The sequence below is a fragment of the Protopterus annectens genome, chromosome 3.part0, assembly GCF_019279795.1.
Source record: "Protopterus annectens isolate FY-2018-M chromosome 3.part0, PAN1.0, whole genome shotgun sequence".
Lineage (NCBI taxonomy): Eukaryota > Metazoa > Chordata > Ceratodontiformes > Protopteridae > Protopterus > Protopterus annectens.
The window spans coordinates 1576790168-1576934346 of NC_056731.1; positions in this window are offsets into that span (position 1 = coordinate 1576790168).

Below are 144179 nucleotides of genomic sequence, written 5' to 3' on the forward strand. Positions count from 1 at the left end.
CTAAATGAAGTACCTATAGAGATCGAAATTAACTTAGCCAAATCTATAGATTTAAACAGAAAATTCCAGTAGTGTTTCACCAACTCAGTCAAAACACTACTAAATACACCATAAGTACAGACAAAATAAACTAATCTTTTCTCCTTATCAATGGTGTTTTTCTTATTTTCACCCACTATACTACAGGTACCAACTCTACATTGTTCATTAACAACCTTATCAATTGCTGTTTGAATCATATAACTATTATAACCCCTTGATCTAAACATGCTACTTACGGCATTAATTTCTTTATAAAAATCTATATCATTATTACATAATCGTCTTAGCCTCAATCACTCACCATAAGGTAAAGAAGCTATAGTGTGAACTGGATGACAGCTAGTACCCATCAAATACTGATTGCCATTGGGAAATTTTCTATATACAGAAGCCCATAAGGTATTATTGTCCTCCAAAATTAGATGTAAATCCAAAAAAGTAATATGTCTACCCACCTGTATGCCATCAAAAGACAGTCCAAATCAATTATTTTGCATTGCTTCAATAAATTGACCAACATTAGCTATCGCACCTTTACAAATAAAAATAAAATCATCAATAAAACGAAAATGCTTAACAACATACTTACTAAAAAAATCTATATGATATAGATATTCCAACTCATACAATCTCATCATCAAATTGGCATACATGGGGGCAAATGATGCCCCCATGGCAGTGCCTTTAATCTGTTTATATATTTGTTCATTAAACATAACAAAATTATTATTTAAACAGAATTCCAGTATTTCAACAATATAACATGATACCTGACTGTCACCCAAAAAATATTTCACTGCTTCTAGCCCAAATTGACATTGAATACTAGTACAAAGACTAACAATGTCAACACTTATAATTTATTTATTTTATTTATTTATTTATTTATTTATTGCAGTTGGTTTACCAGGATAGTCCATTGGGCCAAATGAACCCGTTTTCAATGGAGTCCTGGGGAGAAAAGCTCCAAAATACATTCAAAGTTACACAATAGGTACAACAGGTAGTAAAAAAGAAGACAATATCAAATAGTACAGCAAGTATACAGATAAATACATTGTGCAGAAAAACATATTAACTATTTAGCACAGCAAAAATATCCATTTATACAGAATAGTTAGGAAAACATAGTTACTAAAAAGGAATAGGAGGTACAATGACATAATATAGTGGGGGAGGAAGAAACATAAGGACTTGTTTAATAAATTCTATTGAATTTTCAGGGTATATTAAAGATGTAAGCAGAGTAGGGAGGGATGTGAGAAGGAGTAGAGTAGGTTATGTAGGGTGGGAGCAGGAGCATTCCCACTGTGATGCTAGATGTGTATAAAGAGATTTTTTGAAAGCAGAGTGATTAGAGGTGGTGCGGATGAGTGGAGGAAGGGAGTTCCAGAAGCGAGCTAGGTTGAAGGATAGAAGGTTTTTGCCTGGGGGATGTGTAGGTTTATGGACTTTGAGTAGGTTTTGATTGTTTGATCTTAATACTCTATTGGGTAGGTGCATTTTAAAGGCAGTAGAGAGGGAAGGACAGAGGGAGGGGTTGAGAATAAGCTTATGGGCTAGAGTTAGTTGAGTGTAAGTTAATTGATTGGGAAGTTCTAGCCATTTTAGTTTCTGGAGGGAAAAACAGTGGTGGGTGGAAGACTTGTGGCTGGTGGCGAATTTTGCAATTTTGTTGTAGCAAGAGGAAAGTTGTTTTTTGAGAGAGGACTGAAGATTAGTTAGGAGTGGGGTGCCATAGAGAAGGGAGGGGATAAGGAAGGAAGTAGCGAGAGTTATTTTAGTAGCAGAGGTAAGGTAGGCATTTTGTCTATAAAGCATGCCAAGTTTTTGATGGGTTTTTTTGATATTTTTTTGTAGGTGAGAGGTAAATTTAAGTTGGTTGTCAATTAGTACCCCAAGTAGCTTGGTCTCTGAAACCATTTCTAGGGGTGAGTTATTTTGGCTACTGATTGAAAATGTATTCATATTGAGAGAAGTAGTTTTAGAAGGAGTAAATATCATAAGCTTGGTCTTGGAGGCGTTGAGAGCTAGGTGATTTTTTAACATCCATTGCTCTGTTGTAGAGAAAGCATCTTGAGTTAGTTTTTGAAGTGTGGTGATAGAGGTGGATGAGCAAATGATAGTTGAATCGTCTGCATATTGGATGATGTTTGAGAATGGGATTGATTTGTGGAAGTCATTTATAAATATGTTGAAGAGAACGGGACCTAGAATGGAGCCTTGTGGAACACCTGTGGGGGTACTAAGGAATGAGGAGGTAGCTTTTTTCCATTTTACTGCTTGATTTCGGTTGGATAGGTAACTAGTGAACCAGTGCAAGGAGGAGGAAGAAAGGTTAAGTTTTGAGAGTTTAGTTAAGAGCAGGCTGTGTGAGATGGTATCAAAGGCTTTGGAGAGGTCGAGTAGTAAGGTAGAAACAATTAGGCCAGAGTCACGAGCTCTATTTACCATTTCAAGGAAGGAGAGGAGGGCTGTCATAGTGCTGTGATTAGGTCTGAAGCCGTGCTGTGTGGGAGTTATAAGATGATTTTCTAGGAGATGAGGGAGAAGTTAAAGATGGACACATTTTTCTAGGATTTTAGAAATGGGGGACAGGATGGCTATGGGACGGAAGTTAGTGACGTTGTTATTGTTGCCCCCTTTGTGGAGGGGAATAATATATGCCTGTTTCCAGATTTGGGGAACTGTGCATTCTTTTAGGGAGCGGTTAATTAAGATGCTAATGGGATATGCAAGTGTTTCAGCAGCTATACTAAGAAAGTAGGAAGGGATATTATCAGGGGCGTTGGTACATGGTTTCAATTTCAGAAGGAGTTTCTTTATAGTAGATGTAGGCATGGGATTTAATGAGAGGATAGTGGAGTTGGGAGAGGGAGAGTTGGAGGGTGGAGGTGCTTGGGGTAAAGGTTGGGTAGTAGAAGAGGAAGAGGAGTTAGAGGATGGGAAGCAGGAAGAAGAAGTGGAGAAAGATAGAGTGTGAGGGGGGGTGAGGTGGTGTTAGAGAGTATGGTGGAGTTGGAGAATGAAGAGGTCAATTTGGAAATAGAGTCAATAAAAAATGAGTTAAATTGGGTGGCCAGATCTAGTTCAGAGGCATTTGAGTCAGGGGTGGGAGTATCTGGTGTACTAGGATGAAGGAGACTAGAGATCCCTTTCCAGAATTTCTGAGGGTTGTTTTTATTATGGTTTTGGAGTGTAGAGAAATAGTTTTGTCGATCAGAAGTGATGAGTTTCTTTACTTTATTTCGAAGCATTTTATATTCGTTAAGGAGCAGACCTGTCTTAAGTTTCTGGTAGCGTGCCCAGACTTTATCTCTATGTCTCATCATAGCAAGAGTATGTTTAGAGAGCCAGGGGGCTGATTTTGTTTTTATTCTCTTTGTCCTTAAGGGAGCTTGTGAGTCGAGTAATTTCAAGAATGTTGTATTGAAGTGTGACACTGCCATGTCTAGTGGTAGTATTTTTAGACAGTTCCAATTAATTGCTTGTAAAGAATTTATGAAGGTAGTTGGGTTGAACTTTTTCTGGTCACGGATAGTAATATAGTTGTGGGTTTGTTGAAGGACAGTGGGAAGTCGGTTGGTGAATATGGGTGAATGATCACTAAGGGAGTCTGGAAGGGTGCCACTGTTGGAGAAATAGTGAGGATGGGAGACAAGGATCCAATCCAGTATACTTCCACTGGAGAGGTTTTTTGCAGGGCGAGTTACTGAGTTGATTAGTTGAGAGAAATTGTAGAGATTAATATTTAAGGAGTTTGATGGAGATTGAATACAGGCCCAGTTGATGTTTACATCTCCTAGGATTATGGTTTAGTTGCTAATGTTACTAGAAATCCAAGAAAGGATAAGTTCGAGAGTGGAGATATTATCCCCTGGGGGTATATAAAGGGAAGCTAGACATATGTGTTTGTGATTGTTGATTTGTAGTAGAGTAAGGAGAAGTTCAGCATTGTTAAAGTGTGGAGTAGGTTTATTGTAGGGAGTGATTGCTAGGGAGGATGAATATATGAGGGCTACCCCTACACCCTTTTTGAGAGGCCTGTCTTTCCTAATGATGGAGTAGTTTGGGGGAATAATCTCAGAGTCATTTATATGTGGTTTTAACCAGGTTTCAGAAATAGACAGGATGTCAGGTTTATTGTGTATGAGCCAAGCATGGAGGTTTGGGACTTTATTTACTATACTTTGGGAGTTTAAGGAAGTAAATAATAAGGATTTATTTGTGGCTGTTATAGGGGAGGGGCCTGGGTTTGGGTGGATATCACCAGAAATGAGAGTGCTAATAAGATGTAGTATGGAACAGTTTATGTGGGCAGATAGCAAGGTAAAGAGATTGGGTTCTGTTGTCAATTGGAGGGATTTGCTAGTAGTTATAAAAATGGGGAGTGTATGGTAGGAGAAAAGTTTGTATTGGAACAGAAGGAGATTGTTAGAGGGATACAAATAGGAGGAAATAATAGAGTATGAATGTGAGAGAGGTGAGTTCTGATAATTAGTTATGTGAAAGTGTTGGGAGTGTAGGGGAAAAGTGGGTTGGGAGAGATGGTGGCAATAGAATGAGGAGAGGAGAAATAAAAGAAAAAGGGGGATGAGACAGAGTTTTGAAAGCATGTTGGGAAAGAAATGACAGAATAATAGTAGTGAGTAGAGTTATATGGTGTATAGAGGATACTAAGTATAGAGCAGCAGGTAGATTTCCTACGTATTATAAGTATGTGGAGAGTTGTACTATATATGGGGGGGGTGGTGTGGGTGTGGGAAAGGAGTGGTATTAGGTCAGGAAAGATGATGATAGGGGTTTGTATGAGGGCTGGTTTCGGCGGGAAAAAAGGAAGGTGTGCCTAGATGTATGTTAATGATTGGAGTAGACTAGCAGTGGGTGTGGTTTATGGAGGGATAAAGGTAGATGTGCTGGGGGCGGGTGAGAATTGGGGGCAGGGTAGGGGAGCGGAGTGAGCCCGAAGGGCGAACGGAGCGGGTAGAGCCCAGTAGAGCAGAAGAGGAGCGAAAAACTATGAAGAGGAGCGAAAAACTATCAGTAGAGCAGTGTTCAAGAAGGGTAAGTAGTAGAGGGGTAAGTGGAGAGGGCCTAGATATGGTAGGGAAAGTGGACTAAAAGTATCAGGGGAAAGAGTGAGGGACTGAGATGTGAGAACTATGAGTCTGAAGGAGAGAATGTCAAGATCAGTATAAGTCTAATATCAAGGGATATCCTCTAGTGGATAGAAGCTATTTACTCACCAGGGGATAAAAAAATAGGGCTAAGAAGATAAGGGGAGAAGGGAGCAACAGTACAGGGAAAAAGAGTGAGGTATGGAGGACAAGGAATAGAGTTGGGGGGGGTTAGGCTGCTGGCACTCCAGACAGGGAGAATATGACTTCAGCTAGTAGGAGTACAGGAGTTTCAGGCTTAGCAAAAACACATACTTTCTTGAGATCTTTTAGAGAGCCTCTCGGGAGCGTTATCCTCAAGGAAGTTGAAGCAGCACAGGGTATTTATTGCTATAGCAATAGGGAGTACAGCTTTGGTTGGGTCCAGTATTTACCCAGGCAAAAACACAGGGGGAGATTCAGGGCAAGAGAGCTGGAGGACAGGAAAGAAGGTAGAAGTCTGTTAGTGGCAGATAAAAATACACTTATCAACTACTACTGTTTAAATAAGGAGGTATGACTAAAGCAGACAAGTTATTCACAGGAAACAACCTGAACATCTAATCACGCACATTACAAAGTAACATTGTTCATTATGCAGCATATATAACAATAGAATAAAAAACAAAACATATGCAGAAGGAGTCAGGTAGTATTGGAGTTATAAGCAGACAAGGTTAAAAACTATGTACCTCTCTAAAAAACATATCTTCACTCCATTGTATTATAGACAGTTTATCTAAAAGATCAAAACCATCTCTAATGTAACTAGATAGTTTTGTCACATATGGAAACAAGTATTCATGCAAAAATGTTCCAATAGCTGATAAAAAATACTTTTGGGCAGATACAATAGGCCTACCAGGTGGGTTGACATCATTCTTGTGAATTTTTGGAACACAATAAAATAAAGCCAACTCATTATCATCTGCACTAAATATTTTATCATAATCATTCTGTGAAAAATATTTTATCCTGAGTCCCATATATATGAGGACATCAAATTCTTTTATAGCCTTATTATATTAATTTATATTACCTTTCATATAAGTTTCATTGTCATTCAAATGCAGCATACACATTTTATAATACTGTTCAACACTCATAACTACTATCTTACCACCTTTATCAGATGGTTTAATGACAAGTTGTTCATTCTTGGCTAATAACTGTAGCTGGTTCCACTCATTTTTACTTAAATTATACACTACTTCATTTTTATGTTGCATAAAATTATGAAAAGCAACTTCCACAGCATAATTTAACATTTGAGAAAAACATTTGATATGTTCATGCTGATATGGGGGAATAAAGTAACTTCTACATTTAATCTTATTAGTATTAAGCAAACTGTAAGCATTAGTAATACCTTCATGTTCAAAACATTCCTCAGGGTCAGATAAACAGGAATAAAAACTGTCTTCTAAACTATCTTGTTCATCCAAACACTCATTACATTGCTTACTGGCAAAAAAATATATTAAATGAATCTTGCGACATAATCTAAAAATGTCGCATTTAAGTTCATGTAACCGAGGCATCACTGTAGGTATATACTTGAAACCATAATTAAGAACTTTCAACTGTTCACTAGATAATGACACACCGGATATATTGTGTACAATAGAAATATCATTCAATTCAGGAACATTTGTTTCATTCATTGTTACAGAAACTCTAAATTGATCATTTAACAATGAACTAAATATATTCTGTGTAACAAAAATGTTAGTCAAATTAGTACCATTTACTTTTTTATTGCTGTTGTTGTTAAAGTTTTGTCCCTCATGATTGTTGAAGTTACCAGACTGAAATTGCCCTCTTTTCCGGTCATTTGGTTATTCATGCAATTGCTGGTTCCCTCTCCGAAAATCTGTAACTAATTTAGATGGATTCTGAGCCGCTGGTAGCACTGGAAACTATTCACCCTCTCCATCACCATTAGAGGAGACGCCAGAAATGTCTGGCGCAAATGATACACTCCTAGAAGAAGCTGGCGATTTCTTAAAGGGACCAGAACCCTTATTATGATAGGGATGTGTTGGCTTGTGCCATAAATAAGCATGATTATTTTAATAATCTTTTAAGTCTCTTTTAAGTTTAGTGCACTTACAGTTAATCATTTCCCTCTCATGCTTCCCCAAACTAATATTGATATCCGATAAATACTTATCAAATTGCATAGAAGAAAGCTGCTTAGATAAATCATTATAGGCCGTTCTAATTTCTTCCTTCAGTCTATTTTGCTTCACTCGATCTCGTTCCAACAAGATAGAAATCCATTCCAAAGTGCAGCAGTGAGCTGCCAATAACCATTTTTTAGAAAACTGCACTTCCATTTCATCAGACATGTTGAAAGGAGTAGCGGGGCTTTTAAAAGCTCTCAGTCCCCTGGGTGTAATATCCAAATCCACATATCTTTGTAAGCTTAATATATTGAAGTGAACGGCAGTTTCTTTATGTAATAAATGTTCCAACTTAATCATCAAGGCACTCAATTCATCTGAAGGACTGGAAGAAGAGCCAGACTGGCCAACTGATGCAAACGGATCATTTACTCTAGATTTTCATGCTTGTTCAAGCCTTTCAAAAAAATGAGAGGAAGAAGTCACAACCATTGAGACAGAAGTATTAGCACCTGCTGTTCCAGCCATGCCTGCAACATTCTGATGTGTAACAAAACTATCCAAAGTTTTTTGACTGCCATCCAATGTGTCATCTCTCAAAATCCTAGGAATATTGAACGAAGATTCATTTGCCATAAAAAGTGAAGAACTAAACAAAACACCAACCAAAAAAAGAAAAAAAAAATCACAGATAAACAACAGACGAAGAATACACTCAATTTATTGTACCTCTAGCGCTTCAGCAAATGCCTTCAAGGAGTACAAAGAGGTACAATAAATTGAGTGTATTCTTCGTCTGTTGTTTATCGGTGTTGTCTGTCTTCTCTGGGGTACATGGGAACCACAAATACTCCCTCACTTAATGAAGAATGTCATTGAGAAATTGATGGAGTACTTTCAAGGCAGATAATTGAGATGTATCCACTGTGTCCTCAGTGGGTCGCTAAAAGGTCCCTGTAGCTAATATATGTAAAGAAACACATATCTTAGTATCCACTGGGATTGGTACTTCATGACTCCCATAGGGCTGCAGATGAAGCCAACTCATGCACACAGTTTCTTGAATGGTGTCCCTATCAACATAGTACTGGTCAACAATGTCAACATCATGGAATCCATGAAAAGTTAAGTGTGGTGGGGTAACCTTGTACCTTCTAGGTTGATTGAGCACAACTGTGTTTAACAGCATCAATGTGAGCTTCTTGCTGATATGCATTTGCTAATGCTGCAACAACCCTAACAGCCATAGTTACAGATGACCGCTGCATTGGTAGTTGGGTGCCATAAGTGCAAGAATTTAATGTTGTGTTGAGTTTGACCACAATGTTTACTATTGTATTGTGCAAACTGGTGGTCTACTTTTTGGAATTTTCCCCTTTTCTTTACTGTGGTGTGACCATGTAGTTGTTATGTATAACTTTGTGAGATGTGGGGAGCTTGACCACCCACAAAAAGTATTTTGTGTTTTTTTAGGTGTTTTGACTCATTGTTTTCTGTATTTCATTTTCAATAAATGGTGAATCAAGATTGTTGACAACTTGCAGGTAAACCAATCTTAACATTACTTCATGATTTACTCAGTTTGAACATGACCATTCAGCAAAGTTAAGACAGAGAGTGGGAACAGCTCATTTGCATGGTAGTTATACATTTCTGTATCATTCAGCTATTTTGTTTTGTCAAATTATCATACACAGCACCTCATTATATGGTCATTAGCACACATCATGATCAATCAAGCTACTTGGGTTGTCCACATTGTATAGCTATTTTTTCTGAATTGCACATGCCTTGCACATGGGAGGTGATTGTGCAACTTTACTTAGCACCATGCAACAAAGTTTTCTGGATCTAGCCCCAAGTCGTCTTATATGTAAGTTAAAATCACAGACTGTAGTAACCCAATTTGCCACTTTTGCTAGTACAAAAGAAAATAAGATGAACTCTGATTTGTTCAAAGCTCAGCTACTAAGATTAAGAATAAATGTTATTGTACTTTTGTTTATCATTATCTATCTCATCCATATTATCACCACAAACAAAACTTTTCAAGTCATTAATTATTGTAGCTGTAGTACATTCTGTTAAATTAAACTTCATAATTAATGCTTTGCATGACACAGTTAGAGCTTTTTATTACACAACAAGAACCATATTAACCACTAATTTAGACATTCAATGTATTAATGTTCTCAGAAAAACATTGTAATTACTTTATTAATAGATCAGTCATATGTCACAAAATGGAAAGATTATTGGGAGCTAATTAGTATACACTTCATGAAAATCTCCTTAACACATAAAAATATGATTGTAAATAACTCCATGTTATGGTTACTAAAGGAATTTTGTACTTCACCTATTACACCTAAACATATGGTTTGTTACCCATTAAATATTATTATTAGTTATTGTAACTTTATATTCATGCACCCTAAGTATAGGGAATGGAATTTTATTGTATTTTCTATAATGTATACTCAGGGTATGCTTTTGTCATCTACTTCTGAAGGAACTCATTTAGCTATAGATAATGATCTAAAGTACTGGTATCAGTTGATATCTGATAATAAAGTTAAAAATCTAGATTTCTTAAAACAAGAATTTGATCTAAGAGAAACTTGCTGGTTAGAGGTTCAGACCTTTAGACAACATCTCATTAATAAAATAGATTTAATGTCTATAACTGTTAAAGAATCTATTCCAACACTGATTGATTACTTGATATTAAATTTACAACATAAAGTTTCTGATAAAGGTAAACTTTCATACATACATAAAGTTATCAGACAAGAAACTTTTTACAGTGGAGATTCATACTGGAATTATTTCACTTCTATTAATGGGGACCCACCAAATCAACAAGATAAACAATATATATTGGAATCTGCTTATAGAACTATGTCTTCCATTGTCTGGAGACTTTATACATGGAAATTTTTACATAGATCTTTTTATACACCTTTGATGATGAATAAAATAAATAATAAAGATAATCTATGTAAGAGATGTAATGTAGAAATTAATGCTGACTGGGTTCATATGTTTTATGACTGTATAAAATTGAAAGAATACTGGAAGTCAATTAATGAATTTTTGCAGGCTCTTTTTACAGATAATTTCATTATTTCTTAATCTCTTATATTATTCAACACACCTGTACCTCAAAGTGTTAAAAAGGTTAAGCTTCCCTTGTTATGGTCTATTCTAGCAGTGGCTAGGAAAATAATAACTAGAAATTGGATTTCAGATACACCTCCTTCGTTCAATGAATTTAAAAATGTTATGAATATAGTGTGCCATATGGAAATAAACACAATTAGGACTAGAACAAATAGAAAAACATCTTATTTTATTGTATGGGATAATTTACAAAATTTGTTAAAAAATTTTAATTTCAATAGCATGGTATTTTAGTTTAATTAATTGATCTGATTGTAGTGGATGTCTTTGTAAATACTTTAGTTGTTTTGTTGAATATTATAATAATACCTATTTTTAATTACTTGTATAAAATTGTTATGATATTTCTCTTATATGTTAAAACAATAAACCTGTTTTGAAAAAAAAAAGAAAAACATTGTAATGGTCGCATTGATTCAACTGTCTTAACTTCATTTAAAGTGAATATGAAGGCAGTACAAAGCAAATATTCCTTCCATCTGATAACTCATGCGAAAAGCACATTTTACCTCCAATGAATTCTAGCAATATTTTAGGACTTTGAATAGAAGTAGGGTTACCACCTGTCCCTCTTTGTAAGGGATAGTACCTCTTTGGGTGTTTGTGTTCTGTGAAAAAAACTAAAACATGGCAATTGTCCTGAGATTTTAGGACACAAATATTTCCTAAGTTCGCTTTAAAGGACAACAATGGGATTCTGTTATTAAATGCTCAACTTCTTTGTCCTTTTTCTCCCTATTTACTGTCCCTGCTCTAAATATACAACAATGCAGCATGTAAAATATTTTAAATCATCTGTTTTTCTCCACTAGAACAGTACCTTACTGTACTGTGGTGGTTTCACTTTCAAAAAAAAACTTTTGTCCCACCCTAATAAAGCTTACTGCAGTCTCCAATTCATTCATGTCATCAACACTTATGAATACAGGTAGCTTTCTGCCCAGTTCCTTCCCCAAACTGACATTTCCACAACCTTCCTAAAATCCCACCCATGCTGTGATGTCACAGCTGTCTGATCCTTTCCCTACCCATACAGAAAGTAAAGGCTAGAACAAGGAAACATTAAATGAGTAAAGTCTCTTGCTGTGGGCTGTCAATCACAGGTGGTAACAGCTCAAATTACCCTTACCACTTTGACAGCTAGGGAAGTTAGGTGTGAAGGGGGATGGGAGATGAGTCAAAGTAGTACACTTCAAGCTTCACAAAAATGCTGCAGTTTGGCCATTCTAAAAATAAGCAGCAGTAAAAAGCACTTTGAAAGTCTGTTCTGTGGCATTTGCATTGTTTGTGTTTTAAGTAGTCACTGAATGGCATTAAATGTTACTTAAAACTAACTGACTGAAAGACAACAGTGTATGCATGTAAAATCAATGCAGTGACAGGAGCTTCAGGAAGAAGTATGCATACATGACATATTTTTTTGCAGCCAAGCACTGCATTATGGGACAGACTAAACAATCAGAATTATTTCAAAATGCCAGACCCCCTGGGGTCAGACTCAGAAATTACGTATAAAAATATTTAAAAACATGTAAATAGTCCTAGAGTAGTGTTAAAATGTAGGAAACGCCAAACCATGATGAAATAAACATGTTTTTTTGAGTCTGTGGGTGCAATTTTCCTTTAATAGCTACAAAAAACAGTTTTGTACCTGAAACATCTAAATGTTATATGAAATAGCATAAGCAACTCAAATGCTACAAGGATAAGCTTTTATTTTGGCAAAAAAAGTGAAGTTCTCTCCTTTGCATTGGCCATGGGTATGTTTTGTCCTGAAAAATCTTGTTTCTACAAAAAAAGTCCCATTATAGGCATTTGAAAAGGTGGCAACCTTAAATAGAAGCTATGCTATGACATGCACTTTCTACTGCTATCAGTTTTGTTTTATTACCTTCACAGTCAATGTCTCAACTAATATCTGAAATAATGTCCATTGACACCATATCAGTAATTCCCATTTTTCTACATTTACCAGGTGATTCTAAGTCAGAAACATAGTTTATTTCTGCTGAAACTCTATTATACTTAGTATAACTAAATTCATTTATTGTACCAATACTCACGTTCTTTTATATTTGTTACTGTGGAAAATTTCTCAGTGAGAGGAAACTGGCTAGGCTTAAAATGGCCCACAAGGTAGCTAGTGTAGTTCTTGCCTATGAACCTATGAACAATGCTAGTATTGTTGAAAAAAATCCTTATGAGCACAAGAGCACAAAACAAGAAACAGTATTGATTTTAGTTTTTCTGATCTAAACAGATATAATACAGACATCAATGAACTAAAAATATTGTGATAACACACTGGTGCTTTATACAAGTAAATCCTGATTTATATAAAAGCCTAGGTAATCGTCCTTTATTTGCTAATAAGAGAAGCAAAACTGTAAAGGATATTTTGGAAAAGCAAAATAATTAAATGTTTAATGCAACCTATAAAAATGTACATACACATGTGTAGTTTCCATAATGCATAAAGCCATATAAATGTGGAAAGCAGTACTTATGTTGATCCAGTGGACAGCAATTATCTCTTCAGGCAAGTTTTCTTGTAATGCTGGAAAATTTGTATATATTATGATGACTTGTAGAATTTAAACACTATTTTAGGTTCATAGGTGGTTACTAGGCTAACGGCCCTAGAGACCTTACAAGTCAAGTCTAGCCATATTTATCCTGAGTTGCACCAGCTGTCATTGGTTAGGTGAAAGAAGTTCACAGACACGAGAGTCTATGGTTCTTAATACCGACTGCCTCTGTCCACGAGGGACATAGGCTCCACCCCTGGAGTGACCTTGATTTCATCCATCCATTGATCCAGGTTGTGTTTGAAGAGGGTCAGGGAAGAGCTCTGTTTCATGTGAATTGGGAGCTTGTTCCAGAGAAGTGTCAGTCTCTGGGAGATGTGACTATCTCTCCAGCATGATTTATTCTTGTCAGTGTCTATATTTTCCAGTTATTGGCACTTATAGAGCCCTGAAGTACATTCTTTGGCAGGATGTATGCTGTCTTCTGGTCTGCATTTTCATTAACAATATGAACAGTTACCAATGGGGTAGCCATAATAAAAATCTCACAAAAATGAACAGCAGTAATGCATAATTTAGGGTAAAAGCAGTAAGAGCTAGCACAATATTCTAGCTGATGGGGTACTATTACTTTTAACAATCAGTATCTATTTTTATACATTTTCAGACTGCATGTGCAGTTTTCAAATCAGTTATTGATAGTTCTTTGCAGACTGTTTCTAAATAATGTATTTTAGACAGCAGCTTCTGATTCATAGCTGTTTTTAAATAGCTCATGCCAGACTTGGTCCTCAGTACTGTTGCAACAATCAAAAATAATATTTCAATAAATTCTTTTAGCAATGATTATACATGTAGTCCTAAAAGATACTGCTAAACTATTAATAAACAGGATGAGGAGAAATGATTTTAACTAAATGTATATAAATATATATATATATAGAATTATTTTCCTGTGCCCCTGTCGAGCAGAGCCACAGAGGTGATCCCCGGGGTGAATTTCCTATTTCCCATCCAATCATCAAGAGTTTTTTTGAAGAGCGCTAATGAGCTTTGTTTGATATAGATAGGTAGTTTGTTCCAGAGTATGGAAAGTCTCTGGGACAGGAATCTATCCCTCCAGCATGTTCTGTTTGTTGTGGTGACAAGGTTTAGGTCCCTAGAGCGTGTAACTTGGAGGGATTGGGATTTCTTTAAGTGAAGCATGTCCAACAGCTCTGGGTTTGACATAGCTTTGTATGTTAGGCAGAGATCGTCTCTGAGTAGGCGATATGCGATGGAGTAAAGCTGGAGTTGTTTGAGATGGTCTGCGTAGGGCATCTGTTTGAGGCCAGTAATCCTCTTTGTGAGGTATTTCTGCGGTCTTCCCAGTTGTTGTAGATGTCTTGTGTGGTACATACCAAAAGGGGCATTGTACTCTATAATGGACCTAATGATTGACAAGTAGAAGGGAACAATGACCTCTTTTTTCATGGATGAGAAACCTTTTGTGATGAGGTGTGCCACGTAGAAGGATTTCCTGACTAGAGTGGCGATGTGATTATCAAAGGAGAGACTACTGTCCAACTGTGTCCCATGGTCTCTTATCACACTTTCAGTGTTAAGTAGACTACCACCTATGTGGTAGCTCATGGGTACAGAGTTTTTAAAAAAGGGGATGAGAATGCACTTTTTGGCATTGAGCTTGAGGCCATGGCTTTGACATCAGGCATTTGTCTCAGTGAAGCCCTTTTGTAGGATGTCCACATCGTTAGGAGTTTCAATTATGGTTCCTAGTTTGCAGTCATCTGCAAACTTCATTAGCCAAAGACCTTCTGTGTTAGCCTATACTTCAGAAAAGTAGGTACCAAACAGGAGAGGACCCAGGACTGAACCCTGTGGTACTCCACTTATCACTGGTCTGAAGTTGGATTTGGAGTCTGCTACTTTCACAGTGTGGGTTTTGTCAGTGAGCCAGTTGGCAACTCATCTTGTGACATAGGGATTTATACCTAGTTTAGTGAGTTTATCTATATTTCCAGAGTGGGGCATGGCATCAAAAGCCTTGGCGAGATCTGGATAGGTTGTGACCCACCTTACCCTCGTCTATGGCTTTGGTGACTGCTTCAAAGAAGTCAAATCAGGTTTAAAGCTAAACTTAAAAAACAGCTAGCATACACCTAGTACCTAGTTGGTGTTGTACAAAACAGAATTCATTACAATATTGACAGTTCTTCATATGTTTATCATTGTATAGAAAATATTAATGGAGTTCTTGGGAACAAATAAAATTACTATACAGTTAAGGAAGGAGAAACATTCTTACTAGGAAAGTCCTAATCAGTAAGCATAGCGATGTTAAGGTGGAAACAGTCCAGAAATTTTTCTTTTTTTTAAAAGATTCTAGGTTGGAAATAACCTTCAAACATTAGCATTCATGTTCATTTGATGAACAGCAGGGAAAGTCATTTTTAGCAGAAAGTTCTAGTCTCTTGAGAGGAACCTAACAAAATAAAAGTTCCCAATGACTAGGCTCTTTTACATAAACTGTAGTCCTGCTCTGTGGTGGGCAGCTTGTGGTTGACATATCTGGAACAACCTTATTTCTTTCCCTGCCAATGGATCCCTCTTTTTCTTAATTTGAAGAAAAAATGTCCACGAGCTGTCCCTTATCTGTTGGACACACAGAGAGAGAAAGTCAAGCAGGCTCTCTTACATCTGTTGCAGCCTGCATTTTTCCCTGTGTTGCGGTATTTCCTTGCCATTTTCTCTTAGCTATATGTTCTTTTAAAAAGAGAAAAACATAAACCTTTTTCTTTTACTACTCAGCTGGTCTCAGCTGCAGTCACAAGAGTGACATGCATCTGTCACTGATCGTTTATTACTGCAAGAGTCTAAAGTATTTTTAGATCAAATATCCCGTCTTTCCTAGCTGGTTCCATCTGTGACAAAAGGAGGTACTGCTAGCACAGCTAGCTGAAATTTTTGTAAATAATCATATGACATTCATGAATATCAACAATTCATATCCTTGTGTTACAGATGTACTAGAACTGTATGTTGTCTGTATATCAAACTGCTGGTACAGATGTGTGTTGAAAGGCTTGTAAAGTACTGAGCTTAAAGATGTATCCACAGTATACCTTACTGGAAAAGAACAGCAATGTATATACACTATTGTAACTGTGTAAATGTGTGTATTTTAACAGTGGAAACTGGAACATAGAAAGTTAACTACAAAACTTCAGAAAAATAGTTGAAATTAAATTATTTTATAACTGTGCCATAAAATGGTTTCAGTGGAGCAAGGAGACAGGATGGCTAAAGCTAGGGAGCCTTCTGCATTGTCTTGTAAGTGTTTTATTGTTCTATGTCTTCCAGCAGCTGCAAAGATCTGAGGGCTAAATATTTATTACAGGTAGATGCTAAAGGCTGGCGGTTTCTAGCAATGGGAGTTTAGCTTAGGAACTAAAGTCACATGTCAAGAAGTGATGTCATCCTACAAGCTAACCCAGCAGTAATATTTGAGATCATAGGAAGTTACTAGGCTATTGGCCCTAATGCCCTTATAAGACTAGCCAAGAGTTTAACCCATGCATAGACAAATCAGCACCCACTGCCCCTGTCCTGCAGGGACACAGGTGGAATCCCAGGGATGTATTTTCTATTTCCCATCCAGTGATCCAGGTTGCATTTAAAAAGGGGTAAAGAGGTAATTTGCTTGATGTGGAAAGGGAGTCTATTCTATAGATGGGGGAGTCTCTGGGACACAAATCAGTCCCACCAACAAGTTCTATTAATGTCACAGTCACGTGTGTGGGTTACTCGAGTGGCGCTTGACTTGCAGATATGCAGCAGTCTCATCAAGGCGGGATCCAAGATTGCCTTGTATGTCAGACAGAGGTCACCTCTGAGGAGTCTGTATGAAACAGAGTAGAGGGATAGGGCTTTTAGCCTGTGTGTGGTAGATTTTTGAGGCCCTGGATTCTCCTGGTGAAGAACCTCTGCGGTCTCTCCAGCTGCTGCATGTGCTTTGCAGGGTACTAGGGGAATTGATGATAGCTTCCAGCTTGCAGTCATCTGCAAACTTGGTCAGCCATAGCCCACTGGTTTTGGTCTGCACCTCAGAAAAGATTATCCCAAATAACAGAGGCCCCGAGACTGAACCCTGAGGTATGCCACTCGATATGGGTCTACTTTTTGAGATGGCTTCCCCTATTTTGACTGGGTGGATTCTGACTAGGTGGATTCTATCAGTGAGCCAGTTAGCTACCCATCTGGTAATATATGGATTGTTGCCTAGTTGAGAGAGTTTATCTATTATGCCCAAGTGTGAAATAGTGCCAAAGGCTTTGGCCAGGTCAAGGGTAGGTAGTGTGCATTGTCTTCCCCTCATCCATGGCTTTGGTGACTGTCTCAAAAAATTGACTAAATTTAACAGACATGACCTCCCTTTGACAAAGCCAAACTGTGTGGGATCAAGTGTTTGGTGGGTGCCAATGCCCTTGTTAATGAGGTCCATGATAATCCGTTCCATGGCCTTGCAGATCAGGCTAGTTAGGCTGATGGGTCTATAATTTCCCAGATTGATGGATGCTCCACCTTTGTGTAAAGGGATGACTTTGGCTGTCCTCCACTCAGCTGGGACAAAGCCGGTACTCAGGCTTTGGTTGAATAGGGCATATAATGGTGCTGCAAGTTCATACCTGAGTTCATGTAGGATGCAGCCTGGGGTGTTACCATGTCCCATGGAGGCTGTATTTTTTGCCTTTGAGAGAGCAGTGATGACCTGATCCCTCAATATAAGGGGGAAGGGAGCAGGTTCTGGGAATATCCTGATTTACTGATCAGGGGGACAGAGGGGTGAAATTTTCACTGAACCTGTCAGCCAGCACGTTTGCTATATCTACAGCATTTGTATATTTGGTGTCCTTGACCACTAGTTCTGAACAGATCTGGGTGCTACCTTTGAGATTACAGACGTATGTGAAGAAGGCCTTATGATTGTCTCTAGTAAATGTGGCCAACTTGGACTTGAGGTTTGCTTTGGAGGATTTCACAAGCTCTTATTTGCTTGTTTAGGCTAAGGAGAGATTGCTTCCAATTAGGCATCTGTTCCTTCTTGGTCCTGGACAGCAATTTCTTTCTTTTGTTATAGAGTTTATTTATTGCAGATGTCCACCAGACAGGTTTACTCTTCCTTGTGGAGGATGATTTAGTCCTGTCAGGTATTCCTGATTCCATGCATCTATAAAAATGTTTGTATAGTACTTTGGTATAGTTTTGGATACTGTGCCAGTTCCAAGAAAGGGGGAGGGGGCTGTGAAGCTGTTTATACCATTCCTCAGGAAGCTGTAATCAGCTTTGGAAAAGTTTTTTTGTTTGACCCTAGCTAGAGGGGGGTTGGGGGAGATGGTGACTTTGAACGTGACCAGTTTATGGTCTGATCTTACAAGGGAGGATGATAGTGCAGGGATGCTGCAGTGGTTACTCATGTTGTTTAATACCAAGTCCAAGATATTATCACCTCTTGTGGGGGTATTGACTAACTGTTCCAAAGCATTTGCATTGACAAAATTGAGGAATCTCTGGGCATTTGTGTTTTGGCATGAGTAGTTCTTCCAGTCTATGTTTGGGTAGTTAAAGTCACCCAGGATCAGGGTAAAAGGTTGAATCTTGATAGATTCGAAGAGGTCTGGATAGGTAGCTTGGGCATCTTGGGTCAAATTTGGGGGCCGGTAGCTAGCTATGATTAGTATAAGGGTCTTGTCAATGATTAACTGCACCTGGAGTGTCTCCTGTGTGTTATACTGTTTGACCAGCCTGGAGGTGTGTATGTCTTTAATATATATTGAAACTCCACCTCCTTTGGCTTTACTACCCACAGTTTGGGGTCTGAATGTATGATAGGATGAGTAACCAGGTTTGGCTGGGGTGCTCTCTGCAGCTTTGAACCTGGTTTCTGTGACTGTGCAGATGTCAGCATTTTCCAGGGTTAAGAATGCTTGCAATGAGTGCAGTTTCATGTTTAGACTCTTAGCATTTAGCAGCATGACCTTATTAGATATTAATTTAAGAACTCTCTGAGAGAGACAGAGTATACTCTGTATTTGTCTTTGACCTGACAGCAACATCAGTAAGAAGACCCATTCACAACACACTTGCCTTGCTATGTAAGTAAGTTAACTAGGGTACAGTAATTTATTTTAGATATAGCGAGGAATATAGCTGAGTGTAATTTAGATGTTTTTCTTTATTTATCTGAGACTGTCCTGCAATGTTGTTTTAAATATTTCCTGTGATTTTGAACTCTGATGTAACTGTGATGATTTATGGAATATTTTCTTGTTCTTTTATTATTTATAATTATATTTAAACCTTTCATTGTGCCTGATATTTGTGAGACATATTTAAGTTCTGAGAGTACTTGAAATTTGCTTGGTGACACTGTGGGTCACTCCTAATAGCCTTGCTCTTCGTTAAGCTACCATTTGTATTAATAGTAACATTACACAGTAAGATTGGACACCCTTTGTTAAGGGCCTTAAAGTAGCTGATAAGGAGTGACTGGTGGCAGGGGATACTACCTTATAGTCTGGGCAGAAGGAAGCATAATTAGTAAACCTGTGCCAGCCTTTCTGAGGTGTGTGTGTGCATGTGTGTGTGTGTGTGTGTGTGTGTGTGTGTGTGTGTGTGTGTGTGTATAAACCAAATCTGAAAGAGTGTGTGTGTGTCAGCTACTTGGGCATGGACACAAAGCACTGGTTGGACAGCAAGGTTGCTGGAGGCCTTGGCTTGGTCACTCAGCTGATATCTCAACTCTATAGTTGTGCCAGTGGGAGTCTCATTGGGGATCTGGTGAAGGAGGGAGAAACCAGCCCCAAAGTGACTGTGGTCTCTCTGTGCTCTTAAGGGAAATTGCCCTTGATGCAGACAGCTGCATCTGGAAACACTGTGTGTGTGCCTGTCATCCTCCCAGTGTGTACACCCCCCACTGTTGCCAGTGGTGAGGATTGAGGCTCCTTGATTACTGGGCCAGTGATGGGCCGTCACATATTAATTGGGTGGCAGTGATGGGCTATCCACATATTAGGATTCAGTGGTGTGGATATTGAACTCCTGTAGTCTGTAAATAGTGATCATTGAAGAAGGAGTTTGTACTCTCAATCAGCCATACAGTGAGCATTCAGAGTTTCATATCACAATAATTGTATTTATTTTTTGTTAGCTTAGTTAATCAGGAAGAGCAGGCAAGGATGTCAGCAGAGGAGTATGCCAAGCTGACAAGGAGCCAGTTGGCTGAGATGTGCCAGGCCAAAGGACTGGTGCATGCCAACCTGACTAAAGCAGGGATGATTGAAGCCTTGGGCACAGCTGCATCACAGACCAGCAACCAGGAGGAAAACCAGGCTGGCCTTGGAGATGTACAACTCTCAGAAAATGGACAGTTCAACCTTACCACAGAGGACTTAGAAATTCATCTGGAGTTTAAGAGACTTGAACTGCAGGCCAAACTATTAGAACTAGAATCAGCAGAGAGACTGTGGTGTTTTGAGGCTGAAGAAAAGGAGAAACAGATGGCAATAGAATCAGCAGAGAGACTGAGACATCGGGAAACTGAAGAGAATCAGAGGCAGAGGCAACATGAGAAGGAGATTCTGACTCTTCACCAGGGTCATGGAGGTAATGGGGAAGGGAATAACTGAACCCCAGAAGCCACAAAGGGCAGTAAATTTCTTCCACAATTTACAGAGGGTGATAATTTTGATAGTTTCATTCATATATTTGAAAGATTATGTAAACAGTATAATGTTTACCAAGGGTTGGGGTACAGTTCCTGACCCCCTTACTCCATGGTAAAGCTGTAACTGCTATTTCTAAATTGCCTAACACTGATTGCTTAAATTATAATAATGTTACAAAATTGTTTGTTAGAGTGTTTTAGGTTAACACCTGAAGCTTACAGAAAAAAAGTTTTGTGAGCATAGATGCAAGGCAGATGAAAGTGTGTGTGAATATGTTGCTGAATTAAGCATTTATTTTCATAGTGGGGTGAGTGGGTGTCAGGTCACCACTTTTGAAGGGCTGGCAGACTTTTTGTTGAGGGATCAAGCCCTTATCACTTTGCCTGAGGACATGAAAATCTGGTTAGAAGATAGGCAATGCAATACTGCAGATGAGTTGAGGAAGAAGGGAGACCTATACCTAGCAAGCAGGACTTCACTGCACAGGATAGGGATACCCAGTGCTGTTCGTGGGTCTAAGGGAGCCCATGGTGGGCAGCCTAAACCACCCCAACAGAATCCACCAGTAGCAGGGCAAGCCACTAGTTCAGGTACATGGCCAGGACTAAGGTTTAAATGTTTTAAATGCAACCAGTGGGGCCATGTAGCATATAGATGTCCATGGAGGCAAGGTGGGGAACAAAAGGTGGGGTACCCAGTAAGTGGGAAGGACAGGATGCCAGCAGTGAGTTGTCTGGAGACAGCAAGGGTATCAAACTACCACAAGTAGTTATATCCTATCTTAGTAGATGGGAAAGAGGCCACTGCTAAAAGAGACACAGCCTCTGATCTAACTTTTATGAAGCCTGAAATGGTTAAAGAGGAGTACTACTTGCATGGGCAGTGTAATCCTGTCAGAGCTTTAGGAGGGACCCCATTCCAAATACCTTTGGCTAGGATTCACCTTGACTGGGAGGGTGGAAAAGGAAGCAAGCAAGGATGTGTGTTTGAGGATATCCCTGCAGATGCCCTGATAGGGAATGATTTTGATAATGCAGTACCTTGTGTTCATGCAGTGACATGCATTCAGGCTTGGAGACAAGCCTGTGTGTCTGGTAGTCTGGGGGGGGGGGGCAGACAGATTGAAGACATGAAGCCAGGACTGCTGTGGTGGTCACTTGAGAGAAGGAGCTACCCTGTAGCAGTGAGACTGAAGGTGAACCTCAGCTACTTGTGGGTACTGATGTTACCTTGGACAGAGTAACTGCAAGAGCAGAGATGAGTAGTAGTACCCAGGCTGATAGTGAGGCACCACTGCCAGACAATAATATACTTCCTGTGGAAGGGGAGCTGGAAGGGTTCCCAAGAGAGAGTTGTGACAGGCTCAACTCTCAAACCCTACATTACAAGGCCTAAAAGGAGTAGCCAGTGAGGCACCTGATTGTCAAGGAAAAGGTGAATCTGTATACTGGGACAGATGGTTACTGTATAGAGAGTTGACCCACTGAGGGAGGGCTAGAGGGTGAGAGAATACAGCAGTTGGTAGTGCCCAGAGCCTAACATATCTAGCCATAGCCCATGACATTCCCTGTACAGGTCCTATGGGAATAAAGTGTATAAAGAGACTGACATAGAATTTTTATTGGCCTGGGATTTCCAGAGATGTAACAGGGTACAGTGGGACCTGTGAGCAGTGTCAAAAGGTAGGCAAGGCAGGAGAGAAGGTGAAAGCTCCTTTGATGCTTTTGCCTGTGATTGAGGAGCCATTTCAGAGAGTAGCTATGGATATTGTTGGGGCCTCTGAATACCCCATGTTCCACAGGGAAGAAGTATATCCTAGTGGTAGTAGATTATGCTGCCAGATACCCTGAAGCTGTGGCATTGTCCTCCATCGAAGCAGAAAAGGTGGCAAATGCTTTGTTAGAGATTGTCAGCAGGGTAGGTTTCCCAAAAGAAATACTGACTGACAGAGGTGCTAATTTCATGTCAGACCTGGCTTGTCTGTGGAAGCACTGTGGGGGTGAAGCACCTAAAGACCACCCCTACCATCCCCAGACTAATGGTCTGATGGAGAGGTTAAACTATGCACTAAAGACCATATTACAGGCGTTTACAGACCAGTTCAAGAGGGAATGGGACAAACATTTGTCCCAGCTGTTGTTTGCTTACAGAGAGGTACCCCAGGAATCCACAGGTTTTTCACCCTTGGAGTTGCTGTATGGGCATAGGGTGAGGAGCAATCTAGATTTGATTCGAGATGAGTGGGAGGTTGAATGTGAATCCCACAAGGAGTTTGTTGTGGCATATGTCCTAAACTTCAGGATAAGGCTCAGATAACTCATGTGCTTGTCCCAGGAGAACCTGGCAGAAGCCCAGCAGCAGAAAATGGTCTGGTATTGCTGGAATGCTCAAGTTAAAGAGTATGCTGTTGGGCAGCACTAAAGGTTCCCATTCCTGTCAGACACATCAAGCTGAAGGCAGCTTGGGAGGGACCCTTCAAAGTGGTAAGGAAGGTCAGTGATGTTAACTACATGGTAGAACTGCTAGCTAGGAGGCAGGGGCACAAACTGTACCATGTTAACATGATGAAACCTTACCATGACAAGGAGGCCCTTGTGCTAAGTATTGGTAGTAGGAGGAAGGAGGAGTCCGAGGGGGATTTATGGCTACAGGGAGCCAGCCAGGAAAATCCCAAATTACTATGGTGGAGCCTAGGGTTGCAGGGATATGATATGAGAGTGCAGCACCACAGTGGAAGTAGCAATGCTAATGCAGATGGGCTCTCAGACAGGGAATGGGGTAATGTATTCCCAGGTAGTCATCCCTCTCAAGCCATGTTTCTCAAGGGTCACTTGTAAAACTAGCTTGAGTCTTTGAAGGGGGAGAAGTGTGACAAAAGGAGATACTGCCAGCACAGCTAGCTGGAATTTTTGCAAATAGGTTCATAGGTGTGTACTAGGCTAATGACCCTGGAGCCTTTACAAGCCTAGCCCATAGGATTACCCTGGCATCGTGCCACCCGACCTTAGTTCCCAGTGCCTCTATCGAGTAGGGACACTGGAGTGATCCCCAGAGTGAATTTACTATTTCCCATCCACTCATCAAGATTTCTCTTGAAGAGGGCCAGTGAAGTGCTCTGTTTGACATGTATGGGAAGTCTATTCCATAGTATGGGCAGTCTCTGGGTTATGATCCTGTCCCTCCAGCACATTCTGTTAATTGTGGTAATGAGGTTGAGGTCTCTGGAGCATATGGTGTGCAGGGATTGGGATTTCTTTAGATGTAAACTCACCAGACGAAAAAAACAAATATTACAAAAGGCTCCGGTTCCAGAAACAAAATGGGCAAACAGGTGTGTTCCAATAAAAATTTTATTCACACCAAAATACTTTAATAATCAACTATAACACATGTGTTACACTTGATTATTAAAGTATTTTGGTGTGAATAAACTGGAGTCAACTACTTTCACACTGTGGGTTCTAGCTGTGAGCCAGTTTGCGACCCACCTAGTGATACAGGGGTTGATGCCTAGCTTAGTGAGTTTTTCTGATTCCTGAGTGGGGAATGGTATCAAAGGCCATGGCCAGATCAAGGAAGGCTGTATGAACCACCTTGCCTTCATTCACAGCTCTGGCGACTGACTCAAAGAAGTTGACCAAGTTGAGCAGGCGTGATCTACCCTTCACATAATCAAACTGTGTGGGATACAAAGTTTGGAGATTCTCTATATCCTTGTTTAGTAGGTCCATGATGATGCATTCCATAGTTTTGCATATCAGACTCATCAGGCTAATGGGGCAATAGTTTTCAGGGTCTGTAGTCACTCCTCCTTTGTGGAGAGGGATGACTGTAGCAGTGTGCCATTTGGTGGGGACAAAGCTTGAGGTAAGGCTGTGATTGAACAGGGCACACAGGTGAGATGCCAGTTCACTCTGCAGTTCATGTAGAACACAGCCAGGGATATTGTCAGGTCCCATAGAATCTGTATTCTTGGCCTTGGACAGTGCGGTTTTAACCTGTGCAGCAGTAATACTGGGTGCCTAGCAATCTACTGGTATTGTGATTAGTCCTTTGTGGGGAGAGAGGGGTAAAGTTGGAACTGAATCTGTCAGCCAGTATATTGGCAATATCTGTTGGCTTGGTATATTAGGTACCATTGTGCAGTAGCTCAGATCAAATCTGGGTATTGCCATGGAGATTCTTTACATAGTTTTAAAGGATATGATGAGGGATCTCAACTTTTTGTTGAGGCTGATAAGGGAGTTTTTCCAATCTTAGGACTTCACCTCATTCTGCATCAGTTTCCTCCTTCTGTTGTAGAGTTTGTTTATGGCAGGGGACCACCAGATTTGCTTCCTGTTTTTGGAGGAGAGCATCTTGGTTCTAATGGGCATGGCGAGATCCGTGCATTTCTGTACGTGTTCGTACAGTACATTGGTGTATGATTTGGTGGTCATGCAACTATTCTCCATTTGCATGGGTGCCATGAAATTAACCACCTCTGTTTTTAGGAGCCCAAAGTTAGCATTGGAGAAGTTTTTCATGGTGGTTACCTTTGCAGGGGTGGGAGGGATATGGATTTCCAAGGTGATTAGTTTGTGGTCAGATCTAACCAGGGAGGAGTTGAGTATTGGTGTAGAGCAGTGGTCGCCCATGTTAGTAATGACCAGGTCAAGGATGTTGCTATCTCTAGTGGGGGTAAGAATGAGCTGGTCCAGGGCATTGGAATTAATGAATTCCAGGAAACATTGGGCAAGTGTATTGGTACATGAGTAGTTTTCCCAGTTAATGGATGGGTAGTTGAAGTTGCCCAGTATGAGAGTGTTAGGTTGGACCCTAATATTCTCCAGGGTACTTAGGAATCTGGAGTATGAGTCTTAGGACATGATTGGGGACCTATAGCAGGTTATGACCTGAATCACTGTCTTACCCATTGTTAGCTGCACCTGAAGTATCTCTGATGCGTTATGTTGGGCTACCAGTCTGGAGGTGTGTGCATCCTTTATGAATATGGAAACACTACTGCCTTTGGAGCTTCAGTCAAAGTTCTGGGGCTGAAAGGTGTGGAATGAGTTATAGCCTGGTAGTGCAGGGATGCTTTCTGCTACTTTGAACCAGGTCTCTGTTACAGCACAAATGTCGATGTTCTCCATTTTAAGGAGTGCGTCGAGTGAGTGCATTTTGAGATTTAGACTTTTAGCATTGAGCAGCTTGACCCTCAGATTGCATTTGTTTGTAGCTATTACAGTGGTAATTTGGTCTTTAGAACACCACCTAAAAAGGCACTATAGGGGTGGCAAGTGTCTTGGCCAGTATCTGGAAGCCCAGGGGTGACAGATGCAGGCCATTTCTGGCAAAGCATGGAGGTCTGTCAATCATGTCATCCCAGGCAGACAGATACTGGATCCCCCTTAGAAATGACACCAGAAACTTAGCCAGTTGTTGAAATTAATAATTTTCTGTTTGTACTGTGGTATTATTCTGGGTGAGGGTAGGATGCTGCTAAGGGCTAGGGTCATACCCGCCTGGGCAACATAATCCGAGAGCTCCTCCATGTCTCTTTTCATGTAGTCCAGGGAGGTATGTCTCAGGTCATTCACACCCACATGTACAATGACAAAGTCATATTTGTACCTGTTGTTGAGGGATCTGATGCATGCATTATGTGGCAGATCATGGCACCTGAGAGGCAGCTGACTGTTACTTTCTCCTTATTCATCCTAGTGAGTGGGACATCAGTGTGCCTCACTATCGAGTCACCTATGACTAGTGTGTTGGGCTTGCTATTTTGTCTTAGGGGCTTTGGTTGAGTGGCACACTGTTTAGGAGATTTATGTGTCTCATGATTAGTGTTGTGTTGTGGTGGTCGAGTGCATTTCTGCCTTGGAGGTCTCTGCTGTTTGGGTAGACTTTTACTGAGACCCTCCGCAAAGGTGGGTGTGTGGTTTGTACTTTTATGTGAAGGCAGTGCTGGTGTGTGTTCTGGAGGGCTATGTGTTCCATGTGGTGTGGTGCAAGTGTTGATCTTCTCCTCTTGACCAGTTATTCTGGTCCTGGCTGGAGAGTGCGTGGCTTCCAACTTGGATATATAAGTGCATTGCTCGCAAGTCTGAGTGTTGGGAGGTAAGAGGAGAGGGGTGTCGGTGTACATGAGGCAGATGCTACATTGCCTCAGGATGCCTAAATTCACCAGGTTAATAGGAGAAAGCACAGGGAACTGACCTTTAGACATGCCTGGAGGGGTGGGCATTAATAATAAGTACTGGAGCTGTTTCCTTGTAGAATGTTTAGTGCTGGTAGCACTTTTGTGTGCTACAATAATTGCTCCAAGAAATCTGGTAAAGTGCTAGACTAATAAGCTAGTAAAAGTGCAGGAGAGGAGAGAACTAGCAGATCTAAGGGAAAAATTGAAGAGCAGACTTTGGCTCCACTCAAAAAGGTGAAAAACAAGTGCAAATGTGGGCTTTTAAACCAGAAAGTTGAAAGAGATGGAAAAACTGCTCAAACGGTCAATAAACTACAATTTATGGGCCAAAAACCACTCCTCTTGTGGTAGATAGGCTACCTAATGCTTACCATTCCCACTGACAAGCTAGAAGGCTTCCCTCCAACACAGAAAGGCTTGTGGGGCTCAGAAGCTTACAAACAGTCCTGGATACAGCAAATCTGTATCTGGACTAGACTAGTTATAGGAACGGCAGGAAACAAGCTTAGATTTATTTTAAATCTGAACTGAATTCAATTATTGTTTTATTCAACTCTGAACAGTTACAAAGTGCCAGAAATATACTTATAATATACTTATCAGCTGAGAAGCACACTCAGTCAGAACACAAGGAGATTCTAGCAAAGTTTTTTTATATCATTTGTGAATATCAACATGAATCATATGCTTGTGTTACAAATGTATTAGAACTGTAAGCTGTCTGTATATCAAACTGCTGGTACAGAAGTGTGTGTTGAAAGAGCTTAAAGATGTATCCACTGTGTACTCTACTAGAAAAAAACAGAAATGTATATACACTATTGTAACTGTGTAAATGTATATATTTTAATAGTGGAAACTGGAAAATAGAAGGTTAGCTTGCAAAACTTCAGAAAAAATAGTTGAACTTAAATTATTTTATAATTGTGCCATAAAAGATGGTTTCAATGCCGCAATGGGACAGAATGTCTAAAACTAGGGACTAGACTTCTGCATTGTCATGTAAGTGTTTTATTGTTTTATGTCTTCCAGCAGCTGCAAAGATCTGAGGGTTATGTATTTTTCACAGGTATATACTAAAGGCTGGCAGTTTCTAGCAATGGGGGGTTAGCTTGGGAACTAAAGTCAGATGACAAGAAGTGCATCCTGCAAGCTAACCCAGCATTAATATTTGAGATATTCATTTAAGAACTCTCCAAGAGAGAGACAGAATATTCTGTATTTGTCTTTGACCTGACAGCAACATCAGCAAGAAGACTCATTCACAACACACTTACTCTTTAAGTAAGTTAACTAGGGTAGAGTAATTTCTTTTAGATATAGTCAGGAATATAGCTGAGCTTAATTTGGATATTTTTCTTTATTTATTTGAGACTGTCCTGCAATGTTGTTTTAAATATTTCCTGTGATTTTGAACTCTAATGTAACTGTGATGATTTACCGAGTATTTTCTTGTTCTTTTATTATTTATAATTAAACTTATTTAAACCTTTCATTGTGGCTGATATTTGTGAGTCATATTTAAGTTCTGAGAGTACTTGCATGTTTGTTTGGTGACACTGTGGGCCACTCCTAATAGCCTAGCTGTTGGTCAAACTACCATTTGTATTATTAGCAACATTACACATTATGATTGGACACTCTTTGTTAAGGGCTGACAAGGAGTGACTGGTGGCAGGGGAAACTACCTTATAGGCTGTGCAGAAGGGGACATAGCTAGTAAACCTGTGTCAACCTTTCCCAGGTGTCTGCGTGTCTGTATAAATAAAAACTGAAAGAGTGTGTGTCAGCTACTTGGGCAGGGACACAAAGCACTGGTTGGACAGAGAGGGTGCTGGAGGCCTTGGCCTGGTCGCTCAGCTGAGATCTGAGCTCTATAGCTGTTCCAGTGGGGAGGCTTATTGGGGATCTGGAGAAGGAGAGAGAAACCAGCCCCAGACTGGCTGTGGTCTTTGTGTGCTCTTAAGGGAAATTGCACTTGATGCAGAGAGCTGCATCTGGAAATACTATGTATGTACCTGTCATCTTCCCAGTGTATACATCCCCCACTGCTACCAGTGGTGAAGATTGAAGCTCCTTGATTACTGGGCCAGTGGTGGGGAGTCACATCATATTTTTTCATACTTAATACGTTAATGTCTGAGAATAGCTAATGATTACTTAACCTGCCATTCTATGCTAATAATTAAGTTTTACTATGTCAATTTAAAGCAGGACTAGTTCAGATATCCTGTATTTCTTTGAGATGAAGGTGAGGACACACATAAATGGAGGAAAATACCAAAAGTACTTAATTTGGTTCCACAACTCTCTAGAACTCTCACATAATTATTTAGTTTGAATATAGCTGTAATCCACACATTTAATACATTTTATCCTGTTGGAAGTATTGTTACTATTAAAACACTCATTATTCTAAAACACATTAAATTATATTATATTATATCAGTGCAATAGAAAGTTTATTAAGTAACAATGCATGAAATAAAACTGCAGCTGGAACATAGTAGCAGCAGTAATAATATTAATAACAATATTCGAAAAACAAGGGCTTTGCTTTTCTACATACATTGGTAGGCAAGGTGATTGTTGAAACTTCTGTGTTTGGGGTGAAGAAGTGGTTAAGTGACATTTGGCCAGTAGGTTAGAAATGTAATCGGGTTGTTGCAATCTGGAGATGATCCAAATGACAGGGTTAAGGGTAGAAGACTTATTAAGGAAGGAAACAAGAGGGTTTCAAAAGCTGCCAGGAAATCGAGGATGATTTTGGAATGATTCTAGGAGATTGACTGGATTATTAGTGCTCAAAGCTTGGGTGAAAGAAAGGAGGAGATGGGGACAGAAATCTGAGGTTAGGAATTTCAGAGGGATACATTTGGAAAATGTGCTTATTGCACTGGCTTCTACAAGGAGGGTAGTATACTGGATTCTAGAGTTACACAAATGTTCCACTACTCTCCAGAGACTGTCCCCAGTAAAGTACGTTTTTCTGTACCCTTTCTGAAAATAGTTTGGACAATGTCCCATCTTCCCCTCCAGAGCATGTAATGCTCATTCAGGCCATCCAAAAGTCAATCTCCATGGCCTTTCTAAACTCCTCCAAAACACGCACCTTCTCTTCAGTGACTACACCCTTCCCCAGCTACTCAGATCTTGAAGAGAGCCCATTTAGAATTCATGTCCCCAGCCTCACAAGTATATAGCAGAAACTACTCTGAGGAGGGATTTGAACTTGTCCTACTAGGAGCACTGGCTAGGAGTTCTCCAAATATTCTCATTGCACAGTTAGTTTTCCTGAAGCTATCTAGCTCCTGCCCTGGCTGTTTGACCCAGCTTACCAGTGCCAAGTGATCAGCTAACACTTCAGTACCTCTTTTCCCCCAGTGTTCAGAATATAACAGCCTTAGATATAATGCCATGATTACAAAGCCTGTAATTAATCTTTGCCCCAAGGAGCTCTGGTAACAAACACACATGAATATTCTTGTTTGAACATTGTATTACAGACAATCCTTTACTAGCACAGAAGTCCAGAAACAATTCCCTACATAACTTCAGAGTACTGTAACCCATTTCTCTTAATTACAGCCCTCAAGGCATTGCTGTCATTACCCATGTTAGCACTGATATCTCCTAACAGAGCTATAAAACCAGTAGGTGTCACCCTACCAAACAACATAGTCATTGTCTCTAAGAAAGGCTGAGTACTCCAAACAGATCTTATATGCACATACACAAACAAGGGAGAGCATTTTCCTCTTTGCAGCTGGTAGCCACCATTAATGGATACACTCATCTACTGGCACAAGCTTTTGCTATTCAACACATCTACTGGCACAAGCTTTTGCTATTCAACACATATCCAAGTGCCTCTGTGTATCCCCTCATTCTCTTTAACCTTTCCAGAGGATTAGCTTTGTAGTAGAAGACAGAGACCACCTCTGCTCAAAATGTTTGGGTCTAGAACCACTGCTGCATATAGAGATAAAAACATTTTTAAATGTAATTTTCCTACTTTTCTTATAGGTTCCATCTCCTTTTTTAGTGTCAAGGTGACATTTCACTTATCAAGAGCCCGTTTCAATTGCCAGGTCTAGTGCATGTTAATCTAGCATTGTTCTTCCTGCCATTTTACTGGAATAACACCTTGCCCCCATACTTTTGATTGTGGGTTTTGAGCCCTGAGAGTGGCTCTGTACAGCTTTTCTTGGGCTAGGCTCAGACAGGCTGTGTGGGTCACAGGGCTAGCAGGTGCTTGCTGATGAGCAGCACTGCCATACCTAGCTCCAAAGGTGGGTCCTCAGATGGTACCAAGAAATGCAGAGTCAGCTGAGTCAGATCAAATATAGTCAGAGAATGTAACATGCATGAAGTATTAGGAGAAGGAGTATTTAAGAAGAATGAAAACAGAGAGGAGATGCAGATGAAAGGGAGAAGACATGAAGCTAAGGCAGCATATAGTGAGAGTGACAGATTCACTAAGAGCACTGGGAACATGGCAGCATATAGTGAGAGTGACAGATTCACTAAGAGCACTGGGAACATGGAACAGGTAAGAGAAAGGAGAAGGTAAATATAGCAGATATGACAAAAAAGAAAGAAAAAGGGGGAATCTGAGGGATGGTGTTAATGTTTTGCTTCATGAGGTGCTGGACAAAGGCTACTTTTGATCATTCCAAGAGATTAAAATGAAGTAAGTTATCCAGAAAGTAGTTGGGACAATCAGTAAGGTAAGACACTGTTTTTTTTTTTTAATTTTGCATGAAAAAATACATACATACTATAGTACTATGAATAATTAAATGTTGTTTTGTGATTATTTATTTATTTATTATTAGCATTTGATTTACCAGGAAAGTCTGGTTGGGCAGAAAAAAAAAACTTCATTGGGAGCCTGAGGAGAAAAGCACCAGAAATACTGCAAATATAACATGAATCCATAATGAATGACATTTAATGCCCAATGCTTATACATGTACAAAAATTGAATAGAATTAAGACATCAAATATTTACAATTAATAGACATAGCAAAAACAGCCATACAAGAATTTTAGTGATAGACAGAAAAGTAAGGAATTGTTCAGGTGGAGAGTGATTAAAAATGATTGTTGACTTTAATAGCAGCTTGTCTTGCATGTAGTTAGGGAGGTCTGTGAGTGTGTAGTATAGTACAACAGTGGAAGCAGAAGACTTCATACTGATTGCTTTTTGTACTTGTATGAAAAAGTGGTAGTGGAAAAGAATTGTGTTATTTCCTTTTAATGATGGAGATGAACTGAGGAGAAGCTGAGTGCCAAAGAAAATAGGAAATTAAAGACAGAGACATAAGTAGGATAACGTTAAGGAAAATGTTAGGTTAATCAAAAGTGTTAAGCTAGAAATAGTGAATAGTGAGGGATGCGCATTGTTAAATTAGTGAATAAAAGTAGCCTTGTACAGAGATATTGGAGACTGCGTAGGGATATTTACAATATTTACAGGTAGTTTAGTAGAACTGTATGAGCTGAAAACCTTTATGTCAGTTTTGTTAACAGGTATCAGTCAGAAATTATTTTTAAGTTGTGACAGGTTACCCAGGGGTTTACCAAGATCAAAGCCAATAATCCAATCGGTATTTCTAAAGATCAGTTTTGAACGTGAGGAAGTTATTAGGTAATCTCAGTAAGAGTGGGATGGAGTTCCATATTTCTGTAATGTAAGATGAGTTTATGGCATATGTTGCTGTTACTGGACTTGTGAATGTTAAAAAGTTTGTTTTGAGAAGGTATTGTCCTGCCATGCAATCCCACCACAGACTAAAGTACTAGACCATGCAGACATTTTAGCATTGCTAATGTATTATACTACACTTCTATTTCATAGGTAGAATTAGCTGCAAAAGCTATTGTTTTACATTTTGAACCCAGTCTGGGCTTAATCTTGCACTTTCATTCACAGTTGTGGTGAAATGTGAAATACAGCCAGATTTGAGCCTCATTTAGTCATTTATTATAGCGTTTTTTTTTTTCCATAAACAACACTACTGGTAAATCTCTTTATGTTCTGGTGTCTTAGTCTGTGGTGGGATTGCAGCAGTGGCAGTACTGTGAATTCCTATCCAGGATTTAAGATTCTGTACTTTAATAGCTGTTTCTATTCGAGTTTTGCTATTAGAGTCTTATATTCTGCTTATCATTTGCCTGCTTAAAGTTACGTTCCAGTGCCTTTTTGTTTACTTTGCTACTGTTGTTCCACTGTTCTTTGTGTCTGCCTTAGCCACCACTGACACATTAAGCTAAAGATCCTGAAATTCTAATCATAGAACCAGAGCCCCAATATTGGCTTTATTTGATTGTCTGTCTTTCTAGTAAGCCCGACTCTTGCAGCTTGAATTTTCCCCAACCCTCCCTTCTGTAGTTTTATTTTGCCTATTGTGGTTTTAAAAGCGTTAAAGACATTAATGACCTGAGATGTATCTCCCTGGACTATATGAAGAGTGACATTACTGCTGTCTGTGACATGTGTGTCTTGGGCAGTTATGTGCCTTGCATTGAGCAGCATTCTACTTCTACCCCTTATGACAATCTGACTTCCACAGTCCCTCCCACCCCTTCTTCATTGCTATTGTCTGTTGTTTAAGCAATTTAAGTAATCTACTCATTTTGCCATATATCTATAATACTAAGTACCCAACCAGCAAACCAGTTTTGCTCTTAAGTAAAACTGTCTTACTACAGACTGTATCCTGCGCATTTTCCTAGAGCTCCCATTTGATTGTCACTGTTGCCATATTCTCAGAGGGTCCTGAGTTAATCCTGATCCATCCTTGGCAGATAAGAGATTTATTTTTATTGTTTTACACTTCAGTTAACTGTTTTAGAGTGCTATTGCTTTATTTTTGCTTTATTTGTTGATTTTGTCCCTAAATCATTTTAAAGGACTCTAATATTTGAAATTGCCTTGTCCAGGTAGTTTGTTTAAGTTGTTTTATTGTAGCATTACAATTTCAAGCAATCTTTTTTGATGTTTTTTACATTAAGAGGTTAGCAGTGCCCTGTACAGACATAGACACCTATATAGTAAAGTTATCTATAAATCTACCCTTATAACAGAAACCTTTAACTTAGAGTGGCTGAAACAAAGCCCTTGTGTGGCGACAAGCTTAGAGCAGCTAATTTGCACATTAAACAGCACTATTATCAAATCTTAGCATAATCTAACCTACTCTGGTATCAATGTCCAGGGACCACCCAACGGGATTTCTGTATAATCCAGTCCATAACCTACAGTAGTCACCCAAATACAGATTTAGGCAACATGGATATGCAATTTCCAAATGTCTCCATAGCCAGCTTGGTAGATATGAGCATCCTGAAAGAATGCAGTAATTGTCTCATGTTCACAGACAACTACTTAATCCTTAAAGCAACAAATACAGTAAACAGGAGATGAACATACACAATTTCACTGGAGGCAAAAATCTTGCACACAAACAAGGTTGTCAAGAACACATACACATTCACCACACATACTGTCCACAACCACACGTAGACCAACTTATGCTGAGGTACTAAAAAGCAATCTTCCCAAACCTCAAAAACCTCCTAAGCCTGTAAACAGCAATGCTTATCCTCAGCAAATCTCTAAAACACCAACAGCAACACTAAACATCACACATACACCTTCACCCAGTGGAGTCCCAAGAACAAAGCCTATAAGGCAAACAAACATATTACCCAGGACTCTTGTCATAGGGGACTCCATTGTATGATACACAGATGCCCCACTCACCAGGCTGAACAAGGAGAAGATAACATTTAGTTGCTTATGTGGAGCCAGGATCCACCAAGTTACACACACACTCAAGTCACTACACCACAGGTACCAGCATGATTCTATCATAAGCCATGTGAGTGTTAATCAACTGAGATGTATCGCCCTGGACTATTTGAAGAGAGACATTATCGCTCTCTCTGAATATGTGTCTCAGGCAGGTATGTGCCTTGCATTGAGCAGCATTCTACCTTTACCAAACATGATGCCATAATACAAACAAAAGATGATTGATTTTAATAATTGGCTTAGTTTCTGATGTTTTTTTCAGGGGGATTCAATATTTGTCAGTATTGGGGGACATGGATAACAAATAACATTGCTTTGCTAAGAATGGTGTGTGTCTGTCCCCACTAGCCTTCTGAATGTTGGCTAAAACTTTATCCACTCCATTAGAGCCTATTTTAGGCAATTACAAATTGACAAACCTACCAACATAGCAAATACATCCCAAAGAAACCTAAAGGTGTTACTGCGCTGTGCTAGGATCCTAAACAAGAAACTCCATGCCCTACAAGTTCTCCTCACTCTGGAGAATATAGGCATCTATGCCGTTAATAAGGCGTGGTTTAAATCCATAGAAAGTACTCCGGCAGTGCAAGGTTTCAGTGCTTTGATGCATTTAGACCATTAGCTGCACAGACAGACAGACACAAAAAGTGGAGGAGTCTCAAGCTATACTAGCAGCAAGCAACTCTACATTGGTTAAACAGGATGATGCCCTGGAATTTATCCATGTGCAAATCGCCATCGGCAAAATCCCATACCATATCCTAGCAAGCTATAGGTCATACTCTGTGTTTCAAAAATCCCACAGCTCATACCTAAAACTACTGGAAACACTCATCATTAAACCAAATACCCTATTCACGACAGACTTTAACTATTCTTCTATAGAGTGGGAAACATACATTGCTTCATACTCACAGGCACAACTATTTCTGGTCTTTATTAACACAAATACCATTGACCAGATAGTGCACACACCCATCAGGGGTTCAAACATAATGGACCCAGTACTCACCAATAAGGCAGAGTGCTACACACACCCCCAGTGTCATGTCCTCACTGGTAGATGAGACCACAAAGCTGTTTCCTTTGAAATAAAAATCAACTTGCTAACCCCATCAAATCCTATAACAGTTAGGAACTATTCCAAATCAAACTACATCCTATTAAGCAATAGTTTGTCAAAACTTAGTGTCCTTGTAATCCTGCATTTTCAGCAACCTATGTGGAATTATTCAGAGAAAACCTCTACAGACATTTAAATGGCTGCATAGAGGCTACTGTACCTACAAGAAATAAATCCACAACAAACTCTAAAAACAAACCACACTGGTGGAATCCTAACCTTAATATGGTATATAACAAAAGGAAAAAAAGTCATGGCTAAAATCCGGAAGAGCAACTCCCATAATGGTAACAGCTCTCTAATTAAACTAAATAAGCCACGTAAGAGGTCAGAATAACCTCACAGGCTAAAGATAACCATGAGGCCTTCTACACCTATGTCCATAATCACAAAGGCAGCATAGAGAGGTGTGCCGAACTGGTGGTCAGTGTTGTCACCTTTACTGAGCAGAGCAACATAGCAAGTCTTCTGGCTGAAAAATTTAGCTCAGACTTTACCCCCCACTCCCTCCTGCCTCCACCTATGAAATACCCATTAGCAGAACTGCCCCAAGTATTAGCAGGGAGCAGGTCCTGGTGGCACTTGCTAAAACCGAAAACACAGCCTCAGTGGACCCTGACAATATATCAGGATGCCTCCTAAATAGCTTGAAACATGACCTGCCAGGTCCACTTGAGCCACTTTTCAACTATAGTCTCAAAACAGTCTTTGTACCACGAGAATGGAGGACTGCAATGCTTATCCCACTTCACGTGGCTGGACCATCAACTGACCCTGGAAACTACAGACTCATTGGTCTGACTAGTCTAATATGTAAAGCCATGGATCAAATTACCATGGAAATGATCAACAAGGATATAGACAACTTTCAGACACTGGACCTAACCCAATCTGGCTTTGACAGGGGAAGGCCATGCATATTAAACCTAGTGGACTTCTTGGAGAAGGTCACCAAAGTAACAGATGAGGAGAAAATGGTGCATGCTACCCACCTAGATCTGGCTAAGGCATTTGATACAATACATCACTAGGGTATAGTTGAAAAACTCACTGAACTGGGCATAAACCCTTACATAAGTCACTGGATTGCCAGCTGGCTCACAGACAGGACACAAGAAGTGAAGGTTGGTGAGACCATCTCCACTAAGGGATCAGTCACCAGTAGGGTCCCTCAGGGCTCTGTGCTGGGACTGCTTCTATTTGGCATCTACTTCTCAGAGGTAAAGGCTAATATCAAGGACTTTTGGCTGACCAGGTGTGCAGATGACTGCAAACTGGGAGCTATCATAGAGTTCCACCATGACACAAATATCTTACAAGAGGGTCTAACACAGACAAATGACTGGTGCCAAAGTCACAGATTAAAACTCAATGCCCAGAAATGTATTATAGTGCCTTTTGGGAAAACGACCACTCAGGCTATTTGCTTCATTGATAAGACACCCCTACAAACTGACTTGGTAGTCAGGGATTTGGGAACATATGTAGACAGTAATCTGACTTTTGACCAACATGTGACTAAGGTAGTAAGAAAACTCAATGTCACCTAATTACTTATAAGTAAGGGCATGGCATTCAGGTCCAAGGAAGTTATAGTGTCACTTTATTTAGCTCTTATCAGACCCATGATTGAGTATAATGCCCCATTCAGCATGTACCTGACCAAACATATGCAAAAGTTGGAATGCCCACAAAGGTTCCTTACCAGGAGAATCCAGGGTATAAACACATAGTCCTATAAAGATTGCTTTAGACCCCTATCTCTATACTTGGCTTCTTACAGGTTACTGAGAGGAGATATGCATGGCACAGAAGGCATCCTTGATTCCAGCTCTGATGAACCTTTTGCAAATCCACAAAATGAAAAGGATCAGGACCACTAGATCCAAGGCTTTAAATTTTGCTTGCAATGTAAATAGGGTATGTAGGTGGGACAGATATATGTCTTGGATGGTCCCCATGCTCTGGAACAGGGTCCCCATCCACATGAAGCAGAGTCTATCCCTAACCTTATTTAAGCATAACCTTGACCAATGGACAGGAAATCAGAAAGTAATCCTGTGTCTGGCCTCTATGTCTCTGATAGGCAGCGGCAGACTGTAATTAGGTCCAAACTAGCATACCCCCTACATAACCTTTAGAAACTTCCTAACATATCCCCTCCTAATAAATGCCCATGATATATAGGGACACATTTGAGCTGAGTTGCACAAATAGGCTTATAAAGGTGGTTGTTAAGCCTAGTATATACCTATGAACTTATGATTTTGCATAATGCTGAATGATTCTTGTTGGGATTAGGCAGTTTTGTTGATTCTGTGTTATATTGTGGGACATGATTCTCTGAGAGTAGGTGAGGTAATGAGGTAATTCAAGCCAGTTTAGGTGTTTTAGGGTAATACAGTGGTAAGACCTATAAGGCAGACTTGCCACAAACCATGTCTAATTTAGATGTAAGTGGTGTGGCCTGTATCTTTGTCAAAATCAGACAGCCATACTGTAGAGGTGGCATGAAAACAGTAGATGCCAAGTTTGTTTTAGAGATGTCAATGAGGTAGCGTTTGATTTTATGAAGTGTCCCAAGTTTTTGGTGGGTATTTTTCATGGTCTGACATATATGTAAGCTGAATTTTAAGTTGACATCTAACCCTAATAATTTTGTGAGTGAGATCATTTGTATTTTTGAGTTATTTAGGGAAGAAACAGTGAAGATATTTTCTTGTGTTTTGGGAATGAACAGGAGTAGCTTTATTTTCTTTAGCTTTAGTAGGCACTAGGAGTTATTAAGCCAGGTTACAACAGAGGTAAAAGATTGCTAGGTTGTATGTTGAAGATGGGATAGAGTTTTGGCAGAATATGTGATGGTCAACTCAGTGATGCACGGGATTAAGTAGACATGTTTGGATGGAATATGGAGGTTGTTAATGATAATATTGAAAAGCATAGGACCCAGAGTAGACCCTTGGAGGACCCTGATAAAGACTGCTAGGAAAACTGAATGGGCATGTTACTGTTTGATAGACTGTTATTGGGCTGTAAGGTAGCTATTGAACCACTGTAGGGATGGGGGTAAAAGACTGAGGGAAAATAGCTGTTGAAACAGGAATGAGAGACAGTATCAAAGGCTTTTGATAAGTCAAGAAATAAGGCAGAAACCACAATACCATTGTTTCTTCCTTGGTTAATGGCATTGGCAAAGTTGAGAAAGGCAGTGATAGTACTGTGTCCTGGGCAAAACCATGTAGGGGTGAGAAGATGATGGTCAAGGAGGTTTTGGAGAAGTTGTCTATGGATACATTTTTTCTAGGATTTTGAACAAAGGAGAGTATTGCAATTGGCCTAAAGTTTGAAAAATCAGTCAGTGGAGTTTTCACCCTCATGTAGTTGGAGAATGTATGTTTTTTTTTTCCAAAGTATTGGGACATAGGACCCACTGATGGCTATATTTATTAGTATGGATGCAGGGTAGGCTATAGCATCTGTGGTCAGTCTAAGATACTTTGAGGGAAGGTTGTCTGAAGCAAGACTAGTGGGTTTTGGCTTTTGTAGGATTTTAATAGAGTATGTTGACACATCTTACAGTGTGTGGGTGGCAGAGTCTTTTTTTTTTTTTTTTTGCTTATTTGACAGGTATATAACTTAATGAATTAATTGTTTTATTGAAGCAGTTATAAGTATCTATGAAGCATGAGTGTAATTTTGATGCAATCTCTGATGGGGTGCTATTAGGTGATGGACTGTGCAAGCCTTTCTTCCCAGAGGATAACAAATGCTTAATGGAGGATCAGAAAAAATGTTGCTTATTTGATGAATGCTCTGCAGTGTGATACAGTATCATTTTTGTCAGCTGCAATTTTGGTTTTGGTAGGTTATGGAGGTATTTGTAGGCATGGAGGTTTTGCTGTCTTTTGTGTTCAGACCATTTTATCTGAGCTTTGTCCATAGTGTGCAAGAGTTATTTGGTTGATTTGTTTAACCATGTGGCAGAGTTAGCTTTGACTGTTTCGTATCTCTCTCTCTCTCTCTATATATATATATATATATATATATTGATATATAAATATGTATATGTAGATATATAGATGTATCTGTATAAATATATATATATATATATATATATATATATATATATATTGATACACACACACACACACACACACACACACACACACACACACACACACACACACACACACACATACACACAAGTATGATTGTAGTATGAAACATTAAATACACCCAGCGATGACATGCAAAACATTTACCTAAAAATGTTGAAAACATCAAGGTTGACATGCAGCTATGCATTCATTGTGAAACAGCCTTGGCTCCTGAACAATTTAAAGACAAAAAAAAAAAAACACCCATACATCCTGCTAATTATGTACACTAACTCCAAGACCACACAAACATGACATAAGGGAATATTCCCCAACTCCAGGAATTGTGGGTTCTTAGGCACCTGTTGACGAGCTGCTTAGTCGATCATAAATGGCCGACTAATCAGCTGTTGACCAAACACACACTTGACCTTTGAAAGGAAACCCATATACATACATACATACGTATATATATATATATATATATATATATATATATATATATATATATAGAGAGAGAGAGAGAGAGAGAGGTCTACTGATAAACAGCAAATGAGTCAAATGTAGATGTTCACAAGATCAACCACAAAAGGTTGACTTTGCAAACTCTGACAGTCATGTACGGAGGAAACAATTATCAGTGCATGCAAAATGATTTAGAAAAAGACTAAAACATCATTTTTTGACAGAGGGCAAGCCTTCCTGCACCCCCCCATGTCAGGGGTTGTACCCCACCCCCCCTGCTAATTATATATACTAACTCCGAGAATGCATAATCTCAGGAAAATGGTAAATTTTCTTACCCCGAGAACTGTGTAATCTCACATACCTGTTGACCCTCTGTGTAGTTAATTAAATTTTGTTAACTAAACAAACGTTGGCCAAAGAGAAGCTCAATCAAAATCAGTTCCCTTATATGCGATGTGCATCTCTCAACTGTCAAGAATTTTTGCAGAATGTCCAGGCTATTGCCTCATACTTTTGGTCTGTTCCTCATAAAATTTGTGGTTTTCTGGCAGATCACTGAGGACTGAAGTCACTAAATAATGAGGGACCTTTCAGTTTAAACTTCATACCCTCCAGAAAAAGAATCCCAGTGCAAAACCTATTCCAGCAACTTTCTAAGTTTATACAATTTGTCCCTAATTTTTTACCTTTGTCCCTCCATTATTTTTGTCTTTTTCCAGAATTATTGCATTTAGAGGTATGGCAATGTAGTGTTGTGCTTGTGACTGTACACACTTAAATCCATGTATCTGACACTGTATAAGCAGGAAAAAAAAATAAACTGTCACTGAGTGAGCACAAAAATACAAAAGTAATAGCCGAAACTCTCCTTTGCAACAAAAACTGATAAAAAAAATAACACCTGATGTGCAACACAGTATTTCACTTCTATCCTGAATGGGTCCAACTCAGATAATGGATGTCTCTGATCCCGACATTATGAAATCATATTGACAGTGAAGCACAACTTCCTATACAGAGCATATCAGTGTGTCTGACAATATTTTCAGCCATGAATTTTAATGAAAACAATTGTCAGAATACTTATTTCAAGTGGACAGTGTTGAAACACAAGATAAGCATTACCAATTAAACTAAACTTCAGAAAATTTAGGAGTTATTGTTTCACAACTGTGCACATGCTGTTTAATCTTTGTTTTGTATGCACTAATGTTTTACTGTTTGTCCATTTATAAATGCAGCAGTTTTCTTTGTTACATCCATTCACCATCACTACATAATTTTTTTGGCTACTGAATTTATTTAGATTTCTGTTGTGGTTAAATTGATTTTAATTCCATGTGCCTTAACTTTTAAATCTCACCTCAGAATGAATCAGGTTGGGGTACCTTGCAAACTACTTATGTGTTGCTTCTGCAAATCCATTTTTGTTTTTTTCATTTGTAAACCATTAATTTTACTGTTTTGTGGCTTACCATTTATGTTTCTGGGGTATTATTCCACTTTGGTGTTATCACTTCCATCTTGATGAGACTTTTGTTTCTTTATCTGTCCATTTGTCTCTGTTGACCTCAGGATCTATGTAGAGCTACACATGGATGTATTTCTTCCACTTCACTGTACTATTAGTACCCCACATTGCCACCGTAAGAGGGTCATCCCTCCACATAGCAGATTTGTCTTTTGGTGTCCTAGCTTACCAGTGTCCGTGTCTGGGACAGATGTGATTTATTGGACGGTGCCTGATACCACCTTACTGTGGGCAGAGATGGCACTATTGTCTTGCATGTAAGTGCCTTTCATTACCAACACACAGTGTGCCAGTGCAGAGCTTTACATAAATGTCTGCTCTAGTGCATTTGCTTCATTATTCATATGAATGCCACAGTTATTACTTAAGGTTGACAACATTGCACAGGGCTAGCCTCTAGTTTTTGCTAGACAGCAAGCCTGCAGTGGAGTCTATTACCTACCCCAGAAAAAACAGAGCTGCCATCAGCTGCTTTATCCTTCCTTTCTGACTGACTGACTGAGCCTCTGACACAAGGCTGCTAGTTCAACCTTGGTCATGGTTGGCTCCAGTGCCTCTATTAAACAAGCACACCTTCTTTTAAAAATGTGAACACAGTCTCATTGGAGTATTCCCAGTTTAAACAAATAAATATATAATGCAGCCATAGATGGTGACTGAAAGATTAGAAGAACATTACAAGTCATTTCATGTATACAAAAAACACATCTTTACTGCAAAACAACATTTGCTGTTAATGTCTAAATGAAAGTAAACCTTTGGACTGTTGCTGTTCCATGTAATGGCACTGACATTGATAATGATATCACTTCCCAGAGGTTTTGAAGAATCAAAACGTCCTATTTTCTGATTTATAAATGTCCCATCTTGAGCAACCAATAAGGATTTTACATCATAAGCAGCCGGAGGGTCACCATTCACATCAAAGTAAAATTCATCTCCTGCTTGGTTTTTAAGACGAACATTTTGTACATAATAAAGAATCTGAAATTGAAAGGAAACACACTTTTGGTTTAAATTCACACATTATATACAAGCATTTTGTGGGTAGTGCTAAAATAAATTTGAGCTGTAAAATGAGACAACAGTCACATTTTTACGTTTGTGTTTGTAGACTTACTTCTTCCTGCTTTATTTTCTCTTCATTCCTTTTGTTTTAACTCAGCCTTTTTACTTTATACATTTTATTTCTTTTATGTCTGTATCTTTACTATATTACATCTTGTTTGTATCTTAGTTTTAATTTTAGTTTTATTTTAGATTTCGTTTTTTTGCCCCTCAAGGTGTATTCTTTAAACTGACATGAAATATATGTAATAGAATGTAAAAAAATTATACTACAAACCAAAACAGCAGTAGTTACTAAATATTACCAAAATAAATAAAACAATTGTAGTCACTGCCATCCAGATGCTAAGAAATAAGCTAGTAAGGGCTTTCTTTCCAATTAATACTATGGAATTTTTGAGGATGGTTATCTAAATAAAAAAAAAAAAAAAAAATTAAGTGAAAAGATTAAAAAATCCACATTAGAAAAAAAACCTAATCACACTACACTAATCTTCTTTCGGCTTTTCCTGGTTAGGGGTTGCCAGAGTGGATCACCTGTTTGTTCATGATTGGCAGTGGAGTTTTTCGGTGTCAAGTTGCCATCCCCGGCACCCAACCTTCCACAGAAGGCACACACATGCACGCACTCATGCCTAGGGCCAATTTAGAGTGTCCAGTCCACCTGCAGCATGTCTTTGGGATGTGGGAGGAAACCAGAGCACCCAGAGAAAACCCATGCAACCACAGGCAGGACATGCAGACTATGCACAGAAGGCACCCCAGCCGAGGATCAAACCGGAGAGCCTCTTGCTGTGAGGTGGCAATGCTAACCGCTGCACCACCGCGGCTGCCCCTAATCACACTACACTAATAATTTATACTAAAATGAGAAAAAAATATAATATATAATGAGCAAATAGAACAAGAAGAATATAATATAGCCAATAAGCCAGTGGTGTATTTTTTAATTGCATACTGTTTTCCATTATGTACTCGCTGAATCCATGCAGTATCATGGTCTTATCCCTGTCTATTAATGCCCATGGTTTTGTTGTTGTAATACCTGTAACTATACTATTAAAGCATATAGCTGACATTTTTATGAGGTGTCTGGCATTGTGACACATCACTCTCCAGTCATTACTTCTTCCTTTGTTCCCTTCATTACTTTCTGTTCACTTTTCTGACACCCCTGTTTCTTCATTTTATTTCAGCAATAATGTTTCTGTTTCTTCTTCTTCACCCATTTATGTTTAAACTGACTGCTGTATTAATAAACTTGAGAGCAGGTGAAGAGATCGCCAGCCCAGAAATATTGTAGTGGTGAAAATAGCATGCTGGGGGGGGGGGGCAGGAAGTAGGTTTAGGAGGAGAAAGCATAAGGGGACCATATAAAGGCAGATAGGTAGGTAAGGGAGAAGTTTAAAAGCTGCATGTAGCTAAGCAAACCCCCTTTTCAAGAGCAGGACAGAACAGAATACCTACCCTCCACATTTCCTCATAAAAGCAGCAAATGAGTAGCTAGCACAGGGTGAGAGTAGTTATCTTGCTTATCCATATGAGTAGGTAGGGACTTGCTGACCTATAGGGGTGATCACACTAGGGGTTGAGAAGGAATCTCCTGTTTTCCCCTAAAGTGTTTTTCAGGTTTTTGCCTTCCCCAGAAAATGGTGGGCAAGTTAAGTAGGAGTCACAGCCATGAAGGTGGGAGACCAGACTTGGAAGGCAAATTGCAAAGGAGTGGCCTTGGCCTGGACAAAAGGAGGTGCAGACTCAAACAGCTTTGAACTTCTCTGGGTGGCCATCCCATGGTGTTGTGGAAGGTTGGGGGCCTGCAAGTGACAGATCCCTATCCTATATTGTATCTGGCTGGACGTTGACAGGAGACTGTTGGTGGTTAGTTGCAGATCACTTTGACCATTGGTGTTGGTTGACCATTTACAAGGACTGCATTGGTATTTTATGGGTTGATTCATTTGACTTCCTTCCAAATTTTGCCTTTTGCACATACCAGAATGTTCACGATCGACACTGATTTGTTCCAGTTGGCACTTACTTTTGATCTGGCATAATAAATACATGGCTGTGGCCATTTCTTCCAAGCAAATGTGTGGTATGATATTCGTCAGATTATATGTATATTTATTTTCATCTAAAGGTAGTCTTTAATCCTGTAATCTCTAACATCTGCAGACTTTTGTGGAATGGTTGCTCAGTCATAAGGGTTTCTGCCTGACACCCTCATGTCCTTGGATTCAGATCTGATCTCTCTTTAATGCCCATGCTTGGTTTGCATATTTTTCTAGCCTCTACACTGGCTTTTTCATGGTAGTATAGCTTCCTTACACCTTCCAAAAACATGCCTTTTGGTCGGCTACTCTAAACTATCCATATTACTGTTGCCTTTCTGGGTCAGTCATGTCTGAAAAGGATCTACAATAAGCCACTTCTGCTGTATGTTTACAAATAAATAAACTAAATTATTTTTCTTGTGCTCTGTGCAACATTTCATTCACTTGTTTATTTTTCCAATAACTTCTTTTCCATAAACATGTTCACAGCATAAGTTACTTAACTATTCACTGAATGCTGTAAATCTTTCCTCAGTCTGCTTGTACATGGTTGCACCATTGAAAAGGTTTCTGTGTTACTTACCTTCATGCAAAGCTCTCCTGTATCTCTGCTGGACTTTGTAGATTGTATCAGAAGTTGTCGCCTCACAGCAAGAGGTTCTCTGGTTCGATTCTCAGCTGGGGTGCCTTCTGTGTGGAGTCTGTATGTCCTCCCTCCGTTTGTGTGGGTTTCATCCAGGTGCTCTGGTTTCCTCCCATGTTACAAAGACATGTGTCTGGAGTGTTTCTCCCCGGGCCACTGCTGAAAATTGGCTTTGTTCCAAGTCGGACTTTCCTGGTTAACAAATGTTAAATAAATAAAATAAATAAATCATCTTATTCCCAAAATGTATAGTCATATGAATACTCAATTCTCAGTGCACATTCAATTTTCTAACAAAGAACACTTATGAATGTAAAGCCCTTTGTCACCATCTTCTAAAATAAAGAGAACCATGTTTTCTGTATGCATTATAGACAGTGATCAATCACCAATTCTCCTACTGTATTAAACCTTACTGCTACGATCACATGACCCACTCTCATGAGTCACATATAAAAAGGAATTGATCATATGATCCAATCCTCCTCTTTTTATACATAAAAGGAATTGATCACATGACAATGTCCTCCGTGGTCACACAGAAAAAGAAACTGATCACATTTCCCCATCCTCTACTCACAAATAAAAAAGGAAATACATTGTAAATTAAAAAATATGAGCTTTTTTTTAATATCTCAAGGCTTGATATTTCCATTATATTTGAAAAGCCTTCTACCAGTGAATGGCACTTTTAAGTTTTTTTATGACTTATAGTTATTTTACAAGGTTGTTGTAACAATTTTGATAGTTGTAACTGGATCCTCAGAAAGGTGAGACTATAACAGTGAATAAGAGAGAACATACACTAATTTGGAGGTTATTGTAGCTTGGAGTATTCCCCTACTCTGTGGTACACAACGACACAGTGAGAATATGATCCTACTGAGGTTTGTGTATGGCTTTTTTTGCCTTGTATTTAAGATTTATTGGGAAAAATGGTGGCATTGCATACGGAACAAATTATGATATGGAAGCTGTTTATGTTCGTGACAGAAAAATAGGTTACCGTGCTTACTCTGTGATATTAGTATCTGCATCAAGGCAGTTTTCCACATGATGAAAATATCAGATTATTTATATTATGTTTCTGTAGTAAAGAACATCAAGACAGTTATACTGTTTTATTTGACAAAACAATGCACACGGTCATCAGATTTGCAAACATGACAAAGACCATGAACATAGGGATAGACTCTTCTGAGTGTAGACAATTAATGTGGAAGTGCTAGCAGTGCAGAAGTGAGATTCACATGTCCACGGCTATGTTGGCTAACATTTGTGGATGTAGCAGGTACCTGGCCACAAGGAAGGTCCCTAGTTCTTGACAGATAACCCAGGTAAGATATGGCATGGTTCGGTGTGTGATCAAGTCTATTCAATGAATCACAGTACTGCTCATGCACTCTTATATATCATTGTGCACAGACTCAATCACCTCCAATTTGTCTGATAGAACCAGGTTGCTTCTCCATGATGATCCTGTGCATACACTCAGTGGCAACTACTGATACACCAGCCTGAGGGTGGTGGTGGTAATCATCATTCCACTGAGCACCATTACCAGACCCCCTTCCTTTGTGGGCCACCATGCTCACATATGCTAGGGGCAGATATAGACAGTTCCGTTGTGGGGGCAACCACACTTCTCTGATCTAGTGTATCCTCATCAACCTGTCCAATTTCAGATGGTTGTGCTTCCTGAGTAACCACAGGCATAGAGACTGTGTCCATACTGGGAGTAGGGGATTTTGGGGGATCATATTCCCTGTATCCACCACAACCTCTGTTGCCCCTAACTGTGTCAGCTCATCCTCACTATCATTATCAGAGGCAACAGATCCTCCATCATCAGATCAGCTGGGCTGATGCTAGAGAAAGATTAACCTATGAATAAGCTAATGCAGAAAATATATATTGTCTAAGTAGTACACAGCACCACAACTATACATGTAACTTATAGCTTTGTAAATCTGAAAATATGATATATATTAATATCCCTGGCTATAACTCATGTAGATAGACATAGAACTCGTATTCCTGATGTACCTATATGCCATAATTTAGACAGATTTAAAGAACATTACACTGACAATGTATTAAGGAAGATTTTCAGCTATTGATAATATCAGGAAGGACTACATATCTGGGACATCTGTGGTTGATACTTTTGGGGTATGTCCAGTTCAGACCCAACATCCCGCACCACACTGTGAAACTCTGTGGAGGTAGTACTGGCTTTCATAGAGGCCAGGAACTCCTCCATCTCTTGTAAGGAGTGCGGTGGTTGATGGCTCATTACCAGTTTCTCTCCTTTCCTGTGCCATGGGCCCTTTGCTCAGTGGGTGGCAGCAGGGATTGTATCTGTGCACTGGCAACAGACCATGTTATAGTTCTGGTCACGACCACCCACTGCATTTATACTGGTGATCATATTAGCCCACACATAGGCAAAGAAGGGCTGGTTAGCAGAATGGGTATCAAAGAGCCATTGGCTATGGATATGAAGGGCCTGTACTTACACCTCATTTTCTGCATTTATAAATTTAGGCTTGTGGGCGTACGTAGATGGGACTCCAGATCCCAATGTTTGTTTAGGTCCTATTTTTGGGCATTGCTTTGTAAGCATGGATAACATGGAAATCAATAGTCTTGTTCTTGGATGGCTATAACAAATCAGTACAATGCTCCTAATCTACTAGACTATATATTATGGTCAATGTCTGTCAGGCAGCTAAGTATGTCTACTTACAACCTCTAAGGGAAGGTCAGTCTTAGTGTGTACTAACCACATATATTTTACAAAACAGTTACAGAAGTTAAAGTAAATGAGAACCTTGACCAATACAACAGAAATTTGCATTAGCTTGTGTGTCTAATTGAGTCTACCTTGATTCACTGAAAACTCAATTCACTGAATTTCAAAACACTCACACCAAATCGCTGAAAGCTCAAATCACTGAAAACTCATTTCACTGAATCACATGTCACTGAATGTAAGTACTGTTGGGCAAATAAAACATATATTCCCTTTTCCCCACTGTAGTGTGATCCTGGAATTAGTATATATAGTTAGAGGGGGTGTGGGGGGGCAACACCCCCCACATTGGGGGTTGTGGGGGGTGTAGCTCCCCCACTTACTTTTGGTTTTATATTGTTAGCTTTCAGTGAAATGAGATTCATAAATATGCTGTGCCCCCCCACACCCCCTAACCATATATACTAACTTCAGGATCGCACTACAGTGGGGAAAAGGGCATATACATTTTATTTGCCCAACAGTACTTACATTCAGTGAAATGTGATTCAATGAAATGAGTTTTCAGTGATTTGAGCTTTCAGCTAACTATATATACTAGCTTCAGGATCGCACTACAGTGGGGAAAAGGGCATATACATTTTATTTGCCCAACAGTACTTACATTCAGTGAAATGTGATTCAGTGAAATGAGTTTTCAGTGATTTGAGCTTTCAGCTAACTATATATACTAGCTTCAGGATCGCACTACAGTGGGGAAAAGGGCATATACATTTTATTTGCCCAACAGTACTTACATTCAGTGAAATGTGATTCAATGAAATGAGTTTTCAGTGATTTGAGCTTTCAGCTAACTATATATACTAGCTTCAGGATTGCACTACAGTGGGGAAAAGGGCATATACATTTTATTTGCCCAACAGTACTTACATTCAGTGAAATGTGATTCAGTGAAATGAGTTTTCAGTGATTTGAGCTTTCAGCTAACTATATATACTAGCTTCAGGATCGCACTACAGTGGGGAAAAGGGCATATACATTTTATTTGCCCAACAGTACTTACATTCAGTGAAATGTGATTCAGTGAAATGAGTTTTCAGTGATTTGAGCTTTCAGCTAACTATATATACTAGCTTTAGGATCGCACTACTGTGGGGAAAAGGGCATATATATTTTATTTGCCCAACAGTACTTACATTCAGTGAAATGTGATTCAGTGAAATGAGTTTTCAGTGATTTGAGCTTTCAGCTAACTATATATACTAGCTTCAGGATCGCACTACAGTGGGGAAAAGGGCATATACATTTTATTTGCCCAACAGTACTTACATTCAGTGAAATGTGATTCAGTGAAATGAGTTTTCAGTGATTTGAGCTTTCAGCTAACTATATATACTAGCTTCAGGATCGCACTACAGTGGGGAAAAGGGCATATACATTTTATTTGCCCAACAGTACTTACATTCAGTGAAATGAGTTTTCAGTGATTTGAGCTTTCAGCTAACTATATATACTAGCTTCAGGATCGCACTACTGTGGGGAAAAGGGCATATACATTTTATTTGCCCAACAGTACTTACATTCAGTGAAATGTGATTCAGTGAAATGAGTTTTCAGTGATTTGAGCTTTCAGTGATTTTTTGAGGGTGAATTGAAATTCAGTGAAATGAGTTTTCAGTGAATCAAAGTAGACACGTCTAATTACATATCTGCAAGGCATACAACAGTAAAACATTGATGAACATTATTCAGAATATGAGCTCATGGGGTTTTTGCCATCAGCCTTAACAGCCATCTACAACAGACTACTACTTGCAGAACACTTGCAATGTACCTCACAAGACAGCGTTGCTGAACACGTCTTAAAAGTACTGACAAAGTGACATTCCTCAAAGGCATTTGGGTCTACAAACAGAAAAAAGATAACATCATACACTTGAATTAAATGTGCAAGAACTACAACCTTACATATGCAGAATATGTGGCTCACAATGAGCATTCTTTTCAGAAAATCAGCTCTCAGGATTTAAACCTGTCTCAAAGTGGTTTTCTTCTATAGCATAATGAGGATTTGGGCTTCTGGTCTGCTTCTGTCACCTAGATTCATCCCTATAGCCACAATAATTGTGCTAATTAGGTCTTATCTCATTATTAATTCTGAATTGCTCAATTGCTTTACAGTTGTATTCTTGTTAAAACTGAAATAACATCACTGGCCAGAAGCAGAGATATGCTTTCCTGATAAATATCTCCTGCAGTTGTTATGATTTTACATAAGACTGCACGTGGGGATAGCTTTTGCCTTACCCCCCACAAATGTTATATTCAGACAAATAAGTTGATGACATAACTGTACAAGTCCTACTTTTAAAAGGTTATTATGCTTCACTGTATGAATAAGATTCTCTGCCCCCACAGTATTTGTCATTATTTTTTCTCTTTCGTTCATTATTTTTTCTATCCATTTCTGTTATTATTATTATTATATGCTGTAGCAGTGACCTGCACTGACCACACCTGTATGGTCTGTTGTTCCCCCACAGTGGCAGTACTAGCAGCAGCATAACTACTACCATCACAAACAGAGGCATCCAGCACATCTGCATCCTAGCTCACCAAAGTTGCTCCACACTCCTGCCCTACCTGTACTACCTGTGTCAGGTAGACTTGGTCCAGAGGGTGGCATATTGGTGCCCACTAGTAGCAGTATAAGTGGAGGTGACAGTCATGTTACCCATCAGGATATGGCAGAATTTGTGGGGAGATAGACAGGAGGTTGGATGCCTGCATTGGCTGTAGATAGACCATGCTCCATGCATTCCTTGATTTACGTCCCCACCCTGTGCTGTCTCCAGCTTTTGAAGCAGGACCCAGTGGTGATGGCTCATAGGGTGACAAGTAATCTTCCAGTGGGGTTATGCTGGCAAAAACTGTATCTCCAAATAACTAATCCGAGCACCACCCCTGGTGTTCCCCTCCCCTTTTGTGTCTATCCCCACCCATGTAAATTATACATTTCTCCCCTGACCTTCATCTTACCTCTGTTTTTCTGATGTCTCCTATACCATTGTGTTCTCCCTCCTTCATTGTTTTACCCCACATCTTGTAAGTCATGTCTGTGTTTCACTGTGACCTACTCTTCCACTCATACCCATTTCTTTCTTCCCTGACTTCCTTCCCCAACTTTCCCTTCTCATTAAAAAAAAAAATAAAAGGGCACCTGTCCCGCAAAACAATCCCATCCATACCTGTCAACTTTCTAGATATTTTGTCAGTGTTCACTTGATAGGCTACAACTGTTCTGCCTAAATAGTCTAGTTGTCTGACAAACCTTTGATAATTACTGTCAGTACATAATTGCAAAGGAGGTCAATACTCTTTACTGAGCTAATACGTTGAGAGCTATGCTGTATTCCACCTCAATCCTGCTCATTCCTCATTTGCTGACCTTTGTAATCTACCTATGCTTGCTTCTCCATTTCATCTCTGTTCAGTACCCATTTCCTGCCTTTAATCTGGTTAAATAATCGATAAATATACCACACACATGACCGAAAATGGCTTATATATTAAAATTGTCTTTCTGTGGCAATATACTGCAATGGGTCTATTGTTGCCCATCAAATTGGCTAACAATTGAATGGCAGAACGTTGAACAATAAGCATCAAAAGTTCACTCAGTGAACTTTCATTTCATTGACAGGGTAAGTAACTACTTGTCCAACACTTCCCCATATCACACAAGGAAGTGTTCCAAACCCCTTTTCTCCACTGTAGTGCGGTCTTGGAGTTGGCATATATAGTAAACCTTGGTGGCTTTCAGACACTAACTGTTTTGATGGCTCAGTTTACTTATGAAATGATTTCTACTGTGCCATTGTATTGGGTGATGTGTTCAACTCCCATAAGGGTTGTATGGTCATTATCCCGTCTGCAAATGTGCTACATTTCCTTGAAATGTGTCTTTTGAATGACCATTACAATATGACAGCTTCAGTGGCTCCACTAATTACTGCACTGATATGTAGAATATGAGCATGAAAGGCTTGATTTCCATATTTTCCTTGCTATAATCGGAGTTTATTTCTAATTTAATGGCAAAAATGAAGAAAGTCCATGTCATGCACCAATAACCTAATATGCAAATATGCCATAATGAAAACATAATACATTTATTTAGTGGCTTCCATGGCTCAGTGTTTTAATTCCATGATAGGTATATGTTGTTTTACAATGTTCAGTTTTCTGTCATCAACACTGTTTTGACATTCCCTTGAAATGTGTATTTTCTGTCAGCTTCAACATTAGTTCATCTGTGGATTCTTTTGCTAATGCACTGGTCTAGAAAATGTCAGTTAGAATTGTATGGGTTTAAACTCATTGAGGTCTGCATTGAACAACTCGATGGCTTTTTTTGGGGCCGTCTTATTGTAAAGAATGACTGAGGTTTGGGACACTTGAATGTTCTGCAATTTGTCTAAATTTGGAGGGACTATTCAATAATAAGTCCCCAATTTTTTCAGTATTAAATATTATGGTGTAACTATATGTTTAGTTGAATATGGTGATGTTAATTGTCCCTTATTATGTTCTTGATTGGTTGGTATGGTATTTTCTATAAGGGGTACATTAGTAACTATTGACCAATGTTGTTGTACATTGTATTTGATTATTTATTGGATATCAATGGTTTAGTATCTAATATTGTGTAACACAGATATAGTGATATTCTGGTTATATAGTTGACCACAGCACTGCACTGTTCAATTTTTCTAGATTTCTGATTGAAACTTATTACCATATTGTATTTGGTACATTTCTGATATAGACACCATATTATATGGTGATTACATTTTATTATTTAATTACTGATGTGAAGTTGTTCTATCTCACCGCTCATTCTTACTGATGAGTTCGGAGCCAACTGCAAAAGCTCAAGGTCTTCAAACAGCTCGAGGCTAACTCCCTATCCCATGATACACCCTGGTCTTCCTCCAGATCTCGTTTGCCGCTGCAACTTGATCGGACGTTCACCAGCTCGGGCCAGTGAATACTTTTCTTATTTCTAGTTATTTCAACTAGAATTACTGATTTTATAGTTAGTCTGTTAGGTAGTCATTTAGTAGTTAGTTTTAAAATGAGATATTAGTAGTTAGTTGCTTGGGGTGGCCACGGTGGTGCAGCAGTTAGTGTTGTCGCCTTACAGCAAGAGGTTCTCCGGTTCGATCCTCAGCTGGAGTGCCTTCTGTGCGGAGTCTGCATGTCCTCCCTGTGGTCGAGTGGGTTTCTTTCGGGTGCTCTGGTTTCCTCCCTGGACACTCTAAATTGGCCCTAGGTGTGAGTGTGTGTGTGTGTGCCTTCTGTGAAAGGTTGGGTGCTGGGCTGGCAACTCAACACTGTAAAACTCTACTGCCAATCATGAGCAGACAGGTGATCCGCTGTGGTGACCCCTGTCCGGGAAAAGCCGAAAGAAGTAGTTAGTTGCTTCTATTCTTAAAATTAGTAGATATTAGTGGCCTTATCTCTTTATATTCTGTCTTCTTTTTCTTCTTTTTCATTCGGCTGTTCCCATTAGGGGTTGCCACAGTGGATCATCTGTTTCCATTTCTTCCTGTCCTCTGCATCTTGCTCTGTCACACCAACCACCTGCATGTACTCTCTCTCACCACATCCATAAACCTTACCTTAGACCTTCTTCTTTTCCTCTTATCTGGCAGCTTCATCCTTAGCATCCTTTTCCCAATATACCCAGCACCCTCCTCAGCACATGTCCAAACCAGCGCAATCTCGCCTCTCTGGCTTTGTCTCCAAATTGTCCAACCTGAGCTGACCCACTAATATACTTATTCCTAATCCTGTCTACCCTAATAACACCCAGTGAAAATCTTAACATCTTTAACTCTGCCACATCCAGCTCTGACTCCTGCCTTTTTGCCAGTGCCACTGTCTCCAACCCATATAACATAGTTGGTCTCACTACCCTCTTGTAGACCTTCCCTTTCACTCTTACTGGTACTCGTCTGTCACAAATCACTCCTGGCACTCTTCTCCACCCACTCCACCCTGCCTGTACTCTCTTCTTCACCTCTCTTCCACACTCACCATTACTCTGAACTGTTGATCCCAAGCATTTAAACACATCCACCTTTGCCAACTCTACTCCCTGCATCCTCACCATTCCTCTATCCTCCCTCTCATTCACACAAATATATTTGGTCTTAGTCCTGCAGATGTTCATTCCTCTCCACTCTAGAGCATATATCCACCTCTCCAGGGTCTCCTCAACCTGCTCCCTACTCTCACTACATATCACAATGTCATCTGCAAACATCATAGTCCATGGGGACTCCTGTCTGATCTCGTCTGTCAACCTGTCCATCACCACTGCAAATAAGAAAGGGCTCAGAGCTGATCCTTGATGTAATCCCACCTTCACCTTAAATGTATCTGTCACTCCCACTGCAGACATCACCGCTGTCACACTACCCTTGTACATATCCTGTACCACTTACATACTTCTCTGCCACTCCTGGCTTCCTTATGCAATACCACAACTCCTCTCTATGCACCCTGTCATATGCTTTCTCTAAGTCCACAAAGACACAATGTAACTCCTTCTGATCTTCTCTGTACTTCTCCATCAACAGTCTCAGAGCAAACATCGCATCTGTAGTACTCTTTCCTAGCATGAAAACATACTGCTGATCACTAATCATCACCTCCCTTCCTAACCTAGCTTCCACTACTCTTTCCCATAATTTCATGCTGTGACTGATCAATTTTATCCCTCTGTAGTTACTACAGCTCTGCACATCACCCTTATTCTTAAGAATCGGTACCAAAACACTTTTTCTCCACTCCTCGGGCATCCTCTCAGTTTCCAAGATTTCATTAAACAATGTGGTTAAAATTTCCACTGCCATCTCTCCTAAACACTACCAAGCTTCCACGGGTATGTCATCTGGACCAACAGCCTTTCCATTCTTCATCCTCTTCATAGCTATCCTTACTTCCTCCTTGCTAATCTGTTGCACTTCCTGGTTCACTATCCCCACATCAACCAACCTTCTCTCTGTCTCATTCTCTTCATTCATCAGCCCCTCAAAGTACTCTTTCTATCTGTTCAACACACTCTCTTCGCTTGTGAGTACGTTTCCCTCATTATCCTTTATCACCCTTACCTGCTGCACATCTTTACATGCTAGGTCCCTCTGTCTAGCCAATTGGTACAGGTCCTTTTCTCCATCCTAAGTGTCCAACCTTTCATACACCTCATCATACGCCTTATCCTTAGCCTTCGACACCTCTCTCTTTGCCATACACCTCATCTCCTTATACTCCTGTCTACTTTCTTCATCTCTCTGACAATCCCACTTCTTTTTCACCAACCTCTTTCTCTGTATGCTCTCCTGTACTTCCTCATTCCACCACCAGGTCTCCTTGTCCTCCTTCCTCTGTCCAGATTTCACACCAAGCACCTTTCTAGCAATCTCCCTTACTAGCTCTAAAGGGCTTTTAAAATAAAGCTATTAGAACATGTTTGTGATATATTAAATAAAAAGGAACAGAGTTTAGTGGCACAACATTTTTTGGAAGCACATGGTAGTTCTGTTCATGGTTTACAAGCAACAATTATAGAAAAAGTCGAGTGTGTTTTTTTTTTTGGGGGGGGGGGGTGTCAGCAAGAATAAACTTCTTTATAAAGAAGCAGTGTATATATTAAAGTTTGATGCCTTGTTTCCAAAGGGCATGAATGCTGATTTTAATTGGCATGTATTACTTTAAATGCTTTTTAAGTGTTTCATGGTATTAACTGATGACTTTGTTTGTCTATTTAGTATTTAGTAGTCTATATAAAACAAGTGTGTGATGTGAAGTAACTGTGTACTCCAAGAAGGTAGTGTATGCCGAGAAGTCAGAGAGGAATACATTTTATTCATTGAGTTCCTGGTCTTTGTTCTTCATTGTATTTGCTGTCCCTTACTAGCTCTGCTGTAGTTATCCAGCTATTGAGTAACTCTTCACTGCCACCCAGTGCCTGTCTTAACTCTTCCCTAAACTCCACCTCACAATCACCCTTTTAAAGTTTCCACCATTTGATCCTTGGTGCTGCCCTCACAGTCCTCCTCCTCTTCTTGATCACCAACGTCATTCTACAGACCACCATTCTATGCTGCCTAACTACACTTTCCCCTGTCACCACTTTACAGTCTCCAATCTTCTTCAAACTGGCCCTCCTGCATAGGATATAATCCACCTGTGTGCATCTCCCTCCATTCTGTATGTCACCCTGTGCTCCTCCCTCTTGTTAAAATACGTATTCACTACAACCATGTCCATCCTTTTTGCAAAATCCACTACCATCTCCCCTTCTGCATTCCGTTCCTTAACACCATACCTACCCATCACTTCCTCATCCCCTCTGTTCCCTTCACCAATATGCCCATTGAAATCTGCTCTGGTCACCAGTCTCTCACTCTTGGGTACAGTCATCACCACTTCATCTAACGCATTCCAAAATTTTTCTTTCTCATCCATCGCACACCCAACTTACGGAGCATATGCATTAACAACATTCATCATTATGCCATCAGTTTCCATCTTCATAAACATCACTCTATCTGACACTCTTTTCACCTCCAAAACACTCTTGGCATACTGTTCCTTCAGGATAACCCCTACCCCATTTCTCCTCCCATCCACACCATGATAGAACAATTTGAACCCACCTCCAATACACCTGGCCTTACTTCCCTTCCATCTGGTCTCTTGCACACACAATATATCAACCTTCCTTCTGTCCATCATATCGGCTATCTCTCTTCCTATACCAGTTATACTGCCAATATCCAAAGTTCCTACCCTCACTACCACACTCCTAACCTTTCTCCTCTCTTCCTGCATTCTCGCATGCCTTACCACTCTTCTTCTCCTCCTCCTCCTTCGGCCAACAGTACCCAATTTCTGCCAGCACCCTGTTAGCTAACAGTACTGGTGGTGGTCATTGTTAACCTGGGCCTCGACTGATCCGGTATGTAAATCTGTATTGTTTTCCTCATATCTCATTTGGCAAATGTTTCATGCCGGTTGACCTTCCTGGCACAACCCTCCCCATTTATCCGAGCTTGGGATCGGCATGAAGAAACTGGCTTGTGTATCCCCAGTAGCTGGGTTATCTCTTTATATTCTGTGTGTGTGTGAAATTACATCCCTTCTTTTTTACAGGGCAATAGTTGTGTGAAATATTAGCTTAATTATAATCTAGTAGTTAAATTTTACTCTAGTGATGCTATTTAGAGTTAGAGCCCTTTTATTTACAGGGCAATAGTTGTTTGTGATATATTAGTATTTTGTACCTTGAGATATACTTGTCTTTTTTTATTGTACTATGTCTCACTAGGAGAAGGAAAAATCCAAGTCTGGATTCAAAAAATGCCCAAGATGTGGGCAAAAGATGTCCATCACTGAAGGACATATTGAATGTGTTTATTGCTTAGGTGAAGTGCACCTGCAGGAAAGCTGTGCTATATGCCACTCTTTTAGCTCCAGAGTGCTGCTTGAGAGGAAAAGAAAACTCATGGACAGGGGTCTTTTAAAATCCTCCTTCCAAGAGTCGCTGGATAAGTCTGACATGCACTCCAAGACTTCCATGGAACCTATGAAGAGTCTATCGACTACAAAGTCAACATCCAGTAAAGTTTCAACATCGGCTCCACAGCCTACGGAGCCGACTGTCATTGTGGTTAGGAGCCGGTTCCCGACCTTGGACAGTACCTTGAAATTCCCCATATTACAATTGGTGGCTTTGTCGCATTTTACTCAGGCCTCAAGTAGACTGTCTGACTTGGATGTGGACTGTGTGGTGAAGAAGCTTTTACAGATACCGGCGCTAGCAAAAATTTTAATCGGCACCGACCCTGGGGGCTTCGGAGCCAACTCAAGTTCCCCCAACATCTGCTGTTCTTCCTCCGGTTGCCATGGAAGTTTCAGAGCTGGAGAGCTCAGAACTGATTGTGGAACCTTTGGGTCTGACACATACTCTAGGCTTATTGGCTCTGACTGCCCTGATGTCTTTGGCACCAACCATGGAATTTCAGAGCCAACACTCACCGGTCAGGTCCAGGGATGATAGTCAAACCAACTTGTCTGTACCAACTTTACCTCTCAAGGCTTCAGCTTGAATGAGTTCGGCCCCTGACCTCTGGCTTGGAGCCCTCTCTTCCGGCGAAGAGAGTTTCCATCAAATCCTTGGATCCAGGAGATTCCTCTCGTGAGGACCGAATGGCCTTCAAAGCTATGAGGAAGGTGTTGTCCATGATGATGACCACTCCATCAGTCCCTGCAGCTCCCTCCCTGAAAGCACCGGTGTGAGCCGCAGGAAGCCCCAGTGGGTGAGCCATGCACTTCTGAGACCTCTCCAGATGCTCCCACTGAAGAAGTGCCCAGGAAGAGACTTTGCAAGAGGAAGCATATGGACTACCCGCAGGAGTTTGTCATTTCAGATACTGACTTGGATGAGTCAGAAGGGTCCCCACGGTCCCCCTCAGAGGATATCTCCTTTGCAGATATCCTAGAAATCCTTAAACAGAGGGGTGGCTTGAATTCCCTTAACCCTACTGATGATGAGGCAGTTCTCCTGAAGGCTTTTGGTTCTCAACCCTCCACCCCTTTGGTGTCTCCACCCTTTGATGAGTTGATAGAATTACTCACTCGAAGGACATGGGAGTCCCCAGACACCATGGAGCCTGTACCTAGGAGGCCTAATAAATTTATAACTTCCCCCCAAGATAGGCCTTATCTCACTAAAGGATTGTCCGTTGATACTATGGTGGTGGCGGCAGCCACCAAAAAGGAATTATCAGAGACTTCTTCATCTGTTCATCCTCATAATAGAGAGTCCAGGATCATGGACAGATACTGGAAGCATATGTTTAGTTCAGCTGCCTTTGTCCTTCGATCACTGAACTATCTTACACACTTTGCTAGATTACAAAGGGATCTCCTGAAGGAGCTGGGAGACACCCTCCAGGGTTCAGTAGCTGCGGTGGTTTCGGACAAGATAACTTCCCTGCTGCCCACTCTTAATTCCATTGTGAACTCGTCCATGCATCTGGAGTCATATGCAGCTGATGGTATGAGCAGAGCAGTGGGTACAGGAACTGCCCTTAGGAGGCATTCCTGGATGCGCTTATGTTCCTTCGCAGAACCCTTTAAGTCTTCTTTTATTAACACCCCCTTTGACGATTCGTCCCTTTTCAGACCAAAGGTGAAGGAAACACTTACCAGGAATGAAAAAAGATAGAAAGACCTTATTTGCCGTTGGAGTACGTTTTTCTACCCCAAATAGACCCTACCCCAAAGGGAGGGTAGGTGGAAAAATATGGTTCCGTAAATCTCAAGGATCTTTCTAGGAAATTCATGGTGAAACCCCCTCTAGAGGCAGGGGGGTAATAATGGAAGACATCGCCCATGCAGCAGAGGCGGTCCGCAGAACCAGGGTGACAGAGATCAATTCTTTGGCAAGCCCTATCAACGCTTCTGAAAGGAGGCTCGACTGTTTATCTCTGGAGGCAGTCGGGGGATGCCTTTCTTTGTACATGGATGCCTGGCTAAAAATAACAAAAGACAGCTGGATAACTAGTCTGGACCACAGCAGACTAAACAAGTCAGTAAAAAAGACAAAATTCCGGATGGTCATGCTACAGTCAATACTCCCCTTTCTAGGGAAAGACAATTGGATATGCTCTATAGATCTCCAAGATGCGTACTACTATATAAAGATGGACAGGCCATCCAGGGGATCATCTACACTTCTGGTTGGGAGCCAGCCATTATCAATTTTGCCCTCTGCCCTTTGGTCTCACTACAGCCCCCAGAGTGTTCACCAAATGTATGGCAGCAGTCATGGCTCACCTGAGATGTTTGGGATTCCAGGTGTTTCCATATCTAGACGACTGGCTCCTCACTGCCACCACCAAGCATCAACTCATTCATGCGAGGGGCACAACCTTAAATCTCTGCAGTCAATTGAGGATTACCATCAACTCAGAAAAATCTGCCTTATTGCCATTGCAACAGACCATTTTTATAGGAGCAGAACTAAACACAGTTACAATGACATTGTCTGCCCCTAGAAAGAGTTTGTCTCTTACGAAAATCAATATTAGACTTACTTCCAAGAGAAAAAGCCCCAGTCTCAATTGTACTCAAATTACTAGGATCAATGGCGGCAGCGATAATAGCCATTCCCCTTGCTCGAATGCACATGTGAGTTCTACAATGGCTCCTGTTCTCTCAATGGTCCTTTTGGGTAACCGGTGTTTCACACCAGATGTCAGCTCCTCATTAGTCAGATCCGACCACAAGCTAATCACCCTAGACATCCACATCCCGCTCCCACCCCCCATTAGGAAAACAACCGTAAAAAATTTCTCCAAAGCCAACTTCATGCTTCTTAAGACAGAAGTGGCAAACTTCACGACACCCATGCAGATGGACAATAGAGGTACGAGTGCTGAATACTACATAAATGCACTTTATAAGCACTTACACGAGTGCATGGATTGTGCTATCCCTAACAGAACCAAGATGCTATCCTCCAAAAAAAGGAAGCCACTCTGGTGGTCTTCTTCCATAAACAAACTCTATAACAGAAGAAAGAAACTGTTGTAAAAAAGAGTAAAATCCCACGATTGGAGGAACTCCCTGGTCAGCCTCAATAAGAAGCTGAGATCCCTCATAAAATCCTCCAAAGCTAGTTATGAAAACAAAATTGCCACTGATTCTAAAGACAACCACAAAGCATTCTATAGCTATGTCAAGAATCTCAATGGCAACACTCAGATCTGCTCTGAGTTACAGCACAATGACACTAAACATACAGCACCAACTGACATTTCCAACATCCTGGCAGGTTCAGTGCTAACTTTATCCCCTTCTCACCCCCTAAAGGGCCCATCTTTATACCGGAAGAATGCAAAGTTCCTGTAATCACGACTGCACAGGTAAAAACCTCACTCTCCAAAGCCAAGAACATAGCATCCATGGGACCTGACAACATCCCAGGCTGCCTTCTACATGAACTACAGAATGAACTGGCACCCCACCTAAGTACCATGTTCAATCATAGCCTCACCTCAGGCTCTGTGCCCATTGAATGGTGCACTGTGACATTTATCCCACTCCACAAAGGGGGGGGGGGCACAACAGACCTCGGGAACTACTGCCCCATTAGCCTAACGAGCCTGGTCTGCAAGGCCATGGAATGTATCATCATGGAACTCATAAACAAAGATATTGGAGATCTCCAAACTCTGGACTCCACACAGTTTGGGTTTGTAAAAGACAGATCATGTCTCCTAAACCTGATAGACTTCTTTGAGGTAGTCACCAAAGCCATAGATGAGGGTAAGGTGGTTCACACAGCCTATCTTGATCTCGCCAAGGCGTTCGACACCATCCCCTACTCTGGAATTATAGATAAACTCACTAAACTAGGTATAAATCTCTATGTCACAAAGATGGGTTGACAACTGGCTTACTGACAGAACCCACACTGTGAAAGTAGCAGACTCCAAATCAGACTTCAGACCAGTGACAAGTGGAGTACCACAGGGTTCAGTCTTGGGTCCTCTCCTGTTTGGTATCTACTTCTCTGAAGTACAGGCTAACACAGAAGGTATTTGGCTAACTAAATTCGCAGATGACTGCAAACTAGGAGCCATAATCGAAACTCCTAATGATGTGGAGATCCTACAAAAGGGCCTCACTGAGACAGCTGCCTGGTGTCAAAGCCATGGTCTCAAGCTCAATGCCAAAAAGTGCATTGTCATCCCCTTTGGTAAAAACTCTGTACCCATGAACTTCCACATAGGTGGTAGTCTACTTAACACCAAAAGTGTGATAAGAGACCTCGGGACACAGGTGGACAGTAGTCTGTCCTTTGATAATCACATCACCACAGTGGTCAGGAAATCCTTCTACGTGGCACACCTCATCACAAAAGGTTTCTCATCCAGAAAAAAAGAGGTCATTGTTCCCCACTACTCATCACTCATTAGACCCATTATAGAGTACAGTGCCCCTTTTGGTATGTACCTCACAAGACATCTACAACAACTGGAAAGGCCACAAAAATACCTCACAAAGAGGATTACTGGCCTCAAATGGATGCCTTACGGAGACCGTCTCAAAAAACTCCAGCTTTACTCCGTCGCATATCGCCTACTCAGAGGTGATCTCTGCCTGACATACAAAGCTATGTCAAACCCAGAGCTGTTGGACATGCTCCACTTAAAGAAATCCAAATCCCTCCAAGCTACATGCTCTAGGGACCTAAACCTTGTCACCACAATAAACAGAACATGCTGGAGGGATAGATTCCTGTCCCAGAGACTTCTCATACTCTGGAACAGACTACCTATCTATGTCAAACAGAGCTCCTCATTAGCACTCTTCAAGAAAAATCTTGATGATTGGATGGGTAATAGGAAATTCACCCCGGGGATCACTTCTGTGGTTCTGCTTGACAGGGGCACAGGAAAATAATTTTCTTGGGTGGCGAAAGCCAGGGTACCTTTTTGGCTAGGCTTGTATAGGCCCTAGGGACAATAGCCTAGTACCTACCTATGAACCTGTGAACCCAATGTCACACCAAATCATTATAATGGATTCATGCAAGAAGGACCTTCAGTGGTGGCTGACATCCCAACAAGTAACTCTAGGCCGTCCATTTGTTCTACCCATTCCTATCGCCACAGGGACCACGGACACTTTCTTTATAGGGTGGGGGGGGCATTATAAGGGAAGAACAGCCCAAGGCATGTGGAAGAAACATGAGGCTCATCTGCATATAAATGTTCTGGAGATGAGAGCGGAACTTCTAGTGTTACAGTCCTTTCAAGACTCTCTACCTCCAGGAACTATTGCAATTCAGACAGACAACATGTCAGTGGTCTGGTACATAAACAAACATGGAGGAACCAAATCTTATCCCCTGTGTCGAGAGGCCCTGAGAGTATGGAAGTGGGGAACTTCCACCCAGCACTTTCTGGTAGCAATGCACATCCTGGGGAGGTCCACTGTGATAGTAGACAAGCTAAGCAGAGCAATTCTTTTGCCTCATGAGTGGTCCCTAAAGAAACAAGTAGCGGAAAGGATATTCTGCAGGTGGGGTCAGCCTTGCTGTGATCTCTTTGTGAACTGCAGCAACTACTTTGCCCTGATCCCCCCTGTCGGGGGATGCCCCCAAAGGATGTAGTAGTGCACAATTGGCCCCTGGGTCTCCTTTATGTCCTTCCCCCTTTCCCTCTAATACCCAAAGTATCACAGAAAGCAAAGTCTCTGGGAAGGACCATGATCTTAATAGCTCCTTACTGGCCTCTGCAGATTTGGTTTCCTTCCTTCAGCCTCATCTTATGGAAGAACCTTGGATCCTGGATCCAGTTCCAGATCTGCTGACCCATTCATTGAGGGCTCTTCATCCTTCACTCACTCAAATGACAGCTTGGCTGCTCCAATTCCAACAATAGCCAGGATTTACAACCTCTCAGTGGAGGCCCAACATATTATAACATCCTCTCATAAATCACCTACCAGAAAATTATATCTGAGCAAATGGAAGAGATTTTCTGTATGGGCATCTCAGAATGGTGTTGATCTGTATTTAGCTCCAATCCTTTCTATACTGGAATTTCTGACTAAACTTTTCAGTGAAGGAGCTGCTGCAGCTACCGTTAGAGTTCAATTAGCAGCAATCTTAAACTTTCATCTTGGTTTCCAAGGCTCTAATGTCATGTCACATCGACTTTCTAAAGCCTTCCTCAAGGGTACCATTCATTTGAGACCACCAACCAGAACTCCAGCCATGCCATGGAATCTAAATTTTGTTCTCTTCCGAATTATATTACCACCTTTCGAACCAGCCTCATCCTGTCATTTGAAGTTTCTCTCATGGAAGACTATATTTTTAATAGCAATTACTTCTGCTTGGAGGATTTCTGAGTTACAGGCCTTGACCATCAAACCTCCCTATCTGATTTTCCATAATGACAGAGTTTTGCTCAGAACTAATCCAGCCTTCTTACCAAAAGTTTGTTCAGAGACAAATCTTAACCAATCTTTGAATTACCCGTTTTCTTCCCTAAATACACAAATATGATGGAATACATGCTGCACAAACTTGATGTTCATAGACAACTCTGGTTTTATTTAGATAGAACCAAACGTTTCAGAACAACGGATCAGCTCTTTGTTTCCTTTTTGGAGTTAACAAAGGTGCTCCAGTGACAAAAGTCACCTTGTCAAGATGGTTGTCAGATTGCATTTCCTTCATTTATAGTTCAGAGGATGCTCCCCTACAGCTAAAAATACAGGCCCACTCTACTAGAGCTGTTTCAACCTCATTAGCCCTCTCTGCAAGGTTACCATTAGATAGTATTTGTGCAGCAGCTACCTGGTCAAGACCTCATACCTTTATCACTCATTACAAAGTAGACAAGGCGTCCAGGGACAGGACCTCCTTTGATTCCACAGTTCTGAGGAACATTCTCCCGTGAGCCACCCAAGAAATATGGTGCTTGGGATGCTACCCATCAGTAATGAAAAGCGATAGAACAACTTCACATAAAGAAGTTATGTACTCACCATAACATTCCACGTGAGTTGTTCATCTCACCTTTATTCTTACGTCCCACCCTCCAACCCCCATCCAGTCTACTTGAGGTCTGTCACCTTTTGGTATATGTGCTTTGTCTCTTATCCAGTTCTCAGAGTGGCATATTTATAGTACTAGGTAGCCAGTTGGCAGCAAACAAGATCTGAGGGAAGGCCAGGGTGCATCATGAGATAGGGAGTTGGCCTTGAGCTGGTTGAAGACCTCGAGCTTTTGCAGTTGGCCGAGTTGGAGCTGAGGATCGGCTCCAAATGCATCAGTAAGAATGAAGGCGAGATGAACAGCTCACATGGAATGTTATGGCGAGTACATAACTTCTTTTTTTGCTACCATCATTACAGCATTTTCATTATAATAATTTGTGTTGATTGACACTTATTTTTGACCAACTGATTGACTAGTAGTCATTTTGACCATTAGGTTTAGATTTGGTGGGTTTATTAATATATTTTTGTTATGATTGATTTGGTGGCCATACTTCAAGTTTTGTCTGCAGGCAAGGATGATATTCAGGTATTTGGAGCAAGACCTGGCACAGATCCATTAGATCCAATGACTCTAACCTTGATTTTACATGCATTCAGGCTTTTTCTAAGCTTACTAAATCTATGAAGAATCTTAGGTCTAATGTCTGGCATTTGAAATGATTTAAGGCCTACAAATCTAAGGGTATTACACCAAGAAGTTTACGTATTCATATGCAACCTCTTGTGGGACAGGTGGATGAAGTGTTATTGGCCAAATGGTTCACAGTGCAAGAAATGACCTCCATACGATTTGTGGAGATATTACTTGCGTTTTATGAAAGAAGGGTAGCATATTCTATTCTGAAGTTACCAAAACATGTGATAAGGTGAAATTATTTGATAGTCAGCCGAATTTTAAATCTTGCTTTCAAAAGCTGATCAAAGATTTAACTGAGTTTGAGAAACAAATTAAAGTGAGAAAGATACGTAAATTGATAGGGATGACAGAGACTATAATCAAGGTAAACCATTTGGTCAACAGAAAAGTGTCAAGTTTTTTAAGAATGATTTGGGACATACAGGCTATAAAAAGAAAAGAAAGAAATCTATTTTGAAAAAGACTACTAAAAGCAGTGCTAGTGAAACCTCTGGGAAGGATTGCTCCTCAGTTACAGATACTGAAAATGAAAACAGAAAGGAGTCACCAGCCCCCAAGAAATGCTGTTTAGCTAACCCTTTAGAGTTAGAAGAGGTGGTAGAAAACATAAATCAGGCCTCCACTTTAGAAACATTGTTATATCTCCTGGTATCTCAGTAAACACTACATGTAATGTACACAATATTTCTTCTGTGGTATTATCTGATGTGGAAATACAACTACTTAATAAAAGCCTTAATTTTATCCCTGGTTTTGTTGTGCCTGAAGATGATTTTGCTAATGATGTCTCTTTTTGTAGAATGTTAAATCTTAAATTACATTTTGAGACTAATGAACAGTCTTTTGATTGTTATCATGAATTCACATTTTATAAATCCACATTTAATCCTCCTATGAATAAGCATGTGGCTGTTTTCTAACAATGTGTTCTCAAAGATCTACATTTTGAGTTTGGATGTGGCACAGGTTTGGTTACTAATAATTTAACTAAAATGGAAGTTCAAGCTGTAAATAATCTTTGTAATAACACTAATTTGATTATTATTCCTGCTGATAAAGGAGGAGGCTGAAGTGGTTATGGATTGGTCCAAGTACTTGGTGGAGGCCCAGAGACAACTGTTATGCCAAAATGGCTATTGATCCAACCCCTAAATTTAAGAAGGAGATTGATGATTTCTTACAACTTGCCTTAAGTGAGGGAATTATTAGTAAACAAGTAGTGATCCATCTAACGGTACAGGATCCCTTACCACAACAACTTTACCTGCTTCCCAAAATACATAAGGATCCTCATCAACCACCGGGTAGGCCCATTGTCTCAGGAAATGGTTCTTTGACTGAACCATTATCAGCTTTTCTCACACATATCTTAAGCCATTATTACTGGGGGGGGGGTAGAGCTAGAATCCAGGACACTATAGAGTTTCTGAACATCATTTCTGATATGCAGTTAGAACCAGGCTGGATTATGTGTACTTTGGATGTAAACTGTTTCCACACCTAACCCATATCTGTTTTCCTCAAATGAAACTGTGTGATCCCTACCTTCACGCTTAATGAATTTGTTAATTATGCATGATATTGAATGCATTTACGAGTAACTATTCTACATAAGATCTTTAATATTAACTGTCATTTGTATCTAAATTGAATAATGCATCTTGGAGCTTTTCTCCCCGGGCCTCGACTGATAATAAGTCATTTCAGCCCAATGGACTTTCCCAGTAATCAAATTGCAAATAAAATAAAAATAAAATAAAATAAACATCTCTTTATACTAATATACCACATTTGGCTGGCCTGATTTCTCTGGAACATTGGCTTGACCATATTCCATTATATAGTCCTGGTTTTAATACCTTCCTTATTTGTTTAACTGAACATGTTCTTACCAAGAACACAGTTTTCTTCAGTTGAAGTACAGCTATATGACATTTTTTTTTACATATGCTGACCTTTTATGGGCTACTTGGAACAACAAATTATATATGATTGTAATCATAATTTATTTTTGGATGAGACTGACATTTGGTGCAGGTTTTTTGATGATTGCTGGTTGGTATGGAAGTCGGATATGGAATAGCTTATGGAATTTGTACATTATTTTAATGACAATAGGTAGATTATTCAATTTACTCTATATTATGATATTGATCGTATTTCTTGTTTAGATGTGCATGTGTGTCATCAGAAAGATTGCACTTTAGAAAGTAGTGTCTTTCCTAAACATCCACATTTTAATACTCCATTACATGCCTCCAGCTGCCATCCCAGACACATTATACGTAACATTCCTAAATCTCAATTTTGAAGGATTCGTAGGATTTGCTCTTCTGAGGATACTTTTTCATCACAGAGGAATGATTTATTTACTAAATTTTGTAATAAAGGATATCAGAGACCTCATGTTGTTCAAACTAATCAGTTTGTTCCAACCTGTGATAGATCACAATTATTAAAATATCAACTGAAGGAAAACAAAGCCAAAAATGTTATCAGGCTAATCACAAGTTATGAACAAAATACTTTTGGTTTTATGGCTCTGATCCAGAAACATTGCGAAGTTTTATTAGCAGATGAAAATGCCTCTTTTCATTTAGGAGAAGCAGAACATTATTTTTTTTAACCATTATAACAATAAAACTCTGTGTACTCGTATGCATCAAACTACATTAGAGATGGACATGTTAATGGGTTTTGTTCCTTGTAGCCAGTGCACTTTTTGCAAATATGTTGTGTAGACTAAAGAATTTACTAGTAGTAATACTTCTAAGATTTTTTGATACTCAAATTTTTGGAAGTTTTAACACAGGGTTATATATTTAGTTACTTGTACATGCTCAGCCTTTTATGTGGGACAAACATCACATCCATTTAGAATAAGAGTTTCAGAACATTTAAGAGATATTAGGAATAAGTGCTTGTCCAATGCACTTTATATGCACACTATAAAACATTCCACTGCACAGTTTAGGTTTGTCATTATTGACAATATTATAGGGAACAGGAATTTAAAAGCTGGTTGGTATAATGTATTAACTAAAAAGGAGAAAATCTGTATAACTAGACTATAGGGTTTATTTCCCCTGGGACTGAATGAGCACCTTTAATTTCTTAATTAGATAATAGGATGGGTGGGCAAAATCATTGTGATTTAAATATATGTACATCTATTGGGAAGTTGCTTTTTATTCGACTCCCTAATGAAGGCCATAGTGCCAAAACCAGTTTGTTATTTTGTTTAGTGTAATTTTTACATTAAAATGTTTATTTGGCTGCTGCTTTATTAATACTGATTTTTTCACAAAGAGTGCTGGCCGACTTTGCTTTTGATTTAAAAATGAAGAAAGTTCATGTCATGAACCAATAACCTAATATGCAAATATGCCATAATGAAAGCATAATACATTTATTTAGTGGCGTCCATGGCTCAGTGTTTTAATTCTATGATAGGTATATGTTGTTTTACAATGTTTAGTTTTCTGTCAACACTGTTTTGATATTCCCGTGAAATGTGTATTTTCTGTCAGCTTCAACATTAGTTCATCTGTAGATTATTTTGCTAATGCACTGGTCTAGAAAATGTCAGTTAGAATGGCATGGGTTTAAACTCATTGAGGTCTGCATTGTATCATTCTGAAAACAGATTTGTTTCATGAGCAAATTACTCACAATGTAAACATGAAATAAGGTAAACTTCATTTGTATACGTAAGAGTTTTGTGTTGATATGTACATTGTCAGCACACTGGATGGAGAGTTTTGATCCCCTGATTCTTATATTTTTTGTAATAATGTTCATTTTTCAGTCTTTAACAGTGTTCTAACATTCCCTTGGAATGTGTGTTATCTGACAACGTCATTATATGTTCTTGTGTGGCTTCACTTGCTAATGCACAGCATTAGAAAATAATTAGAGAAGCCGGGGTTAAAATCCATTGAAGTCTACCTTTTATCATTCTGCAATAACTTGCCCTTTCTCACATAAAATGAGCTTATAATCAGCAAACATCACTTTATAAATGAAAAAATAAAATAAAACTAATGCACGTACTCTGATTACATGGCTCAGTGTAGTCATACAATAATGAGTACATTATCAATACACCTGGAAGAGTTTTTGAATCCCATAATTCTTGTATGTTGTTTACTACTGTTCATTCTTCAGTCTTCAACTCTGTTCTAACATTCGTCTGAAAATGTGTTTTTCAATAGCCTTTCCTACAAGTGCTTCTGTGGCATTCTATGCTGATGTACTGGTTCAAAGAATATCATTGATGAATGGAGGGTTCAGGTCCATTCAGATGTATTTCTCTTTTCTAGCTGTCATGGTTTCCATTCCCCTGAAATGTGTTTTCCTATGAGTGTTGCTGTGGCATGCTATGCTAATGCACCTGTCTAGAGAATATCAGGGATGAAGGCAGGGGTTCATGTTCATTCCTTGTATTTCTTGTTTATTGTTATAATGATCTCCATTTCCCTGAAATGTGTTTTCCAGAAACCTTTCCAACAAGTGCTTTTTTGGCCTTTCATGCTAATCTACTGGTCTAGAGACTATCAATGACAAAGGCAGTGGTTTAAATTCATTCAGGTATGTTTCTCTTTTCTCACTGTCATGGTTTCCATTCCCCTGAAATGTGTTTTCAAGACACCTTTCTTAGAAGAGCTTATAAGACCCTTATTTAGAAAATATCAGGAAATAATACAAGGGTTCAGATTTGTTCAGATGTATTTTTCTTTTCTTGCTTTCATGGTATACATGTCTCTAAAATGTAATATCCCTATCAGCAGGCTATAAATAGTGTCATGGAGCTAGGTACTTTTTAAACAAATTTATTTATGGATTTGTCTACTGTTATTGAGCTAAGAAGCTGACTCCAAATCCAGCTCCAGACAAGTGACAAGTGGAGTACCTCAGGGTTCAGTCCTGGGACCGCTCTTGTTTGGCATCTACATCTCTGAAGTACAGGCCAACACTAAGGGACTCTGGCTAACAAAGTTCGCAGATGACTGCAAACTGGGAGCCATTATTGAATCCCCAAATGATGTGGATACACTACAAAAGGGCCTTACAGAAACATATGCTTGGTGCCAGAGCCATGGGCTCAAGCTCAATGCCAAGAAATGTATAGTTATCTCCTTTAGGAAAAAATATACATCTGTGAATTACCATATAGATGGCAGTACACTAAACACCGAAAGTGTGATAAGAGACTTAGGGACACAGGTGGACAGTGGTCTCACCTTCGATGACCACATCACCACAACAGTCAGGAAATCCTACTATGTGGCACACCTCATCACTAAGGGCTTTTCATCCAGAAAAAAGGAGGTCATTGTCCCACTGTACTCATCCCTCATTAGACCCATTATAGAATACAACGCCCCGTTTGGTATGTACCTCTCAAGACATCTGCAACAACTGGAAAGGCCACAGAAATACCTCACTAAAAGAATCACAGGCCTAAAGCAGATGCCCTATGCTGACTGCCTTAAAAATCTCCAGCTATACTCTGTCGCATATCGTCTACTCAGAGGCGATCTCTGCTTAACATACAAGGCCATGTCAAACCCAGAGCTGTTGGACATGCTACACTTAAAGAAATCCCAATCCCTCAGAGCCACAGGCTCCAGGGATCTAAACCTTGTCATCACAATAAACAAAACATGCTGGAGGGATAGGTTCCTGACCCAGAGACTCCCCGGACTCTGGAATAGATTGCCCATACATGTCAAGCAGAATGCCTCTTTGGCCCTCTTCAAAATGAACCTTGACGATTGGATGGGAGAAAGGAAATTCACCACAGGGATCATGTCAGTTGCCCTGCTAGACAGGGGTCCAGGGAAGTAAATAGTGTGGGAAGAAATAGCCAGGAAATTGTTATGGCTAGCTTTGTATAGGCCCTAGGGCTGATAGCCTAGTACCAACCTATGAACCTATGAACCTGAGAAATATAGGCTCCTATTTCACATCTATCCTACTCATTTCTTACTTGATTACCATGTGTAGTACCCTATATTGCTTCCCCTTTTCATCTGCCCAGTACTTCCATTTAAAACCTATAATATAGTGAAATATAAATAGATACCACACATATGCCACAAAGGGCATATAATTTAAAATCATCTTTCTGTAGTCATGCATTGGGCGACAATTGCAGGGAGCAATGTCCATGGCCATATATAACCATAGAGAAATGGTACTCCACATACTATGGCAAACAGCTGAAAAATCCTTGGTATTTGATAGTCAGTTATGCAAATGAGCTAAGCATTACTTTGCATACCACTCTCTAATGAAGTACAGCTAATACTGTTATTCTAACTCCTTCAATGGTGTATTTATGCAATAATTTTACTATGTCAGTGCACTGATTGAGGGGTTCATATCTCCTGGGTGTTGCATGAATATATTGCTTATGCTGTATTTCCCTGTTATGTGAGAGTTATGACCATTTTTTTTACTCTGACAGCTCTAGTAGCTCCCCTCCTAATGTACTGGTATGACAACTTTCAATAGTGAAGTAATGGGTTTAATTCCCTTGAAACCTAGCTTTCTCTACTTGCTGTCATTCAGCACATGTGTTACATTTCCCTGATTTGTGTGTTTTATGACCACTTTTACTTTGATGCAGTGGTTTCCCTTGCTTGTAAACTGTGGATATACTGGTATGTGAGCTGCATTGATGGGTTGTATTTTCTTATGCTACCAACAGAGGCATTATAGTACAGATCCACTGCTCACATACTGTTGTTGTCAAGATTGGTGCAGGTCAGTGCATGTTACTTTAGTGTATCCCACCTGCCCTTAAATTTCACATTATTCTACATTCACATATTGTCATACCACATTCTTTCTTCTGCTTTTTTACTTCCCTTTGCATTTTTATGTCCATCTCTATGGATTCTGTTACTATAGTATAAGCTCTACTCCACTCTCAGGCATCAGTGCTATTTTCCCTTCCATTGCGCATTTCTTTAGCTACATCTATATCCATATCTCTGTCTATATCTATATCTATATCTAGGTATACATGTATATATTGCTGTACATTATATCAACATCATTAGCCTGTGTGCTCAAATTCCCCATGGCTATGACAGGTTCTCATACACCTTCAATGTTTACCTCTGCTGTTCATGCTTAACTCTGCTTCAACAAAGTATTAGTTTAAGGGTGTGCACACACAACAAAGTGTTAGTTTAAGGGTGTGCACACTTATGCAACCAGTATATTGTACTTTTTTATTTCCCCCCTAACAGATTTGTTTTTCAATTGAACTGTACAGGTTATAGGTCACATTAAAGGTGGGAAAAGTTTTGAAATGATTTATTGTAGTCTCATTTTTTTATATCACAAAAACCTGGCATTTTAACAGGGGTGTGTACACTTTTTTATATCCACTGTATATTTCATCGCTTTCAATACCATGTAACATTTTGATGTTCATAGTGATAACTCAGTAACACTGACTCTGTAAACGTGCTTCAAGTCACATGATGTATATCTTCTGTTTTTAGAAATAAGTGTACCACCTGACATACATTTTGGTATTAGCATATTTAAAAATATATCACCCCCACTAACACAAAACTTATGACAATGTGGAAATATTAGAGACCGCATTAACATACTGGACATTTCATAGTTATCCAGCACTGTATATTTTCACGAGTGTGCATTCTGTGCATACATTTAGTGCATTTTATCCCTCCTACCACTGCCTATCACAATACTCAGTATAATCTGCTGCGTTCCCAATGTAACAATGACTGAAGAAAAGACATTGGTTAGCTGAGCAAGGCTGTTGTCATAGGTAAACTGCAATAAAACTGAATGATTTTGTACTTCTTATAGGACTTTGAAATGAGAACTGTAATAAAGACAGCCAATAATTTAAAAATGAAAAATATGCCTGTTCCCATACGGTGGAATGGAAAATATGTCACTAAGTACAATGTTAAAAATGCACTTTAAAATAATACTACTCCATACCAAATCATGAGACATCAGAGCACTCAGTCTGAAGTACTATACGGTGTTGTAAGATAACTGGAGGTGATAATAACTTGAGCTTAAGTTGAATACTTAGAGTTAAGAAGTTAAACTGAACAAGTTATAATGAGTTTGAGGTAAAGGTGCTTGGCTTTACTTCTGTGAGACAGTTATGCCTGTTGTATTCTACAGTTGTAATTCATGGACTCTGGTCATTCTTCATTAATAGCACATGGCGGTACCGTCGTGAACTTCATGCTTGTACTCTGTGGAGTTCTTTGAACTTCCAGTGATCATCTTGGCATAAAACCTATTTTATCTAAAGCAGGTAATTAATTGTGTTTGTCTAAGAATGTGCGTATATGAGTGTGTGTGTGTGTGTGTGAGCATGTGTTCTATAAGAATAACTTTTAGTTTGTAAGTAGCTGTTTTTATTGGTATACACCGACTCAAGCTTCATGCCTAATTCCAGTATGAAGTACTATCAGAAATCAGGGTGCATACTGTAAAAGTCATGCATCTGGCATTTCTATATGCTATGATTTTTGACTTACTGTTGATAAAAATCTACTGTGCAACAAATCTGCTAAGTAATCGTCATAGCAGTTTCAAAGAACAGATCCAGGATGATGTGCTTGTTGGTAACCATCTCCAGGGAACAAGATTCATCATCAGGGAGGCTCTTCTCTGCAGTTGAGGTGGATTCATTACAGATGAATGAAACACATTTCTATTAAACAGCAGTTCACCAAAATTGTTTCACTTGAAAACATGAGTAGGGGATTCCCCCCTTTCTGAAGGCAAGTTTGCAGTACCTCCATACCCCTCAACATTTACCTCCAGATTTATGGACAGAGCAAAAATAATTAAGGAAGGGACCCAAAATTAATGAGACTTTTAAATGCTGGCACCATTAACTTAAAACTTCTCAAAATAATTTTCAATTTTATGAGGGATGGATTAAAAATATGAGAATAAATTATGGGCATCCCTGCAAAGTCTGGACTGTTATGCTATTAATTCTGTAGCTGGTGCTTTTTCTGACACTGAAAATATTTGGTGAAATTAATTTGACAATAATGTTTAACCAAATCATGCATCAGTGGATGCAGATACATTCAGAAAAGGTTCATTTTGTAGGGAGTATTTTGGAGTGAAACTGTGCTGCAAGCATCAGCAGCAATATTCAGATCATATCACTACACCACAGATCAGTTTATTTGGTATTATCAGAGTATAAGCTTCTGAAAGGCTGTTTGTACACAAATATAAATTACTTGGCTTTTAAGGAAGTGACTGCTAACCTTTTCTTGCAAGCTAGTTCCTGGCTATAATAGAAAATAGTTTAGTTTTGCTGCTTCACTGCATGCTATCAGGTGCACCTGCTTCATGCACTGAATGTTTTATCTTACATTTTACCCATTATAGGTCTGTCTTGGAAATGGGGCTTGAGTGCCTCTATAAGCCCACCTTATAAATGAAATTTAAAATGCAACTGAATACACTAGTTCTGTGACATAGTGGTTTAAACTCAGACTACACCTCAGATGACCTTTGGTCAACTAATAACTTGGGCATTGGAGGGACTGCCGAAGGAGGGATGGAGTGAGTTGCAGATGTCAGGCCAACCATCCCAAGGAAAGAAGTTGACAAAGTGACACCACAGGAGTAACATTTCCAGGGAGACTATGAAATGCAGTTACTACAAAAGGGATGAATTTGACGTGTGAACCCATTAATGAGTTAACAGCAGTTCAGGTATGCATTGAGGGTGTGCAGAAGTGTGAACATGCACTGGCTGATCTAGTGGGTATTTTATCACTCTGTTTGACCAACAGGAGTTAATGTAGGAACATAGTAAAAAAATCTTCTGTGTTCTGATACATGACCCAGCTCTCATCTTCCTGTCCTGGTTTAAAGAAGCTTGGGTTCAGGAGAGCAATTAAACTAAAAATGTATGGAGAATTGATGGTTGCGGGAGGGACAAGGGTCAATACATTGGTTAAAAAAGCAAGCACTAAACAAATGTGCTGTACAGGAAGGCTTCATATCTCATAAACAACACATATTGTGGTTGTTTAAGTGCAATATACAAGATGAACAGATGTGTCATGCAGCCAGGCTTTGCATCACTTAAAAGTGATAGCTTGTGGTTGTATAACAGCACTATGCCGCACACATTAACTTCTACATTATATACTTTTGGGATGTAGGTCTACAAAATATCAGGAGTTAAATGTCATATTGAAGTCATTAAACCTTTTGGAAGCTTCTGCTGTAATGAGAGACTCAGAGTCCAGTTGAACACTAGTGGAATAAAACACAATGGTGACATCCAGGTTTGATGTTGGTTCATTAGGCTCACACAGATATCTTCTTTCTATACCAAAGACTCCCATGCTGCACAGCTAAGCAGTTTTATTCATAAGTAATTACTAGGCTAGCTGACCTTTCAGACCATTTTAAGCCTATCCAATTTCCCTTCTAAGGTGAGAATCAAATCCAGTACAGGTGTCTGTGAAGTAAGCACCTTAACCCTTTTTCCAACCCACAACACTCCCCCTCTATTCATGTATCAGATAGTGTTAATGGTCTTACCAACCTTACCTGCCATGATTGTAGATGCCAGATGTCAGGACAGGAACCATTTCTGAATGGGCCAAGTTTAGCTTTGCAAGAGTACATGTTGTGCAGTGCATATGCTACAACATAAACAGCATTATAAACAGTGATGAGCCCACTGTCTGACTCATCAAAATATTTGTCTTTCATATTCTCTGTTCCTGTGCAGACTTGTGCTGATGCCTGATTTCCATTTCTCTCTGTACCATTTAGCATTTGGTTGAGCCAGGTACAACCAAACTCATTTTCCCAGCTGTTACTTAAAAGACTTAAACCACTATTCGTTAAGGGACTGAGGCTCATTAATTTCTTTCTGAACCCCGGTTCACTGAAAGCAGCATAATCAAATGAGAAGCACCCCTTTATTGTCCTGGATGTGAATTTGTCAGAAGCAGCAAGATAGTATGCAGCATCAGACATAACCCAGACCTTTGTAGTAATGTTTTGTACTGCCATGTCCTTTATCAGGCTATAACCAGCCATCTCATCTGCAAACAGTACAATTACATTTGCTGTAGATCCTCTGATGGCAGTAATTATTCTATTAATTTTAATTTCAGAATAAACCAATGGGAGACTTTCAAAAAATGCAACACAGATGCCTAACTTCAGAAACTGCTCTTTGACACTTTGACTGCCTTGTTGTCCATAGTCACTTTCTTCTCCTATGACTCCAACCCAGGTCCAGTTAAAATGTGCAATCAAACTGGCCATGCCTGCAGCCTGGGCATTGTCATTTGGTACTGTCCTGAGAAAGGAAGGGAACTGGAGCTTGTCACTCAGTGTGCTCACTGTTGATCCATAACTAATCTGTACAAAATAGAAACATCTTCATCATCATCACCATCATCATCATCATCATAGAATGAATCTACAGCATAAACTTCTGCTAAGTTAGAATTTATGTAAACTTTCTGCAATGTTTATTTTATTAACATTCCTTTTATATAAAAAGCGTTAATGGAATTAAAATTCAGTATGTTTTTATCTTTATTTGCCATTAACAGGTCAGTGAGTGTCCCATTGCTATAGCTGTACATGCAGCCAAACACTATATTTCACAAATTGCTGCTTATTATTGCTTAGAAGCTGCAGTTAAACAGTTACCACACTGATCACGTGCTCTAGTTACCACCTCTCACCTCAGAGATCAGGGCTGCAGTATAGTGTGTATGTGATACTCTCTTTAATAACTACCTTAATTGGTTATGAGATCAGTGCCCTGATTTTTAGGAATCCATTGATGAAGATGCTCTTCAATAAAAATGCTAGGATTGGTCCACTGGTATAAGGGATGGGGCATCACTTTGTTTTGGCAGTTACCCAGGTTCATTTAGGGGAAACAGTTACTACAGAGGTAATTAATAGAAATGTAATGAGCACCTGATGACAGGATTTCCTTTTTCAAGGGGAGAGAGGGAGGCATGAATGATAACCTGTTGTTCATTTTTGTTCACTGGAAATATTGGCACAAAGACACTTGCAATATGTGTGTGTGTGTGTGTGTGTGTGTGAGTGTGTGTGTGTGTGTGTGTGTGTGTGTGTGTGTGTGTGTGTGTGTGTGTGTGTGTGTGTGTGTGTGTGTGTGTGTGTGTGTGTGTGTGTGTGTGTGTGTGTGTGTGTGTGTGTGTGTGTGTGTGTGTGTGTGGTGTGTACATGCATGCATATGGATCACATGGAGGTGGTTAGTCACTAGTAGCAATCACTACTGATATTGTCACACATCACATTTAAGGGGATGGTGGCCATTTGTAGGGCTTTCCAATAAAAGACCCTACAGTATATCTTCCTTTTCACTCACTGCTCTGTTTGATGGGAAGCAAGAGGAAATGAGGGTGCTTGAAAGGTGAAATGAATGGGCAGCAATGACATTTATATGACAATTGAATTACCATCTCTAGGAAGAAACAGGTCGGTCATAATGTGCAGGTTAATAAATGGGCAGCCTAAATATTTGTAGGGCGACTTTATAAGGAGATTAACTAAACACACCATATACACGAGTATTTGTTGGATAACAGTGGTCAGCTTCTGCATTTGTAGAAGGAATGCATGATCAGCATGGGTGTTTTAGAGGGAATAAATGGGCAGCCTAGTTATTTGTAAGGCTAAAGAATGTTCAGTCTAGGCACTGGTGGAGTGGATTTGTAAAGGACTGCATGAATGAGCAAGAAGAATGTTTGTAGGGTAATAAATGGTCAGTCTGGATATTTATAGTGGTATTGAATTAGCAGTCTGGCATTTGTAGTGGGAACAAATGGTAAGACTGGACATTTGCAAGTGTAACAAACAAGCCGCATGGATTTTTGCAGAGGCAATAAACTTGCAGCATAGACATTTGTAGGGAAATTAATAGGTAACTAACAATGGCATCTGTAAGGATCATAGGTTACTAGGATAATGGTCCTAGGGCCCTTACAAACCTAGCCAAGTTCAACCCGTGTTCCCAAGGGTATCTGGTTCAAGCAGGCACTAAAATCAGCAGCTATTGCCTCTGTCCAAAATGAACACAGGTGGATCCCCGGGGTGAATTTCCAGTTAGCCATCCAATTGTCCAAATTAAGTTTAAATAGGGCCAACAAGGGTCTTTGTTTAACATGAATAGAAAGCTTGTTCCAAAGGTAGGGCAACTTCTGAGAGACAAATCTGTCTCTTCAGCAAGTTCTGTCGATGTCACATACTAAGTTTATGTCCTTTGAGTGAGTGATCCACGTGCCATTTGACTTGCGAATGTGCAGCATTTCCATTAAAGCTGGGTCAGCGATTGCTCTATATGCAAGGCACAGGTCACCTCTAAGCACTCTGTATGACACAGAGTAAAATTACAAGTATTTCAGTCTGTCCTCATAAGACAGATCTTGAAGACCCTGAATTTACTTTGTAAGGAACCTTTGTCGTCTCTCCAATTGCTGCAGGTGTTTGGAAAGGAACATACCAAAGGGAGCATTGCACTCTATTACTGGCCTGATGAGGGAAGAGTACAAGGGCTTATAACCTCTTTTTTCTGGAGGCAATGCCCTTACTTATGAGATGAGCAATATAAAATGTCCTTCTTACCACTGTGGAGACATGGTGATCTAAGTTAAGGTTACTGTCAACCTGTGTACTCAGATCTTTCACTACTGACTGTGTGTTTAGGGCATTACTATTGATGTGGTAGTTTGCTGGAACATCATCCTTACTGAAGAAGATGATAATGCATTTTTTCATTAAGTTTAAGACCATGACTTTGGTACCAGTCATTAGTCTGCATAAGACCTTCTTGCAGGATGTTGACATTGCTAGGGTTTTCGAAGATTGCTCCTAGTTTGCAGTCATCAGCAAACTTTGTCAGCCAGTCATTTAGTTTTAACTTGTACTTTGTGGAAGTAGATTCCAAACAGTAGGGGTCCCAGAACCAATCCCTGTGGAACACCACTGGTTACAGGTCTGCTGGAGGGGGTGGAGTACCCTATTTTGACCGCATGAGTTCTATCAGTGGGCCAGTTTGTAACCCATCTGACAGTATGAGAGTTGATACCCAGCTGAGTGAATTTATCAATGATGCCTGAGTGGAGGATTTTGTCAAAGGCCTTGGTTAAGTCTAAGTAGGCTGTATGCACAGATTTGCCCTCGTCTTGGGCTTTGGTGACTGTCTCGAAGAAGTCCACTAAGTTTAACAGGCACAATCCCCCCTTGACAAAGCCAAACTGGGTGGGGTCAAGCATTTGGAGATTGCCTATATCTTTGTTAATAAGGTCCATGATGATTCATTCCATAGCCTTGCAGATAAGGCTGGTCAGGCTAGTGGGTCTATAGTTCCTGTGGTCCATGGATGCACCCCCCTTTGTGCAAAGGGATGACAGTAGCTATTTTCTATTCCACTGGAATGAAGCCAATGCTTAGGCTGTGACTGAAAAGCATGCTAAATGGTGATGCTAATTCAAGTTTTAACCCATGTAGAACACAGTCCAAAGAATGGGCAACATGGCCATTTGTTTAGGTGGGGAACCAGCAGTTGGGATTTCTGTAGTGATGAATGAATGAGCAGCTTTGGTAAAATGGGGGGAAAGACCAGGCAGGGTGGGCATTTATAGGGGACAAATTGGAAGCATGAGCATTTGTAAGGCTGATGGAATTGACCACATGTTCATTCAGGGTGAGAATTAACTGGAGCAGGAGCATTTCTAAGGATAATGAGAGCACATGTATTTGTGGAGAGAATGAACTAGGATCATAAATATTTGCAGAAAAAATGAATGCATAGCAAAGTCATAGCTAGGATCAACAAACTGGCAGTAGGGTAAGGGTTTGTGAGAAGTGGCTTAGTGGCAAATATCTACATCTGAGATGAATGAGACGAAAAACAGATGGAGGGTAAGCAAATAGGCAGTGAAGACATTTTCAAATACTTTTTATTGGATATTTATTTAACATCAATAACATTTACATATGGCAATCAAACTTTTTCTGTATTTAATTTACGCACACATTCTAAAATGTCTCTCTTATAGTCCATTATCTATCTTATTCCCACATTTCGTATTTACTTTTTATTTCCTAGAATATCTTTGCCCAAACCTTCTTGCTCTTCTTCTTTTATCACTTCCTCTAATATCCCATTCATGGTCTTTTCACTATTTTCCAGACTTCTTTAATGTGGTCAATTCTTTTCTTTCTACCACAGATTTCCAGGTTGCCACCACCAGTTACATACATTCACTACTATCTCTACCTAACTGAAGCCGTGTCCTCTCTCATTTCCCAGATTTTCTTCCTTGCTTATCCCAAACAGCCGCATTTCATACTGATCATGTGGCATTTCTTCCCTTTCACTTTTCCTGATATACTATGCCTTTTTCCACACTTATTGTACTGTCCTTCCTTCCCAAACCACATGAAGTAGTCATGCTGACTCTCCATAATATTTTCAACAGTTGTCCTCCCCTTATCCCTTCTAATATCCTCTGAGGATAGGTACCATCGCTGCTGCAGCCTCATGTATCTTCCAGACAGTTTCCCGAATACTGAAGCCTTACTGCTCTCCTTCCTGTTTCCATTCATTCTATTTTACTAAGATCCTGTGGGATCTCTTTATGCCAGGCTTCTCTTCACCTTGTTACTGACCTCCCTTTTTTCACACTGCTTCAGTTAACTAATGTAACTATCTGCATGGGGAACATTGAACACACTTTTCGGCCACCAAACCAGGACTGATACACTAAAGGTGGAGGAGTGTCAATATTCACCAAGGATACTCACACCACCAGGCTAGTTGCCCAACACAATGCGTTTGAAATTCTCCAGGTGCAACTAACACTAAGTAAGACTGCAATACAAATTGTAGCTTGCTACAGATCCCCCACCATACCCCAAGATTCTCACTACACCTTTCTAAACATACTGGAAAATATTAAGATAGAACCAAACACTATAATACTGGGTGATTTTAACTACCCTACCATTAACTGGGAAAACTACTCATGTACCAACATCTTTGCCCAACGGTTCTTGGAATTCATAAATTTCAACGCCTTGGATCAACTAATCCAAAGTCCCACCAGGGGCTCTAATATCCTAGACCTGGTCATTACCTACATGGGAAATCAATGCTCCACACCTATGGTCACCCCCTCATTAGTCAGGTCTGACCATAAACTAATCACCCTTAACATCCACATCCCATCCCCCCCCAGTAAGAAAACCTCCATAAAAAACTTCTCCAAAGCTAACTTCAAACTACTCAAGTCAGAAGTGACAAACTTCATGACACCCATGCAGACGGAAACTGAAAGTTCAACTGCTGAATCCTACACTAAGGCACTGTACGAGCACATCCACTCATGCATGAATCATGCCATCCCAAACAGAACCAAGATGCTCTCATCCAAAAAAAGGAAGCCAATCTGGTGGTTTCCTGCCATAAACAAACTTTACAACAAAAGGAAGAAACTGTTGTAGAAAAGAGGAAAATCCAAGGATGCAAAAAACTCCCTTACCAGCCTCAGTAAGAAACTGAGATCCCTCATAAAATCCTCCAAAGCTAGTTAAGAAAATAAAATTGCCAAAGATTCCAAAGAAAACCACAAGGCATTCTATAACTATGTCAAGAATCTAAATGGCAATGCTCAGATCTGCTCTGAGCTAAAACAGAATGGCATTAAATATACTGATCCTAAGGATATTGCCAATATCCTGGCAGATCGATTCAGTGCCAACTTCACCCCCCCTCTCACCCCCTAAATGGTCCATCTCAATACTGGAAGATTGCCAAATTCCAGTAATAACGGCCACACAGGTAAAAAACACACTCTCCAAAGCTAAGAATACAGCATCCATGGGACCAGATGACATCCCAGGCTGTGTACTACATGAACTACAATATGAACTGGCACCTCACCTAAGTATCATGTTTAATCATAGCCTCACCTCAGGTTTCGTGCCCACTGAGTGGCGCAGAGCTACAGTTATCCCACTCCACAAGGGGGGATCCACCTTTGATCCCGGAAACTACCATCCCATCAGTCTGACGAGCCTTATCTGCAAGGCCATGGAGTGTATTATCATGGAACTTATAAACAAAGACATTGGCAACCTTCAAACACTGGATCCCACCCAGTTTGGGTTCGTGAAGGGCTGATCTTGTCTCCTGAACCTGATTGACTTCTTCGAATCAGTCTCCAGAGCCATGGACAAGGGTAAGGTGGTCCACACAGCTTATCTAGACCTTGCCAAAGCCTTTGACACCATCCCCCACTCTGGAATCATAGATAAACTTACTAAGCTGGGCATTAATCCCTATGTCACCCAATGGGTTGCTAACTGGCTTACTGATAGAACCCACACTGTAAAAGTAGCCGACTCCAAATCCAGCTCCAGACAAGTGACAAGTGGAGTACCTCAGGGTTCAGTCCTGGGACCGCTCTTGTTTTGCATCTACTTCTCTGAAGTACAGGCCAACACTAAGGGACTCTGGCTAACAAAGTTCGCAGATGACTGCAAACTGAGAGCCATTATTGAATCCCCAAATGATGTGGATACTCTACAAAAGGGCCTTACAGAAACAGATGCCTGGTGCCAGAGTCATGGGCTCAAGCTCAATACCAAGAAATGTGTAGTTATCCCCTTTGGGAAAAAACATGTACCTGTGAATTATCACATAGGTGGCAGTACGCTAAACACCGAAAGTGTGATAAGAGACTTAGGGACACAGGTGGACAGTGGTCTCACCTTTGATAACCACATCGCCACAACAGTCAGGAAATCCCTCTATGTGGCACACCTCATCACTAAGGGCTTTTCATCCAGAAAAAAGGAGGTCATTGTCCCACTGTACTCATCCCTCATTAGACCCATTATAGAATACAATGCCCCATTTGGTATGTACCTCTCAAGACATCTGCAACAACTGGAAAGGCTGCAGAAATACCTCACCAAAAGAATCACAAGCATAAAGCAGATGCCCTATGCTGACCGCCTTAAAAAACTCCAGCTATACTCTGTCGCATATCGTCTACTCAGAGGTGATCTCTGCTTAACATACAAGGCCATGTTAAACCCAGAGCTTTTGGATATGCTACACTTAAAGAAACCCCAATCCCTCAGAGCCACATGCTCCAGGGATCTAAACCTTGTCATCACAATAAACAAAACATGCTGGAGGGATAGGTTCCTGACCCAGAGACTCCCCAAACTCTGGAATAGATTGCCCATACATGTAAAGCAGAGTGCCTCTTTGGCCCTCTTCAAAAGGAACCTTGATGATTGGATGGGAGAAAGGAAATTCACTCCGGGGATCACGTCAGTCACCCTGCTAGACAGGGGTCCAGGGAAGTGAATAGTGTGGGAAGAAATAGCCAGGGAATTGTTATGGCTAGGCTTGTATAGGCCCTAGGGCTGATAGCCTAGTACCAACCTATGAAGAATGGGTACCCTGCTGTCTCTGCTATCTCTCGGCAGTATGGCAGTTTGTGTGGGAAAGTTCAGGCAGGATAGGCGTTTGTATGCTGAACAGTGGATAACATGGTCACTTATAGAAGAAATGGATGAGAAGCAGCACATTTGTAGATCATCATGGTTATTTGTAAGGGGATGACAAAGAGTCATGGGCATTTGTAGGGTAATAAACACACAACACAGACATCTGTAGAAGAGCAAAAGCATTTATACAGGGATGAACCAGCATCACTGGTATTTGAGGGTAATAATCAGGGAATATGGGTGTTTGTATGGGCACAGTGAACTTTTGTGAGGGTGGACAGTGTAACAATTTGCATGGTGAACATTAAACAGAATGGCTAGTTGTAGAGGGAATAAACAGGAATCAGGGACATTGATAAGGGAAATAATATGATGGGTATTTGTACCAGAAAAAAATAGCAGTGATGCATTTATAGGGACTGAAACAGCATCACAGGGATTTGTGAGTAATGAACAAAATGTCATGAACATTTGTAGGGACATATTGGACATTTGTTGGTGATGAAACAGTAGCATGAATGCTTGTAAGAAATGAAACAGCATCATGATTATTTGTAAGACAGTTAACAGGTAGTGTGGACATTTGAAAGGAGAATGCAGGCAACATAGCCAGTTATGGCAAATGAAGTAACTTGGGCATTTGAACAGAGGAAAAAAAATCAATGTGGCATTTCTAGAACATACTGAATAGGTTCAAGGTCATTTATGTGGCAATACCAGGCACTGTGGGAATTTAAAAAGAGAAAAATGGGCACTTTGGTATTTTTAGAGTTAAGAGATGGGCAGTCTGCTCATCTTTAGGAGAAATGAATGAGTAATATGAGGCCTAACATTTATCAGTGCAATTTAAAAGGACAACGAATGGGATAATGCAGGTATTTCCTAATTATGTGGCATCGGCACTGCAAGCAGATAGTGTCATGACTGACTGGAGTACTATATACAACAAGACAAATGCTATCACAACCTTATTTAGATTTTATATTCTAAAACCCTGATTCAAGACAGACTTTATCCATCTATTCAAAGAAAGGTTATCACTGACAAAAATCCCAGGCTAGCAGCACTATTTAAAAAAGTAACAAAAGTGTACAGATAAGGCATGGTACAGATGAAAACAAAGCCTTAACAACTTGTAAAACAATATTAAGTGCTATGACTTGAAGTGGTAGGTTAACTGCTAATAAGACAAAGCTGCATTCTTAAGAAAACCCTGAGATAATATTATTAGGTCACCGTAAAACGTCTGGAAAGCCATGAAAAAATGAGCAAATCCCATTTTTCTTAAGACTAGCCAAAGCAATATTATAATCAGAGAAACTTTACTACACTTTGTTAGCCTTTTAACCTCATCATTATCACTGTCACACCATGTATAGTCTTAACTTGAAAATAAGCTCTTTCAGCTAATAAATGACACCTCTGCCAACTTCTAGAGATATTTTATTTCCATTAAAAATACACAGCATTATACAGTTTGACATAAGCTGCATTATCAAATGTGGAAAATATCACATTACAGGAGCAATATTTGTCAATTTGAAACATGCATTCAAAAGTATAGGCCACTACCTACTTATTAAACTTAGTAAATATAGATATTCTCATGATGTAATTAATCCATTAATGCCAACTAATGTGAAGAATTGTGGCTCAGTAATCACCAGAGTGATTGGAAAAGCATGTACATCTGCTACAATTCACCCAAGTAGCTTCAGCATTCCTCTGTAATTTTGCCAGCAGAGGCAGTTTGCAAACTACTGAAATGACATTCAGTAGTGTGCACGCTACCTAGTCATATAGTAAATTAATAGTGCTGGCATTTAAAAAGCAAAACAGTATAAATCTGTGAGGCTATATTGGTGTGTAGCACCATTTTCAATCAGCAGTTCAGGTAGCTTTGCTTCTTGATGGTGTCGCATAATCATTGCTTTTACTTCATTGCAGGTGTACTTGAACACCTGATTCATGTTATTAATTTAAAATGGCCAATAACTGTAAAAAAAAGAAATGATGGATGCACTGGACAATGTAGATGTCTGTTTGGAATGTGCCAAAAAACAAGTTGCAGTAGATTGGTGTTAGCTGGTAAAAAGTAATGTCTCTTGGCTTTTCCCAGTTAGGGGTTGCCACAGCGGAACTCCGGTCCGCTAATGATTGGCAGTCAATTTTTTCATGGTGCCGAGTTGCCAACCCGGCACCCAACCTTCAAGGAAGGCACACCCATTGAGGCACGCACCTACCTGCATGTCTTTAAACATCACTCAACTACGGGGAGGACATGCAGACTCCATACAGAAGGCACTCCAGCCGAGGATCGAACTGGAAAACCTCTTGCTGTGAGGAGACAACGCTAACCTCTGCACCGCCATGTGAAAAGGTGAAAAACAGTCAATCATTTCTCTGCACTCAATAAATCTCGCAGGCTGTCTTTACTTCCTGCTTTGGATTCCCAAGCAGGTCCACGGCACAGAAGTTTTTACTGGTATCTCCAGAATTCTTTTTCATGTTGCACTGAGATTCGGAAGATTCTTCACTACTGAAAAGACAAGCTTAACAATATATATATATATATATATATATATATATATATATATATATATTGGTTTTGTTCTGTTTTTATTGCTTGCCATCACAGATTGCCAAAACTCTAGTGGTTGTCAGTTTCCGAGGACACTGTGAGTTTTTATGAATCTCTTGACTGATTCTGGTAAAGTACACATGGGAATACTATACATATGTGTTTCTGATAACAGCGGCTGATTTATTTACTGTTTCTCTTTCTGTCCTTGATTACATTTCATCACGAATAAGTTTGCCATTTCCCTCCGCCGTACTTTAAAATTACTTTTTTATTGCTGTAGATGGGTATTTGGTTTGGTATGTACGGAACAGAAGAATAATATTGAGTGTGTCTGTGGTTATATTGATGTGAAAATGCTGGGATACCTCTAAACCTCTTACAGTAAGAAATCTGGAGAAAACCATAAATAATTGGAGAACAAAGGCCCAAAATCGGGACAATTTTAAATATTCCTCTTACAAATTGAAAGAGTTTATAGAATAACAGGTTTTGCATTAGCATGAATTTTATGAACAGTATGAAGTCTGAAAGTCAAATGTCTGTGTCATTATTTTCTAACTTCACTTCTCAGTGATTTGCAAATACCCCCCCCCCCCAAAAAAAAAAAAAAAATTATGAAGAACAGGCCAAAAGTATGAGGCAGAAATCTGGACAGTTGAGTGATACATCTGGTATCATTATATGATGTGGAAATAAACAACTTCCTGTGTGTGTGTGTGTGTGTGTGTGTGTGTGTGTGTGTGTGTGTGTGTGTGTGTGTGTGTGTGTGTGTATGTGTGTGTGTGTGTGCTTCCATGTGTGTCTGTGTGTGTACAGAAGAGTACTTTGGTTTAAATGTTGGGGGGACCTTTCTGACCATTTAATATTATAATACTGTTTCGAAAAACAGATGGGACATAGGATGCTAGAAGATTAGTGTACCGGGTATTGACAAGTCATATTCTGAGATGCCTGATAGCCCTTGTATTGCACATTATAATTACAGAAGAAGGGGCTCCCATTGAAGAGTGAAATGATGATACCCCTCTGTATGTTTGTTCTGGAAACATAATTGTGGCACGAATGAGGAGAACAATGCATTAAAAGTGGAAATATAATATTTGTTACATCAATTAATATTTCACTCACAAAAATATCATTATATGACAGTAGATGAAATAAATGTACATAGCATTTGATTTTGTGTTGCGTGGAAATTAAAGTATTAGCATTTTCAATATATCAGTGGTTGTAAAAATTTGCATATTGGTGTAATAGCTTTGTGAATAGCTATCTTAAAGGATTATGGCAACTGGAATTTGACTTAGGAATCAAAACAGGTTTTGAAAACCTACAGTTTGACATTAACATGGAACAGAAAAGAAGATATCTGACATTGCTACAGAAACATATGAAATATAACATAATAATTTAATATTTCTGTGAAGAAAATATTCTGATATAAGTGTTATGCACCAGAGGTTACAAATGATGGTAGTTGCTTTCTTTTGAAGATGGTATAAAAATTAAATTGCTGTATTAGTTTACAACTACCGTCTTAAGTACTCCTGTGAGTTCATGCTCCAAAAAATAAACTACAATAAAAAAAAATGATAGTTAATAAATTCACTGTTATACCTTTAAAGACTTTTTTGCAGACAGTTACGTGGTGTAGCCACATACATGTTTGGAATGACAACTCACTGTGGTGCCAGACAAAGCTGGCACTCAAAATGTCAAACAAACATCACCAAATGCACATTCACACAAATATGTATAAAAAACTTTCAAACTTTCTTTGATTTTGCAGTCGGCGAGTCCCCCTCCCCCCATGTTCTTGCTACTTATAATTATATATAACAGCTGCAAAGTTGCACAACAGTGGAAAAGAGGAAAATTCTTTAAACCCCACTGACACATGTTCTAGCACTAAGTGAAGATTAAGTAGACTATAAATTGACAAAAACAGTCAGCCAATTTGCAGGCTGACCAAAAAAAAGTTCAAACAAAAAACTGCTTTGTCATATCAAATCTGTTCACTAAGGCATCATAGCATGTTTCTAATTTCTTTTCACATTGATACGATGTGTACATAGATCCATGCTCCTTCCTATGCAACTCGCATTCTCTTGAGATGTGTACTAACTACTGACATCATTGAAGAACTTGGGCAAGAGTTGTCAGAAAGAACACATTTGAAGGGGTATTATCAACAGAGTGTGCGTGAATTAAAATGGCCATGGTTAAAAGGGAGAGTACAACATTTAGGGGGACAAAACCCTACATCTGCATATATATATATATATGGATTCACTTCATAACACTGAAAGCTCAAAACACTGAAACCAAAACACTGAAACTTCAAAATCTTGAAAACTCAAAACACTGAAAACACATATCATACATATACCGAGTTTAAACAACATAAATCATAGCACTTTCCCCCCATGTGGGGGGGCGACTCCCTGCTAGTTATATATATCAACTCCAAGATTGCACTTCACTACACTAAGTGCACTTAGTACACTTGGTGGAAAGTGCTATGATTTATGTTGTTTAAACTCAGTATATGTATAATATGTGTTCTCAGTGTTTTGAGTTTCAGTGTTTTGAGTTTACAGTGTTTTAGTCTTCTATATTATGAAATCTTCTCATTTTCAGTGTTTTGAGTTTTCAGCGTTTTTATATATATATATATATATATATATATATATATATATATATATATATATATATATATATATATGTATATAAATACTTAAATAAGCAAAACTCCCAAATGTTGATATCTGTTTTGCTGACACACTTTGGTTGACAAAACAGTCGATAGGTGTGAGAGATCGGCAGTTCCTCGGGATGGAGGATATGCCTCTTCCTCAGGGATTGTGGGATGTCTGAGTTAGTATACATATATTTGGGTTACCTTTAATTTATCTCTTTATCGAATGCCCACTTCACCGACACTAACTTTGCCGACATGTTACATTACCGACAAATGGAAAGCCGATGTTTCCTGCATGGTAAGTAACAGTTTGGCCATCCCAACTTCAGGAACTACCAATAAAACAAACCCAGTAACCCAATGATGTGGGGGACTACGCGCCCTACACCCCCTTAATAAATATACCAACTTCGAGAACGCACTACCGCAGGGGTAAGGGGCAATGTTCAGGTAGATGGCCAAACGGTTACTTACTGTGTGGGAAATGTCAGCTTTCCATTTGTCAGTAATGTGACGTGTTGGCAAAATTAGTGTCGGTGAAGTGGGCTTTCAATAACATAAAGGTAACCCATATATATATATAGATATATATATATATATAGATATATAATTAGCAGAGGATGTATGGGGCAGCACTGTTTGACAGTTTGCATGCTCTGATGTTATGCTTGGAGCACGCATGATGATCTGTCAATGTTGTGAATGTTGACTTTTATGTTGACAACTGTGATGCAGACATATAGGAGTTTTGCTGAATTTAATTACTTTCTCTTTTATATATATATATATATATATATATATATATATATATATATATATATATATGTTAATTATTTAAAAAATGTATATGCATGTTTTTGTGTACCTGTCATATTTTATATATATATATATATATATATATAAGTGTAAACAGGAAACAAAGCCAATCCATTTAGCAAAACTACAAAAACCTAACCAAGCTAGAGTTTTTACTGCATGATTCCTTAAAACTTCTTGTACAAGAAAACGATGGGATATATGCTAATGACCCTTACAAACATAAGCCTTTTTTCTTTTTAAGTCTATTAACGAACAAATTTAGGCTAATAAAACCAAACCTCACTAGTGGAGGGCATGGATGTTTTAGTCTTCTTATGACCTCATTAGCACAGCATAAGTGAACTGTTTCTATCCTTTAGAAGCACAGAGTTGTTGTACGCAACTGATGTCCATAACCATTAAGGTGTCAGCAAAATAATTCCCATCTAACAACTAAATAAAAGAGTAAACAGGACCCACAGCCAATCCAATTAATAAAAAACTACAAGAAAAACCTAGCCAAGTTAATGTTTTCATAGTGTGATTCCTTAAAACCGGATAATGGGATATATGCAAATGACCCCTTTAGGACATCAGATGTTAGAGAGTAATTTAATTATTTATTTACAATTTGTTTAACAGATAGTTGGACTACTGATACTTTTCAGTCAGAACCCGAGTACAAAAGTACAATTGAAAAATAGCTTTTTGTACAAATAAGCATACAAATCAATTGCACAATACTGGAACTGCTGCAAAGTAAAAATTACTATCTCACATCTGTTAACTAAGGCATCATGGCATGTCTCCAATTTTTTTTCACACTGATACAATGTGTACATAGATTCATGCCCCTTCCTATGCAACTCACATTCTCTTGAATTGTGCACTAACTACTGACATCATTGAAGAACTTGGGCAAGAATTGTCAGAAAGAACACATTTGAAGGGGTATTATCAACAGTGTGTGCAAATGAAAATGGCCACAGTTAAAAGGGAGTACAACATTTAGGGGGACAAAACCCTACATCTGTGAAGGCAACAGATTGAGGTAGAATTTATTACATTGCATCTGTTCACTAAGTCATCATTGTATGTCACCAATTGCTTTTCACACTGGTACTATGTATGCATCTCTGGATTTGAACACCTGTCAGCCTCACCATCACTTGACTTGTGCACTAGTTGCTGATGCCACAGAAGTTATACAACTAGGGTTACCACCTGTCCCACTTTATGAGGGACAGTCCCTCTTTGGGCAGTTGTGTCCTGACAAAAAAATTGTAAAAATGGCAAATGTCCTGAGATTTTAGGACAAAATAATTTCCCATATTTTATGTAATAGTTGCATAAAACAGTTACTCTGTATCTAAAATACCTAAATATTATAAGAAACAAAATAAGCAACTAAAATGCTACAAGAATAAGCTTTTATTTAGGCAAAAAGTTAAGTTCTAACCTTTGTACTGACCGTCGGTATGTGTCGGCCTGTAAAATCTGATGTCTGTACCAAAAATGTCCCACTTTGGCCATTTGAAAAGGTGGCAACCCTATATACAACAGTTGTCAGAAAGCACACATTTAACTAGAATGTTAATGCATTCTGGAAGACTGCCAAATAAACAATGTTAAACAGGCAACAGTATGCAATGGATGACATTCCTCCACATACATTATTGACAAGTTGAACATCACATCAGGTATCCATTTAACAATGGAAGTTGTTACACTTAAAATGTGAACTGTCTACTCATATCTATATCAGTATTGCTTTCTTTTGAACATTGAGGCTAAGCTTATTTGTGCAGTGGTTTAAGGGATTTTCTTCAGTTGTTTTCTAGGACATGATCTGTCAGTGACCATTTCTCAACTGTGAATAGCAAAGCTGCTGTCTGCTAATCTTTGTGCAGTACAATACATGAAAAAAGTAATTTGTTTTGCCTTTAAAACCCATTATTCTGTGAATACAATATTCTACATGTGTTAATATGTAATGTTAAAGTAGTGTGTGTGTGTATATATATACATATATATATATATATATATATATATATATATATATTTATATATATATATATATATATATATATATATATATATATATATATATATTTATATATATATATATATATATATATATATATATATATATATATATATATATATATATATATATATATATATATACATATGTAATATATATATATATATATATATATCTAAAATGTGTGTGTGTACACACACACACAGATGTGCCTACATTAAGAAATGCCTGCATTTGGTGTCTGTATTGTGAGTGGCTACATTCTGATGTGCATTTTTAAATATAATCCGTAATACACACACACACACACACACACACACACACACATATATATAGATATCTCTATGTATGTATGTATCTATCTATCTATGGTAAAAGTATCAATGAACAAAAATGAAACATCTGAGAAATTAGATAGCGTCTACTGCTGTATCTCAAAATTCTTTACTTAGTTAGGATACATGGTAACATTTGTAAGTACAAGTTACAGTAACTCATCATACAAGACTTATACTTAAAAATGTTACCATGTATCCTAACTAGATTAAGAATTTTGGCTGAAGAAACTTTATTGTTCTTTTTCAAATAACAGATATTCAATTAATATAATGAATGATGGCTGTGGTGGTGCAGCAGTTAGTTTTGTCACTTTACAGCAAGAGGTTCTCTGGTTCAGTTCTTTGCTGGGGTGCCTTCTGTGCAGAGTCTGCATGGCCTCCCTGTGGTCAAGTGAGTTTTAAAGACATGCAGTATGTGCATGTCTGTGTGAGCCTTTTATGAAGGTTGGGTACAGGACTGGCAACTCAACACCATAAAAACTCCACTGTCAATCAATCTGCGGACCAGTGATCGACGGTGTCTCTTTAAAAACTGTTGACCCCTACCCCAAATTTTATTTATATTATGCAGATTTCTTCTTCTGACCAAGATGCATATACTAAATTAATTCTCAAATCATTAGCATTTCTGAATCACACCAATTTCATGCCAAGCAAATCACTGTTACAGAAATTAGTTTTTAACGAGCCGTGCTCCTAAAATCTACACATTGAAAGGGTCTATCACATTTACAAATAGGTTTTAAATGATAGACATGGTTTCCCTCTACACCTCACTAATGTGCACTAACCCTATCCCTTAACCTAAACTCACACCTTACCTTAGAGAAACTATTTCTGCTACATTATCACTATTCACACAAGCAACATCCTAGGGTATTGGTATGGTTTAGAGCTTTCATTTGTTTCACATTAGTGTATATTTAGTGTAAATTAACCATAGCAGTAGAGTGTTTCCCTGTTTGTTGCTATTAATTTAATATGATATTAGGGTTTTTTTCCTGTATTTTGAGGGTCTGTATTTTGATGTGTCTACATTAAGAAGTGCCTGTATTTGGTGTCTGTATTGTGAGTGGCTACATTTTCATTTGTCTTTTTAAATATAGTCCATAAAACATGCACCCAGGCACACACGCGCGCGCACACACACACACACACACACACACACACACACACACACACACACACACACACACACACACACACACATATATATAAAAGTATCAATGAACAGGAATGAGATGTCTGAGAAATTATATAACTTCTGCTGCATCTCAAAATTTTTTTATCTAGTTAGGATACATGGTACCATTTGTAAGTCTTGTGCGATTAGTTACTCTAACGTTTCTTAATTTCATTTTATGTGTACACAGAGATAATCTCTGCGCACACATAAAATGAGTTTTAAGGAACGTTAGAGTAACTCATTGTACAAGACTTATACTTAAAAATGTTACTATGTATGATAACCAGATTAAAAATTTTGGCTCAAAGAAACTTTATTGTTCTTTTTCAAATAATAGCTATTCAATTAACATAATGAACAATGGTAATAATAATGTAGCACAATTACAAATAATAAATAAAAATACCTGTACAATATATACAAAAGCCTGAATTCCAGAATGAAGCTGACAATGCTCAGTTGAGAGATTCTTCTTTTCTATCATTTATCTTTTCAGACCGGAGACAAAATTTTTCTGATAAAGGTTAATAAGAGTTGTTACTTTCGACCAAAGATTATTGATGAATGGCTTGGGATGAAAATGTTGTTGTTTTACTTTGGAATTTCTGAATGCTGCTTTTAAAGAAGGATAAAAAAAATCTATAAAAGATGGAGGTTTGGTGGTTCTCCATTTCTTAGTAATACATTTTATTGCAACTGCAAGTATAGTCATTAAAACAAAATTGTTTTCAGATTTCAAATCACAAATATCACATGCATTAAACATATTTAAAAATTTGGATAATAAAAAAGTATCTGATAATAAAGCTTTCAAGAAATCATTTATATTACATCAAAATAAGTTTAAAGAAGGACAATCAAGGGGTGGGAGGGTGGCCCAATGGTTAAGGTGTTTGCCTTACAAACACAAGGTGCAGGGTTTGAGTCTCACAAGGGATAATTGGCTAGGCTTAAAATGGCTCACAAGGGCAGTTAGCTTCTATGAACCTATGAACCTAATCATAAAAAAATATGAACGCAATCAGCACCAATCAGCATTACATTTTTGTAAATATCTCCAACAGAAAATGTTGTTATTACCATTACATTTAGCTATTGTATTTGGAGTTAAAAAGGCATTGTGTAAAAATTTCCATGTAAATAAGTACCAATAATGAGACCAAGAGGTATGTTTAATTAAAGATAATATTTGAGATTTGGTTTCAGAGATAAAGAAAGAAGAATAACCTAAAGTAATATGATTCCAGAATTTAGTATTTTAATTCATTTCATATTTTATTAAAATTTTATAAAGTTTTGAAATGAAATTGTCAGTTTACCTTTCTTGTATATAATTTCATGGAAAAGATTTATTAATTTAGGAATTTCTTTAAACTGTGAGTGAAAAAGGGATAAACACAATTCCCAAGTCATTGCATTTTTGTGCTTTATAGTAATAGCCAGTCTTGTGGATCTAGATTAAATGCAATAATAAGTTGTTGTAAATCTTTAACTTTCAAGTCTTTAAAACTAGATTTAGAATTTTAAAATGCAGCAGTAGAAGTTATCTAATTTTTAGAAGTCTCATATTTTTCATTGATATTTTAACTACTGATTACCTCTCATATTTAATGTTCATGGCAGGGAGGTCTTGTTTGCAAAGTTTATGAAGTACGGAAGTTTTATTCTTAGACATTTTTTTCATTAAAAGATCATGTGAAATGGTATGCCACATTTACATTCCACTTTTGAATTATCTGAATGGTCATTGAGGTTCAGTAGCTCCTTGGGTCTTGTGTTCACAGAAAATAGTGATTTAATGTTAACATAACACTTCTAAAGTAGTTCAGTGGATGATGTTACATGTGCAGCCTTCCAGGCATGCAGCTGTGAAGGGCAGCAACTGATGATGAGAATCTAGGTACAGATAGCTTCTAGTTTTGGCTTCTGTCTGTGTTCATGTTCATGGAATAAATTAACTATTTGTTAATTTGATTAATTTGATTCTATTTCTGCCAAAGAGACACCTAATGTTCATCAAGCACACTGCCTTACTGGCATTCAGGTAGTACTGCACTGCTACCATCCTCTGACACCCTCCTCTGGTAATCTACTAAAGCTCAGAGTCCCTCCTACTGCCTGTCTTTGGGTGTGATAGACCACTTGGCAGTACAATAACTGCCTTACAAACCCACAGACAGGACCTTTCAGTTTTCTAGTGCCATAGTAAAAGAAAAATCTCTTGGAAGACTTCCCTTTACTCTGGATCTCTTGGGCTGCTGAGCTCAGATAAGGAATCCTTTCAGGTTTTTATTTCCTCCCTCTGCTTTTTCTGTCAGTACTGGAATAATGTGTTCTGCTGCTTTAACTACGTTTTCTGATTAGAAATTTGGTATTTACTTGAATTTTACTTTAACTGTATATTTTAATACTTATAGTGTTTATTTTAAGCTTCATTTGTAAACTTTGACAGAAAGCTTAATGATTTTTATTTTTTTTTTCTTAGGGTTATAATTATCTGATGAGTGAGCAGGATTGCATCATTTTAAATTATTATTTATTTAAATCATGGTTTTGGTGCCATTTTGCATGCTAAACATTTCTGGCACGATTTTTTCATAACTTTATGCTTAATTTCTTGTTTATTAATATTTTATGCTATATCTAGTCATTTGGACTGAAATGAGCATTTTTTTACAAAAATGGAGGACTTATGTGCATTTATTTAGTGCTTTGAACAAAAGCCTACATTTACTGAAATTATTCTCATTTTATTCAATGCAGTATTCAGAATAGTTTCCACTGCAGAAATAGACTTCAGATTGCTATTTAGAGGGAGAATAGTGGAGTTTGCCCACTTTTTACTGGCTGACTGTGCAGCCATTATTTGATATTGTTTGGCTGTTTTTTCCCCCTGACTTGATGGATTCAGACATGGTTCCCCTCCAACATTGACCCTCTGTGCACAGAAAATAAAACACATAAAAGAAAATCTAGGAATATGTCTCAGGCTAAAGGTTGTGACTCCACAGTAGTCTTGGGCAGACTAATGGATCAGTCACCTTGTTTTGCTTCCATGTCCCCTGGTGTGGTGATAGTACCACAGTTGCACATGACATGAGAGTCAGACATGCCCTCTGAGGCTGTACCAGTGTCTGATTCAGGTACATGATAACCAAACTCTTTAGGCACAGTGGAAGAAGTGGGTACAAAATCTGTTAATACATATCCCCTGGAGATTCTCCCACTAGCTCAATGCATGCCAATAAGAGACACAAGACCCACCATGTTACAGGGCAAACATCTCTGACTGTGTTTCCACCTTCTCTGGTGGCTGTGGCTAGAACTATTATTAATGCCATTGATTGCATGGTGCAAACCCAGGTTATGAGCAATGCCATTGTTCCTACCCCCATGCAATCACTCCAGGATCCTGATTTTGAAGGGGATCCAGAATCTGAGGTTTTGGAAGTGTTGGAGTTTGACCATTTGGTTTACTGTGAGGACAAACAGGTTTAGAAACCACACCAGATGTTTTCTTTTTCCCTAATGCTGGCTAGATTTAGAAATGCATTCAGCTGGTAACAATCACTGTCTGTCCCTGAGATCAGCTTGATATATAATCTTTTGGAGGATGAGGCCTTGGTTATGGCAATCTTCCTTACAATGATCCCAGTCCTGGAGGATGTTTTTAAAGAAAGCTTGCAATTCTCTTCTGCTGAATGAGTCCCTGCCTAAAAAGTGTTTAAGAAATTCACTGTGTGTTTGGTTAGGCCTGGACTCCAAGTCTCCTTGTCTATGGACCTTGCTTCTGTATCCCCAATGACATTTGCCTGTAAGAAGACTGTGTCTTCATCTAATCCAGTCCAAAAAGATAAAATAGGCAAGTGGCTAGAATCTCAGGGAAAGAAGCTGGCACAGTTTAGCACTGTAACTTTTAAAGTGTTTAGCTACCAGTGTTTTATGTAATAGTTTGTGTTAAGGCACAAGTATAGTTTAGATGAGTTTGCTGAATTGTTACCTGTTGAGCTGAAAGGCCATGTGAAAGAGATAATTTCCAATGTTTTTCAAATGTTTAAATGTGCTTAAAAGAGTGCCCCTTGGAGAGGGCTGATACTTTATCGAGAAATACAGTAACATCAGTGGTGGAAAGAAAGTATGCTAGGTTGTACAGGCAAAACTTTTCTGATAAGTTAAAAAATGAGATTATGAATGCTCCTATTGACTCTGATTGTCTTTTTGGTACAGAAGATAATCAGATCCTAAAACATTGGGATGACAGAAGTAAACTGAGGCAAGAGGTGTCTAAAATGTTCCCTATTCCTAAGTTCTCTCCCCCAATAAGCAGTATAATTTTCAGAAGCCCAAGAAGTAGAAGTCTCAGCCAAACAAAAAGCAAGGCACCAAAAGGAAGTGATAGGATGAGAACTCTGCCAAACCTAAAAAGAGGGGTTCCTTTCCTAAAAAGGATAACCCCTTTCTGACCTATAACTATGCAGTGGCTTGGCTTGTGTCATTCCAAAGCTCCCCTCCAGTTGCCCCATCTTGAAAGTTAGCTCTCAACAAGATGGCCTGGTTGTTAGTGGTTTCTGACAAATGGGTGTTTGACATCATTGGCAGAGGTAACATATGGCAGTGGAAAGTACATCCACTTCCATTTATGGGAGGGGGGGTCTCCCTCACCCACTGGACCAGATTTTGTTATTCCCTCCTATACTCCAGCAAATGCTGGAATGAGAGGTCATAGAGCTTGTCCCTCCTTCAGAGAGAATGAAAGGTTTCTACTCTAGAATTTTTCTCATTCCCAAAAAATAGCTGTCATGGCGACTGGTGTTCGACCTACCCTTTCTAAATATTTTTTTCAAGGTCCTCAAGTTCAAAATGCTTACCCTACAGACAGTGCTTCTTCTTCTGCCAGGCCACGGCTTCATGGTGACCTTGGACTTATATCATCATATCCCCATTACTCATCACTTTAGGATATATCTGAGATTTGTTGTGTTTGGTTTGCACTGTCAGTGTTCTGCACTGCCCTTTGGGTGATCCACTACACTTCGTTTTTTTACCATATGCCTTGCTCTGCTAGCAACTCACTGCTGTACTCAAGGTATTCAGATTTTCCTTACTTAGATGCACACCTCTCAACTGTCCAGATTTTTGCCTCAGATTTTGGGCTGTTCCTCATAAAATGTGTGGTTTTCTGGCAAATCATTGAGAATTCAAGTAATTAAATAATGACATATATTTGATTTTTTGACTTCATATCCTTCAGAAAATACATGAAAACACTAATACTGTTATTCTAGCAACTTTCTAAGTTTATAAGATCAATACTTAAAATCTGTCCCTATTTGTGGGCCTTTGTTCCCACAATTATTCTAGGCTTTGTCCAGATTTCTTGAACTAAGAGGTTGAGAGGAATGCTTGGCATGCTGATCTGTTCAGAGTCTGCATCCAGCTGTTTGGAATTGCTAGAAAAGGCCTTGGCCTTACTCTTCCAGCTAGCATTCTAGTTAAACCCATGGAAGTTATACAAGACACCTTTGCAAAGACTCATCTTTTTGGATTGCTTAATCAACACCAACAAAAGAATGGCCTTTTTTCCTGAAGACATGGTCTTGTCCTACCAGATATTGTTTCAGGAATTCTCCAAGAAGAATGTCACCTCAGCAAGGGATTTCCTAAAAATTTTAGGACTGTATTAAGATGGTTTAAAGTCCCAGAAACATTGGTAGAATTAGTGAGGTTATGTATAAGGGCCTAATGACTCAAGTATAAACAGTGCTTGATCTCACAGAGGGATTCCCAGTGGGAGTGGGTGCACACCATGGTTCAGCTCTAAGCTCCCTGCTGTTCATACTGGTGAAGGACTAAATTAGCAAACAGGTCAGAGGGGACAGATCAACAAAGTTGTTGAATGCAGATATTGTGGCATCACAGGCAGACTCTGACCAAGAACTTCAGCAGAAGATAGGGGAATGGAATGCAAAACTGAAGGTACATGGGATGAAATGAAACTGAGTACATATAAGAAACTTTTAATGGCAGCAAATGGGGAAATCAGAAGACGCTGAGAATTAAGATAGAAGGAAAACAGAGGAACGGGTGAACAGCTTCAAGTATGTGGAGGGGCACTGGAGGAGAAGAAAAATGAGTGAGGAGGTCAAAGCTAGAATCAGAGGAGCTGCAGCCAAGTGGCTGAGAGTGTCAGGTATAGTGTGTGACAGGAGAATGGCAAGGAAGCTGAAAAGTAAGGTGTACAAAACAGTGGTGTGTCCAGTACTACTGTATGGTACAGAAACCTGGGCAGTAAAGGCAGAGCAGTTGAGGACCCTAGAGATGATGGAAATGAAGTGCCTGAGATGGGTGGTAGGATGCACACTGTGGGACAGATGAATAAATGAGGACATATCAGCAGAAGCCAAAGTAGCTCCAATTGCAGAAAAGGTAAAAGAGAACAGATTATGGTGGTTCATGAACATGTGCAGAAAAGCAGAAGCCAGTCTGTCGAAGAAGATTTGGGGCAGACAGAAAGAAGACAAGAGGAAGCAAGGGCATCCAGAAAAGGGGTGAATGGATTATGAGAGAGAAGACCTGTGATAGTCAAGTATGACTGTCAAAGCAGGCAGGAGAATGGCACTGAACAGAGAGAGATGGCAACAGTTGACACAACACCCTTACTCCATGCAGAAAATGGGAAAAAGTGGGGTTGATGATGATGATGGTGTTTATGTCATCCATGATTCTCATTATAATATTGGTCTGTCTCGACATCAGGAAAATTCAATGGTATGTTCGAAACTGTTGGACACAGCACCTACATTCCCAGGAATCCCAGTTGTCAGTGCTGGTGTTCATCAAAAGAGAGTTAAAGTGGTGGATATCACAGCTGAGTATCAGCCTAGTACTTCCTGACATCCCACCTGTTCCAATGCAATTTGTCCAGACAGATTTGTCTGACTTCTCCTGGAGAGCTGTGCCTATGTGAGTGCAAGTGCAGGACACTTGGAAGCTCAAGGATGCACAAAAGCACATCACTATCAAAGAATAGTTGCAGTGATCCATGCCTTGAAAGTCCTTCACCACTTATAGACACCAGGACCTCTTCTTATGGTTAAAGACAATGCCATGGTACCTCAACAAACAAGGGAATACAAGGTCATACCATCTGTGTCAGTTAGCAATGAAGGCCTGGTAGCTGACTTTACAACATTCCCTCACTCTTCAGGCATCATTCATCTCATCAGAGAAAAATGTTGTTGCAGACAGACTAAGAAGTTCCTAGGCCCACCAGCACAAGTGGCAGCTCAAGGCAGTGGTGTTTCAGGATCTAGTCCAGCTGTGAGAACACCTCAAATAAACTTATTCGCCTCCTTCCAAAACAGACAGCTGGGGAAATTCTGTTCCAAACATCCTTGCAGCCATGCTTGGAGGACAGACTCATCCTCATTTCCTTGATAAGAATGTTCCTGTATGTACTTCTATCCTTTCCACTGATTCACAAGGTACTTTTGAAGGTTCAGAAAGAAATGCTAAAGTTCCTTATGGTGACCCCTATTTGCTGAGGTAATATTGGTTCTTCCTTCTAATGGTATTAGCCAGGGGCAATTACTACAGACTTCCTCACACTCTGGATTTGCTCATACAGTCTCAGGGGCATCTGGGGCACCCCAGTTTGGGACAACTTCAACTGATAGCCTAGATTATTCACTCTTGACTTTGTTTAGGTACTTGTTCCATGAGGATGTGAAACAGGTGTTAAAGGAGGCCAGAAAACCTGCTATCAGATGAAAATCTTATGTTCAAAAATGGTTTAGGTTTTTTAAGTCATGCCTAAATGGGAACAGATGGTATCTTGAGGTTAACATCCCTCTGTCTTGACATATTTGTGTGAGCTACTTCAGGAAATCTTACCATATGCATCCATTAAAGCGCATTTAGCAGCCATTTCTGATTATTTGCCCATGGATCCTCCTCTCTCTTCTTCTCTTTTGGTAAAACAGATCATGAAAGGAGTAGTGCATATGAGACCCCCTTGCAAGCAAATTCCTCCTTTGTAGGATCTCAACAATGTCCTGAAAAAATTGACCTTACCACCCTTCAAACCTGCTTCTCAGGCTGATTTGACACTCTTAAAGAGGGAAACTGTTTTGCTTGTTGCTCTGACAACTGAAAGGTGAGACTCTGAGCTGCAAGTTCTCATGGGGGGACAATCATATCTTATTTTCCAAAGAGATAGGATTGTATTATGCAATAATCACTCTATCATGCTGAAAGTGGTCATAGAATTCACTCTTAACCAGTCTATCAACCTTCAAGTTTTCTTCTCAGAACCTCAGAATAAGGGAGAGAGGATACTTTATACCTTTGATGTGCACTGGCAGCTAAGGTACAACCTTGACAGAATGAAGCCCTTCAGGAAGGCTGAAATGCTTTTTATTTCATACACAGGAGGCACATAATGATCAACCTGTCTGTAAGCAAATCATTGCAAACCATTGCATGTTGTTTGCCCTCTGGTGTTGTGTTTTGATACATTAACCATGGCAAGACAAATCCAGGAAAGTAAAGGCACATTCCACCAGGGCCTTTTCCTCTTCAGTGCCGAATTGGAAAGATTTGGACTCTAGAAGTATTCTAGAAGCAGAAACTTCATTCTCTGTCCATATCTTTCTAACACACTACAAGCTGAATGTCTTTTCTAGATCCCGAATAGGCAGAGGATTCTCTGAGGGCTCCTGGACCTTTATTCTTCTTCTTCCTAGGTTGGAAAAGCTTTGAGAATCTACTCAAATGCCAGTAAAGCAGTGTGTTTGTTAAACATTGTACAGTTGCATAAGTCCTACTTACCTGTAACAGTAGATGTTCATAGAACACATTGCCTTATGGGCATTCAGGTAGTAGTCTAGCAGTCTACTTAAGTTCAGAGTCCTTGCCACTGGGTGCCTGTGCGAATGATGGACCAATCACCTGGAAGTACAGTGATTGCCTTACAAACCCACAGACAGGACCATTTCAGTTTTCTAGAGTCAAACAGGGAGAGAAGATGGAAACACAAGCTTTGAGAGTACCTCCTGTTCCAATGCCAATAACCCCCCCCCCACGCACACACACAAAACAAAACTTCTTGCTGCACATTTGGAAAAATATTTCTTGTTGTACTTGAGTTTCTTTTGGGTGATAGGTAGGCTCCATGTTCAGGCAACAAAGTAAAAAGGCAGTAAAGGAACAGAAAAATAGAGGCACTGAATGGACAGTGTAACAAGAAGAATAATGAATAATAACATTATTCTTTAAATATTATTGTTGGTGGAGTGTCCATTGTGTGACTTTGCCTTATATTTTATTTTCATTTCCAGACATCTTGTTTATTTATTTATTTCATTTTCTGCTACGACCCTGGCCAGTCATGGCAAGAAAATGGAATTTAGTTTAACAGTAAGCAGTTCAATGTTTAGATAGTGGTAATAAGCAAATAGTACATGAAAGAAGCAGAGGCAGTCATGCAACATAGCAGGCCATGCACACAGTGCATTAAAGACTTTGTTAATACTGTAATCCAGTTGAAAAGAGTGACATTCAGACACTTACAGTGTTAACACTTACACAGTACTTACAGATTGGTATGTACATTATTTAAATTATGCATATCAGATGATGTTAAACAATATTAGACAACATTAGAGATGCCTTTCAGTAGATTTGTAATGTGGAAATGGATGTTAGCAACCATTTTTATATTTTTTGTCATTATCCACTTTTCTTGTATTTAACCACTATCTTTGATGCAGGTGTAGGCTATTTTTTTTCTGTGAGCCTTTGAGATATAACATCACTAGGAAGATTGTTTAGAACAGAAGGTGCCATTTTGGAAAATGCTTTTTAACCCAGATATTTTTTTTAAATGGGGCCTGCTCAGTGTTGTACACAGATTACTGTGAAGCATAACCATCCATGGAATCATGTCCTCACAGAGTTAGGCAAGATGGTATGACAGCATAACTTCCTGCAGGTTATATGCAACGTGTACCCTGCAATACAGCTTTTTGTTTGTACTTAAAAAAATTGCCATATTGTTTTATTCTTGGGACATATTTCTCTGTCATGGAGAAGATGCTACTTTTCCAGCTCATTATTTGGTGATTTTACCTGGTATGGAAAACCTTTAAAAATCACATTTAACTAGTAATATAAATTGTTTATGATACATCACATTACCAAACATGGATTATTTGTAATATTCTATATATTAAGAGATATCTGAAAGAATGCTGGTTTTTGTGATCCTAACTTGGTCAGCTTTTGCAGCTTCTTCAGGCTTGTGTTTGTCAAATCTGTCAAACGTTAAACACTGTGCTGCACAATCCACACAACACAAGTGAAAACACTGCCCATTTTATTACTAAAATTGAATTTCTCATCAACTGCTTCTAAAACAACAAAACTTTCTATCATTATACACCAGTTTTTCACATATTTCTTTGTACCACTGCACAATGTATAAATTAAAATCATGCTTCCTATGCAGTCTGTAGATTCTGGGTGGGTAATAGTAAAGGGGGATGCAGGTGGTAGTGATGGCAATGTCTGAGGCCAGAGTGAGATTGTCTAATCTCCTCTGATCTTTTACTACATTCTCCTTTAAATCAGTACATGCAATAATCAGTTATATAATAACTATACTATAATGCTCCTTTTGGCATGTATCTGTCCAGACCATACCTCTCAACCTGGAAACATTAAAAATCTGGGCAAGGCCCTTGAAAAATAGGTTCAAATCTGCATGCTGATTAGCATCTGATATGCATACATAATTACGTAACCCCACCCACTACAATAGAATTGTGGGATACCAACTTTCAAATGCAAGCTGAACAACAGGCAACCAGAATTTGGCACCAGAGTCCCCCTGCAGTCATTCCAATGTCCCATTACCTGGCTATTTCGCCCCATTTACCATAAACACCAGTGTGTGCATACTGCTTTACTTTTACAATGATTATTTGGATTTTATTTTTACAGCACAACAATACATAAACACTAATAGATATCTGGTAAAAGCAATACGTCTCACAATGAAAATAGACTTGGCATTAAAAGTTGTCTGCCTTTGAAACTCACATTCATTGAAATAGCACTGAAACCCACACCACATCCAAAGAAAATGCATCTGGCCAGTGGTGGATAAAGATTACCTTTGGGCTGTTTTCAAATCATTGGCCCCTTGCACACAAAACAAGAAACATACATGTGTTCTTTTCTTTGATACACCTTCCTGACTTTATTAAATTATATTCCTTGTATACTACAGCACACATTAGAGCGCATTTTAAATTTATTGTTTGAAGTGAACATTTTTCCAGTAGACTGTACTGCAGGCAATGAAACAAAATGCATGAACCAATAGTGACAAAACTGCCCAATTCATTTCCATCATAAAAGTCTACTTCCACACCCACACTATAAATAGATTGACAACAGTGTAAGCCATAGGCATCTTGCACAGCTTCTCGCACTTATTTTCAATTTCATTTTTGGGGGGCAGGGGCAAAAGGTCAAAAAACAGGGACACATTTTAAACATTGCATGTATAATTTTGTAAAGTTGCTAAAATAAAATGTTGTGTTACCACCATGCATTCCTCACTACAGTCAGAGCAACATACCACTATGCTAAATCAGCAGCTTCCTGAAAAATAGGAAGACTGAAACTTATTGGCTATCATTTAATGAATTTCATTTCTCACTTCTCACCACAGCTCTCAACCTTTTAGCACAAAAAACCTGGACAAACAAAGCCAATAATGGGGGAATACAAATTCAGTTCTCACTTCTTCTCACCATAGCTCTCAACCTCTTAGCACAAAAAACCTGGACAAACATAGCCAATAATGGGGGAATACAAATTCAGTTCTCACTTCTTCTCACCATAGCTCTCAACCTCTTAGCACAAAAAACCTGGGCAAACAAAGCCAATAATGGGGGAATACAAATTCAGTTCTTACTATAGCTCTCAACTCTTAGCACAAAAAACCTGGGGGAATACAAATTCAGTTCTCACTATAGCCCTCAACTCTTAGCACAAAAAACCTCGGGGAATACAAATTCAGTTCTCACTATAGCTCTCAACTCTTTGCACAAACAACCTGGGTAAAGCTCACAAGTGGTGCTGGCTAGGAACTTTAATTTACCCTGTATTCAAGGTACAGGGTTTGAGCCTGAGTACCTCACACACACACACACACACACACACACACACACACACACACACACACACACACACACCTTCTCTGAAAACTTAAAAACAAAAGAAAAAAATCGGAAATGAAGGGTGCCAGTTGGGAATCGTGGCACCCCTTCATTTGAACCCCAAAACTCGGCAGAAAACAAGTAATTTGGCACGGTTGAGAGGTATGGCCAGACACATGAAAAAATTGGAATGCCTACAGAAATACTTTGCTAAAATGATACAAGACCTAAACAACATGTCCTATATGGACATACTCAAAGTCCTGTCATTATACTCAGTATCCAACAGACTGCTAAGAAGTGGCCTGTGCCATTAGTAATGGAGTCATTGCACATCAGTAAGTCAAATGGCATCAGAAATACACAGTCTAGGAATCTAAACCCCTTTCACAACACAAGCAGAATGATTTGGAGGGACAGGTACATTTTACAGAGGATACTGCTGCTCTGGAATACACTGCCCATCCACATAAAGCAGAGTTCTTTCCTGTCTATTTTCAAGCGCAACTTTGATCTATAGATGGGAAACAGAAAATGTATCCCTGGACTTTCCTCCTTTTGTTAGTCAAATAAGGGGTAATATTAATAATTATTTGGAATGTGTAGAACTAAGTTGGATTTGTAAGCCACGAGCACATGTCTCCCCTGGCCTGAATTCTTTCATCAGCATTAAACCAGTCTTAGAAGCACGACGATTTAAATGAATTCAGTGTTTGTTTTTATGCTGTGTTTTTTACTTACACAGTTTTAAGTCTTTTTACCTAATCAACTGAGTATTAGTCATAGTGACGTTTGATTTTAAGCTGTGGATTTGATGTATAAGTGACAATTATTTAATTATTTAACTACTACTGCAGTGGTGGTGCTGCGGTAGCGTTGTTGCCTCACAGTAAGACGTTGTCCTGTTCGATTCTCAGCTAAAGCGTCTTCTGTGTGGAGACATGCGTGAATGGGCATACCTTCGTTGAAAGTTGTGCGTCAGAGCTGGCAACTCGGTACGTAAAAATCTACTGCCAATCATTAGCGGACCGGAGTTCCGCTGTGGCGACCCCTAACTGGGAAAAGCCGAAATATACAACAACATTTAATAATGTTAGGAGTGTTATTTAAACTGCAGGTTTTACTTCTGTAATTGAGATCTGAAGAAGCGTGGTTTCCACGTGAAAGCGTTCATCTGTTTGTTTCATTAAATTGCTTATATTTGGATATTTCCATTTCGTGGTGGTCCTTCCTTGTCTGTTTGGTCACTTTCCTCCTGTGTTACTAATGGACAGATGCAGGCAGCTCCTAAATACTTTATCCCATGCATGGGTCCCCTCAAATTATCTATGATATGACCCCACTTATTCTTATTAGAATTAATATATAATTATTGACCATGAGATGGGTAAGGCTAATCTATAAACAAATGGGATAGGTTATTTTGAGAACAAAAAGAGAAATTGGCTAGGCTTAAAATGGTCCGCAAGGGCAGTTAGTCTGCTACTTACCTGTGAACCTATAAATAAGATGGATGCATATTCTGATAGTGTTATATGGATTTACTGCCAACATTTTTATAGTTGACACAAGTAGGAAAATACAGCTCCCTACGCCTCCCACATGAAAATATATTAACACATAAATATGAAACAAGTTTCCAAGAAAGTAGCAGAAAATATGGATCCAAGATGACTGTAAATTATATCAAACTTTAATAAGTTAGTAAGTGCTTTTACTTCTTCACAAAATAAGCACCAAGGTTTCATCTGATGGATTTTCAACACATACCAATAAATTTATAAAAGGGCCTCGGACTGTGGTCTTGGGAAGAGGTATTTTGTGATTCAGAAAAATGTAAACCACAGTGAAGGAAGACCTTATTATCAGCTAATTTGCAAGTCTCTGAATCACAGTTATTACCATGATACACAGATCATTGTTGATTTGCACTTTGTGGTAGTAAACCGCTGCTTGTATAGCCATCGGTATCCCTCCAGTCACTCTCCCACACACACAGGTACACATTGAAACACAGACACATACATGCGTGCACACACAAACACACACACACACACACACACACACACACACACACACACACACACACACACACACACACACACACACACACACACACACTCAAACCACAGTCCTGTACCTGTGCCTGACTTTTCTGACTGCCCATTTCTGCCTACCCCATAATACCTGTAGTGCCATTATGGCACATGTCAAGAATGCCTGGTGGCTAGTGTGTCCCTCCACCTCCGATCCCCTAAATAGTTTAAGTGTCATTATGGCACAATTCTACACATGCTGTTGTCTAGTGTTTCCCCAGTCCTAATCCCTATAATGCTGTTGGTGCCATTACAGCACTTACAGTTAGAGTAATCCCTGGGGTCTAGTATTTCTCCCACCCCTTGATTTCTGTACTGCTGCCAGTGCTGTTATGGCACTTACTGATATAGTCAGCCCTGATGTCTAGTGTTTCCCCCACCCTTGATCACCATAGTGCTGTTCATGTTGTTATGGCACTTATGGTTAGATTAATCTCTATTGTTAAGTGCTTTTCCCCACCCCCAGACTTCATACTTCTATTGTGTTAGGTAGTTGAACATGATGTTTTGGCTTTGTAACTACAATGTGTTGAGGTTGGTTGTGCTGATTTACATGGCTGAGTGATTTCTTGAATCATGGCCTGAGGTCATAATGAGATTGTTAGGTCCCTTCCTGGATGTGGTTCCAGGAGGGAGAGCACATGTCTAATTAGCATATTCCTCTCCCCCAGATATGGGCATTCAGCATGGCCATGGTGCCAGCCCTATACGATGCTGCACATCTTCATGGTAGATGTTTGGGTTCTGGCCAAATACCAAAAGGTTAATCACAATATTTAAACAAGGGTGTACACATTGAGCTACATTTATGAATTCCCTCTATGCACTCCAAATCATATATATATATATATATATATATATATATATATATATATACATACATACATACATATACACAGGGTCTGTATATTATATCAGCGAAATGTAAATACGTACATTGAATACCTCTTCATCGACTTGTTTTCAGTGAAAGCAAAACTGTGCGAATAATCGTTGCAGCGAAATTTTTAAATTGGTAAGTAACCATTGAGCTATCTTTGGAAATGTGCCCTTTTCCCCACTGTAGTGTGATCTCAGAGCTGGTATATTTAGTTAGAGGGGGTTTGAGGGGTGCAGCCTCCCACAGAGACGGTGTGGGGGCACAACCCCCCATCAGGGTGATATTTAATTTTTCTGTTTTTATGCAATCGTTACATTGACTCACTGGTTACTAACTGTGAGAAAAATTTTGATGTAACGATCATTCGCAGAGTTTCGCTTTCACTGAAAATGGGTTGAAGAAGAAGTATTCGATGTATTCACTTTTTGCTGATATAATATAGACCCATATATATATATATATATATATATATATATATATATATATATATATATATATATATATATATCTATATAGGTTCATAGGTTGGTACTAGGCTATCGGCCCAAGGGTCTATACAAGCCTAGCCATAACAATTTCCTGGATATTTCTTCCCACAATATTTACTTCTCTGGACCCCTGTCTGGCAGGGTGACTGACATGATCCCCGGGGTGAATTTCCTATCTCCCATCCAATCATCAAGGTTCCTTTTGAAGAGGGCCAGTGAGGCACTCTGCTTGACATGTATGGGCAGTCTATTCCAGAGTATGGGGAGTCTCTGGGTCAGGAACCTATCTCTCCAGCATGTTTTGTTCATTGTGATGACAAGGTTTAGATCCCTGGAGCATGTGGCTCTGAAGGATTGGGATTTCTTTAAGTGTAGCATGTCCAATAGCTCAGGGTTTGACATGGCCTTGTATGTTAAGCAGAGATCACCTCTGAGTAGACGATATGCCACAGAGTATAGCTGGAGTTTTTTTTTAGACGGTCAGCGTATGGCATCTGCTTTAGGCCTGTGATTCTTTTAGTGAGGTATTTCTGTGGCCTTTAATGAGGGATGAGTACAGTGGGCCAATGACCTCCTTTTTTCTGGATGAAAAGCCCTTAGTGATGAGGTGTGCCACATAGAAGGATTTCCTGACTGATGTGGCGATGTGGTTATCGAAAGTGAGACCACTGTCCACTTGTGTCCCTAAGTGTCTCATCACACTTTCGATGTTTAGTGTACTGCCACCTATGTGGTAATTCATGGGTACATGTTTTTTTCCAAAGGGGATAACTATACATTTCTTGGCATTAAGCTTGAGCCCATGGCTCTGGCACCAGGCATCTGTTTCTGTAAGGCCCTTTTGCAGAATATCCACATCATTTGGGGATTCAATAATGGCTCCCAGTTTGCAGTCATCTGCGAACTTTGTTAGCCAGAGTCCCTTAGTGTTGGCCTGTACTTCAGAGAAGTAGATGCCAAACAAGAGTGGTCCCAGGACTGAACCCTGAGGTACTCCACTTGTCACTTGTCTGGAGCTGGATTTGGAGTCGGCTACTTTTACAGTCTGGGTTCTGTCAGTAAGCCAGTTGGCAACCCATCGAGTGACATAGGGAATTATGCCCAGCTTAGTAAGTTTATCTATGATTCCAGAGTGGGGGATGGTGTTGAAGGCCTTGGCGAGGTCCAGATAGGCTGTTTGGACCGCCTTACCATCGTCCACAGCTCTGGAGACTGATTCAAAGAAGTCAGTCAGATTCAGGAGACAAGATTGGACCTTCACAAACCCAAACTGGGTGGGGTCCAGTGTTTGAAGGTTGCCAATGTCTTTGTTTATAAGTTCCATGTTAATGTTTCCATGCTCTTGCAGATCTTGCTAGTCAGACTGATGGGACAGTAGTTCCCAGGATCCAAGGAGGATCCCCCCCTTGTGGAGTGGGATAACTGTAGCTGTGTGCCATTCAGTGGGCGCAAAGCCTGAGGCGAGGCTATGATTAAACATGACACTTAGGTGAGGTGCCAGTTCATTTTGTAGTTCATGTAGTACACAGCCTGGGATGTCATCTGGTCCCATGGATGCTGTATTCATAGCTTTATATATATAAAATCACATGATCACATACTAAAAACCATATCACCACATTCTAAAACCAAATGCTGCTTAAGGTATAGTTACCCTAAAAACAGTTTACTTTTCATTAAATAACTTTTAACATTCACAGTGCTATTAAGACTAAGGAACTTACTTGCATTTAAAATTACCTGCCATTTATAATCTCTGTATTCCAAGTCTGTCTCCCAGTCTTTTATTATCTTCAGCATGATTTGATAAATTAAAAATAAATATTTTAAAATTTCTACAATGTATGTCTATATAATTTATTAACAGAGCTAATTTGTTTGATGGTATAATTCTGTTCAGATATTCTGCTTCTGAAGTTTATTTCAGTATGTAGAATCCATCATATGTTAAACATTGTGCTGCACAATCTACACATTCTGAAGCACAGGTGAAAACACGTGTTTAAAACTTTAAGTGCCACACTTCACATTAACTTGCTGTCTTGCACCTTTACCAAAAACATCTCTTTATGTTACTGCCCATTTTATTAATAAAACTGAGTTTCTCATCAACTGCTTCTAAAACATCAGAACCTTCTATCATTATACACTGATTATTTTTCACAACATCTTTTATTGTAGCACTGTCCATTGTTTAATTTGAAATCATGCTTCCTATATAGTTTGTAGACAGGGTTAGTAATAATGGGAAGAGATGCAGGAGGGTGGTGATGGCAATGCCTGAGACCATAGAGAGATTGTCTGATCCTATTCTATGATCTTTGACTACATTCTCCTTTAAATAAGCTAGATGCCTACTCTGATATTGTCATATCGATTTTCTGCCAACATTTTTAGAGTTGACACATGTATTTATAATCTACCGGTTAATATCTTTATAAACATTGGTGTCAAAATGGTCTTTATTGTTTTCACTTATTTTGCCAAGAAATTACAAGACTTCAGCATTCTTATTTAAATGTTTTAGAAACATCTGATCTTCAGTAACTTAACTAGATGATAGCAAAATATGTTATTTATAAAGTGATAATCAAAGGGAGAAGTCTGAAAGCTTCACTTTTGTGCAATACTTCCTTCTCCCAATAACTTAAAATTGGATTGGCATAAATGGGTGCCATCTTGGTGCTCACAGACACTCCCCTTACATGTTGATAGCAATTGGTCTTAAAACTGAAAACACTGTCAGTCAAAATATAAGCAGTGCACTAGGTAACAAATCTTAATTTGTGTACCTCAGAGTGTCACCCTGATTCAGAATGAAAGCTATCCATTCTCAATTCATGGGAAATGACTGTGTACAATAATTTGTCATATATTGCCACTATCATATAATTTCCTTCTGGCTGAAGAGCCTTGATCTTATTAACAAAGTCAAATGTGTCCTTGAGATAACTCTTTCAGTACTAAACCAATAAACAGAAATACTGGCTATAACTTAGAGACACTAGCTGGCACTATTCATTATAATAGGCGGGTGGAGGGTTATTCTATTCTAAATTGTATGTATCTATGGATTGCCAAAGATTATTCCTATCTTTGATTTTGGCAAACTAACAAATATTGTACATCACTTTATTAATGAACTACTTCATAAAAGATTCTAATAATGCCTCCATGTATGATTTGAAAACTTCTTTTTTGCACACCTCTTTATAAAGCTGTTCATCGTATAATAAAGACAGCAGTTTTCCATCATATAGATATTTGCTTATTAACTCTTTTGCGCAACCCATATCTGCTTTCATTATTTGGCTAGCTTGGTCATTTACCAAAGGCTTCATATCACTCCTTTATTAAGACATTTCACACCAAACATCCACAATCCCACAGTATGTACACATATTTCACCCACTAACAAACACAATCCCACAATACGTACACATCTCTCACAGTATTGTACTAGTACACTGTACTGCTGCAGTATTATGTTTACTACTATGTACGTTCAACTTATTCTAGAATTCAATTCATAATTAGGGCTACAAGGAAATATGAGTGAAACCAGCAGTATAACTGCAATGTTATTGTATCATGAGTGAGTTTTGTAAACAGATAGTGCATGCTGGTGATTCGGGCATGTATAGAATACAGACTATGTGAACTAGATGTGGGTTAGAGTCAATTAAAAACTCAAATGCTATGGAACAACTACTCACCACTCCCACAAGAGGGGACAACATACTAGACCTGATCATTACCAACATGGGGACTCTATGCTCCACACCAGAAGTATATCCCTCATTGGTAAGATCAGACCATAAATTAATTTCACTGGATGTCCACATCCTGACCCCACCCCCAACCCAGAAAACCACAGTGAAAAACTTCTCAAAAGTGAACTTCTCACTTCTCAAAACCGAAGTGGAATCCTTCAAGGCCCCAGGGCCAGTGAAAACTACAGCCCAAACTGCAGAATCCTATATAAATGCATTCTATGGACATCTCCAGGAATGCATGGATCATGCTATCCCAAACAAAACCAAGACCCAATCATCCAAAGGCAGGCGACCAGTCTGGTGGACCCCTGCCATAAATAAACTGTACAACAGAAGGAGGAAGCTACTACATGATAGAGCAAAATCCCTAATAGGGAAGGCATCTCTGATCAGTACTAGCAAAATATTATGATCCCTCATAAAATCCTCCAAGGCCAGCTTCGAGAGAAAAATTGCTCAGGACACCAAAGACAATCATAAGGCTTTTTTCAGTTATGTTAGAAACCTGGGATGCAACTCCCAGACTTGTTCTGAGTTGATTCTAAACGACAAAAAATACACTGAACCCACAGACATCGCCAATATCCTGGCAGACAGGTTCAGTGCAAACTTCTCCACCCCCTCCCCCCAAAAGAGCAAGTATCTATCCCAGCAGAGAGCTGTCTTCCAAACATCTCAGATGCTCAGGTGAAGGCTGCCCTCTCCAAAGGAAAAAACACTGCTTCCATGGGACCAGATGGCGTCCCAGGTTGCGTCCTACATGAACTACATGAGGAACTAATCCCTCAAATAAAACAGCTATACAATCTCAGCCTCACTACAGGATATGTGCCCACAGAATGGTGTACAGCAACAGTGGTCCCACTCCACAAAGGTGGAGCCTCTACGGACCCTGGAAACTATTGCCCCATAAGCCTAACTAGCTTAGTCTGCAAGGCTATGGAGAGGATCATCATGGAGCTCATAAACAAAGACATTGGGGACCTACAGACACTAGATCCTATCCAGTTCGGCTTTGTCAAGGGCAGATCCTGCCTTTTGAACCTGGTTGACTTCTTTGAAACAGTCACCAAAGCCATAGATGAAGGGAAGGTAGTCCACACAGCCTATCTGGACCTTGTAAAGGCATTTGACACAATACCCCACTCGGCATCATAGATAAGCTATCCAGCTTAAATATAAACCCCTATGTCACAAGATGGGTCGCAAACTGGCTCAAAGACAGAACCCACAGAGTGAGAGTTGCTGGAGCCATGTCAGACTCAAAACCGGTCACAAGTGGCATCCCACAGGGTTCTGTCCTGGGACCACTCTTGTTCGGTATATACTTTTCCGAGGTACAGGCAACGTGGAGGACTATGGCTCACCAAGTTCGCAGACGACTGCAAACTGGCGCCATAATCAACTCTCCAGCTGACACAAACATCCTTCAAAAAGGTCTCACAGAGACAGATAACTGGTGCCAGCACCATGGTTTAAAGCTAAATGCCAAAAAATGTATAGTCATACCCTTTGGCAAAAACAATGTGCCCACAAATTACCACATAGGTGGAAACCCATTAAGTACAGAGAAAGTTATTAGGGACCTGGGGACCCAAGTTGATAGCAATCTCTCCTTTGAAAACCACATTGCCAAAGTGGTTAGAAAGACCTTCTACATAGCCCACCTCATCACGAAGGGTTTCACATCTAGATCAAGAGAGGTAATTGTGCCCCTTTATTCATCCCTCATCAGACCCATCATAGAATACAATGCCTCTTTTGGGATGTACCTTACCCGACACCTGCAGCAATTAGAAAGACCCCAAAAGTATCTCACCAAGAGGATCAAGGGTCTCAAACAGATGCCATATGCTGCTCAGTTAAAAAAACTCTAGCCCTACTCAGTTGCATACTGCCTACTTCGAGGCGATCTATGCCTGACATACAAAGCTATGTCAAATCCAGAATTAATGGACATGCTCCACCTCAGTAAATCTAAATCCCTTTGAGCCACACGCTCGAGGGACTTGAACCTCAGCACAGAAATAAATAGAACTTGCTGGAGGGACAGGTTCATAACCCAGAGGCTCCCTTCGCTCTGGAATAGAATTCCAGTTCATGTGAGGCAGAGCACCTCACTGAATCTCTTCAAGAAGAATCTCGATAAGTGGATGGGGGATCGTAGGTTTGTCCCAGGGATTACTCCCTTGTCACTATTAGACAGAGGCACAGTAAACTAAACCTTAAAAACGCCACAGTATACTCAAATCAAGGGGTGGCGTAAGCCATACAGAATCAGGCTAGGCTTATAATTGCCCCAGGGCAGATAGCCTAGTATGAACCTATGAACCTATGAACCTAATGAGGTCAAGCAGTTGCTACAGATACAACATGGACAGGTAGTGAGTTAGTGAAGAAGTGTTATGTTTGAAGTCCTATCTCCCTTTTTCTTCCATCAAGTATAAGATTTTGTAATTAGCTAGATTAGCTGAGGATTTTAAGGGCACAGCAAATGATAACAATAATGTAATAAACACACACACACACACACACACACACACACACACACACACACACACACACACACACACACATAGACACACACACAAATACACACACTCTGATGAAGAGATGAGACAGAAACAAGTATCTCTGCAGAATATCAAGAAGGAGAATTTATTTTCGGAAAAATACATGCAAGAACAGAACAAATGGGCAGTCCTCAGATGTGAGAGTAGATCATTGGCAAAGGAAAGCATTTTTAGATAAAGAGCATTGTGAACTTTTGTTATTAGGCAGTACATTTAAAAGCATTGGATGAACTTAAAATGTACATTCTAAGCCATTTTAATGAGAACAAGAAAAATGTGAGCCATTGATTACCCAGGATTGATAGCTTATCCAGATTGTATCAACACAGTGGATTGGCTACAAAGTCTTTATCTGTCAAAACTTATAAGTGATTGTTTTGAAATGACAGGATATTGTTTATGCTTAGGCTTTTGTGTTACAATAAAATAAATATCTTGCTACTTCAGCAGAATGAATTCTACAATTCATGTGTAATATCATTTTCACACTGGCAATGGTACCTTGGGTCTAATGTACTGATCAGTCTTACAACCATAGGGTTAAACTAGGTAATACCTGGATGGTCTATATTTCTTAACATGAATAAACCATCTCTTTGAGCTTCACCTCTTAAAAAACGTATGAATGCACAGGAATCTCTTAAAATAAGGATGGATATCTTGACAGACAAAGTGAAAAAATCTTTCACAAATGCAATGGCTTTGAATATGAGGATGTACATTTTCTTTTCACTCTCCTCTCTGATGGTAATCAGATATTATTATTATCTGAATGCCTGCATTGTTTCTGTACCATACAGTAATCAGGGATATTAGCACCACTAGTGAGGTTGAAGAGCTGACAAGGGGTTTTGCTAGATGGACTTAACACTTCTGAACAGACATTTAGGGAAATTGATAGGACCCAGAGAACTTTTGTTTTTAATTTTGGAAAAGTGCCAAAGGGACTTGGTCCAAAGTAATTTTAAGAGGAGTTGGGTGTGGGGTGGGGGTGGACAGGTTGGAGGGTGGGAGAAGTGCTAACAAGACTATTAGCAATGTCTTAGTGTCAGAGAAGAAGGTACCAGTAGAGGTAAGTTCAGTTCTGAATTGCTGGTTATTTCTAAGCTTCCCAGTACAGCTGAAGAAGGCCTTATAGTTGTCTTTTGTATTAGTTATAACCCTATCCCCGGGATTCATGAAGCTTGCGCCAGGCACAGGCGTAGCATAGGTGGAATAATGCCAAATATGGCCGTCGAGCAATTCAGGTACGATCCAATACCACGTGCACTACCGGCGTACGCCAGAACTGCACAGCCCTCGGCATAGGTATGCTAATCACCCCATGTGCAGTGTCGCACCATGCAAATGAAGGCAGATAATGATTCACAAAGTGGTGCAGGTGTAGCGTAAGCCCACGGAAATGTAAACCAAAAAACACGGTTTACATTTTCCCAAACAGAACATCGGAGCTATGGAAGCAGACCAGACTCATGTATTACAAAGTTAACATATGCCAATGGCTAAATACACAGCCAATGGCATAAGAAAAGATGCACAACACCTAAAAAACAACATTTAATGTCATGTCTGCAGTAACGCATAGTACAACCGCAGGGCATGTGTGCGCAAACTGGAACATAAAGAAAATATATAAAAATGTCATAAAATCTCAATGTAATACAAAGCAGGTTTACACCATAATACACAATGGTAGGCATGGAACACCACAACTAAGGTGCAAGGGTTGCTAAGGGCCTGCGACAGTGTTTGGCGCGGTAACTATGAATTAGTAGTCAATGCCATGCAAATGAGGCAGATAATACTGAATCGCAAATGTCCCGCCGGATGAAGGTTGAACCATAAAGCGCAGCGCTATAATACCGAGGAGTGGCTCAGAGGAGATACATGACATCAGCAGAAAGGTGTGCCACCATAGCAGCAAGCACATTGGAGCAATGCAAACTGGCCTGGCCATTGCTAAGCAAAGCTGGAGGACAGGGGTGGGGAGGAAAGTATAGAATCGTTTAGTTGAGAGCACACATGGTGCCCAAAAGCGCATGTGTACGGGGATGAAAACAGGAAGGTCAGGGGAAGAAAAGAAAGAAATGCTGAAGTAGAGTAATTGGCGTACTAATGAGCAATCAACACCAATCAACTCATGGCGGCCAATCGACGGCAGCTGTCAAGTCTGCTTGCAGAAACCTGCAAAACAGGATAAGGGGAGGCATCGGAATGCAAAGAAAGGAGGGGAGGCATTGGATTGCAAAGATAGGAGATCTGTCATTGCAGAGCAAAGCAAACTGACAGTAGACCGGCATTAGCACACATTACGCAAGATACGCCAGGTCTAGGAAAGTACAAATGAAAGCAGGCTGCTGGATGCATGCCAGAAAATGGTAGGTGGAATGTGCAGAAATGTAAAGGATAGGTCAAGAGGTAATCCACGGCAGCCAAATATAATTCAACACCAAAGGCACCATGGTAGTAGTTCCAGTAGTAAAACACATAAGATACCCTGTAGCTACGATCGTACATACACACCCTATGACATCATCGGTGTTCACAGCACAATAGTATAAAGTGTGAAAGCACCCTACACACACTTGTGAATTCCCAAACACTGCAGCATAGGTGTAAACACACAGGGAACTTTTAAAATGTACATGTTGGGAGCTGCCATAGCTGTGATTCATCAGCATGTATTACAGACTGACGGTGTTGTGGAGGATGATGCCGACAACCACCGCAGGCCCCGGAGGAGGAGAAGAGTGTTCAGACCAAGGGTAACCTATCAGGGGCTACATGATCTGGAGATACTAGAGCATTACAGGGTGGACAGGGACATCTTACAGCAAATAGTGGAGCTGTGCCAGCCATGCCTGAGAACCAGAAATAACAGAGGGGAACCCATCCCAGTGGACACGAAGGTATGTGTAAGCATGCGAATACTAGCCACAGGTACCTTTCAAAGGCCAACTGGAGATATAATGGGGATCTCACAGGCATCAGCATCCAGGGTACTGCACCAGTTCCTGGATGCCATGTTACCACATGCCAATGAGCATATATACTTCCCCCGAACTCAGGAGGAGTTGGCCAGCAATATGCATCACTTCCACCCGGAGGTACTGGGTGCGATAGACTGCATGCACATACAAATCAAGTCACCACCAGGTGAGCATGGTAGGCGCTACATAAACCAGAAGGGATTCCACTCCATCAACTGCCAGGTCATGTGCAATGCCCAGGGCATTATCATGGATGTTCATAGGTTCATAGGTTCATACTAGGCTATCTGCCCTAGGGCATTTATAAGCCTAGCCAGAGTATGTTTGGCTTTTGCCATCCATTTTAAATTAATTTTGCTATGCCCTTTTTCGAGGTTAGTATACTGTGTCTCTGTCTAACAGTGACACAGAAGTGATACCCGGGGTAAACCTATGATCTCCCATCCACTCATCAAGATTCCTCTTGAAGAGAGTCAATGAGGGACTCTGCCTAACCTGGACTGGGATTTTATTCCAGAGTGAAGGGAGCCTCTGGGTTATGAATCTGTCCCTCCAGCATGTCCTATTTATTTCAGTGCTGAGGTTCAAGTCTCTCGAGAGTGTAGTTCGATGGGATTTGGATTTTTTGAGGTGCAGCATGTCCCTTAATTGTGGGTTGGACATGGCTTTATACGTCAGGCACAGGTTGCCTCTGAGCAGGCGGTATGCCACTGAGAAGAGCTGGAGTTTCTTTAACTGGGCAGCATATGGCATCTGTTTGAGCCCTTTGATCCTCTTGGTGAGGTACTTTTGGGGTCTTTCCAGTTGCTGCAGGTGTTTGGTAAGGTACATCCCAAAAGGGGCATTGTACTCGATTATGGGCCTGATGAGGGATGAGTAAAGAGGCACGATGACCTCCCCTAATCTAGATGTGAATCCCTTCATGATTAGGTGGGCTATATAAAATGTTTTTCTAACCACTTTGGCCACATGGTTGTCAAATGAGAGATTGCTATCAACTTGGGTCCCCAGGTCCCTAATTACTTCTTCTGTACTTAATGGATTACCACCTATGTGGTAATTTGTGGGCACTTTGTTTTTGCTAAAGGGGATGACTATACACTTTTTGGCATTTAGCTTGAGGACATGGCTCTGGAACCAGTTGTCTGTTTCTATGAGGGGCTTTTGGAGGATGCTTGTGTCAGCTGGAGAGTCGATTATGGCACCCAGTTTGCAGTCATCTGGGAACTTGGTCAGCCACAGTCCTTCTGTGTTGGCCTGTATCTCCGAGAAATATATACCAAACAAGAGAGGTCCCAGGACTGAGCCTTGTGGGATGCCACTTGTAACTGGTTTGGAGTCTGACATGGCTCCAGCAATTCTAACCATGTGGGTTCTGTCCTTGAGCCAGTTTGCAACCCATCTAGTGACATAGGGGTTTATATTTAAGCTGGTGAGCTTAGCTATAATGCCAGTGGGGTATTGTATCAAGGCTTTTGAGGACCAGGTAGGCTGTGTGGACCACCTTCCCTTCGTCAATGGCCTTGGTGACTGTTTCAAAGAAGTTGACTAGGTTTAAGAGGCAGGATCTGCCCTTAACAAAGCCAAACTGGGTAGGATCCAGTGTCTGTAGGTCCCCAATATCTTTATTTATGAGGTCCATGATGATCCTTTCCATAGCTTTGCAGACCAAGCTAGTCAGGCTTATGGGGCGATAGTTTCCAGGGTCCATTGAGGCACCACCTTTGTGGAGAGGGACCAATGTTGCTGTATGCCACTCTTTGGGTACATATCCTGTAGTAAGGCTGAGATTGAACAATAGTTTTATGTTTGGGTTTAGCTCTTCTTGGAGTTCATGTAGGACGCAGCCCGGGACACCATCTGGTCTTATTGATGCTGTGTTTTTTGCTTTGGAGAGGGCGGCTCTTATCTAAGCATCTGAGATGTCAGGTGGGCAGCACTCTGCTGGGATAGATATTTGCCCTTTTGGTGGGGAGGGGGGAGCAGTTTGCACTGAACCTGTCAGCTAGGATTTTGGCAATGTCTGTGGGTTCGGTGTATTTTTTGTCATTTTGGACTAATTCTGAGCATATCTGGGAATTCCCACCCAGGTTCCTAACATAACTAAAGAAAGCCTTGTGATTATCCTTAGTGTCCTGTGCAATTTTTCTCTCGAAGCTGACCTTAGACGTTTTTATGAGTGCCCTTAGTTTTTTGCTAATACTGATCAGAGATGCCTTCCCTTTTTGGGATTTTGCTCTATCATGTAGTAGTTTCCTCCTGCTATTGTATAGTTTGTTTATGGCTGGGGTCCACCAGAGAGGACGTCTGCCTTTGGAAGATCGGGTCTTGGTTTTATTTGGGATTGCATGATCCATGCATTGCTGAAGGTGTTCATAGAATGCATTTATAAAGGATTCTGTGGTCTGGGCCGTATTTTCCACAGGCCCGGGGGCTTTGAAGGATTCCACCTCGGTTTTGAGGAGTGTGAAATTTGCTTTAGAGAAGATTTTCACTGTGGTTTTCTGGGCAGGGGGTGGGGTCGGGATGTGAATATCCAGTGAGATCAGTTTATGGTCTGATCTTACCAGTGAGGGATACACTTCTGGTCTGGAGCATAGAGTCCCCATGTTGGTGATGATCAGGTCCAGTATGTTTTCCCCTCTTGTGGGAGTGGTAACAAGTTGTTCCATAGCATTTGAGTTTATGAATTCTAAGAACCTTTGGGCTAGGGTGTTGGAGCTAGAGTAATGCTCCCAGTCTATGTTTGGGTAGTTGAAGTCACCCAATATAATGGTGTTTGGAGAGACCTTCATATGTTCCAGTGTTCTCAGGATGGCCGAGTGGGGTTCCTGGGTTTGGGAGGGAGGTCTGTAGCAGGCTATAAACTGGAAGGCAGTTTTACCCACTGTTAGTTGCACATGGATAGTCCCTGATGCTTCGTGCTTTGACACCAACCTGGAGGTGTGGGTATCTTTGATGAATATTGATACTCCCCCTCCTTTTGTGGTTCGGTCCAAGTTTTGAGGCCAAAAAGCATGGTATGAGGTATAACCTGGAAGTGCTGGGGTGCTCTCGGGAGCCCTGAACCAGGTTTCTGTTACTGCACAGATATCGATGTTCTCCATGCTAAGGAGAGTTTCGAGTGCATGCATCTTGAGGTTTAGACTTCTGGCGTTGAGTAGCATTACTCTTAGTTTCTTATCCCTTGTGATACCTATGGAGGTGGGTTTGTCTTTTGAGCCTTGCCTAAAAAAGGCACTATGGGGGTAGCAAGAGCCTTTGCCAATATCTGAAAGCCCAGGGGTGACAGGTGCACGCTGTCCCTAGCGAAGCATCGTGGCTTGTCGAGCATATCTTCCCAGGCTGACAGGCATTGGATCCCCTTTGAATGACACCAGTACTTAAGCCAATTGTTGAAATTGATCATCTTGTCTTCATATTGTGGCATCATTCTTGGTGAGGGTAAGATGCTACTCAAGGTCAGGGTCATACCAGTCTGGGCTACATGCTCAGAGAGCTCCTCTATGTCTCTTTTCATGTAGTCCAGGGAGGTGCGTCTCAGGTCATTCACACCAGCATGGACAATGACTGAGTCATATTTGTACTTGCCTTGGAGTGACCAAAGTGCTTGTGTTATGTGGCGGATCCTAGCGCCCGACAGGCTGCTCACCGTGACCTTCTCCTTGTTCAGCCTGGTGTGCCTGACGACAGAGTCACCTATTACAAGTGTGACATTGTGACATACATGGATGTGTGTGTTGGCAGCCCTGGAAGCTACCATGACTCCCATATCTGGCATGCCTCACAGCTGTATCAGGTATTTGTCATGGGGGACATCCCACATGGCCACCTTGTGGGGGATGCTGGCTATGCACTGGAGCCGTGGATGATGACTCCCATCAGAAATGCACACACGCCCATGCAAGAACGCCATAATGAGGCACACGCACAGACCAGAATCATCATAGAGCGTGTGTTCGGGATGCTGAAATCACAGTTCCGGTCTTGGACACATCTGGTGGAGCCTTGCAGTACTCTCCAGGCACGTGTGCCCATGTTGTCATAGTATGTGCCATGCTACATAATATGATGCTGCGGAAACAGCTGCAGCAGGGACAAAATGGTGAAGGCCCTTATAGCCCACCGCAGTTGCCAAGGCCATCACAGGCACAGAGGGATTCAGACCATGAACACACTGTGCCAGCCCCAGTAGGCAGACGGAGGCGTGCCCAATATGCCTATGCCTTGGCAAAGAGGGAATGTATAGCACATACTCTGACAGTGTAGGCCCCTACGGACTGACACACCTCTCCACCTGCACACACAGTAAAATGGATAGCAGACAAGCACGTCCACCTATAAATTGTAATGTATAGGTGGTACACTGTGTGAATCCCACATAGGCAGCCCTCAAACATTGTACACAAAACAGCTATTGGAACAAGGAATGTCAACACCTGAACAGTACATGCGCATATCAGCATATGGTGGTGCTGTGTGTATAGGTTCCCAGGTACAATGGTAGGTTCAAGGCCGACTGTCAGAGGCCATACACCAAATGGGGCAAACAGTGTCCACTGTCGCCACAACATCGAGTAACCAACTGTCGCATAGAGGAGCAGAGGCAATCGTGGGAGCACATGTGTTTAAGCACTGTTCTGCACACACTCAGCACAGAGTCCCTGCTGCGTTAATGTGGGGCTCCCCATAATATAATCATGGATGTTGTGTCAAGGCATGGGGTGTACCCATGACAGGTATTCGTCACCCCAGCATGCTCCACCCACGGTCATTTGAAGGTGTAGCACAGTATCGTGTGTGACTCACTGAGATATACATACCCAATGCCGGAGCACATCCAGTAAACATCACATGAACATACCATTAACTGGACTCATCAATATGTAAACTAACTGAGTTACCCATGTGAGTGCAGTATGGAGTAACAGCCATAGTATACTTCACGTACAAAACGACATAACATGTGTACAAATCCCAGATGGCCATATGTTAAATGCAGTGACTGTTGTGCATGTTCCTGGTCCCACGTCCTGCAAGGGATGTAACGTAATCGTGAAGGCACGAGTAATGCATGTCGGATGCAGGTCAGCAGATCATGTTTAGCACAAGTTACCGGGAATATGCATTGCCCACTGCTGGTAAGCGACGTTTAAATATGACTACATGGATATGCGAGAAACAGGGATAAGCTACTCCGAATATCGCGCAGATCACAGTCAATGATGTACAGAACAGGTGAAACCAGCATTATTCACCCCTGCACTAATAGCGCCTGCTCTGAAGGGTAAAACGACCACTGTCAGGTGTAGAACACGCAATCATGTATAGAATCACCTAACACTATTGCTAGGCAAGATGTACCTTTGGTAGGACTGCCACCTCTTCAAATGACCAATGTGGGACATACGTCAGATGTCTGCAGGCCGGTACATACACCCAGCCAGTACAAAATTCAGAACTGCACTTTTTTTTGCCTAGATAAAAGCTCATTCTTGCAATGTTTACTTACTTATTCTGTTTCTAGAACATATAGGTGGTTCAGATACAGTATAACTGTTTTATGCAACTATTACATAAACTATAGGAAATAAGTATGTTCTAAAATTCCAGGACATTTGCCATGTTCACAAATATTTTGCAGGACACGACTGCCCAAAGTGGGACTGTCCCTCGCAGAGTGGGACAGCTGGTAACCCTAACCTATGGCAGGTGTGTAATGTGACAGGTACAGACACAAACGTGCGGAGTCCAGGAAACAGTATACACCAACAAGTACACAATGAAAGGTGTAGCTTGCCTGTCACTTTCCCCATCATATATATATATATATATATATATATATATATATATATATATATATGTACACATATATACATATATATAATACAGATAGAAAGGGCGATAGAGTGATATATGTTGATATATACGGATTCAGCGATATCTGCAAATATATATAGATAGGTCAATGACATTCATAACACCTTGGAGGTACAAATAAATAGGATACCGCCAACTATGGAATGTGTAACATACTGACATGCGTAACCACAAGGGTGAAAGACCGAAAGGACACAGTACCAGAACAGTACAACCGCGAGTAATAGTATGATGATATGAAGGGACATTTAGTTACCACTGCCAGTGTTGCGGTCCACGTAGGTACTGTGTTCAACTGTGTTTGTGAGCGCCGTAGTCTGTGTATGTGTGTGTTGAGGGTGCCATGTGCATCTCCGTGTGACTGTAATGTGTGTGTGTGTGTGTGTGTGTGCGTGTGTGTGTTTCCACATCATGTGTCTGTTAGTGCCAACTCGGAGGTAGATCATTATGGTAGGCGTGGGTATAGCTAGCTGTAGGCATACGGTTACCACCTGTCCCACATTAGGAGGGACAGCCCCTCCCTGGGCAGGTGTGTCCTGACATAAAACATTACAAAGGGCAAATGTCTGGGATTGTAGGACATTAATAAGTCCCATATATAATGTAATAGTTGCATTAAATAGTTATGCCTGTATGTAAGAAACGTAAATGTTATATGCAATATGATAAGTAGCCAAAGTCCCACAATAGGTATGTATTGAGGATAAAAGTATGTGCTAACCTGTGTACTGACCATGGCTATATGTTGGCCTGTAAACACCGCTGTGCGTCCCGCAAGTGTCCAACAATGGCCATATGAAAAGGTGGCAACCCATGGCAAAGAGGTTCTGTTACCAACACAACCGCAATGACTGCAAATATCTGGGACAGAAATACATGGGATAGCTGTCAGTTAGACATATCCCTTTACATATCGCTGCAATTCTGGAGGTATGGAAGTATCAACCTCACCTGCATACTATATAGAAACCAATTAACAATGGCCCAATGTACAGTCCCGTAACATAAGTCTATTAACTGATAGCTCTTTAATTAGGGACGGAGCCCACACACATATATATGGAATATGTAGAAATGCAAGCCCCACAAACCTGTATATGCTATGTACACCCACCAACATCCCCCACACTAGAAACTATAGCAGTACAGACTGCAATAACAGCACAAACATCCAGTTAGTCAATTACATCTGGAGAACCGTCAACATACCTTGTGAGAGATACAATTAAAGGCGCCATGCAAAATTGCAGCCATTATATAATGGAACAAGCGGCGATGTTACAGGTTTTGTTTGCAATAGTCCATTATCAGATGGGATGACAGGAACACCCACATGTTGAACCACATACTCTAGCTGTCACACACAATCCATGGGGGACATGAATCCAAAGTATAATTGTCTCTATGCATAGCAGTTGCAATTACACATAACAAAACACAATACAGGCCATCTCTCCGAAGGTAGGGCAAATGGGCAACGCCCAAGTGGAGAATTAAATTATACCCCACTGTTGCCACGTAATTGGTGAATGGAGTAGCTGCACAGCTGATATGCAAGTAATTAGTCACTCAGGAACACCAATTGGCAGGAGGAAACCACGTTACAGGTATCGACGTATATAAGGATGACTTGCCAGACATTCAAACCGTATGCTCATACAAAATACCTGTTTAAGCAGTGTGAGAGAGATAGAGATGAAAGTCCTTAACGATAACAAGGTATGTAGAACACTCAGTATGTAAGTTTATGTATAGCATGTTTTTTATTAATTATTTACTGTATGTATAGCCTGGTTTGCATTAATTAAAAGTGTCCGCGATGCATAAAGTGGGAAAAGGTATTTATGTAGTGATGTCTTGCTGAGCATACTAATGCATGTAGAAACTGTGCGTCCAGCAGTGGGCCACAAGGTACACATCACAGACACCACAAGGGATGCTACATGAGGGCTTTAAACAGAACAATTCCATACAACCCACCATCAGTGGTAGGGTATGTCCAACAAGTACGTGCCATAGCAGGGGATAGTATATGTTGATATACTGTCACAGTATTCATGTGTATGGGCATATAACGACAATGACATGTCTAAGGTGGTCCCGCTGTGCAAGTATGCTTTGCATTATGGGATACTATGTGAAATATGTGTAATGTATAGTATTGTAGGTAGATATGTCAGATATTTTACACAGCATAACAGGCATATCATGCATACCAAAGGTATTGTCTATTGGCATGTACAATAACAGGATACATATGGCTTGTAGGCACAGGACATTGCAATAGCATGATAGCTAATCTAAATGGAAGGGCTACCAAGTAACCATGCACAAAGGACATGTAATAGCTTCACAGGTTCATAGTGGGGTACTATGCAGTCTGGCAAGTCTATGTGTAAGCACAACTACAGTGTTCCCACCAGTGGCACCTCTTTAGGGTAGTGTCCTGTGAACAGCAGAGCCATGTGTTACCTGCACCTCTGCACAGTACAGCCACTGCAGTGATCCCTGGCGTACATGTGTCTCCCAACCACCAAGGGAGGTATCACATGAACAGTGCTACTGAATATCCCTGTGTGATGTACATAGGACTCATGTTCCAAAGCATGGTGAGTGACCAGTTTGAGAGTGCAACCCTCAAGCACATCCCACTCATTGTTGCGTGTGTGCACATATCCATGAGCATGTTGCTCACAGTGGCTTTTGCTTATGTCGCATATGTGGAGTATATCCATTAATATTGTTGTGGACATGGGCCCTGTCTGTTCAGCAGAGGTCACCCCTGAGTATGTAGTATGCAAATGTGTACAGATGTGGTGTCCGTAGTTCAGCCGCATGCTTTAACTGTCGGAGCTCAATAAACGTCATGGCGTGTTAATGGTGTGGTATGTAAAGCTGTATCTGTTGTGTAAGGTACACCTTAAATGGGGTGGTGTACCCTTGAATGTGTGTAGAAGTCTTGAGTTCAGAGATACAATGGGTGCCTATGTACCAGCTACACACACAGTACAGATAAGTGTGGCCATGTAGAAGGATATCCACACCACAGTGGCAATATGGTAACCACAGGAGTGGGTGCGACATACATGTGTACTACAAACATGTACAATGTGACATGTATGTAGGGGACTACCACTTATGTGATAGTCAGTGGGTGAATGGTGCAATGCAAAGGTGATGTTCATGCACCTTGTGTCATGCAGCTTGAGGCCATGATATTCATATCAGGTATCTGTCACATTGAAACCTATATGGATGGAGTCAGTATCAGCTGTTGGATCAATCATGGCACTTTGTATGCAGGGGTTTGTAAAGCTAGGCAGGGAAGGTCCCTCTGTGCTAGCCTGTACCTCAGGGAAGCATATACTGAACATGAGGGGCCCAATGACTGAGGACTGTGGTATGGCAAATGTAACTGAAATGCAGTAGGTACTATGGTATGCTACCCTCATTGTGTGTGTCCTGTCCATGAGCCACATTGCATAACATCCTGAGACATAGGGTACAATGTGCAGGTGGATGTGTATGTTGTCAATACCAGAATGGAGAACAGTGCTGAAAGGCAATGAAAGGACAATGTAGGATGTGTGGACTCCCGTACCATCATCAACTACCCTGGTAACTGTATGAAAGGAGTCCACCAGGTGTAGGGGCCATGCTCTGGCCCTAACAAGTCCAACCCAGATGGCATCAAAGGACCGGAGCCCAACAATGTCTCTGTGAATGACTTCCTTGATGATGTGCCCCATAGCCATGCAGAACAGTCCAATCAGGTATGTAGGACTATAGTCCCACTCATGCATTGTGGTGCCACCTGTGTGGAGTATGATAAATGTTGCTGTGTGCCATTCAGGGGCCACAATGTCTGATACAAGGCTATTACTGAATATGGTGGCCTAGTGGGGAGACATGTCATTCAGAGGTTTGTGGACATCACAGCCTTGGACTTTGGAAGGTGACATGGGGCCAGTGTCCCAGGACTTATAGAGTGCAGGTTAGTATTGTGTAGGTGTGACCGCAGGGACACCACAATGTTCCTGCATGGATTGTGGCCCTGTAGTGAGTGAGAGGGTGCAATGTTAGCATTGAATCTATCCGCCAGCATGTTGCCAACATCACCTGGGTCTGTAATGTTCCTGAGTGACTGTTGTATGTGAGAGCAGATGTGGGTGTTGACAACGACTACTGACATACCACCATAATGCCTTGTGGTACACCCCGGAAAGTGTCGCAGTAATGTTTACGTAGCTAGTCTTGGAGTATGTGATGTGGGATCCCATGGCCCTACCGAGGCTGACCAGTGAGCTACCCCACCCATGGGATTGTACACCACTGTGCAACAGCCACCACCTGTTGTTGTACATTATGTCCATGGAACTTGACCACCAGAGTGGCGTCTGTTATCTGGTGTGTACCTTCATGGCTCTGTGTGGAATAGCATGATCCATGCAGTCGTGTACATGCTAATGAAGTGCACTGGGGTATGTTTCAGCATTTGTAAGCGCATTGTCCATCTGCACAGGTGTCATGACATTAACAACCGCTGTCATAAGACGTCCGTAGTAGGTGTTGCAGTACTCATGTACTGTGTATGCCGTGAAGGGTGTGGTGCCGGGATGTGGCTAACAGGGTTGATTAGCATATGTTTGGAATGCACCAATGAGGGGTAACCCCAGGTGTGGAACACCAGTCACATGTTGGTAGTGTTCATGTCAAGGTCAATGTTGGTCTTGGAGGTGGTGTGTATGGGTTGATCCAGCCGAGTGGAGGTTATGACTCATGGATGTGTCGGCACATGAGTGGCTATCCCAGTTAAGTGTGGGGTAGTGTCAGTCACACATCAGTAGTAGCTGTCTGAGCCCTACTGTTCAGTACACCAACAAATGAGGTCTGGTAACCGTGGGGTATGTTGTTGAATCTGTAGCTTGTTACAATGTGTATAGCAGTTCCAGACACAGTTAGTTGCACGTGGAGCACCTCTGATGCATTGTGCTAAGTAACTAGCCAGGATGTGTGTACAACATAGTGGGATATGGGAACATCTCAGCTGTGGGTGTGCCGGTCCAGGTATGTGCCTGAAAGGTATGGTCTGTCTATAACCTGTCATTGCAGGTGTGCTCTGCAGAGCCTAGAGGCAGGTCCCAGTCACTGCAGAGATATTGGAGTGGTGCATTATAAGGTGTGCCTTGCCTGCGTGCATCACAGAGGAAGATGCAAGCAATTGTCACATGCCCCCATGTCCTGCTTGCCAGTTCCCGTTCTGCCAGTGACTGTTATTAGAAACTGTGCAAGACAGGCAGTATAGAAGCAGCAAGAGCCTTACATGTGATCTGTACTCCCAGGGCTGACAGGTGCAGGTCATCTGTGCCAAAGCATTGTGTTTGACCAGGTCAGTCAATGTGGACAGATACCAGATGCCTGTGGAATGACAGCAGAAGCATAGGCAACTGTTGAAGTGACACAGTCAGTCATTGTACAGTGGTATTGGGTCTGGATGAATGCATAATGCTCCCCAGGGCTAGGCCCACACATTCAGGGCTACAACACTGGTGAGCTATTGCATGTCCCTGCACACGTAGTCTGTGATTTGGCATCTCAGGACAGTCACACTAACATGGAGAATGACAGTCGCATCATACTTGGTGAGGTGTGGCATGTGTGCATAGGTTATGTTGCAGAACCAGTTACCTGACAGCAAGATGTAAGCAACTATCGCCTTGTGTAGCCTTCTGTGTGGAGCTGCAGTGTGTCTGCCTACAGACTCACCTATGACTGGTGTGTTGTGTATGTTATAACACCCTATTGGCTGTATGTGATGGGCACACATTAGTCTGTGTGCTATACGTTGGTGATGTTGTGTTCCATGATGGGGGCTGCCTCTGGTGCCTACACAGAGTATGGAGAGGTACTGCACAAGTTGTCCTCGTATGTGTGGCCTGTGGTGGAGATCATGTGAGACTATGTGATGAGTGGGATGTGTTGCGAATGTTACACATCCCCACATGACTGTCAGGTGCAGTCAGGGTTGGTGACAGCATTACCCCTAGCAGGGCTGCATAAGTGCATCCCCCACAGGCTGTAGTGTCGTATGTTGGGAGGTGAGCATTGAATGTGTACATGAGACAATTGCTCTATTGCCACATGTACGACATATCCATCATATAGACAGGCAATAGCACTGGTATGTGACAGTTGGACATGCCTGTATATACAACCATGTCTCACAGGATATGTGTGTTACGTTTGTACAACAGCTGTTGTACCATAAGCTGGAAATTTTAGGACAGCCAGTGTACCTGTGGAAAATGGTGTGGAATGGGTGCTATATTAATCAGTAGCTCATGACATGCTCACAAGTTCTGAACAAGTGCCTAGCATGACCATACAATACAGATAGGGTGTTGGATAATATCAACCCACAAGTGGTGACGACAGTCATAATGGATGGCACCGCACTATAACCCTGCTGACTATGGTGTGCATGTCCATGAACCATTATCACTGTAGATGTTAGCAGTACAGATGTACAAGACAGTATGGATGTTTGATTACAAATACCTTTGTATGTCACAGGAGTGTTCTACCAGTGGCCTGTTGACAGACTCACAACTACAAAAGGTGCCAGAGTGACATGTGCATATCACACCAGTGCCAGCTACAGTAGAACAGGGTTAATGTGTTGTACTCCACCCTCATTGTAGCCCATACCACACAGACAAATGTTAGGCATCTGTGTATGTAAGGATGTGAATGGCCATGACCTATGAGGAATAGCTGTGTCAGTGTTGTGAGCAACATACAGAATGGGCTGTGTGGGTGAGGTGTGTGACATATGTACACATTCTGATGGATGATATCAGCATTGCCACTGCTAGGTGAACATCCCTGTACCCATTAACCACCACCTAGGCTGTGGTCAACATTATGAACACTGTGTAAGGGATGGTGCTGTGCAGTACACCTCCCTGCCTTGGTGACGTCTCCAGGCCCCTTGGGTAGTCATACGAGGTACCCATGTCATGACAGGGTGCCATCCATGAGCATGGAGATCATTGTACAGGCATATACAGCACTGGGGTGACCAATATTTGATCACATATCCCCTTTAAGGGGTAATGGCCATGCGTGGATGGGCGATACCAGCCTTCACAATCCTCACCTCCACTATGCAGCATGCTGTCTACCTTGCATAAAGACATTTGCTACACCATGATGATGGACATGCTACATGTCCATATCCTGATCTGTAAGACATACATCATGGACAGCCACCATCCTAATACTAGGATCGCCACATGCTGGACAGATCCCTGTACCATACATGTGACATACTCCCACCAAACCATGCAACCCTGTCCATCAAAGCTGCACATGTCATCCCAGTCATACATGGTGTGATGGCTGCATGGTAGATGTAGTATCAACTGTCTGGATCAGTAATGTGGCACTGATGCACCTTGCGGTGGCATACTGGCTGTCTGTTACAGCTAGAAAACCTTGCCCGTACATGTTATGGTTGATAACCATCCCTGCGAATGATGTCCGACTAGCCATTGTCCTATTTCTATCACATGTGCAACACAGGCAATCCATGGCAGGATGTTGAACAGCTGTACAGTGCTGTGAAGATGTATATGGCAAAACACATACATGTATAGGTGTCCATGCATATGTGTGCATTGTCACTGCTCAAGTCCATTAAGGCTGTGTCTGTGTTGATATGTGACATATACACAGCATCAAGGTCAACAGGAGTACTGTGGACACATCCAGGCATGTGCAGATAGGTAAGAACACCAGTGCAGGCAAATAGACATGCCCACATCAAGACAGCATTCACATGGAGTATGAACACTATAATGAGGTGACACACATATATGGTGATGATATCCAATGCATAACGGGTCAGTTACATGTGTGTGACACAAACACATCAGTCATGTCAGTGTCATGATGATTTGCAAAGATTACTGTGCAGATGTACTAGATGTCATAGAAATGTATGTGCAGCAGTATCTCTGTACATCTCTGAAACTGTGACCTGTCACCATCATTATGTATTACAGATAATGCCTCGTACACACCTTCTAGCGTACAGCCACCAGGAGGGTGATGTCCTCATCCTGTACCTCCATGAGAACTACGAGGTGTTGTTCAGCCATGTGCCACAGCATGCCCAGCAGCAGGATGACCTGTGGCAGGATCTACGCAGGAAGGTGAATGATGTGGGTGGCCATAACCACACCTACCAGCAGGTGCGCAGACACTGCACAGACTTGATATGACATGCAAAACAGCATGCCACTGCAATCACCAGGGAACAAGGTGGAACAGGTGGTGGGCCACCAACCCAGCCCCCACTCACACACACCGAGGAGCTACTGGCCAGTCTGGGGACACCCTCAGAACAACATCCACACACTAGCTGCCATCGTGGAGGTGGGTGTCTCCCAACCAATGAGCCTGGAGTTGCCTGGTAAGTCAGTACTGCACATATGGCTATTATATCCCATTTAGTTGCATGTGTCACTGTACATTATGTAAAGTAACAACATATGCAAGGTATGTGGACACACATGCTGCATACTACAGTATGCTACCCTGTGTATGCACACATGTGCATACTATATGCTATTATACAGGCAAATGTGTTAACATGCACAGTGCACCCTGTGGCTATCAGACAGTCAGGGATAATGTTCATACTGCTGTGCCACCCCTATACAGGTACCACTGGCGTGCCGCACAGACATGAGTCCATTGCAGGTGAGACTGTCATCAGTATCAGGCATGCTAAAGCATAAATCTATTTGCCATGTGGCCAGTTAACAGTTGCACACTTGATGTTTGTTCCAGTCATGATATACAGGTCGCACCACCCATCATTCACACAGGCCACCCATGTGCAATATATACAAATGAAATGATACACCGACTTTAAACCACAGTAGTTGTCATTGCTACATGTGTGGTCAGCTGTGCATACAACGGTGGAGGTGTTTTACAATGGAGGCATATGTAGTATGCATTGGAACAACATGTGTGGTACGCAAACAGTACCACACAGTGAGCTGTGATATGGGCAGCCCACAGGTGTCACCACTGTGTAATATGCCCCTGCATTGGGTGCACACATTGTGATGTACCATCTGACATGTCCCAGACGCGTAGTGTTCTGGCTGCAATATTGTCACACTATCCCATGACCCATAGCCCACATACCAAACATACAACCCGTTGTCTGCATAGCCCTGTGGATGGTGACATATCTGACATCTATGGGTGTATGTCATATGGGACAACACAGACATGTAAGATAGATGGCCATCACACACATTTGGTCAACACATGTGCACACATGGCCATGGGGGATGGCCAGAGACACGTAGCCACACAGTAGATGTAATGTGTAGACACCCTGTTGCACATTGTCCACACATGGTCCAATTATAGCCTTAGTTGACTGATTATACAGTTGATGTGGTACACTGGACATCCTAAAAGCCTGTGTACAGCTAGTGGAGGTGTCACTGAAATCTAGCATATAAGATCTGTTGACCATCATGACTGTGTCATAGCATGACAGTAGTCACCTGTACAGCTTCCACAGACATTGACACCACATCAGGCCACAGATACTGTACATTTCCCTTGCTGCTGTAGGACATCACCGTTAGCTGTGCACCTCGTGTGTGTGGTACATCAATGTCATGTGGGAAATGGTGAATTGACATGTCCACTATGTGTGGACATGGTTGCCAGACAGCTAAGACGCTGTAGTTGTTGTGCAGGGGTGTCATCTGTAGGTCCTCCACTGACCTGTCACTTGACACAGCATGGTTTGGTGTGTATACACCTCAGCATCGTGGGTCACAATCCACAGTTATGTCATGGGTATGCATGCAGTTATGGCTATGCAATGTGTACATATTATGCATTGTACAGCAATATAGATGCCTCATGATGCCATGCAATAGCACAGTGTCTGTACTTCACACTGTATAGCAATGTAGACGGCTCACACTACCCTTCCATGCTCATGCACATTTGCTAAACATGCATTCTATCTGTAGGGCATACAGACAACACCGCAATGTGATGCCCATTATGATGCTGTACATGTGTCAGGACACCATTGTGTCAGACATGTATGCATGTTAATGCACACATCAGCAGATTACATGTCAAGGTCACGTCAGCCATGTGTACTGTTATCCTGTTCTGGTCCACATGGTGTATCATGGGGATGCATGCATACTACCATGATTGTGTGAACTGCATGGCTACTGATATGACACCTGCTTGCTGTAGTGTGCACCCCAGGGAGGTATGCTTACTAACAAAATGAATGTCTGAGCTGCATGCCCTCTGCCGTATCACAGGCATGCTGCATGCCATCTGTCAAATCACATGCATGGTGTGTGTGTGTGTGTGTGTGTGTGTGTGTGTGTGTGTGTGTGTGTGTGTGTGTGTGTGTGTCTATTGTAATTTAGAGTCTTTCTTTGCATTCACAGGTGATGTAGGTGCGTTACCCTCCTGTGGTCCATCTGATGTTAGTGTCCCCACAGATACTAGCAGTGATGAACATATGCATGAGGTGCAGGCAGGGTTGTCAGGGGCTGAATCTGTGCCAGTGGTTGCCATCCCAGCTATGTCCCCCTCATCCCTGCACACAGTTCTGCTGCCAACACATACCGCATCACCAGTGGCCATAGAGGAAGGACAGTCAGCGTCTGTTAGTGTGGAACAGGAACATGTGGTGGCTACAGAAGGTGTGTCTACACACCATGGTGTCAGTGTAATGACTACAGATGTGCCACACAGGCATGTGGCCGGTGCTGCTCATAGGAGGACCTCTGGCAGACATGCACCTGCAGGAAAGAGTGCAGCAGCTGGTATCACCAGACGCATGTTCCAGACTGTAATGGCGGCACAGGCAAGTGCTGAACGGCAGAACAGAGAAGGGCAGAGGCTGCAGAGGGCTGCTATCTGTACCCTAAATGACAACATCCAGGCATTGGCAAATGCTCAACAGCAGATTGCTGATGTTCTGGACAGGCAATTGGGTGACATTGTCGGAATCCTTGACCATGGCATGGCAATCCACGAGCGTGAGCTGTCTGTGCTGGAACATCTGGTAGGAGTGAGGTGTAGGCCACGTGGACGTAGGCCAGCTACACCACCTAGTGCAGGTCAACATGAGCGTGCCACCTCACATGCCCACTCCCATAGTGCTGGTAGCAGTAGCAGTGCATCTGGTGCTGCGCTGTCCACACCAGGACACAGCAGGCCATGTGGACATGGCCCTGGACGTTCCCAGTGGGGACACAGTTCCAGTGGACATGTGTCGTCAGACAGTAGCCAAGCTGTACCTCCACCTGGTAGTGCCCGTGCAACCCCTGGCAAGCACAGGTCATGTGGCCATGGCCAGACACAGTGAGCTGTACAACCTGGTCTGTACAATCTGGAGCTGTCAATAATACCCCGTGTAGGCCTCACAAAATACAGAACTGTGTGCACACATACACGCACACAGCAAAGACATCTGTAGGGCACCACAACACCCACATGCATACTGAACAGACATGTCCAATCATATCACTGGCCCTTACCCACACACAAGATGTCATCCATTGGTGCAGCCTATGCCCCTGGCAAACATTATCACCCTGTGCATATGATGAAGCCTGTGCCACATCCCTGTCATCCACACCATTGGTGCAGGGACATGCTCAAATGGTCTGATGCACAGGGTGTACAGAATAGTGAGAAATGTATATTACATTAGTTGTGTAAGAATAGTGAGAGAAGTGTATATCACATTAGTTGTGTGTGAATAGTGAGAGACATGTATATTACATTAGTTGTGTACTGGTGACACGCACCAGACATACCATGTTGTACAGGTTTAGCATGCATTGTTATATGTTCACAGTATGTGTCTCGGTAACAACAGTAACAGCATGTTGGTAATGATGCCATGGTTCCCTCCTTATGGTCTACTTGCATGTGCCTACAGGTAGCACTGTTTGCAGTCTCCCATGTGTAACTGTGGAGTACTCATAGGCACATATGGCAATATCAGCATGCTAGACGTAGCCTCAGCCTGACTGTTGGAAAGTCTAACATAACACAGATGTCCACACATATACTGATCCAGAAGCATGTGGGCAGTTTAATAGGCTACAGTGGCTAGAGACATGACATCCATACCAGGTCACATCACAGGTATGTTGACATGGTGCAGGGGTTGTACACAGTGGTATGGCCAATGATAAAGTTAGAGGCCACTTGATAGCATGAGGCCTCACTGTGTAGCAGTAATACCCTGTCACATTACAGGAACATGCTCACACTCACAGGGTCAACAACACTATAACACACACCCCATAGTGTTGAGGTGAGGACCCTTGCCTATGTGGTCATCACCGTCACAGTACTGTGAACCCACACAATGCGACACAGAGAAAGAACATGTACAGGTAGCCAGTGTGGCTGAGACCAATGGCATCAACAGGGTAGTGGACTGCATCACCATGAGGGGTTAGGGATCCTGTGTGTTCTGTATGGTAGCATACACCCTCACTCCATGCACCAGACAGCCATACATACCTACATACACACACACACACACACACTGTGGAGACCACAAATGTCATACACATATGGATAGCTGATGTGTGTGATACACACACCACACCTGCCTATGTCATGCTTTCCACACTGCAGTATGTACAGATCTCTACAACAGTGTACAGGGGTGTGTAACAATTGGGATGTATTCCCCACCATATGTGGCATATATGGTAACACAAGCAAACACACATGGCAGTACTGTGAATGATACACCTGCTATATGATGATATGTCTGACAGACATGCAGCAGTATTGGCCGCATTATGTGTACCAACGCTACCTTCAGCAATTGTGCTGCTATATGCACACGGGGGGATCTAAGTGTTACAGGTGTCAAGTGACGTACTGTCGGTGACACCTGACCACTGTGTAGGTTTTATGTCTCCACTGTCAAGTAACGGTAACATAGCAGACTGTTTGCACATGTAATGGTAGGATGGCGTGTGACACACCTGTGAGCCGTCCCCAGCAAACATCCATCTACACAGGTGGATCACCACTTTATGTACACACATCCATCCATACCTGCTGTACATCCTACCGTACTGTCAGTATGTCACCATATACAGATGTCAATGATGGGGCTGCATTGCAACTGCATGTTGCAGTTAGGCACAGATTAGTTACTTACATCAGCTACTGCACATGCATGGTAGCTGCATGCACACTACAGATTGTACATGTGTGTTGGTCCTACATGCCTGTCATGTAGCCATGTTTGTATGCATTGCAATTGGTGGACATGTGTGTTGACATACATAACACATGGACTGTTGTATGATATGATTGGTGTCATGGGTAACTAGTACAGAGGGAATGTGTCCTCGGTCAACATTGCTGCCTCATGTACTGTTAGCATTCAACAGCCATGGACCCACCTTCCATTTGCGCGCGTATGATTGCTGTAGCCACTTGTCTGCATGGAGGACAGCAAAAGCTATGCTATGTACATATGTGTTGTGTGTGTGGTCCATGCACATATCCACTGCAATTACATGTATGACATAGCCAAACATGTGTGTTCGTTGGTGTACAGTGACAGTCATCTGTCACAGCTGTGTAAGACCCAGGGCCCCTGGTATGTGTAGAGCAGACCTGGTTATGTACAGCGGTATCATTGCAATGCATAACACATGATGGAACCCTGTCGGTACATGTGTAGTCTGCACAGTTGCTGTAGACCTATGTACAGTGCACTGGTCATGAGTCACACAGTGTTGTGTTAATGTATGGCTGTGTATTGCTGGTCCAATGACATGGTGATGTCGGAGTGCTACATTGTAGATTGTGGTGTGTACCTCTGTGATATGCACCTGAGACATCTGTGATAGCTCCTGAGTGTGTACTGGTCAATACATGTGAGTGGCCTTCATGTACATGGGGACAGTAATACCATACTGTGCCCTTCTGTGTTTAGAATCCGTGTGCATGCAAGACGGCCCTTTGCAACTGCTAAGTGTGTGAGCATGCCCAGTATGCTGTTGTGTAGATGGACACACAGTACATTCCAAACTGTGCCCTTCCATGTTTAGAATCCGTGTGCATGCAAGACGGCCCTTTGCAACTACTAAGTGTGTGAGCATGCCCAGTATGCCATTGTGTAGATGGACACACAGTACATTCCAAACTGTGCCCTTCCGTGTTTAGAATCTGTGTGCATGCAAGATGGCCCTTTGCAACTGCTAAGTGTGTCAGCATGCCCAGTATGCCATTGTGTAGATGGACACACAGTACATTCCAAACAGACGTGTGATACTAAGCGTGTGGGCATGGCCATTGACATCCTGTATAGCGATGGTGGTCATCCAGGCAACAGATGTCCATTTTCAATGTCACGATGCATTCCTACATTGAACACACTGGTTGCTGTCTTGAAGGGTGTACTGTCTGTGGCGCATCCCGTATCTATGTAGTGTTGTTGTAGTGCTCCGTAGATATTTGGTTGCCCCGATCACACCACTGCCGTGTGTTTGTCTACATCTACCTTGGGACAGTAATATGCTTTCAGACTGCTCACTCTCTATACATTCCCTATCGGTGTCCTTGCCTTTGCTGATGATGTCACCCACCAAGAAGTATGCCTCTGGGAGTGCTGTGCTCAGTAATCTCAGTAGCGTGTTCTGTAAATGCGTAATGCTGTAGTGTGATAAGGTAGTTAGGTGTATGTTCGACTCCCAGCCCTGTCAAATGTGTGTGTGTGTGTGTGTGTGTGTGTGTGTGTGTGTGTGTGTGTGTGTGTGTGCATGTGTTTCCAGCTGCCTGGGAACACAGTAATGTTTTTAGATGCCTCACACCACATACATTCCCTATCGGCGTCTTTGCCTTTGCGGATGATGTCACCCACCCAGAAGTATGCCTCTGGGAGTGCTGTGTTCAGTAATCTCGGTAGCGCGTTCTGTAAATGCGTCATGCTGTAGTGGGTTAGGGTAGTTAGGTGTATGTTCAACTCCCAGCCCTACCAAGTGTGTGTTTGTGTGTGTGTGTGTGTGTGTGTGTGTGTGTGTGTGTGTGTTCGCGCGCATGCTCCCGTCTGCCTGGGGATGCAGTCTTGCTTTTAGATGCCGCACACCACAGCAGTTTGCTACCAATGTCTTTGCGAATGATAACACGCACCTAGATGACTGCCTCTGGGACTGCTTTTAGGCGCCGCACACCACAGCAGTTTACTACGATGTCTTTGCCTTTGCGGATGATGACACGCACCTAGATGACTGCCTCTGGGACTGCTGTGCTTAGTAATCTCGGTAGCGCATTCTGTAAATGCGTCATGCTGTAGTGTGTTAGGGTAGTTAGGTGTATGTTCGACTCCCAGCACTGCCAAGTGTGTGTGTGTGTGTGTGTGTGTGTGTGTGTGTGTGTGTGTGTGTGTGTGTGTGTGTGTTTCCAGCTGTATGACAACAGTACATTGCTTTTACAGTATTCACTCTCCATAACATCCGTGCGGCATCTTTGCCTTTGATGCTGCTGTCTGCAGGCTAGACGTGTGCCTGTGTGAATCATGTGATCCACTGATCATGGTAGCATGTTTTGTAACTGCGTGATGCTGTCGTGTAGTACAGTGCTTACGTTTATGTTCTGCTCCCAACCCTGCCATGTGTGTGTGTGTGCGTGTGTGCATGTGTGTGTGTGTGTGTGTGTGTGCGTGTGTGCGTGTGTGTGTGTGTGTGTGTGTGTGTATGTATATATATATATATATATATATATGTATATATATATATATATATATATATATATATATATATATATATATATATATATAATGTATATTGTATATAGATATGTATGTTGGGATTATCACTCTTGACTCTGCTGCATTGTCTGTACGTGAGCACCATGGATGTATGTACATCTGCTATGGCTCTGTGATAGTGCACATACTGTGTGCTGTAGTGATCGTGGGTTATACATGTGTAGTGACCGGTTATTGTGTTGCTGGGTATTACACGGGCATTGGAAACAATGTTAGTGCAGCACCTTTGACTGGTCATATGCAGATCTCGGCAACAGTCAGCAGTGGTTATTACATTGGAGTGTGAGCATGGCTCATATCCGTCTATAGTAACTGTCAATTGTATGCGCCTCAGGTTAACATTACAGACGCACGTTTATCCACAGGTTGTGGTACAGATCCCAGGACTGTATGTGTAGACATTGACAGGTGCAGGACTGAGTTGTGTTGGATGCATGGAGGGGTGTTCATGGCCAGTAATGGGGATCTCTACAGCCTGGCAGGTACGGTCTGTGACTGTCCCACAACCTCCTGTATATGGCTGACACATGCTGTAGCTGTGTATATGCAGACACACACACTTACCACAAACAGCTACGGCTATCACATACACACACCCATTGCACCACCATTGGGCCATGCAATAACCATTGTCCCTCACACACACACACCTATGTGTACATTGGATGGCTCTATGACAGCTCTGGACATGTTAACACCACACCCTGTGCATATGATGTCACCTGTGCCACCACCTTTGATGTGTAACATTGATGCAGGATCTGACTAACCTGGTGCTGCTGCACATGGTGGCTTTATTCCACTGTATTGATGTTAGCATGCTGTTAACACACAGTGTGTTACTTCCAGGTGTACTTCAGCAGGCATGATACATTGCAGCTATGACCATCACTGTAGCATAGTTTACAGCACTGTTACTTCTGATGATGTAGTCTCCATCCATGTGCCATTTCACTGATGTGTGTAGTATTGGCAGCATGTGTGTCTGTGTGTGCAGTACGTGTGTGATGTGTTTAGTACACATGTATACATGCTTACAAACACATACACGACATTACACGGGCTTCACCATTCGTATACTAGCTTACTCATTCTTCCACACGCGCACACAGGCTAACACATGCACCCACATGCTTACTCGGGCTTACTGGTGCGCACGGGCACAGACACACTATGGGCAGGTTTGCAGGTCACATCTGTGGTATCCATGGCATACGCCGTCAGTCTCCTGACGTTCCCTAGGATAGCTCATGACACGTCTCTTCCACTGAGTACTGACAGCACATATGTGACAGTGCTTCGGTGAGGTTACAGTATTTTGTACATACACACTCATGTTGTCACCTATCTTCTACTCTAATAGTCCCCTTAACCTACACTACACTGTAGAGGCTTGGCCCATATGGCATGACATGTTGTGATTCACTATCCTCAGCCTCACTTGCCTCACATTGCCTACAAATGCTTCGTTACATCTCTGACAGAGCGCTTCCACACATAAGTACCAGTACGCAGTAGGCATGTTGTCTCCAGCTTGCCATTCATCTGCATGGCATATTAACATCTAACTCAACCTACATTTTGTATGTATATTATTCATATGTCTTGTTTTGAAGCGCAGCGCGTTCTCGTGGCACTGCGCTACGCTTCCACACCAGGGATTGGGGGAGGACAACTACTGGTTCATTGTTATCCAATGGACAAAGCCACCACTGGCCTTGGACTTGGACATTGGCATGCTTCTTCGACTGTATTCATACTGTATTTGCAGCTGTCATTGCTCCATTTAGCAACGTGCAAAACGTTAGTCGCATAACATCCGGGTACATTTCTGCACATAACTCTGCTCTTGCATGGACAGCTTACTGTTTCATGTATTGCGTAATTACGTAGGGTTACCACCTGTCCCACTTTGCGAGGGACAGTCCCTCTTTGGGCAGTTGTGTCCTGCAAAAAATGTGAGAAAAGTGGCAAATGTCCTGAGAGTTTAGGACAAAATTATTTTCTATATTTTATGTCATAGTTGCATAAAACAGTTATTCTGTACCTGAAACACCTAAATGTTATAAGAAACAGAATAAGGAACTAAAATGCTACAAGAATAGACTTTTATTCAGGCAAAAAACTGAAGTTCTGTCCTTTGTACTGGCCGTGGGTATGTTTTGCCTGCAAAATCTGATGTTTGTAGCACAAATGTCCCACTTTGGGCATTTGGAAAGGTGGCAACCCTATCATTACATCATTTGCATAGCATACACATACAAATGGGGCATGTTGCAAATCCCAACTTTGTCCGTGCAATGTTCGTGTTACGGACGGTCTTGCACTCCCCTGCAGGTGTTTGCTGAATAGCCTGGCATTCATCTTTCCTTGCTATACTCTCACTCAATCCATACATGCCGGAGGCTTCATGTATCATGGCCTAGGCTTTGCTGTGTGCTATGTCTATTTGTGGTGTATGCATGGCTGTGGCTCTGTCCCACTGTCATCACTGGTAAAGGTGACACCCTATAGGTACTTCCTGTAGACTGCTGTGTCATTTGACATGTCAGCACATACTTGCGGATGAACTTCCTACTTCAGCGCTTTTCATACCTTCTGAGTTATCTTGCAGTCGATAATGCTGTTTCCTCAGACATGTATCTGTTTCAGATCATACCTATCAACCTCCTAGTGCAAAACATCTATACAAAGCCTAACATGATGGGGGGACAGATAGGGGCAGAGTCTACATATTGCTCTTACAAACGTAGATAGTTGACAGTATTATAGGTTTTGCATTAGTATGACCTTTCTGAGGGATTTGGGGTCTTAAACACATATGTTTATCATTATTTAATGACATCAGTTCTCAGGTATTTGGCAGACAGGTACAGATTGTGAGAGGAACACACCACACATATGAGGCATGCATCTGCACATTCGTACAGTTGCGAGGTATGTTTCTGATATGGGACATCCATTTCCTTACGCCAATACACACAATACATGGCGCCATCACAGGCCAGTTACCATTACATTCCTATTGCAGGACACACCCACCCACTGGGTTATATTCCTCACACAGGCCAACAGGTGCTTATTCACACTAATTATTCCATCATGTACCTTATGTGTACACCGGTATTTGCGCTTTCCGTCAGTGGCAGAGCTCACGTGCAGTATGGGGACTGGACACTGTATTGGTGACACTGCATGACACCCTGAGGGACACATGTCTTTTGAGTCTATTAACCTTCCACATTGACTTTCACAGGCCATACATTGTAATTCACATTTGTGGACAAACATGCTTATGACTTGTACATGTTTTGTCATTTGTCCTGACGTCTTTCTTCTCACCTGTC